This window comes from Geotrypetes seraphini, chromosome 2 (genome assembly GCF_902459505.1).
Source record: "Geotrypetes seraphini chromosome 2, aGeoSer1.1, whole genome shotgun sequence".
NCBI lineage: Eukaryota > Metazoa > Chordata > Amphibia > Gymnophiona > Dermophiidae > Geotrypetes > Geotrypetes seraphini.
In genome coordinates this window covers 505,364,623-505,471,473 of record NC_047085.1, presented here as the reverse complement: position 1 = coordinate 505,471,473, position 106,851 = coordinate 505,364,623, and the positions used below count along the sequence as shown (strand labels likewise).

Sequence of the window (106,851 nt, the reverse complement as noted above, 5' to 3'; positions counted from 1 at the left end):
TTTCCAGGTGAGCATCCACTCGAACATTAGAGATACTCTCTCCATTTCTGAGGACCATATCCAATTTTGCTTATTCCCTCATGGGTTCAGTCACCATTTGTCTGAGCAGAGCCTCTTGAAAGGCATCCACAATCTCCCTCCTTCTTTCCGATTCTGCAGACGGAACATTCCAGGCCGCATCCGGCAGGTTGAAATCTCCCAACAGCAGCACCTCCTCTTTCCTTCCAAACTTTTGGATATCCACAATCAGATCCTTATCAGTTTGTTGCGATTGAGTCAGAGGTCTGTAGACTACACCCACGTAGATAGAAGTTCCATCTTCTCTTTTCAGAGCGATACATATCACTTCTTCCTCTCCCCAGATCCCTTGCATTTCGGTTGCTTGGTGTGGGAGTTTTGCATTTATAGGTTTTAGACTTTTCTAAAAATAGTATCTATTGTTGTTAAGTACATACTTTCCAGCAAGTGGTATACCGGGGTGGGGGAGGGGAGTTCATCCTCTCCAAGTGCAGACTATGAGGAGGGTGCTCCCGGCCTTGGAGTCATGGTCCGGGAACTTCCCTTTCCGGCAGTGCCGATATTGGGCCTTCCTTTCTGCTGGATTCTGCCTTTGTGGAAGCAGGCAGTACCTGGCAGAGCAGCGAGTTGACAAAACTGACATATCTTTCCAAGCTGGCTGTTTTCTTAAAGCAGTAGCAGCAGCAGAAGCAGCGGCAGTGATTGGGCTGTGAGAAACAGTGCTCTGAAAAAGTTGCCTGTAGCCTGTGCCACTGGGGTCTTCCCTCTGCTGCGTCACTAATGATGCGGCAGAGAGATTCCTTGATGGAGTAAACCCACAAACAGCCTGTTCACAGCAACTGCTTCTAATGGCCCGGCCACTACTCTGTGTGTGTGTGTGGGGGGGGATGCAGTTGGGATGTGCAAAAGGGGATAGGAGAGATTTTGCAGGGTCAGCATTGGACCGATGTCACCCTCACCTTCTGTCTCGCTGAAAAATCTGCCTGTCTCGGCAATGATTCAGAAACGTTGCCCGCAGCACCCCTTCCTGCTTTCCGTCTGCTGCAGTCCACCCGGGCAGAAAGCAGGGAGGAGAACTATGGGCAAAGTTTCTGAATCACTGGCAGAATTTTCTGCAAGATAGAAGTTGAGGGCAACTTCAGACCGACACAGAAAGAAGGGGGAGAACATGCTGGGCTGAGGAAGCCTGAACCTTTTTTTTTTTTTAAGTACAAAGGTGGAGGGTATTAAAAAAAATTCCAGATTGGGTTTGGGGTTGAGCTTATGGGGCCTGAAACAGAGGACAGAGCAAGTTGATGGCCAATAGTCTGAAGGGAGAGAAGTTGGACCTGGGGTGGTGTGGAGGAAGAGGAAGATACATGAGAACTGTTGGGAAGAGAAAGGGAGAGATGGTGGACCTGGGTGAGGGAGGGAGGCAGGCAGGGGAAGAGATGGAAAGAGAAAGGAAGAGAAGTTAGAAAAAATAGTATTATAAATAATACTATAATGGGGCAGGGTCTGGGGCAGAGTTTTCAAACCCTCCCCCCCTCCCGAATACTGCAGCCAAGTTGATCTTTCCCCTCTCTACACAGTATTCGCTATGCAGGCAAACTGGGAAAATCCCTTCTCTTCAGAATCACAGGTCTTTGGAACGACCTTACTACCCCGCTGCGGAACCTGGGCTCCCTCCAATTTTTCCGCAAGCAACTGATAACCTGGCTTTTCACTAAAATGTAATTTTATCCCCCCTTACTCTTCTCTTCTATATATAAGTTCAAGTAAACCTTTTTTTTCCTTCTCTTCCTATATTTTAAGTTCTTGTAAACCGTGCCGAGCTCCACAACATCCGTGGAGATGATGCGGTATATAAACTTAAGGTTTAGTTTAGTAACATCTATGAGGTGAAAATAACCAGGTGAATCGCTGGAATGGTGTCTCAGGGTGAGGAAGGATCTCTACTTCTCCTAAGACTAAGTATCTTAATAAAACATTCGGCCCGCGACTTAGCCTGTGTTTTAGATTTCGGCCCCTTATGTGATTTGAGTTTGACACCCCTAGTTTAGAACAACCACAAACCAAAACTTATATGGCTGCGCACACACAGACTTTCACCTTTGCTAGGCTGAACTGGGTAATTTTAATTACTCTGCTGTGTTGAGTGGATCCTCATTTATCACATATTAATTGCATGTAGCAGGAGTTCCTAAAATCAGATTCTGTCACTTCCATGGCCCTCCTTAGCTCACTCATAATTTATTAAGATTTGAAGAGGGTGTGAGAGCTGAGTTTGGAGAGCCTTGGTGAACCTAACACCCATGAGTGAGCTAAGGAGGGCCATGGAAGTGACTGAATCTGATTTTAGGAACCCCTGCTATATGCAATTAATATGTGACAAATGAGGATCCACTCAACACAGCACAGCACAGCACAGAGTTTTAGCTCTTGAGGCATCATTTTATCTAAAATTTCCATGTAAATGTCTTGTTAAATTACAATATTGTGATCACAGCTATAATCTATTATTAATAATATTATTTTCATTGGTTTATTTTAAATATTATTGTGAAGTGCTCAGACCAAGTAACCCAAAATATAGTGAAGTCACTACAATGAGGTTAACAAGGGGACCATCATCGCCTTCACCTGTCACCTGTTGGCCCGTTTGCTTTGAGTGAGTCTGATTTCAGTGAGCCATCACCAGTGTCCCTCCCTGATGAAGAGGTGAACCTCGAGTCGGGGGGACGGGATTGGAAGAACGAAAGAACAGTTCTAGGATTTTAACGGAGCACACAAATTTTACTAGTATATAGTCATCAATGAGAATTAACGAAACCAACTACCCCCCTATTCAGATAAGTACATCAAGTTGATCTGAAATAGTTTTTGGTCATTTAGGGAGGGCAGGGAACAGGTGAAGGCGATGATGGTCCCCTTGTTAACCTCATTGTAATGACTTCACTATATTTTGGGTTACTTGGTCTAAGCACTTCACAATAATATTTAAAATAAACCAATGAAAATAATATTATTAATAATAGATTATAGCTGTGATCACAATATTATATAGTAATTCTTGTCACAGAATACTGTTTTATCTCCCTATTAAGTAAAAAAATTGTTAAATTACAAGACATTGAATATGTATTTTGGGATCCCATTCAATTGCAACAATTCTTATTAGCTAGAGAACAGAAATGAGTTTTCTTTCTTTAAATGTGTTTCACTACTGAGAAATTGGAGGATGTAAGAGTCCCAAATAGTAGGGAAGGGTTAAAGATTCACAAGGATGAATCAAGATCCAATTCTTAGTTTTCTTCTTATTTTTGTAATTAGAAATTGTAGCAAGTCTTCCCATTGTTGTGGACTTGGAAAGGAATTTTGTTTTGTATGTATAAATATCGTTTAACTATGTGTAAGAAATCTTTTTTTCCTGGTATCATCTGATATTGTAATTATTAAATTTGCATAAATAAAAAATTAAAAAAAATAATTCAGGAGACATCTAAAAACATATCTGTTTACTAAGTATTTAGGCAATTAAGACATTCCATCCAATTGTAACTCTTTTTGCTTTCGTAAACTGCACAGAGCTTCACGGTGCTGCGGTATAGAAGCAGATTGTGATGTTGTGTAAATTGCGATGAGGTGTTTTAATTGGTTTTATTGTTATTCCGGATAATGTCTTCAGTCTTATTCCCCCTCTTTTACAAAGCCCGATAGCACGGACCTGTGCGTTAACTGCCCTGAAGCCACCCATAGGGATTTAAAGGGCTTTAGCCGCACGGCTGTTGCTGGCGCACCTTTGTAAAGTGTGTGTGTGGCGGGGGGGGGGGGGGGGGAGGGACAGAATATTTGTAAATGCAATGAACTCTGCAAAGGTATTTGTGGTATATAACCAATAATTGTAATTACAGTTTTTTTAAATCATGAAATTCAGTTGCCGGTTGTCTAAGAAGTGTTATGTTTTTACATATTGATACTAGCTTTTTATAGATGCTGATCCATCTACTTCAGTGGTCTCAAACTCAAACTCTTTGCAGGGCCACATTTTGGATTTGTAGGTACTTGGAGGGCCACAGAAAATATAGTTAATGTCTTATTAAAGAAATGACAATTTTGTATGAGGTAAAACTCCTTATAGTTTATAAATCTTCCCCCCCTCCCCTGAAGGCCTGCATGTTCCCCACTTCTTTGCAGCATCCTCCAGCTTCCCCCCTGGCCTCCCAGTCTTAGTTTCAGCTAATTAACGCAGCCTGCAGAGAGGATCGCCGGTGCTGTAATGTTCCTTGCAGGCTGCCATCGGCCTCCGCAACACGCTCCCTCTGCCGCAGTCCCGTCCCTCCTCTGACGTCGGAGGCAGGATTGTGGCAGAGGGAACATGCTGCCGAGGACCACGGCAGCCTGCAAAGATCGCTGCAGCACCGGCAATCCTCTCTGCAGGCCACGGTAATTATCTGAAGGTAAGAGTGGGAGGCCAGGGGGGAAGCTGGAGGACACTGCAAAGAGCGAGCAGCACTAGTAGAGGCCACGGGCCGCAAAATAGTACCTGGCGGGCCGCGAGTTTGAGACCACTGATCTACTTGGAACAGCCCGTTTAAGGCTACTAGAGAATGACACAGAGACTAAGAGCTAGATTCACTGTGAGCCCTTTGCAACCCGATTTCCCGCCGATTCACTAACCTCTCCTCAAATCACGATCTGTGCATGCAAATGAGGGGAATCAACTTGCAAAGCAGGAAAGATGCGATTCACTAAACTTGCCAATCAAAAAACTAGCGACTGCTGAGGATAAGTCACTTTTGCTAAAACCCTGCTCTTGGCCCCGATTCTCCTACTCTGGCCGCCCTGCTTTGAGCTCTCGGCCCTGATTCTCCTGTTCTGGCCTTCCTGCTCTGCCTCTGCCCCACTCGCCTGACCTTCCCCACAGTGCGAGCGTGTGGTTTTAATCCGCAGGTTTAAAGTGGGTTAAAACCACAGGCTTGCAAAATTAAAAAAAATAGTAAAAAAAAAAAAAATGGACACGAAAGACCACCAGCGCATGCGAAGACCATCTACAGTCTAGGAAGATGGTCTGCGCATGCTCAAGGATTGCTCTCCAGCGATCTGTGCAGTTGGTGGGGGGTGCTATCGATTGCCCCCATTTGCATGCAGGCCTTTAGTGAATTTGGCGGCCTGCATGCAATCGGGGATGGATCAGGCACAGAAAAGAGGTTAGTGAATCTAGCCCAGACATGAGCAAACTACGGCCTGCGAGCCAAATCTGGCCCGTTTAGCTTTTTAACCTGGCCCGCGGCGTCAGAGGCGGCTGTAGCTTGCCCTTGTCTGCAGCATAAGGCAGGGTTTCTAAACACGTGGTACACGGGCCGCCTGTCCATCCCGTTCGCCCACTATATTTACTTATAGCCCTGCTGGTGCCACAACGAAGGGAAGGGCCAGGCGCGTACCCACAAGCCTTCTCCTGACATCAATTGGAGAGAAGGTCCGGGATTGGCTGGCCTGGACCTTCTCTCCAACGTCAAAATTGACGTCTGGAGAAGGCTTGTGGGTACGCGCCTGGCCCTTCCCTTTGTTGTGGCACCAGCAGGGCTGTAAGTAAATATAGTGGGCGAGTGGCGGTGGGGAGCGAGCAGACGGACAGACGGACCGGAAGGGGGGAGGAGGAATCGACGGCGGGCAGGCAGGCTTTGGCATGGCTTCGGGGGATGGCGGGAAGTAATTAAATGCAGCTGGTGCAGGTCAGCTTGGGGGGAGGGAGGAAGGGGGTGCTAAGGACATAGGAAGGAGGCACTGGGGCACCAAGGACATAGGAGGAAGGCACAATGCGCAAAAAGAAAATTTAAGAGGATTCAGCAGCTGGCACCACGGGAGAGCTGTTTCCTCCTGCAGCATCAGACCCCTACCTCCCAGCCCACCTCCGTCCCCTCTGTCAAATTTAAGAACCCATTGCGGCCCACGGGTCAAAAAGTTTGCCCACCCCTGATCTAGCCCATAGTTTGTCCCCCATGTTTATGGGCTCTGTCACCGTCCCCACCTTGCAGTTAACTGCAGGAACCAGTCCCTGTGTCATTCTCTACCTCTCAGCTTTGAACACAATAGAACCAATCTCAGATTGCAAATTAGAGAAAGAAAGTTTAAGGGAGGTGCCCATAAGGCTTCCATGTCTACTACAGCTGGGGTTTTTCCCTTTCCCCAAACTCCTTTTCTGGAAGATTTAGCCACCATTTAAATTTAGGCGCAGGGACTCAAACCATCTTTTCATTGGCACGGTTTCCAGGTGTAAGTGCCATTTTATATGTCAAACAATTTTTATTGAGCTTAACAAGAGGAAAAGACAAAAAGCACAATGGCATACAGAAAACAAGCTTGATTTTTCTATAAACCCAATACAACGTAGGTATTAAAACGTCTCTATCATATCTCCCCCTCTCCTGCCTTTCTTCCAAAGTATACAGATTGAGACAGTCACATAGTAGATGACGGCAAATAAAGACCCGAATGGTCCATCCAATCTGCCTAACTTGAAGCCCTCCCCAGCCCATCTTCAACCACACAGCCATTTACAGACACAGACCGTGCAAATCTGCCCAGTACTGACCTTAGTTCTTCAATATTTACTATTATCTTCTGATTCTAGATCCTCTGTGTTCATCACACACTTCTTTGAATTCTGTCACCGTTTTCCTCTCCACCACCTCTCTCGGGAGCGCATTCCAGGCATCCACCACCCTCTCCGTGAAGTAGAATTTCCTTACATTGCTCTTGAGTCCACCACCTCTCAACCTCAAATTATGACCTCTGGTTTTACTACTATGCTATGTTAACTAGCAGAGCGATTGATGCTTTAACATGGCTTCCTGTTGCACTAAAAAAGATATCAATTCAAAAAAAGCGATTGGTCAAGACCAGTCGCTTACCTGTCTAACCCCAAACCCCCCCAGGCTCCCCACCCCCAGTCCTCCTTCAAGCTACAAGCCCCAAAGTGAACCACAGAAGAAATCAGATACAGTGGCTCATACATATGCAAAGAGCTTTAGAAGGTGCAAAGAACCACAGGTCAACAGTTCAATAAGCGGCTACAAGCCAGGGGTCATAGTATTCCAAAATGGCTCCCAAGTGCGCTGAAAAGAGCATCCCGGAGGCGAGGAAAAGTCCAGCACATCCCTTCATTCCCACCTCAGGAGTGTAATCAGGAGACACCGCCAGAGGGAAGAGTCAGGAGCGTCCACCTCCAACCATTTGAGCAAAAATGCATTTCAGAGCGACCAGGACCGTCCACTTGAGAAAAGCAGCAGCACCCCGTCGGCAAGGATAATAATGGGGAGAGGCACCAAATAAGAGCAAAGGAGCATTGTATAGTAACATTCCAGAGGCGCTCCACAAACAGAAGTATGGCATCCCAAAAGGATCTAATGGTAGGACATATGTCCCAAACCAGCCTCAGGTGCATGACAACGAAGGCAGGCAGCCAACACTCAGAACCCAGAGAGGTGAGCCCTCTTAGGAGAAATGTACAATCGTAAGACCAACTTATAGTGTTGTTCCAAAAAGTAGTATATTTATGAAAAGCAGTCAATTTTTTAACAGCATTCAATATCGTATCTGTAGGCAGGTCAATATTGAGATCATGAGCCCAAGCATCCCGCAATCTAGCATGGTCAAGCAAAGGGGACTCATCCTTCAAATGTCTATGATGGAATTTAAGAGGAACAGGGAGCTGGGATTCAATGGTAAATGCCGTTGACAACTCCTGACAAGAAGCCGATAAATGGCAAGATTGTAAGGAATTAAGGTAATGATGAATCTGCATTTAAGCAAATCCATCAGTGCGAGGGAGATCAAAATCTTCTCGCAGCTGGTCATAAGATTTGATCCTCCCATCATCCTCCAGCAATTGAAACAAATAATGAATCCCCTTTGCTTCCCATCTGGCAAAACTGGCCCCATCCACCCCAGGAGGGAAATTACCATTGAAACGGAGAGATAAGAAAGGAGAAATAGTAGGACTGACAGAGTGAAATTTACAGATCCAGTGCCAGACCCGCCGTAGAGGATGGTGTAATACTGTGTGGGGAAGGAGCCCAGGCTGAGTAGAAGGAGCAGAATGAAGATACACACTAAAATGAGTAGTTTGAAAACAAGAAAGTTCCAAAGAGGTGTTAGTAAAAGTGGAAGTACCCTGAAAGAGATCATTGATATGGCGCGTTCCACAACCAATTGTCTTTTTTTTTGTAAAAATTTTATTATTTTATAAACTACAACAGTGTAGTACATTTGATTGAATACAGAAAAATATTACAGAGATTACACCATTTTATACAATTAGTATATAGAACCATAACTTTACCCACCCACCCTTCTATCAATTATTAATAATACAAGACAACTTTATTTATTACATTGATATGAAGACTTAATATCAATTTCTCAATTACCTCTCCCTCCCCCTCCCCCCCCCGGATGTGTAAGGAAAAACTTAGAGAAAAATACATAAACCATTAATGCGAAGCAGCAAATAAAGCCAATGGACTCCATACTTTGTTAAATGAAACACTGGACCCCAAACATTCTGCTTTCATTCTCTCATATTTGTATGTATTACATACATTTGTCCACCAAAATGTGTAGTTTAATCTATCATGGCTTTTCCAATTTTTCATGATCAATTGAACAGCTATTCCAGTCAAAACCAGGAAAAGACGGCTTTTATATTTATCAAGGGGAGGTTTAACGTGTAACAGTACCACAAATTATGGTAAAAAAGGGCATCACAAAAATCAGAAAGTGGACGGCCCTTCACCCCCAAAGAAGTAGGGGCCAGACTTATCAGAAGCGGGGTCCAGAATCAAGTTGAAGTCACCCACAAGGATAAGAGGGTCCCCAGAATAACAGGAGCAAAGTTGAGTCAAAAAAAGAGGCTTCGGATGAATTTGGGCCATAGACAACCAGCATCAAATAGCGCCAATCTCCCATCAAACATAAGAGAAGATATCTGCCATCTGAAGACTTATCGAGGACCTGAACTCCAAGCGGCGAAGACTTATGGACCAGCACCACAATAACACCGTGACACCCCGGTGAAGAAGTAAAATAAACCTCATCCACCCACGAAGTTCTATTTTATAAACCATGCCTAACTTAGGAGATCAAGTGATGCAGTGAGCAGGGGCAGACGTGTTTCTGCATTGCTTGGGTTTTTCCACCACCAATAGCCCTAATTTCTCCATTTATTAGGAGCTTTCGAGCAAAATTTGAAATTGATGATTAATTATACTCATATATTGACAAATTTGCGCACAAGCAGGATATTAATATGGCGGCCAAAGCGAAAAAAGACAAATAAACAGCACCTTGTGGATGACAAGATGGCAGAAGGCCCCTCAGTAGTACCTGCCATGATCGTGGTGCGTGCTCTAGAACCCAGACCGGATAAAATATTGCAACAACTCACCTCTTGAGAGGCTGCTCTCTTGGCTACTTGACTGAGCCAATCAGGGCCTTAGATTCCTCCCCCCTTGTATCAAGGGATACAGAGAGGAGCCTATGACCGATTGGCTCAAACACCTAAGGCCCCTCCTCATGCAACACATACACAGGGACGAGAAAGGCCAGCTATTTTGGAACAGCGGGCCTATGAATGGGACAAACTGAGCTTGCATCCTGCTCCGTCTCTAAAAAGGTATGGTGTGAGGGGTTCGGGTGGGGGGGACCATTGGTGGCAGAAGGGAGTGGGCATCCCTCCTTCCTTTTTCTTGGAAAGGTGAGGGGAGGGGTGTTTCATGGGGGTGCATGGTGTGGGAGTGGGCATCCTTCCTGCCATATTGCTGCTGTTTAGGAGGGGGAGTCATATTGTCAGGAGGGAGTGGGCATCCCTCATGTCAATCTTCTTTGCCGGGGGTTGTGGAGGGGTCAGCATAACAGAAGGAAGTGGGCATTCCTCCTGCCGTTTTTTTTGGGGGGAGGGGGAGTTCACCAGGGAGGGCCATCATCGACAGGGTGGGGGGGATGCTTTTTTTCTTTTTCTAATGTGCCAGATATGCATGTATAACATGCAGAGCATTTGTGCCCATTAAAAAAAAAAGGTTAGATTTGATTTGATTTCTTATATACCGCTATACCGTGAGGTTCAAAGCGGTTTACAATGAAGATAGATTAAAGATACATTAAAATAAAAATAGTACTTTGACAGGTAAGCAACTGGTTTTGACCAGTAGCTTTTTTTGAACCGCTGAAAGCGATAACTTTTTTTAGTGCAACAGGAAGCCATGTTAAAGCATCAATCGTTCTGCTAGTTAACATAGCATAGTAGTAAAACCAGAGGCCATAATTTGAGGTTGAGAGGTGATGGACTCAAGAGCAATGTAAGGAAATTCTACTTCACGGAGAGGGTGGTGGATGCCTGGAATGCACTCCCGAGAGAGGTGGTGGAGAGGAAAACGGTGACTGAGTTCAAAGAAGCGTGGGATGAACACAAAGGATCTAGAATCAGAAAATAATAGTAAATATTGAAGAACTAAGGCCAGTACTGGGCAGACTTGCACGGTCTGTGTCTGTAAATGGCTGTGTGGTTGAAGATGGGCTGGGGAGGGCTTCAAGTTAGGCAGATTGGATGGACCATTCGGGTCTTTATCTGCCATCATCTACTATGTTACTATCTCAATCTGTATACTTTGGAAGAAAGGCGGGAGAGGGGAGATATGATAGAGACGTTTAAATACCTACGTAATGTAAATGTGCAAGAGTTGAGTCTCTTTCATTTGAAAGGAAACTTTGCAATGAGAGGGCATAGGATGAAGTTAAGAGGTGAGAGGCTCCGGAGTAATCTGAGGAAATACTTTTTTTACAGAAAGGGTGGTAGATGCGTGGAACAGTCTCCCAGAAGAGGTGATGGAAACAGAGACTGTGTCTTAACTCAAGAGGGCCTGGGATAGGCACATGGGATCTCTCAAAGAGAGAGAAAGAGATAATGGTTACTGCGGATGGGCAGACTAGATGGGCCATTTTGGCCTTTATCTGCCATCATGTTTCCAATATTAATTAGCTTATTTGAATGGTTGGATTGGGGAATAAGCAATCGTACAGAGAATCAGGCAGTGAGCTTTTTTTTGCATCAGGTCAACAAATGCGATCATCAATAAAGATGTTAGAATAAGTTTAGCAATGATCGCAGGCTTTAGTGCATCTGGCCCTCAGTACATGTAAATGGTTTGTCTCCTGTGTGGCTCATCTGATGAATTTTTAGCTTTGAAGTGAAGCTTTTATTACTCTTAGTACATGTAAATGGCTTGTCTCCCATGTGGATGCTCTGGTGAATTTTTATAACTGAAAGCCAAATTAAGCTTTTATTACATGTTTAATGAACATATTAATTGCTTAGTGACCAAATGCTTCCTCAGTCATGATATGCTGAGGAAAATCAGGTCTTGTTTCCATCATCAGCATTTTTTCTGTCCTCGTTCAATCGATTATCCTCTCACGGTTAGACTATTGTAATTCTATCTACCTAAGACTAACCAAGAATAGCCTGCGGAGACTTCAGCTGATTCAAAATATTGCAGCTAGGTTGACTTTTGGTAAAAGCAAATTTGAGCACGTTTTTCCACTACTAGCCAAACTTCACTGGCTCCCGATTCTAGGATACAATTCAAATGTGATTGTAAAACCTTTAAGATCTTGTTCGGCATTTGTCCTTTACTAATTCCTCTGTCTTGGAATTCCAAAAGATTCGGTCTAGTTAGAACTCAGCAAAAACTTAAATTGTCCTTCCCTTTTCTGACAGGCAAAAACTGGGGAAGTCATTTTCTTTCAAAATAACTGAACTCTGGAATAATATCTCTTTGTGGCTGAGAGAACTAGGTTCACTTCAAACCTTTCATAAATATCTAAAAACTTGGCTATTCTCCAAATTGTAAAGTCTTCACCCCACTATTTCTTTGTATTTTATCAACTGTAAACCGAGTCGAGCTTTATTATCATAGAGATGGCATGGTCTATAAACTCAAGTTTTAGTTTACTCAGAACAAGTAAATGGTCTGTGCCCTGTGTGGATCCTCTTGTGAATTTTTAGACCAGAAAGCCAAGTGAAGCTTTTATTACACTCTGTACATGTAAATGGTTTGTGCCCCGTATGTATCATTTGGTGTGTTTTTAGACTTGAAAGCCGAGTGAAGCTTTTATTACACTCTGTGCATGTAAATGGTATGTGCTCTGTGTGGATCATTTGGTGTCTTTTTAGACAAGAAAGCCGAGTGAAACTTTTATTACACTCAGTGCATGTAAATGGTATGTGCTCAGTGTGGATCATTTGGTGTCTTTTTAGACATGAAAGCCGAATGAAGCTTTTATTACACTCAGTACATGTAAATGGTTTGTCTCCTGTGTGGATCCTCTGGTGAATTTTTAGATCTGAAAGACAAATGAAGCTTTTATTACACTCAGTACATGTAAAAGGTTTGTGCCCCATATGTATCATTTGGTGTATTTTTAGACTTGAAAGCTGAGTGAAGCGTTTATTACACTCAGTACATGTAAATGGTTTGTCTCCTGTGTGGATCCTCTGGTGAATTTTTAGACGCGAATGTTGAGTGAAGCTTTTATTACACTCAGTACATGTAAATAGGTTGTCTCCTGTGTGGATCCTCTGGTGAATTTTTAGATGTGAAAGCCGAGTGAAGCTTTTATTACACTCTGTACATGTAAATGGTTTGTGCCCTGTGTGGGTCATTTGGTGACTTTTTAGATCTGAAAGACAACTGAAGCTTTTATTACACTCAGTACATGGAAATGGTTTGTGCCCTGTGTGTATCATTTGGTGTGTTTTTAGATTTGAAAGCTGAGTGAAGCTTTTATTACACTCAGTACATGTAAATGGTTTGTGCCCTGTATGTATCATTTGGTGTGTTTTTAGACTTGAAAGCTGAGTGAACCTTTTATTACACTCAGTACATGTAAATGGTTTGACTCCCGTGTGGATCCTCTGGTGAATTTTTAGATTTGTGACACAATTGAAGCTTTTATTACACACTGTACATGTAAATGGTTTTTCGCCACTGTGAATCCTCTGGTGAATTTTTAGATACGAGACACAATTGAAGCTTTTATTACACTCTGTGCATGTAAATGGTTTTTCACCAGTGTGGATCATTTGGTGTATTTTCAGACTTGAAACTTGAGTGAAGCTTTTATTACACTCAGTACATGTAAATGGTTTATCTCCTGTGTGGATCCTCTGGTGAATTTTTAGATGTGAATATTGAGTGAAGCTTTTATTACACTCAGTACATGTAAATAGTTTGTCTCCTGTGTGGATCCTCTGGTGAATTTTTAGACGTGAATATTGAGTGAAGCTTTTATTACACTCAGTACATGTATATGGTTTGTCTCCTGTTTGGATCCTCTGGTGAATTTTTAGACGTGAATATTGAGTGAAGTTTTTATTATAGTCAGTACATGTATATGGTTTGTCGCCTGTGTGGATCCTCTGGTGAATTTTTAGACGTGAATATTGAGTAAAGCTTTTATTACATTCAGTACATGTAAATAGATTGTCTCCTGTGTGGATCCTCTGGTGAATTTTTAGACATGAAAGCCGAGTGAAGCTTTTATTACACTCAGTACATTTATATGGTTTGACTCCTGTGTGGATCACTTGGTGTCTTTTTAGATCTGAAAGCTGAGTGAAGCTTTTATTACACTCAGTACATGTAAATAGTTTGTCTCCTGTGTGGATCCTCTGGTGAATTTTTAGACGTGAAAGTCGAGTGAAGCTTTTATTACACTCAGTACATGTAAATGCTTTGTTTCCTGTGTGGATGTCCTGGTGAATTTTTAGATTTGATGTAGATGAGTTTTCATTTTTATGATTCCTTCTGTGCATTTGGAATTCTGAAAACAAGGGTTGACTCGTATTACATTTAAGATGAATAAAGTTGATTCTCCTCTTAGATGCAATACGTGTAAGTTCTTTCTGGTGTTTTTGTCCTTTCCTCTTGCTATGATTGAATTTAGAAGTCACTATATCACTATGATTCATTTGGAAGGGTCTCTCTCCTAGGTGTCTCTGGTCCTCAGGGATGGTACTGAGCTCCCCGTCATTTCTCTCACACTTAGTGACTCCATCCCTTGAGTCTCCTGCAGGGTCTCTCTGATCCTTTGATTCCTGCTTACAATTCTTTGTGTTAATCCTCTCAGTTCCCTGAGAAATATTCTCACAGACATTTTCTGATTGTCTTTGGCTTTCTTCTCTTTCTATGAGATGCTCTCCTTGTTTCTTTTCTCTCTTCCTTTCTTGTGTGATCCAATGATCTGTTGGATATAAACAAAAGGTATTAATCATGTGCAGGGTTCTAAGATATTACCAATCTATAAGAAGAAGGACTGGGATTTTCTATGTGTGGCTTAAGAATGGATCTGTTCCTTATTTCCAAACCATTTGTTGAAATGTTTTTCTACACACACTGCAAGTCTGTGAAATGACAAGATGTTCCTTGGAAATGGCAGGAGCAAAGGCTGACCAGATTTTGACTTTGGTGACGAAGCTGAAACGGCCCAAAATCCATTTTCGGCTCAATTTCATTTTAAGCCAAAAGGCTATGGCCATGGTTTACATATTGGCTGAAACTGGTCATGCATTTTCAGTAGAAGCCAAAATTTCTCCTGCTCCCCTCTCAACAGGAGTTGCTGCTTCTCCCATCCATACCTGTAGATGCCCCACTTGGGCCTATCTTGCAATTCCTGGCTGTTCAGGGGTGTAGTCAAGAAAGGGTGATCCCCAGTCGCTCTTGCCGTGACCGCTTGAGAGCAATTTTGAGAGTTGAGCTGACATGGGCAAGAATAACTGAGACCACTGATGTAAGCAGACAAATTTTCTTAATGTATTGCATTTCATACAACAGCTTCATAAAAAATTTGTTGCATAAGCTGTGGTTAGCACTCAAACTTAATGGGGTGGATCAGTAGAGTGGGCAGACTTGATGTGCTGTAGCCCTTTTCTGCCGTCATCTTTCTATGTTTCTATGTTTCTATCTGTTGTTTCTTTTCACTTCTCACACAGACCCCATCCACAACTAGATTAACTGATATACCCACCCAGAAGTGACATCATACATCTGGGGAGGTGAGCAGAGCTGTGTAAAAAAAAAAAAAAAAAAACATGTTCAAATGAATGCAAAATATAAACCGGGACCTGGAGGAGCCACCCAATCAGGAAAAGGGCTCTATTTCCATTCTACCTCTTTATTCAGACCTCTGCCATTTGAAAATCCGCTCCTGTTCCTTCTTCCAAAGGGCAGCTGGCAAATTCCCCCCCTTGAAGGAGCTTTAGTGCTTCAAACACCACAAACTGCAAATCCTTGGCATCATGTGAACACTTGGTCCAATGTTGTGTCAAAAGGGGCCATCTGATCGCCACAGCAGATCTTGCTCAAATGTTCAATAATTCCAGTTCACAGTGCTCTTGCAGTGTGACCTATGTACAGCAGTGGGAAGGGACATCTGATGGCAGAAACCACTGCAACGGTGTCACAGGCGTTATGTGATCCCAAATGGCGTTCCTTGCCTAGTTGAGGATATGTGAACGTTTTCGTAACAATAGCATGGGAGCACACCGCAGTGACCACACTTATAGGGGCCAACCTTGAGGTCTCTCAAAATATGATCTTGCAACAAGATCTTTGATGTTGCACCCCCTTGAAAAAGCTAATCGGGATGGTTGCTGAACAGTGAGGTGTACTGCAGCACATGCCAATGCTCCTTCATGATGCTTTTTTTTTAATTTATAAATTTTGAATACATTACAATATCCAATAATTCCAAAGGAAAAAAGGATAAACACATAAAACAATACATAATCAAACCATACATACATAATTCCTTTTAAGCCCACATTAATGGGGAGCACATATTGCTATTTCTAATCAAATAAATTCAAGAAAATAAAGGACAATAATTCTCAGTTCGCACTAGAGAACCTTGAATCATTCCTTAAAATGGGATATTATTTGAATTAATTCTCCTCATATTCTCAGCTAGGTGAAACAAATCTCATTTCTGTTCTCTTGCAACTAAAAATTGTTGTAGTTGTATAGGATCCCAAAAGGCGTACTCAATATCTTGTAACTTAACCAGACATTTACAGGGAAATTTCAGGTAAAAGGATGCCTCCAGGGCCAAAACTCTGTCCTTCAATTTCAGAAATTCTTTCCTTCTCATTTGAGTGGTCCTAGATACATCCGGAAAAATCCTAACCAAATCCCCACAAAATTTCATTAACCTATTTTTGAAGTAAAGTCTCATTATCAACATCTTGTCCATCTCACTCATGCATGTTATTACCAGGGTGGACCGACTCTGAATCACATCCTGTGTATCTTCTTCATGATGCTTTTAACGTTAAACGCCCGATGGGAATAAGGTAACATACTAGAGAATCTGCTTCCTGCTCCCTGCCTTGCTGCAACAATAATTCACTTTGTGCGTACAAAGCTCGCTTGTGAGCTTTATTGATGACCTTTGCCGGGTAGCCACGCTCCACAAATCTGGCACGCATATCCACCACACGCTCCTTATATTCATTCATTGGCGAGCATAATTTCCGCAAATGTAAAAACTGCCCAATGGATAGGTTATGTCTCGGATGATAACTGGTGAAATGCAGCAGGTTGTTATGGTCTGTTGCTTTTCAGAATATGATAGTATGAAATGCAGCTTATTCTTTACTAATATTAATATCCAAGAAGGAAACAGTTTTAAATTGGACATTGGCCAAAAACTGCAAATGCTGGTCACACGCATTAAACCACTGTAAAACTATCTTAAACATCTCCTCAGACTGAGTCCAGATCATGAAGATATCATCTATGAACCATTTCCACAGAAATATATGATCAAAAAATTGAGAAGAATACAAAAACTTCTCAAATGCGGTAACATAGACAGGCAATAGTGGGGACCATAGTGGCACCTATGGCAGGACCACACACTTGTAGGTCAAACGTATGGTCATAGAAACATAGAAACATAGAAGATGACGGCAGAAAAGGGCTACAGCCCATCAAGTCTGCCCACTCTGCTTACCCACCCCCTGTCTATGCCCTAATATGCCTATGCCTGTCAAACATGAAGTAGTTATGTTGCAAAGCTATACTTGCTATGTTGACCAGGAAGTCAACCCGGGACACAGGTATGTCTAAGCCTTGCAAGTGCTGGCAGATCACTTCAATGGCCCAGTCTTGGGGGATGGTTAAGTGTAAAGTGCTGCAATATCCAGGATGATCATAAAAGTGCCACCTGGAGGTTGTATTTGTGACAAGTTCTACATGCTGGTGGTGTCCTTAATATATGAACGCGCTTTAGAAAACTGCCTTTTTCAGATGAAAATCCACAAAGTCCAATAAGGGCTCCAGAACCAAGTCAATGCCCGATACTATAGGGTGACCTGGAGGATTTTGTAAACTCTTGTGCACCTTAGGGACAAAATAAATGACAGGAATGGTTGGATGGTCTTGTCGTAAAAATCTATACTCCACCCCACACAGTCTGGCTTCAGAACCAACCACAGCACGGAGACCCTACTAGGAACACTAATGGACACTGCCAGACAATACCTCTGTACAGGCAAGAAGATCCTGCTCATACAACTAGACCTCTCTGCAGCCTTCGACCTGGTTGATCACAATATTCTCATACAAACTCTAGATTCTATTGTAATCTCATGGTTCAAAGGCTTCCTACAATCCAGAACCTACAGGGTTAAAACAAAGCAAGAGAAATCAGAACCATGGTTCAACCCCTGCGGAGTTCCCCAGAGATCATCCCAATCATCCACACTATTCAATATATACATAGCCTCCCTCAGCTTCTACCTAGACAAACATGGCATAACCTCATACAGCTAAGCAGACGACATCACTATTCTCCTCCCCTTCGACCACCCAGAGCCCACCATGACAAGCACAATACACAGAACACTCGAAACAGTAGCAACATGGATGACAGAGAACAAATTAAAACTTAACCCTGACAAAACAAACTTCATCCTCTTAGAAAATAATAAAACTCCTACCTTAACAAATCTAACTCGTTCTCATACCCTATTCAACCCACACTAAAACTTCTGGGAGTACTAATTGACAGAGGCTGTACCATGCAATCACATATCAGCAAAGTAATAAAAGCATCATTCGTGACCATGAGAAATCTAAGACAAATCCAAAAATTCTTCAACAGGAAACAATTCCTACTTTTGGTACAATCCCTTATCCTTGGACTAACAGACTACTGCAACATACTATACCTCCCATGTACACTGACCATGATAAAACAATTACAAATGATACAAAATACAGCCCAAAGACTCATCTACTCATTGAAAAAATATGACCACATCACAGAAGCATACCATGACTCACACTGGCTCCCAATACAAGCAAGAGTACCCTTCAAATTATACTGCTTACTATTCAAAGCCATTAACGGAGAAAGCCCAACCTACTGGAATAACCGACTAACTCAATCCTCCTCATCCAGGCACAGAAGAACCCACTCACTTTTCACACACCCACCATCCAAAAAATGTCAAACGAAAAAAACTATATGACAACCTAATAGCCACCAAAGCAATTAAACTGGACAGACAAATCACCATTCTGTTGTCATCGACCACAGACTACAAAACCTTCAAGAAAGATACTAAAACCCCACTCTTCAAAAAATACATGAAACCTATCTAACACGACCAGTTCCTACCCAAACCCCACCTACCCACTCTATACCCTTAATATACTCTAATATGCTTCTAACTACCAACTAATGCTAAAATGTCTCTATTTACCCAACACTTACCACCTTAAGATCTCGATAACTCTTTGGTAATTCTTATTACCCAACATTTATCACCTTAAGATCTCAACAACTCTTTGGTAATTCTTATGTAACTCTTATGACATCTCTTATGCTATTCCTGTAAACTTTATGTAATCTCTGAAAACTTTTATGTAATCCGCCTTGAACTGCAAGGTATTGGCGGAATAGAAATCACTAATGTACTGTTGGACCATCTCGACCAAATGCAAAGTAGGGTCTGCATCAAGCTGTAAACAATACGTAGTGTCCATGAGTTGACGCATAACTTTAGAGATGTAGTCTTCAGTGTCTAAAATGACAACTCCATCCCCTTTGTCCACAGAGCAGACAACTATAGATTGATTGATTGATTTTTAAAATTTATATACCATTGTATTCCAAAACGGTTTACAAAAAGTTCTTTAACGCTGCCCGATGTTCTGATGTAACATTCATTTTGTCCCTGCATGGACTCAGTTCCAACTGGTCAATGTCTGCCTCCACAAGATGTTGAAAAATGAGCAGATGGCGGGTCCATAGGCCCTGGTGAATTCCACATGGACAGTCTCCACAGTGTATTATTCCTCGTGCCTTCAAATGACCCAGTGCCATCTTTTAGAAAAACAATAAATTGCACCTGTGGACAAACTTATAAAGACATTGCAAACTTATCAAATGAAAAGCTATGTTATGTGCTATGATTGAAAAAGGAGAGATTTTCTGCTGCTGGAGCCTTGCTCTATGTCTGGTCTCTCACAAATCTTTTTTTCTGAGCACTTAAAAAACATGCTACACTTCTCCCTCTGTATTCACAGTTTCAGCATTCGCAGTTTTGATTATTCACGGTTTTTAGCTTGCTGGCTCCTCTCCCCAAATGATATCAGCTTGCATAGAGAAAATCTATGATTCCCAGCACTTTCTTCACCATGTTTTGTCTCTCCTTCAGGAACAGACCAGGTCTCCCACCACATTATTCGCAGTTTCACTACATTCAGAATGGTTTTTAATAGAAAACAGTGAATAATATATGAAAAAATTATTTGGAGTTTTTCTGTATTTGCGGTTCTGTTAATCCCTTATCACAGCGAATACGGAGGGAGAAGTGTATATTGTATTTAAATTGAGAACCACTGAGGACTATTGCTGGTTGTTACATTGTATCACATTGTCCTTGATGATAAGATTTATTATTACGTATCCCTTGCTTGTTGAGAACACATATGTAAGCATGAATTAATGAGAGAAAGCCAACATGGTTTTAGTCAAGGGAAATCTTGCTTCGCCAATCTACTGCATCTCTTTGAAGAGGTGAATGAACACGTGGGTAAAAGTGAACCGCTTCATATTGTGTATTTAGAATTTCAAAGTACCTCATGAAATATGTCTGAGAAAATTAGAATGTCAAGGAATAGGAAGGAGCAGTGGCATAGCGAGGGAACCGTGCCTAGGAAGTGACTTCAGAGGCCTTCACATAGGCCGCTACAGTGGACTTTTGATTACTCTGGAGAAATGTAGCGATGATCACAATCGAATAGCCCCTGGCTGTCAACACCACGCACTCAGGAGCCAAGCTGTAAGATCAAAGCGGCCTGGATTTTGGAACGCTAAGGAGCCCTGCGTGAGGAGACACAGATGGTAGGGAAGTCGCAGACCCCTCTCCGTGCTCAGACACACCAAGTCTGAATACCATAGCCTCCGTGGTCAGTCCGGGGTCACAAGTATCACCTGGCCCACGTGAGAAGCCACATGGCGCAGAACACACCCTAACATGGGCCATGGAGGAAAGACATAGATAAGGCCTCCTCAAGGCCAAGGCTGAAAAATCAGGCCGCCGTCCGGTTCCCTGCAGAACCATCAGAGCGAATGTTCGTCAGCTCCACTGCTGAATGGACTCGAACGCTTGGCTGGACAGGGACCATTCTCCCGGGTCCTGGATCTGCCAACTTAGAAAGTCTGCCTGTACGCTGTCTAAGCCCATTACGTGAGCTGCGTGGTGCTTATCACTCCCAGGAAAAGAGCAGCTGAGTTTCCAGGCTCAGGAGAGGACTCTTGGTGCCTCCCTTCCTGGTGACAGAGGCCACTGCTGTCACATTGTCCGAGAACACTCGGACAGCTTGATGATGGAGACACTCCTGAAAATGTAGCAGGGCTAGTTGCATCGCCCGCAGTTCCAGATGATTTCCCAACCATCTACTCTTCAGGGCGGACCACCGGCTCTGCGCCGGGGCAGACCATCAGACTGCCCGCCCCCCCCACACACTGTAAAGACTCATGTCCATAGACAGGGTCACACATACCAGAACCCTCAGAAGAAATCCTCTGTCCAGAGTCACCAGGATCAACCACCATTGCATGCTGTTGTGGGCTGCCACTGTGCAAGGCAAAGGTAGAAACATAGAAACATAGAAAGATGACGGCAGAAAAGGGCTACAGCCCATCAAGTCTGCCCACTCTACTGACCCACCCCATTAAGTCTGAGTGCATATGACTTAGTTCCTTAGCTCGACCTTCGTAGGGATCCCACGTGGATGTCCCATTTATTCTTAAAGTCGAGCACGCTGGTGGCCTTGATCACCTGCACCGGAAGTCTGTTCCATTGATCCACCACCCTTTCTGTGAAGAAGTACTTCCTGGTGTCACTACTAAATTTCCCTCCTCTAAGTTTAAGCGGGTGCCCCCTTGTGACCGAGGGTCCCTTGGGAACGAATATGTCGTCTTCCAGCTCTACACGACCTGTGACGTATTTAAATGTCTCAATCATGTCACCCCTTTCCCTGCGTTCCTCTAGAGTATAGAGCTGTAATTTGCCCAGTCTTTCTTCGTATGAGAGACCCTTGAGTCCGGAGACCATTCTAGTGGCCATCCGCTGGACCGACTCGGCTCGAAGCACATCTTTACGGTAATGTGGCCTCCAGAATTGCACACAGTATTCCAGATGAGGTCTCACCATGGCTCTATACAGTGGCATTATGACTTCAGGTTTGCGGCTGACGAAGCTTCTCTTGATACATCCCATCATTTGCTTTGCCTTGGACGAGGCCTTCTCTACTTGTTTGGCAGCTTTCATGTCTGCACTGATGATTACTCCCAAGTCCCGTTCCTCTGAAGTCCTAGCTAGTGCTTCTCCATTCAAGATGTATGTTCTGCATGGATTTCTGCTGCCGAGATGCATGACCTTACACTTCTTAGCGTTGAATCCCAGCTGCCATGTCGAGGACCAGTTTTCCAGCGTGATCAGATCCTGCGTCATATTATCCTTGAGATTGCTTTCACTTACTATGTTACACAGTTTGGCGTCGTCGGCGAACAGTGCTACTTTTCCCTGAAGCCCCCGGGTCAAGTCCCTTATGAATATGTTGAAAAGGGACGGTCCCAGTACTGATCCCTGCGGCACTCCGCTAGTCACCTTCGATGTCTCAGAGAGGGTGCCGTTGACCACCACCCTCTGAAGTCTTCCACTCAGCCAATCATTGACCCATGCAGTTAGTTTCTCACCCAACCCCATTGATTTCATCTTGTTTAATAGTCTACGGTGCGGGACACTGTCAAAAGCTTTACTGAAATCCAAGTACACTATGTCCAGAGACTCTCCCGAGTCTAGTTTTCCTGTCACCCAGTCAAAGAAGCTGATGAGATTGGATTGGCATGACCTGCCCCTAGTGAATCCATGTTGACAGGGATCCCTCAGATTTCCCTCATCCAATATCGTGTCTAATTTGCCTTTAAGTAGAATTTCCATGAGTTTACACACTATTGATGTGAGACTTACTGGTCTGTAATTCGCAGCCTCCGCTCTGCAACCCTTTTTGTGCAGAGGAACAACATTGGCAGTTTTCCAGTCCAGGGGGACTCTCCCCGTACTTAGGGAGAGATTGAAGAGCATGGCTAACGGTTCCGCCAAAACATCGCATAGCTCTCTGAGCACTCTTGGATGCAAATTGTCCGGTCCCATGGCTTTGTTCACCTTGAGTCTCGACAGTTCTCTGTAAACATCTTCTGGTGTGAAATCAAAATTCTGAAATGGGTCTTCCATGCTTTGCTTTGCTTCAAGCCGTGGCCCGTGTCCTGGTGCTTCGCAGGTGAAGACTGAACAGAAGTAATCATTCAGCAGTTTGGCCTTATCGGAATCTGTTTCCACATAGTTCCCTTCTGGCGTTCTAAGGCGTACTACCCCGTTTGCGTTCTTTTTCCTGTCGCTAATGTACCTGAAGAAGGATTTGTTCCCTTTCTTAATGTTTTTCGCTAGATTTTCTTCCATTCGAAGTTTGGCTTCCCTGACTGCTGTTTTGACCGCTGCAGACTTTGCCCTGTATACAATGTTTGCTTCTTTTTCCCCCGAGCATTTGTATACGAGAAATGCTCTTTTCTTCTCTTTGACGAGGTACGAGGTAAGCTCAGGGGATCCCACTGTGGATTCCACTGAGAGAACAGTGACTGCTGAAGGGGCCGAAGCCGTACTCTAGCCCACGGGATCACAGCTATGGTCACAACCAGAGACCCAGGACCTGTAGATATTGCCAGGCCGCAGGAGCCGGAACTGCTAACATGTCCTGAATGGGGTTCCGGATCTTGAACTTCCTGGGGTCTGGAAGGAACACCTGGTTCCTGGTCATGTGAAACTAGACTCCCAGGTACTCCAATTCTTGCATCGGCTCGAGGTGACTCTTCTTCAAGTTGAGCACCCAGCCAAGACACTCCAGCAGTTGAACCACTGTTGCACCGCTGCTCTGCGCCCCTCCAGCAGGGAAGAGGCTCTGATCAGCCAGTCATCCAGGTACGGGATCTTTGCCCCTCATATAAGAACCAGAGTATCTCATGCATGTTCAGCTAAAGATGAGCCTGGTTTGGAAATTTAGGTTACAATGTCAGACTTTATCTCAGCAGGTTCACCCCCGTCCCTCTTATTACTGCACTCACCTGACCAGCTGCTTCTCCCAGTTTCTCTTTCCTCTGATCCTGGCTCATCCTTGATGTAGGGCTCTTCCCCTTGTTCAATGTGAGATATAATGTCAGGGGTGGCGGGAGGAGAGCCTGTTCCTGGGGAAAGAAAATTTTGCATTATGTTTCCCAAAAATATTTATTGTGGGATTCTCTCAAATTCAAGACTAAACACAATTTCTAGCATAAAGAATTTCACCAACTTCAATAAATAAAAATACTCAAAACCTTCAGAGGAACCGTTTTAGATCTCTCAAATCTCAATAAATTCATATCAGCCCTCTTTACTCATCTTGCTAGTCTAGTTCCCACTCTAAATAGTCCAAAACATTATCAGTCTCATTTCAATATCAGTGAGCTTCCTTATCTCTATATATAAAATCGGATGTACCGTATATACTCGAATATAAACCGGGATTATGTGGCCAAAAAATTGGCCCAAAAATGGGGGTCCAGGTTTATATTTGGGCCAATGTCCCCTCCCAGAATTTTTTAGGCTGCCGCCAGGCTCTCCCCTATCATACCTCTGACGAACCCTGGTGGAGGTTCAGCGAGCAGGAGCAAGTTTTCCGAACTCCTGCCCCGCTGCTAACTGGCTGCGCGGATCCAGTTTCTGCAGCTGAGCGGCACGATCAGCAGCGCGATTTGGCCAAAAAATAAAAAGACATTCGATCAAACTTCAACATCTCGTTCACAAGCTCTCCAGATCCTCTGAACTAGGATCATCACCTGTCCTTGAGTGTCCGACAGGTTTTTAGGAATCTTGTGGTACCTCCAAGAACTTTCAATGGGGGTCAAATCCCTCAGGACTAAGTCTCGAAATGTGGAGATGATGGGGTCCATAGGCCCCGGAGGAAGTGCACGGCTGTGGTAGTGGTAAGTCAGGAAATTTTTCCATTTAGTTTGATTCACATAGGCAATGGTTTGAGAGGGACACTAATACATATAATTTTATCTATTTTAGGGTAGACCCCTGACAAAACTTCAGTGAAACATGTCGGGTCTTACCGTTCAGTCCGCATGAAAAACAAGATTTCACCATTACTAAGTTAAGTAATAATACACTAAGAAATGCATGTTTTTAAAACTTTGAAGAGACCGGTGAGGATTTCACCATTTGTAACTCCCCGTATATACACTTTGGTGGGACGGAGGAGTGGTGGTTCTGAGGTCTTATGAAAAAAACAAAAAAGAAGTGCTTTCCAAACATTATGAACACTCAGTTAAACTAGATGTTGGATTTGAAAGACAAACAGCCAAATACCTTAGAAACAATTCTAACTTTATTGACCAGATTTCTAAGGAAGCAATCAGCCTTTTCATATACGTTTGAACGGAGGTTTGTCAAATCTTACTATGGCATGTGACAGTCCAAAGGTTATAATGCATGCTTCTTAAGCTTTCTTGATTAGCCTTAAGTCAGGGTCTGCTTTGGCACAAAGGCAAAGTCTGATTGTTGCCCATATAAGGAATGCTTAAACAAGATAAGGAATAAGGGTAAATGTGTGTCAGGTTAATATGTGACAGGAAGGGAGGAGAAATGCCTCAGCATTCTATCACAAGGTGCAAACCTTGTCCTTGCTTAAGTATATATGGCAGGAAGGAGAGGGAATGAGAAACAGGGCCTCAGATTCAAACACAGGCCTAGATCCGCACACAAGGCCTAGATCAGTGTGCCGACCTGACCTGTGTTCAGAACCGCCTGTGTGCTGACCCTGCCCATGTTATGATGCCCTGGATCAGAACTTATCAGATCTCCATCCCTACATACCTCTAACAATCCCTTATAGAATATTCTACCTTCTATGCAAGAAATGATCACTCAAAGTCTTTCAACTAATGTTCTCCATAAATCTTGGAAATGAGCCCTAGTTTTTCCAAACTAAAAAACCAAAACCTAGATGAAACCCAATGCTCTAATTACCGGCCTATTGCCAATCTACCCTTAATTCCAAACTCACTAAAAAAATTCTTTTTCGCCAACTCTCTGAATTTTTCGAACAAACAAATGTCCTTCATCCAAACCAAACTGGGTTTTACAATAACTCCTCAACTGAACTGTCTTTACTTGGCTTCACCACCACCACCATTTACTACTTTCATGATCACAGAAAATCAGTTCTCTTGATATCCCTTGATCTACCGGCTGCCTTCGACACGATTGATCACAACCTTCTCCTCAACCGTCTTAAAAACAGTGGCATTACTGACTCCGCTCTTCTTTGGTTTTCCTCTTACTTCACCGATCGGAATTTTCAAGTAAACTCTATAAGGAACATCCTCTTCCCCAATCTTTCAAACCTATGGTGTCCCACAAGGTTCTATTCTCTCCCTCCTACTATTCAATATTTTCTTAGCCCCTCTCTTGACTTTAGCTCAATCTACTGGATTCATCCCTTTTGCCTACGCCGATGACATTCAACTTCTTCATCTAGCAAACATCAACGACATCCAAGAAATTAATCTCAAATTGGACAAAATCAGCTTATGGCTATGAACCAACAGACTTTCATTGAACATAGCAAAATCATGAGGGATCCTATTCCCAGTCAAAAAAACCCCCACCACACCATATTTGGACAAATATGTATCAACTCCGCTCCCCTCCAATTCGAATCCAAATTAAAACTACTAGGAATCATCTTTGATAAAGATCTCAACTATCATGACCAAATTAGCTCACTGACTAAAAACTGCTTCTACAAACTGCATTTAATTCGTTCCATAACCTCTGTTCTAGAACCTGCGTCTATCCAAACCCTAATCTATTCACTGATCATCTCACACATAGACTACTGTGATTCACTATACCATGGAATAACTTAAAAGGAAATCCGTTGACTTTAACTGATACCGCGGTTAAACTCATAAAAATGTAGGCAAAGACCCCTGAAACCCAAAAAAGTAAAGTTATACTTCTAAGAGAGACATTGTGCTTATGAATTCAAGCCTCTGGACAATCATATTTCGGCCTGTCAGTAGGAGGCAAGATGCTCTAGTATCTGGCAGAGATCTGCTGACTGTGACATCATTGGATAAACTCAAGCAACAGTACAGGATAAAATGTCCTACCAAAGAATTATCAAAACTACAATCAAGCTCAGGACAGAGGAGGCCTGTCCTCAGCAATTATTGCCTTAGTATTAAGAATGCAGTGTCAGAGAAATAGAAAGGTCAGTTTTGACACTAGGTGATGTCATGCTTCAATATGGCTCCATGATAAATGTATAGCCAATAGAAGTGATGCATGTGACAAACCAATGGAAAGTGAGTATATAATCTGTAACTAGGTGGTACCTTAGGCTACTGAACTAAAAGTATATAAGTGGCATTCTGGCTGGCATAGCCCGGAGAGGATTCTGGCTGGCATAGCCCGGAGAACGGATTCGTGCTGTACTTTTGTTGTTTCATGTGAGTTGCCTTTTGTTTATTGTTAATAAACCTAAATTATAACAGCAATTGGACTGTCATGAGGTCAGCTTGTTTATGAAAAGATTAGCAGCCTGTCTTTTCAATACAAATAATGAAAATTATTATTTGATTGAATACTAAATACAAATAATGGGCATTGAACTATAACCTAACAAATAATAAAAGCACTTTTAGTCCAGCCCTTCATTCTTATGAACATAAGAAATACCTTACAGCATCAGACCAATAGAAGCAGCTTTCCAAATTACTGCTCTGCCCCTCTGTGGACAGGCCCTGACTGGCATCATTGCATTCATACATGCCCTCTGAGCTCCATGACTCCCCAACCCCCATGCAGACACCCCGAGCAACATCAAATCTCCCCCATGTACACGCACCCCTTCTGTAGCATCAATCCCACTGATTCATTCCCCCTCTAATAGATCCTCTGCAATACAAGAACCCCCGTTAAGCACCTACCATGTGTTTTCAACCCCACTCTCAAAGGGCAGAAGTCCCAAAATGTCCACCCCATCATGCCCCCACCCCTGATACACTACCTGGATTTATTAGTCCTTGGGTCTAGTGGGTTGGAAGCAAGGCACATTCACTCCCACCGAAACCTCTAATTGTAATATTACAGTATTACAGTTAAGGGTCACAAGTCCATAGATGCGCATTTTCTTGCAAAGCATTTTGCCCACATATGGAAATCAGTCATATATCTAATCATCTGTTTGTAAACCACTCTGAATCCAACAGGCGATACAGCGGTATATAAGACACCATTAGCACACAGCATAACATAGCGTAGTCCCCATCCAGGGCGTCCCTTCCATCTAACCTTTATTTTGATTATATGTGAATAAAAATAAAGTTAGGTTTGAAGGTATTTTCATTATTTACAATTTTAAGCACCATCAAAAGAAGACATTTTCCTTTAACATATGTAACAACTTTAACAAAATGAATAAAGGGAATATGTTTTACCTGTGATTGAAGATGCAAATTGCTGTCTATAGTATCACTGATGTGATCAACTGAGTGTAATGGTGTTTGTGCAAAACCTTATTTTTAATATAGCACAGTTACTTACTGTAACAGTTGTTATCCAGGGACAGAAGGCAGATATTCTCAACAGTGGGTGACGTCACTGACAGAGCCTCGCAAGCAGACTTGCTTGAAGATCTTCATAAGAGCTTATGAGTGCTGCACTGAGCATGCGCGAGTGCCTTCCCGCCCGAGTCAGGGTGCGCGTCTCCTGTGAGGTACCTCAGTTCAGATAGCTAGCTAAAAAGCCAACCAGGGGAGGAGGGTGGGTTGTGAGAATATCTGCCTGCTGTCCCTGGATAGCAATTGTTATGGTAAGTAACTGTGCTTTATCCCAGGACAAGCAGGTAGCGTATTCTCAACAGTGGGTGACCTCCAAGCTAAGCATAATGGGATGGAGGGAGAGTTGGCAAGTTAAGAAAAAAGATTCTGTAAAACAGACTGGCCAAAATGGCCATCCCTTCTGGAGAAAGTATCCAGACAGTACTGAGAGGTGAATGTATGAACCGAGGACCAAGTGGCAGCCTTGCAGATTTCCTCAATAGGAGTTGATCTGAGTAAAGCTACAGACGCTGCCATTGCTCTAACTCTGTGGCCCGTGACTCGACCCTGCAGAGGGAGACCAGCCTAAGCATAGCAGAAAGAGATGCAAGCAGCCATCCAGTTGGATATGGTTCACTTCGAGACAGGATGCCCCAATTTATTTGGATCGAAGGAGATGAAAAGTTGTGGGGCTGTTCTGTGAGGTTGAGTGCGTTGCAAGTAGAAAGCCAAGGCACATTTACAGTCCAAAGTATGGAGCGCCACTTCTCCAGGATGAAAATGAGGCTTTGGAAAAAATACTGGAAGAACAATAGATTGATTAATGTGAAATTCTGAGACAACTTTAGGCAAGAATTTTGGATGAGTACGGAGGACCACTTTGTCATGGTGGAAAACTGTGAAAGATGGATCCGCAACCAAAGCTTGTAACTCAATGACTCTTTGAGCAGACGTGAGGGTAATCAGAAAACTACTTTCCAAGTAAGATACTTGAGATGAGCCTTATCAATTGGTTCAAATGGAAGCTTCATCAATTGAGCCAGGACAACATTGAGATCCCAGACCAATGGAGGTGGTTTGAGCGATGGATGAACATTAAAAAGTCCTTTCATGAAGCGGGAAACCACAGGATGTGCAGATGGAGGTTTCCCATCAAGAGGTTGATGAAAAGCAGCAATCGCACTGAGATAGACTCGAATAGATGTAGACTGGAGTCCAGATTGTGATAAGTGAAGTAAATAATTCAAAACCGAAGCCAAGGATGTAGACATTGGCTCTATTTGGTGAGTAGAACACCAAGTAGAAAATCGAGTCCATTTCTGGCTGTAACACTGCCTAGTGGATGGCTTTCTGGAAGCTACCAAAATGTCCTGTACAGATTGAGAAAACTGTAGAGAGAGTCAGTTAGATTGAAAGGTACCAAGCTTTAATGCCAAAAAATGCAAAGTCATGCACCTAGGCAACCATAATCCATACAAGACTTATACCCTTAATGGTGAGATCCTAACAAGAACGGTAGCAGAACGAGACTTGGGGGTGATCGTCAGTGAGGACATGAAGGCTGCCAGTCAGGTAGAGCAGGCCTCATCCAAGGCAAGACAGATCCTAGGTTGCATACGCAGGGGTTTCGTCAGCCAGAAGCCAGAAGTCATTATGCCATTGTATAGATCCATGGTGAGGCCCCACCTGGAATACTGTGTGCAATTCTGGAGGCCACATTATCGCAAAGATGTGCTGAGATTGGAGTCGGTTCAGAGAATGGCCACCCGGATGGTCTCGGGACTAAAAGATCTCCCGTACGAAGAACGGTTAGACAAACTGCAGCTATACTCGCTCGAGGAGCGCAGAGAGAGGGGGGACATGATCGAGACGTTCAAGCATCTCATGGGCTGTATCGAAGCGGAAGAAGATATCTTCTTTTTAAAGGGACCCACGGCAACAAGAGGACATCTGTGGAAAATCAGAGGCGGGAAACTACGAGGTGACACCAGGAAATTCTTTTTCACTGAAAGGGTGGTTGATCGTTGGAATAGTCTTCCACTGCAGGTGATTGAGGCCAGCAGCGTGCCTGATTTTAAGGCCAAATGGGATCGACACGTGGGTTCTATTCACTAAGCAAAGGTAGGGGAGGGTCATTAGGGTGGGCAGACTAGATGGGCCGTGGCCCTTATCTGCCGTCTATTTCTATGTTTCTAAGCTGTTAAGTGTAGAGACTGCAGATTGCGATGAAGCAAGGATTCTTGACTCTGAGTAAGCAGAGAGGGAAAAACTTGTAGAAGGAGAGGCTCCCTGGTGCTGAGTTGAAGGAGAAGGGAGTACCACGGTTGTCTGGGCCACCGAGGAGCTATCAGAATCATGGTGGCATGTTCTGTCTTGAGTTTGAATAGAGTCTTGAGAATCAGAGGGAATGGAGGAAAGGCATAGAGAAACTGACCCGTCCAGTCCAGGAGGAAAGAATCTGCCTCTATATGCTGGGGAGCGTAAATCTGGGAGCAGAACTGAGTCAGCTTGTTGTTGACGAGAGATGCTAAGAGGTCTATCTGAGGAGTCCCACATTGAGCAAACATCTGACGCAGAGGCGAGGAATTGAGTGTCCATTCGTGTGGTTGCAGTTGACGACTCAATTTGTCTGCCAGACAGTTATGCTGACCTTGAATGTAGATAGCTCTGAGCTTCACAGCTTCAGAGCTTCTTGACAAAGGGAGTGAGATCCCGTACCTCCCTGTTTGTTGACATAATACATGGCGACTTGGTTGTCTGCCCGGACCAGGACTACCTTGTCGTGAAGAAGGTGTTGAAAAGCTTTGAGAGCATTGAAAATCACTCCGAGTTCCAACAGACTTATGTGACAAAGACGGTCTGCGGGAGACCAATGGCCTTGGGTACGGAAACCGTCTAGATGAGCTCCTCATGCATAGGTTGACGAGTCTGTTGTGAGAACCTTCTGATGAGGGAGAGTGTGGAACAACAAACCTCTGGAAAGATTGGAAGAGAGCATCCACCAGTGGAGAGACTGCCTCAACATAGGAGTTACTGTAATTTGTTGAGAAAGGGGGTCGGTGGCTTGTTGCCACTGAGATGCCAGGGTCCACTGAGGTATGCGAAGGTGAAGTCTGGCAAAAGGTGTCACGTGAACTGTAGAAGTCATGTGACCAAGCAGAAACATCATTTGTCTTGCTGAAATTGATGTGAGATGAGACACTTGATGGCAAAGGCGAATGAGGGCATCCCAACGTGGTGGAGGCAGAAACGCTCTGAGCTTGACAGTGTCTAGAATGGCCCCTATGAACTGAAGAGACTGAGAGGGGCTGAACTGGGACTTCGGAAAGTTGACTTCGAACCTCAGACATTGGAGGAACGTAATAGTCTGTTGGGTCGCTGCAATAATCCTTTGTTGAGAGGGGGCCTTGATGAGCCAGTCGTCCAGGTATGGAAAAACTTGAAGACCCTGGGTACGGAGGGCTGCGGCCACCACCACCACCACCAGACACTTCGTGAAGACTCTGGGGGATGAGGCGAGTCCTCTGTATTGTAGATGAAGATTCCCCATCCGGAATCGTAGATATTTGCGAGAGGCTGGATGAATCAGGATATGAGTGTAAGCCTCTTTGAGATCCAGAGAGCATAGCCAATCTCCCTGATTCATCAGGGAATATAAATTTGGTAAAGAAAGCATCAGAAACTTCTCTTTGACTAGAAATTTGTTGAGGTCCAGAATGGGTCGCAAGTCTCCCGTCTTCTTTGGGAAAAGAAAATAATAGGAATAAAAGCCCATGTCCCGTTGGTTTAAGGGAATTTCCTCGACAGCTCGAAGGCAAAGAAGAGCCTGAGCTTCCTGAAGAAGGGGAAGTTGCGACAAATTTGAAGGATACTCTCTTGGAGGGCGATCTGGAGGCACCTGAAGAAAGTGAAGTGAGTATCCCTCCTGAAGGATGGTGAGAACCCAGAGATCTGAGGTGATCATCTCCCACTGGTGATAAAAATGGTGAAGATGACCTCCTATGAGCAGAAGAGAAGTCTGATGAAGGGAGGTTGGTATGCTCAGACTGGGAATGTCAAAAAGACTGAGCTGGTTTAGCTGCAGCAGGAGTCTGAGCTTTCTGCTGTCGTTGTTGCTGTGGTGACTCTGGAAGAGAGCTCAAAGGCATCATATGTGGCTTGCAGCATGAAGAGTCGAAGTTGAGACAGAGTCCGAATAACTTGTTTGAATTCTGGAAGCCACTGTTCCTCTAGAGCCGGGTAGAACTTAGGCATCAATTTGAGGAAATGATTAAAATAAGCAGTGAAAGTATAGTTGTAATTGAGAATTCTGTTAGCCATCATGGAATTCTGATAGAGCCTATGGCCAAACTTGTCTATGGTATGGCCCTCCCTGCCTGGAGGGACTGCCGCATAGAGCTTAGATGGTTGAGCTTTCTTTAAAGAAGATTCCACAACCAAGGACTGGTGAGACAATTGAGATTTCTCAAATCCTTTGCAAGGTACGGTGCGATATCTGGATTCCAGCTTAGATGGAATGGCTGTAATGGAATAAGGAGTTTCCATATTCCTGAAGAAAGTTTGTTTTAACACTGGAGTCATAGGAAGCCTCAAGGTCTCCTTGGGTGGATGAGGTAACTCTATATCGGCCAAGAACTCAGGAGTGTTACTTGGAATCAGAATGGAGATCCAGCTGAAGAGCCTTCCCCATGTCAAAGACAAACCTCGCAAAAGAGGCAGACTTCGAGGCAGAAGGACCTTCAGGAGAAGGAGTGCGAGACTTAGAAGCCACTGAATAGGAAGGAGAAGCCTCTCTGTAATATTGAGAAGGAGGCTCAGAATCCAGGTGTACAGTGATTGAAGAAGCTCACTACCTGCGACAGGAGGAGTTAGAGAGTATTTGCGCTTCAAAAGCCTCGATGGTGAAGTTCACAGGGTTCGAGGAACAGAGTGGGTCGAGGCAGGAGGAGAAGGCTCCCTCGGAGGCAGTCTCGATGGAGGAGTCTTCAACCTCGATGGACTGCGAAGAGAAGCAGCCGGCGTAATAGCCTAGCGAGACTTATGTTTAGATTTAGTAGAAGTCTTGATAGCCTTTGATAAACGAGGCATAGAAGACTCATTATCCAGAGGAGGAGAGGGTTTCCACTTTAGAAAAGACTCTTGACTGAGCTTGGAACGAGATGCCTCGAGCGATGCCTCGATCGAGGTTCAGGAGACTGTATCCGAGGCGTAGGCGAAGAGTCACTGGATGATAAACGGCGAGACTTCTGAGGCTTGCTTCGAGGTGCTTCAACAGGGGTCTCAGACTGCCGCTCAGGCTGGCTCGTAGGAAGCATGGTCGAGGATGGGAGGAGCTGAGCCATGACCGAGGAAATCTGAGTGGTCAGAATGGCTTTTAACATGTCCTCGAACATAGGCACTGAGACAAAGGGATCAGGTCTCGAAGGTGCAGCAGTGCGCTCCAAGAAGGGCAACCTCGAGGATGAGTATTCCCTATGCTTGGAGGCACGCTTAACTGGAGGTCTGGAAGAGGCTGGCAGGACCTTAGACACGGCCTGGGATGCTTGAAACTCTGGAGGCTTCTTAGGAATGGTATCTGAAGGAGAGACAGGAGACTTATCCACCGAGGAAGACTTCAAAGGAACTGCAGGCGAGGCCTTCGAGACCGAAGGTGTCGAGGTCGAGGCCTTGGTGGAAGCAGGTGCGGTTGTCGGGGTCTAGGTCTTGGAAGTCGAAGCCGTCCCCGAAGCCGAGGTCGAGACCTTCTCAGCATACTGCTCCATAGTGCCAAATAGTTGAAGAAGCTTGGCACGTTGTCTGAGAAGGGCTTGAGGTTGAAGGGCAGCACAGCGCGAACAAGCGTCGGGGCAATGTTCAGGACGCAACCAAGCAATACATCGACGATGGAGGTTGGTGATTGAAATAGCCTTGCCACACTGCGCGCATTTGACGAACCCCTTGGTCCCCTTGCCACCAGCCGGAAGAAAAAAAGTTTTTTTTTAATAAAAAAGAAAAGGAAAGGAAACACGAGCACAGCGACTAACAAAAATAAGAAAGCTGCGGTGAGAGAAGGCAACGAAGTAGCTGCAGAGCTGAAGTGAACAGGACTTCTCGGCTCCGCAGAAAATGTCGAACTGAGGTACCTCACAGGAGACGCACGACCTGACTCGGGCGGGAAGGCACTCGCGCATGCGCAGTGCAGTACTTGTAAGCTCTTATGAAGATCTTCAAGCAAGTCTGCTTGCGAGGCTATCCGCTGTGGGGTTCCATCGGTGACGTCACCCACTGTTGAGAATATGCTGCCTGCTTGTCCTGGGATAAATTTTGTTATGTGATTTTTTTTCCCTCTTAATCCATTAGTTTTTCACCTTTATAATGATGTCTCAATACTGATAAAAAAAATTATAAACTTATCCCTTACCCAGTGAGATGAGGGTCTGATAATTGTCCATCATCACCTCCCTGTAAAGCTCCTTCTGCTCTTCATCTAAATAAGCCCACTCCTCTTGAGAGAAAGAGACAGAGATATCCTCAAACCTCAGCCGCATCTGAAACACAAACAAGAAACACACTCACAATCTTTTGAATGGCAGGCAAAAGTTTGCTGGATGTCTACACTTTAGAACCACCTAAACCACGGGGTGAAATGTCAGGGGCTCAGTAGGTTTTGGGGTGTCTATCAGCCCAGAGGAGGGTGATATTGTGTAGATAATTCAGAGTCCAAGAAGAGGAGCAATGCAAGTAGACAGCAGTGAGAACAAATGAAAAATTATGTCCTACCTATTCATTTTCTTTCCTTTAGACGCAGCAGATGAATCCAGAGACTAGTGGAATAGCACACATCTACCAGCAGGTGGAGATAGAGAACTGATTCGCAGGTGTATATTTTGGATGAAGTCCCTCTTGCCAGCCAGTATCGCTTAATGTCCAAGCATCTGAATAATGTAGTTTGCAACCCAGCCAACTTCTTTCCCATAAGTAAAATAATTCTGACCTCAACCATGAGACAGCACCTGTGAGAAAAAAATCCATGAACATTACCTATCAGGTGGGGCTCTGGATTCATCTGCTGCATCTAAAGGAAAGAAAATTAACAGGTAGGACATAATGTTTCATTCCTTAGCGCCATCAACAGATGAATCCAGAGACTAGTGGGATGTAGCAAAGTAACCTCAACACAGGCGGGGCGAATATGCCGCCTCTGCGAGCACCAAAGCACCTAAGAACGCCTCCGTGCGCTCCGCCACATCCAAGCGGTAATGCCTAGAGAACATATTGGACGACAACCAAGTGGCTTCCCTACAAATCTCTTCCAGGGAAAACCCCCTGGACTCCATCCAAGACGTAGCCATCGCTCTCGTCAAATGAGCATGCAGAGCCACCAGCACCTGCTTACCTGATAACAAATAAGCAAAAGAAATAGCCTCTCGGACCCACTGAGGCCTTAGAAGTCACCAAGCCCTTTCTAGGACCTGAAAAGAGGTGATCCGAACATCAAAAATCATTAGTAACTTGAAGATAGTGCAAGAGCATGCTCCTTACATCGAGCAAATGCAAGGCAGAAAACCTCGACCCCCAATCCTCTTTTCTGAAGGACGGTAGAAAGAGGACCTGATTGACATGAAAAGGAGACATCACCTTTGGAAGAAAGGAAGGAACCGTCCGAATCGAAACTCTTGCCTCTGAAAAATGTAAGAATGGATTCCTGCAGGATAAAGCCTGAAACTCAGAATCCCGCCTGGCCGAAGCCAGGGCCACCAGAAATTTCACCTTTAAGGTAACATCCTCAAGTGTGGCGGTATCCAAAGGCTCGAAAGGTGCCCCTTGCAAACTTTTAAGGACCACCCTCAGACTCCAATCCAGACATGGTCTCCACAAAGGAGGCTGAATGTGGTTAACCCCTTTAAGGAACCTTACCACATCAGGGTGAGACCCTAAGGATAAACCAGACACCTTCCCTCTATAACATGCAATAGCCACTACCTGTACTCGAATGGAATTGCAGGCTAACCCTTTAACAACCCCCTCTTGCAGGAAGGAAAGAATCTGAGAGTGGGAAGTCTGAAAAGGAGGAAACCTTAATTGAATGCACCAAGCTTCAAACACCCGCCAGATCCTAGCATAAGTCGTAGAGGTAGACCTCTTCTTTGCTTGCAATAGAGTAGAGATAACCTGCTCGGAATACCCCCTCCACTGCAGCCTTGACTGTTCAATAGCCAGGTCGTAAGACCACAATGGAAGGGAGCTTTCCCCTGACCCTACACCAAGGTGGAGTGACCGGTGACCACCTCCCCCAAGGAATCACACCTGAGGGCTGCCGACAATCCTTAAAATAGCCACCCTGCTGTGCCAGAGCCGCAAGCTGGATGAAGCTATACTCGCCCTCTCACCATTCAGAGATGAAACCCTCTCTACAGACACCATGGGGCCCTGGGAGGACCGAGGGCTTACCCCACTCCCAAAGCTTGCTCCCTGAACCTGTGGGGGAGCCAGGAAACTTGCCGCAAGGTAATGCAAGGACCCACCACCTAGAGTACCCATCTCCTGGGGAACCAAAGGACCCCCCGGTGGGTCCACAATATCCCGGAAGGGAACCCCAGGCTCACCACAGAGATGTCCAGAAAGAATCTGCGCCTGGAAAAAAGCAATTTCAACTGTGACCTTCACTCTCTACACAGAAGATCTCCGAGCCTTATGGAAGCTTGGCCCATTCCACCAGCAATGAGGTCAGACACCCCCTCATTCACTTGACAGAAGGAACCAAAACCCCGTCATTGTGGAGGGCATGAAGACTGAGGAGGTTCCACAATCAAGGCCGAGGATTTGGCAGGGCGAGAAGGTCGCCGCTGCGTAACTCTGGACCTGTCACGATAAGCTGCCAAATAGGAGGCCCTTTATGCTGATTTCCCCGGGTTATACCTTCTGGTATCTCAAAAATGCGGCCTAGATGAGGGAGACTTAGGTGCCCCTCTGGACCTATCCTCTGGCAACCTTTGAGACTTAAGAGTCTTCAAAATCCTTCACCAATTTATCCAAATCCTTCCCAAACAGCAACCTGCCCCTAAAGGGAAGATGCACCAGGCGCAATTTTGAGGCGGCATCCGCTGCCCAATGCCGTAGCCATAGGTGCTGCGTAGAAACTACTGCCAGAGCCATCTGCTTAGCTGAAGCTCTAATCATTACGTATGAGGCATCCGCAAGATACGCCAGCCCGGATTCCACATCCGGAAAATTTGCCCCACTGGCCTCTACCACCCCATCAGTAAATAAGTGGATCCACTGAAGACAGGCACGTGCTGCATAAGAACTGCAGATCGCTGCCTGTAGAGTCAGGGCTGCCACATCAAATGAAGACCTTAAAGAAGATTCTATCTTCCTATCCTGAGGGTCTTTCAGAGTAACACCTCCCTCAGTTAGCAGAGTAGTCTTCCTAGTAACTGCAACTACTAAGGCATTCACCTTAGGAAGCTTAAACTTATCCTGCTCCTCAAGCGTCACTGGATACAATGAATGCATACCCCGTGCCACCTTGAGGCCAGATTCAGGCGTAGTCCATTGCTCAGAAATCAACACCTGCATGGTCTCATGCACAAGAAAAGTCTTAGGCAGCCACCTAGTGCCTGCCATAAGGGGATTGGATACTGCCCTCCCCCTTCCCCTCTGTATCTGGCAGGGAAATGTGCAGACATTTCATAGCTTTAGAAATGAAGGCTGCCACTTCCTTCCTGTGGAACAGGCATAGCGCTGAGGGATCATCCCTACCAGCCTCTTCTACATTCATATTCTGCACCCCGGCTTCCTCGCCCCTCCCCCGGAACCGAACAGAGTTAGAGGCTCTCTGGGTAGGTCAAATCCTCAGCCTCGGGCACCCTATGCCTCTTGGCCCCTTTGAGACCCAATAGTGGTTGAAATGCCACCCTCTGGGCTAGGTCACCCTCACAGAACACCCTCCCTCCCTTCTGCTGCGCAAACACTTTGTGCAGCAGAAGCACAAACTCCGGCGGTAGCATGTCCCCTGCCGCCACAGCTGATGTACTTGGCCGCACCTCCAAAGCCGCAGCTAAATCCGGTTCTGCCTTCTTCTCCCAAGCGCGTCTCTGGCGCGGGGATGAGACGTATCTTCCAATGCAAAAACAGCTGCTGCAGCAGCCCCTGCACAGCCGACCCAACACAGCCCCGAAACAGAGCGGTGCTTCCCGCACCGCGAACAATGCTTCACAGCCTCCACAGCCATGTCTTCCCCGTCCCAGCAAGGAAATATAGGGGTACTCATATGCTCCTGTCCCAAAGGCCCACTCCAGCACAAAGCCCCAATGCTGTACCTGCAAACCTGGTCCAAAGCCAAACGGCCAGGGTTTGGGGGGGGGGGGGGGTTCTTATGGGAAAGAAGCCCTCCGGACCAGGAAACTGTGGGGTGGGGTGGGGAAGGGACCTGGGAGGGCCCAGGTGTTGCCCCCAAAGTCGGAACTGAAACCTGCTGACACCCCTAAGCTCAACTGGAGCCGAAGCAGCAGGAGCAACAGCCTTTCACACAGGAGCCTCAGAGATCCAGGAACTATGGGAACAGCAACCATCCAACCTGCTGGAGATAGAGCATACTGGCTGGCAAGAGGGACTCCATCCAAGATATACCCCTGCCAGTCAGTTCTCTAGCTCCACCTGCTAGTAGATGTGTGCTATCCCACTGGATTTATCTGCTGAGGGCCAGTCTCCAGCCCCAACAAAACTGCAGGACGTTGGGGCCAGACTCCCACCTGCTCAGAAGCTCCTGCAGCCATTTTTCTCAACTGGAGGCTCTTTCTCTGGCCAACCATTTGTCTCTTCCGGCGCTGGAAGGAGAGAGAGAAAAGGGCAGAAACTGAGATCTGGAGCTGATGATTTCCGGTTTCTCTGCAAACGATGGAACGGAGACAGGAAGTCTGTTGGGCACAGCTTGAACACGTCACAAAAGACAGGCGGAGCTTCAGATTGACAGACGCATTTCTTAGTGTTGATTGGTCAGAATGGTCCCCGGGGCGGAGAGAGTAGTACAAGGGTTAGCCTTCTATCCCTGATTGGCGGAGGGAGGGGAGAAAAGGAAGGCGTTTCAACTCCTTCTGCTTCCCATTGGTCAGAATGTTCCTGGAGGCGGGACGAGGAAGTCCTGAGGGGGGAGGAGCAGCAGTCTCTCTCCCCCAGCGCTGCTTCTAATGACCCTCTAAAGCCCCCAAAGGCAAAGCGGGTTCCTATGATCTTAACAGTGGTTTTCTCTGCAGCTATTATTGTGTTCTGTTTGATGGCTATTGCACAATCATTTATGTACACTGTTGAAAAGAAAGGAACAAAAAAACCATCCTGATATCACTGTTCCTTCTAAACTGTGCAGGACATCCGGGAAACCCCAGAAGTTGTTTTAAAGGGGGAAATTTGTCCCAACCCCCCACCTCCCTCCTCCCCAGCCACTGCATTGACTCTGCAGGGAGTCAGGCAGCAGCAATGAGGGAAGTCTGCTGCCCCCTTCCATCCCAATTGTAGCCAGGATCCTGCCCCATCCTTTCCCCAAACAGCAGCCGTAGTAAACAAATGCAGCCATGGCAGGACCTTCTCGCACCTTCCGCAGCTACCAGCTGTGCTCCAGAACAAGGAAGTGACAACACAGTGACCTGGCAGTGGTGGGGAAATGTAAGAAGGTCCTGTGGTGGCTGGGTTCAAGTTTGCTGCTTGGGTGGGAGGTCCCGGTATAAGAACATAAGAATTGCTGCTGCTGGATCAGACCAGTGGTCCATCGTGCCCAGCAATCTGCTCCTGCGACGACCCCTAGGTCAAAGACCAGTGCCCTAACCGAGACCAGCCCTACCTGCGTACATTCTTGTTCAGCAGGAACTTGTCTAACTTTGACTTGAATCCCTGGAGGGTGTTTTCCCCTTAACAGCCTCCGGAAGAGTGTTCCATTTTTCCACCACTCTGGGTGAAGAAGAACTTCCTTATGTTTGTACGGAATCTATCCCCTTTTAACTTTAGAGAGTGCCCTCTCATTCTCTCTATCTTGGAGAGGGTGAACAACCTGTCTTTATCTTCTAAGTCTATTCCCTTCATTATCTTGAATGTTTCTATCATGTCCCCTCTAAGTCTCCTCGTTTCAAGGGAAAAGAGGCCCAGTTTCTCTAATCTCTCGCTGTATGGCAACTCCTCCAGCCCCTTAACCATCTTAGTCGCTCTTCTCTGGACCCGTTCGAGTAGTACCGTGTCCTTCTTTAAGTACGGCGACCAGTGCTGGACGCAGTACTCCAGGTGAGGATGTACCATAGCCCGGTACAGCAGCATGATAACCTTCTCCAATCTGTTCGTGATCCCCTTCTTAATCATTCCTAGCATTTTGTTCGCCCTTTTTGCCGCCGCCGCACATTGCATGGAAGGCTTCATCGACTTGTTTACCAGTACTCCCAAGTCGCTTTCCTGGGTGGTCTCACCAAGTACCACTGGCTACATGCCCCCATAGCACTAGCATCTGGGGCAGACTGTCCCCCTTGGTATGTCCCTGCCCCTATTTGCTACTTATCTCTCACCTTCTATCCCTCGCCCAGTGAGTCACCACACTCTGTGTCGCTGTGCTGTCTCTGTGTGACTGGACCCTGTGCTAAGAGCTGAAGAGTGACTGCTGATTGTGTCACCTGAGTGTGTCTGGAATGTATGAGGACTGGGGTGCCTGAGTGATGTATTGGGGCTAGGAGAGCGAGTGCCTGCATGTCATCTGTCCGGGGAGAGGAGCACTATGGTTAGGAGGTGTAGGTGCACACGGTGGTGTTAGTGGAGAAGTGGGGTGTACCTGGAATGGTGGGTGATGGATCCACTTAATGCACAAGTGGTGCTGAATGCTATGCTGCATGAGGAAGAGAGTGGTCAGGGAGGGCCCTGCAGGAAATACCCCCGCATGAGTCTTCAGGCCCTGCACCTGCTTCCTGGACCTCATAAATCAGGAGTACAATAAATAGGTAGGTACCGCTTTGACAGAGCAGCCTTACAGGATATTTTTGAGCAGCTCAAAACCCTCCAGGCCCTGGCAGAAACATCCCTATACCTATCCACCTCAAGATCTTCATTTCCCACGCATTTCTAGGTACCAGGAACTTCCAGTCAGTCCTAGAAGTCAACACAGAACTTACCCAGCCCATCTTCATCTGCCTCACCCAGTTCTTCCAAGCCTTCCTCACTCACATCCCAGACTACATCACCTTCCCCACTACGCTCCAGACCCTACTGAACAATATGGGTGAGTTTTATACCACAGCCTACTTCCCTAGGTCATAGGTATAATTGACCGTACACAAACCGCACTCTGACTCCCCTGGGTGGATGAGGCCACCTATATAAATGTAATGTAATGTAATTTATTTCTTATATACCGCTACATCCAGGAAAGCATACCATGCGATAAATATGCAAGTTGGGTGGACATGTGTGCCAGATATCCAGGCTTCACCCACCATGTCTACATCTTCCAGCACTCCGGAATCCACAGATTGACGGTGGCTGGCTGCTAGGTAAGCACCACAGAGGACAGGGGCATATCAACTCCAGACCTCTGTCCTCCCTACCATCCCCCAATACACTCCAACTCCCTCCTCTTCAGGTCAACCAAAACTGACAATAGTGCCCCCCCCCCCCCCCCCGACACACACACACTCTCTGCTTCCCAACCACAGGTGACAGAGTCTATCCCCAGCAAACCTGGCCCATAACCACACAGCATAAAATGGATCGTGAGGGGATTCTGTATATGAGCTCTGGGAATCACAATAAACTTCCTTCTTCAGATTCTACCCACATGGAAGTAAAAAGGAAGACATTTTTATCTCATCAGACACTGACAACCAGATTAATGAATCTATATAGTTATGAGGTGTTGGGCTCTTTGGATGTAATGTTCTTTCAAACAAAAAATTCACAATCTCCAACAAAAACTGTGGAATACGATCATCTAGGTTTTTTTGCTCATTTGCTTGAGGGCTCTTCTCTCATTGATCTGTTTTTTTCATGACGTCTCTTGCCTGTCGGCTTTTTAGCACAGCGTATGCACTAGTGCTGACCGATTCATGATTTGAATCGGTTCACCGATTCACTTCGGGTGAATCGATTCAAATCGGTTCAAAAGAAAAAAAAAAAACGGCTTCCCGATTCGCCTGACCCTCCCTCCTCGCCCCCTAAAGCAGGAGTGACAGCTGCTGCACCTGCTTTAGAAGGTGAGGGGGGAGGGTCAGTCGGGAAGTGCTGTCGGCTACCCCCCGGCGTCCGGCTTCCACCCCCCTGGCCTTCTGCTTCCCCACCAGCCTCCCCGCACTGTTTACCTTCCAGCCGGAACAGCCTGCAAACAAGATTGCAGTGTTAGCGATCTTAGTACTGCATCGGAGATGGTTCCTCCGTCGCGGTCCCGCCCCTTCTCTGACATCAGAGTGAGCAGTCCTTCGGGGTGGGACAGGTAGGCAGGCCTTCAAAGGGGGGTGGACAGGCCTTCAGGGGTGGGATAGGCCTTCAAGGGGGGGAGGCAGGCCTTCAAAGGGGGGGACAGGTCTTCAAGGGGGGGACAGGCCTTTAGGGGGGACAGGCAGGCCTTCAGGGGTGGCATAGGCTTTCAAGGGAGGACAAGCCTTCAAGGGGAGGAGGCAGGCCTTCAAAGGGGGGGATAGGTCTTCAAGGGGGGGACAGGCAGGCCTTCAGGGTTGGGATAGGCTTTCAAGGAGGGGACAGGCCTTCAAGGTGGGGAGGCAGGCCTTCAAAGGGGGACAGGCAGGCCTTCAGGGGTGGGATAGGTCTTCAAGGGGGGGAAACAGGCAGGCCTTCAGTGGTGGGATAGGTCTTTAAGGGGGGGACAGGCCCTCAAAGGGGGGACAGACCTTCAGGGGAGTGGGGCCCTGGTATAGAAGTACACAGAGGGAGGGAAAGGGGGTTCAAAGAGATGTGCATATGTTGGACTTTGGGGAGGAAGAAATGGGTCTGAAAATAGAGGAGAGGGAGCGAGAGAGATGATGGACAATGGGATTTAGGGAGAGAAGGAACAGAAAGGGAGAGAAGTTGGACACAAGGGATGGTGTGGAGGGGGGACACAGAGATACTGGATAGGAGGGTAGTTGGGAAAAGAAAGGGAGAGATGGTGGACCCTGGGGTGATGGGGAAGGAAGGAGAGATGCTGGATGAAAGGGTAGTTAAGAAAAGGTGGATCTGTGGAGGGAGACGAAATAAAGGAAAGATGCCAGACCTCCTGAAGAGGGAAGAGAAACGGAAGGGGAGGACAGAGATGGAAGATGGATGGTTAGCAGGGAGAAAGAAGAAAGAAGGAGACCCTGGCAAGCAAGTTCTCAGAAGACAACCAGAGCCTGAGACCAACAAAATTTGAATAATGACCAGACAACAAAAGGTAGAAAAACTAATTTTATTTTGTTTTGTGATTACAATATATCAGATTTGAAATGTGTATCTTGCCAGAGCTGGTGTTAGACCGCAAACATGAGCTAGGATTTAACAGAGAGAGGAAAAGTCTTTTTTGTTTATTTTGTTTACACCACAGTGCCAGTGTGGTTAGGAGAAGGCAAAGGGGGTGAAGAGGCTGTAAAATAAACACACCAGGGTGTTTGAAAGAAAACAAACACCCAAGTGGGCGGGAAAATTGAATCGAAAAACCAATTCAATAGGCTGAATCGAATCAAATCAAAATTTTTTTCCTGAATCGGACAGCACTAGTCTCTATCCTCGCTCCCTACCCATGGACTCTGTCCTCATCTGCACAAGCATCAAACACTAATTTCATATTTAAATCATTTTATTAACATATAAAAAGGGACTATATTTTGTTCAACTGTTTGTAAATCACAAATACAGCCTTCCATTTCGATCTGGTTTTGGTACCACTTTCCCAAAAATTCAATTGCTTGTCTTGTAACATCTGTGAACTTAATTGGATTGTCTTTCAACATAGGAATAGAAAAGAATCAACACTGTGTAATGGACGAACAGAAAAATGTTGGTTATCAATGGACAAGCAGGATGAGTCAGCCACCCTAGGTGACGTCATCCGACGGCCCTGAAAGCGGATTTGCTCTCCCAGAGCTCAGAGGAAGGCTTTTGGTAGCCCCCTCCGAGCATGTGCCAGTCCCCCTATATATACTCCTGCTGTAGCCATGTGGACCCAGTTTTTTTCCATCCACTGCCCAGCGGACTGTTCCTGCTCTCCTACACCAACAAAACAAGAATGGAAGAACAGAAGAGCTCTTCAAAACCAGGATTCAAACACTGCCCAACATGCAAAAACAAAATTTGCACTGCAGACATCCACAATGTTTTTGTCTGGTGCCTGGGCCAAGCACAGCTCATGTCCACCTGCCTACTCTGCCTAAAGATGTCCCCAAGGGCCCGCAAGCACAGACTGCAGACCCTCCATGAATGTGCAGAGGAGCCACCAGCAGCGCAAAAGAAAAGCAAGAAGAAGCTAATGAGAGAGGAGGCAAGAGTATTTCCTTACTCTCCTGCTTCTGGACTCCCCAGGCCACCTGCCAAGCTCGCTGCGGAGGTTGAGGCCCGCCTGTCCAACCCAGGATAAAGCATCAGTGATCCTGCCACCCCAACAGGAACCGTGATGAAGAAAACCACGCCCCTCAGCTCACCTCGAGGATCCAGAGGCGAAAAATCACACTCCCGGCTGCGGTTCCCAATAGAGCCAACGTCCTCCCTCCAGCAACCATTGGGGAGGAGGGGGGACCTCAGCACCCTCGGACTGCTCCAGGCTTTCCTCTTCAGGGGAAACGTCCCTCTCTGCAACCTCCGGCGCTGAGACAAATGGGTCCTCAGCATCATCCAACAGGGTTACTGCATCAGGTTCAAGCTGCCCCTGCCGTGCCGCCCACCGAAAAGACATGGAAGGCGGAAACCCTTAGAGGAGGCACAGTCTCTAGTACAAGCAAAAGCCATAAAACTGGTACCACCAGCAGAAAGCAACCAAGGTTTCTACTCACGATACTTCCTCATCCCAAAAAAGACACGCGGCTTCATACCCATCTTAGATCCCCGACCTGAAAACACTAGCCCTGTCGGCTTCAACTATTGTGTCCTAAAGAAGAAATTCAGAATGCAGTCTCTAGGATCCATCCTGCCCCTGATCCAGAAGGATAATTGGCTGGCATCCCTAGACCTACAGGATGCTTACTCACACATCCCCATCCACGAGAAGCACAAGAGGTTCCTGCGCTTTTCGTGTCCTCAACCAGCACTACCAATATTGGGTCCTCCCATTTGGACTCTCAGCAGCCCCAAGAGTCTTCACAAAATGCATAGCAGTCGCAGCAGCACACCTCCACAAACAAGGGGTATGTGTATTCCTATACCTCGACTGACTTAGCAACCTCAGCGAATAATACAGCAAGAGCGGACAACACCACCATCAGCCTGCTACAATCACTCGGCTTCCTAATCAATCACCCAAAATCACAGCTACAGCCAACACAATCACTGGAGTTCATTGGGGCAAAGATCTGCACAGCTGTCAGCGTGGCCTTTCTACCCACCTCAAGAGGCCAGACGATCGTCACCCTGACAGAGCACATAGCCTCCTCCAAGTGGACCACAGCAAGAACTCTGCTGCACTTCTTGGGACACTGTGCAGCCTCCATTTATATGATCCTCTGGCCAAGTTACATATGCAACCTCTCCAGTGGCATCTCAAGGGTGGAACCAACACTGCCCACCCCTGACACGGAGGGTAGCCATCAACCAGTCAGCCAGAATCACCCTCAGCTGGTGGCAGGGGCAACAGAACACCTACAGCCAGCATGTAACCAGCTCACCCTCACAATGGATGCGCCCAAAGTGGGATGGGGAGCACATCTCATGCATCTGCACACCAAGGGCTGCTGGTCACAGTCCGAAGCGATGTACCACATCAATTTCCTAGAACTCTGGGCATTGGGAACGCGCTACTTGCCTTTGGCCAGTGGATCTCCAACAAGACCATCCTCATCCAGATGGACAATCAGGTGGCGATGCTCTATATCATCAGGCAGGGGGGCACGGGCTCCCTCCCCCTTTGTAGGGAGGCTTACAGAATTTGGACATTCGCCCTATCCATCAACTGCAATTTACAGGCAACCTACCTGCTGGATATCCAGAACACCCTGGCGGACAGCCTCAACTGGAAGCTGGACCCACACGAATGATCCCTCCACCCGAGGCACAGGACCTCTTCAAATGATGGGGCAACACAGAGCTGGACCTGTTTGTCAGTGAATCCAATATGAAGTGCAAACAGTTTTGTTCCAAACGACCATCCCAGTCCAACCTGTGCTCCAATGCGATCGCAATCCCCTGGGGACATTAGCTGCTATACGCATACCCACCCACGCCTCTTGTCCACAATACAATAGGAAATATCATGCAGGATAGGGCATCGATAATCCTGATCACCCCGCACTGGCCCAGTCATGGTTCCCCTTCCTCCACCACTTGGCAGTATAGCCACTGGTGCGCCTTCTGCACAGACCGGACCTCATTATGCAGGACCAGGGCACCACACTGCACCCCGACCTGAAAACATTGGCCTGGATGCTGAAAGGAGGACCCTAGCCCTAATGGACCTGACACCAGAGGTCGTAGAAGTCCTGCTAGCACCCAGACGTCCAGCCACCAGAAAATATTACATGCTAAAGTGGAAACGGTTCCAGACATGGTGTTCCACAACACAGCTGAACCCCTTCACATGCCAAATACCATCGATACCTCTTACACCTCTCTACCAGAGGCCTCAAGCCAAGCTCCATCAGAGTACATCTGAGCGCCATCTCTGCCTTCCATGACAACATAGACGGCGGGGCCTTGGCAACACATTCCCTGGCAACTAGATTCACGAAGGGACTTAAAAACCTCCACCCCCCTCTGAGACCTCCACCACCTGCCTGGGACCTCAACGTGGTCCTCAACCACCTCATGCAACACCCATTCGAACCAATGTGGAAAGCAGACTCCAAACTCATCTCTCGGAAAACTCTCTTCCTCACATCAGCCAGGCACATCAGCGAACTGCAGGCCCTAGTGATGTACCCTCCCTACACGCAGTTCAAACATGACCACGCATCACTCAAGACTCATTCCAAGATCCTTCCAAAAAGTGGTCTCTCCCTTCCACCTTAACCAGGAAATCGTGCTCCCTTTCTTCCATCCGGAACCACACACCAACTAGCTGGAACAGCAACTCTACACCCTAGATTGCACCCAAGCGCTGAAAATATACCTGCTGCACATCCAGAGTTGGCGCAAGTTTTCCCAACTCTTTGTCTCCTAGGACCCCAACAAGAGAGGTACCCTAGTCAACAAATGCACCTTCTCCAGCTGGATATCGGACTGCATTGCATTCTGCTATAAACAAGAAGGCCTTAGCCTGACAGGCAAGGCTACAGTGCACCAGTTCAGGGCCATGTCAACCACAGTAGCCAACCTGCACTCCACCTCATTTGAGGATATCTGCAAAGCTGCAACATGATCCTTCATACACACCTTCACTAGACACTACTGCCTAGATCGCCCACTACACATCACAAATTACTATGGACTAACAGTCTAATCTAATCTTCCATTTGTGAGTCACACAAACCTATTCAAGCTCAAGACGACAGATCAAAGAGGAAGGGGAAAGTAGTAGGGGACGGAGGCATGGAGAAGCAAGAGGAGGGACTTAGAAGTACGGGGTGCTATACAGAAACTGAAACAGTTAATTGTCAAAGAGGTGAGTCTCCAGGCTTTTTCTGAATGTGGTGTATAAGAATTGCCGCTGCTGAGTCAGACCAGTGGTCCATCGTGCCCAGCAGTCTACTCACGCAGCGGCCCCGTCAAAGACCAGTGCTCTAAATGAGTCCAGCCTCACCTGCATACGTTCCAGTTTAGCAGGAACTTGTCCAACTTTGTCTTGAATCCATGGAGGGTGTTCTCCCCTATAACAGACTCTGAAAGAGTGTTCCAGTTTTCTACCACTCTCTGGGTGAAGAAGAACTTCCTTACGTTTGTACGGAATCTATTCCCTTTCAACTTTAGAGAATGCCCTCTCTTTTCTGACAGCACAACTACCTCAGTAAGACTGGACTAATACTATCACAATAAGACTGGGCTAAGACCAAAGGGTAGCCAGCTGACTGTTGTTAGCAAGTTTATTGCAAAAAACAAACCAACATATATACAAAATAGCTGAAACGCCCTGTTGGCACCAAGGCTTCAAGTTTACACTCCTGAGTTCTCTGCAAGAAAGTGTTTTGTTGAATAAAGCTAAAAACATATCAACAAGCATAACCATCTCTCTTCTCATTCTTAATAGAGAAAGGTATGAACAATTAAGAGGTCCAGCACCCTCATTCTAGGCAACCTCAACCGCCGGCAAAGTCAATCACCCTCCCACGCTCCACAGCTAAGGAGGCATCAAGGGTGACTGACTCATCCTGCTTGTCCATGGAGAAAATGAAGTTACTTACCCGTAATGTAAGTTCTCTGGGACAGCAGGATCAATCAACCACACTCTCCCACCCTCCTCCCCTTGCGGATGACGCTGCAATATACTTCACAAGGCATAGCTAGAGACAACCGAGTCCACATGGCTACAGCAGGGATATATATATATATATCGGGGGACTGGCACATTCTCAGAGGGAGCTACCAAAAGCCTTCCTCTGAGCTCTGGGAGAGCAAATCCGCTTTCAGGGCCATTAGATGATGTCACCTAGGGTGGCTGACTGAACCTGCTGTCCCGGAGAACCTACGTTACAGGTAAGAAACTTCACTAAATGCTCCTTGATGCCAGGAACAATGGATGAATCTGTTGCAGTAAGAGTAAGATGGGTGTTGCCCATAGGCAGACAAGACACAAATGAGGTAATTTACCTGTAATTCAATTAAATCCAAAGTAGTTTCTTTAACTTCTTTTCATATCACTATTTTAACTACAAAACTTTTAGAAAGGCACTGAAAACACAGCTTTTTAATGAATATGTGTTAAAATGAAGTAAATTGAGATGAGGTATTTTAATTGGTTTTGTTATTCTGGATGTCTTCAGTCTTAATCCATACAAAGCAACAGGAGATTCTACCTTATCAAGGCAGATACTCAAAGAAAACAGAAAAGGAAACCAGGTGGTACGCAATATCTTTATTCTATGAAGACTCACCGCGTATGTGTTTCGGCCCAAAGGCCTGCCTCAGGAGTCTTAATGTTTTGATCAACAGACTATATATTGACCGTTCTATCTTATAAAATTATAATAATTGAGTCATTCACCAAACACATCAATCAGAATGATCTCTAAAAAATTTGTCCATGATGTGGCGATTAACCCAGGTTCCGCGGAGCTGAAAGTGGTGAATGATTCAATCATTATAATTGTATAAGATAGAACAATCAACATATACTGTATTGATCAAAGCATTAAGACTCCTGAGGCAGGCCTTCGGGCCGAAACACCTACGTGGCGAGTCTTCATAGAATAAAGATACTGAATACCACCTGTTCGCCTTCTCTGTTTTCATTCTGTCTTAATCCCCCATTTTTTACAAAGCCCGATAGCATGCAACTCTGCAGTAACTGCCCTGAAGCCCAGAGGGATTTAAAGGGCTTCAGGACTTTGGTTGCATGGCAGCCGTTAGTACAGCTTTGTAAGGGGGGAGGGAAATATTTGTAAAAGTATTTGCGCTATTCAAACAATAATTGTAATTACAGTTTTTTTATATCATTGAATTCAGTTGCCAGTTGTCTAAGATGTGTTAAGTTTTTACGTATTGATACTAGCTTTTTATAGATGCTGTTCTATCTAGTCACAGCTTGTTTAATGCTTCAAGAGAATGACACGGGGACATAGTTTGTCCCCCATCTTTACAGGCTCTGTCACCTTCCCCACCCTGCAGGTACCACACCCCGTGTCATTCTCTACCTCTCAGCTTTGAACACAATAGTACCAATCTCAGATTTCAAATTAGAGAAAGTTTAAGCGAGATGCCCATAAGGCTTCCATGTCCACTTCAGCTGGGTGGTTTTTTCCCCCAACTCCTTTTCTGGAAGATTTAGCCACCATTTAAATTTAGGCGCAGGGACTTGCACCATCTTTTCACTGACACGGTTCCCAGGTGTAAGTGCTATTTTATAAACTTAAAGCTTATAGAATAGCTCTTTATTCAGTGCAGATTTTTAGCTGTAAAGGCCAAGTGAAGCTTTTATTACACTCAGTACATGTAACTGGTTCGTCTCCGCTGTGGATCCTCTGGTGAATTTTTAGATGTGAAGGCCAAGTGAAGATTTTATTACACTCAGTACATGTAACTGGTTCGTCTCCGCTGTGGATCCTCTGGTGAATTTTTAGATGTGTAGGCCAAGTGAAGATTTTATTACACTCAGTACATGTAACTGGTTTGTCTCCGCTGTGGATCCTCTGGTGAATTTTTAGATGTGAAGGCCAAGAGAAGCTTACATTACACTTAGTACATGTATATGGTTTGTCTCCGCTGTGGATCCTCTGGTGAATTTTTAGATGTGAAGGCCAAGTGAAGCTTTTATTACACTCAGTACATGTAAATGGTTTGTCTCTTGTGTGGATCATTTCGTGTCTTCTTAGATTTGAGACCTGATCAAAGCTTTTATTACATTCAGTACATGTAAATGTGTAACGTGCGTGGATCATTTTGTGTTCTTTAAGAAGTGAAAGACGAGTGAAATCTTCATTACAGTCAGTACATGTAAATGATTTGGGCCTTGTGTGGATCTTTTTTTTTTTTAAATCTGAAAGCCAAGTGAAACTTTTATTACACTTAGTACATGTAACTGGTTTGCCTCCGGTGTGGATGCTCTGGTGATTTTTTAGATGTGAAATCCGAGTGAAACTTTTATTACACTCAGTACATGTAAATGGTTTGTCTCTTGTGTGGATTTTCCGGTGAACATTTAGATCTGAAAGCCGAGTGAAGCTTTTATTACACTCAGTACATGTAAATGGTTTGTCTCCTCTGTGGATTCTCCAGTGAACATTTAGACTTGAAACCTGAGTGAAGCTTTTATTACACTCAGTACATGTAAATGGTTTGTCTCCTCTGTGGATTCTCTGGTGAACATTTAGATCTGAACGCTGAAAGAAGCTTTTATTACATTCAATACATGTAAATGGTTTGTACCCTGTGTGGATCCTTTGATGTTTTTTTAGAATTGCCATCTGAGTGAAGCTTTTATTACAGTCAGTACAGGTAAATGGTTTGTCTCCCGTGTGACTCCTCAGGTGAATTTTTAGCAGTGAAAGCCAAGTGAAGCTTTTATTACACTCAGCACACGTGAATGGTTTGTACCCTGTGTGGATCATTTGGTGTTTTTTTAGATTTGAAGCCCGAGTGAAGCTTTTATTACACTCAGCACACGTGAATGGTTTGTACCCTGTGTGGATCATTTGGTGTTTTTTTAGATTTGAAGCCCGAGGGAAGCTTTTATTACACTCAGCACACGTGAATGGTTTGTACCCTGTGTGGATCATTTGGTGTTTTTTTAGATTTGAAGCCCGAGGGAAGCTTTTATTACACTCAGCACATGTGAATGGTTTGTACTCTGTGTGGATCATTTCGTTTCTTTTTAGAGTTGAAGCCTGAGTGAAGCTTTTATTATACTCAGCACATGCAGATGGTGTGTTTCCTGTGTGGATATCCTGGTGAATTTTACAGAGCTCCCTATCATTTCTCTCACACTTAGTGACTCCATCCCTTGAGTCTCCTGCAGGGTCTCTCTGTTCCTTTGATTTCTGCTTATAATTTTTTGTGTCAATCCTCTCAGTTTCTTGAGAAGTATTCTCACAGATATTTTCTGATTGGCTTTGGCTTTCTTCTCTTTCTATAGGATGTTCTCCTTGTTTCTCTTCTCTCTTCCTTTCTTGTGTGATCCAATGATCTGTTGGATATAAACAAAAGGTATTAATCATGTACTAGAAGACAGTGCTGGGTTCTAAGATATTAACAATCTATAAGAAGAAAGACTGGGATTTTCTAAGTGTGGCTTAAGAATTGATCTGTTCCTTATTTCCAAACCATTTGTTGAAGTGTTTTTTTCTACACACACTGCAAGTCTGTGACATGACAAGATGTTCTTTGGAAATGGCAGAAGCAGAGGCTGACCAAATTTTGGTTTTGGTGATGGAGCCGAAACAGGCCCAAAATCCGTTTTCTGCACTATAGCCACAGTTTACATTTTATCTGAAACTGGCCATGTATTTTCAGTGGTAGCCAAAATCTGTGCTTTGTCCTGCTTCAACCCTCCCACTTCCCTCTCAACAGGAATTGCTGCTTCCCCCATCCACGCCATACCTATAGATGCCCCACTTGGGCCTATCTTGAAATTCCTGGTGGTTCAGGGATTGTAGTCAAGGAAGGGTGATCCCCAGTTGCTCTTTTGCATGCTGGCTATGCTCTCAAATTGCTGGCATGACCACTAGTAGCAGTCTTATAAGACTGCCGCAAGAAGTTGTGAGAACAATTTTGAGAGTTGAGCTTGTCAGCCTAGCATTGCTAGCAATCAGCATTTTGGTTGCCCTAACCAATGTCAGCAAAGGCCTATGGGAAATTATATCAATCGGACTCTGGAATGTTGATGCAGATAGACCCTAAGTGCTCATGCTCAGAATTCACATACAGAAAGCTTGAAAGGTAACAAACGAACTTGCAGCTAAGAGATGCGAAGAGGGGCTAAGAAAATGTGTTAATGTCTGATGCTTAGGATGGACAGCTTAGAATATACAATGGATCCAGGTGCACATATGTTGTCAGAAGAATACTGGAAATTACATGTGATTCCAGTCTATTCTTCTCCAGTCTAGCACACCTCATTTCCCTTCCTGGTCAGTGAAACTAACCCTTGTTTCAGACAGTTTACTAAGGATGGGGATGTTTAACTTCAATAGATTCTATTGAAGTTCAATAGATTCTAAGATTCTAAGCTACAAAAGCCCCCTCACAACATCACCTCTCCTCTTGCTCTATCTCAGGAACCCGAAGCTTAGACCATCACCCCCATCCCCCTTTTCTCTCTCTCTGCCTCTCCCTGGAACTTCACGCTTCTCTCTGGACTCTGTAAGGCAGGAAAACTGCTTTGCTCTCTCCTTAATTGTAATGTTTAATTGTAATGTTTATGAAGATTGCTTTTCTGTAAGCCTATTTCTATAATATATTCTTTATGCCATCACCTCTGGCTATGCTTCTCATTTGATTCTACTCCTGGTGAATCTTCTGTGAGGGTATTGAACTCGGGACCTGGTGTTTGTAAGGGCGCCTCACATAACCCCTATAACCTTACATTGTGGGGGCGCAACCATCTTTAAAGAGCTGACATGGGCAAGAATAACTACGGTTCACAACTGCTCTTGTCCTGTGTCACAACCCTAACCTAAAGCTAGGCTTGTGCCAGGAAAGGCTATTCCTAACCCTGGCCTGGCCTTGAAGAAGGCTGACCATTGTGACAGGCTAGACACCAGTGGTAGGGAAAATTCTGAATTCCCATTCAAAGCCCAGCTCACAGAACCCTGGGGAGGTGAGGACTATGAGGGTAACAGCCAGGAACAGCCTCAGAATCAGTCTACTCACTTAGCTAACTCCCAGCTGCAGAGTTTAATGAGGATCACTGGGAAACATAGGCAGAAGCTGCAGGCTGCCCCTCCCCCTCTTAGAACAGGGCGTGGCCGCCTCAATGCTCTTGAGGCTGCACTGAGGAGGAAGCAGTTAGTCTACCCTGGGCCAGCCCAGGAAGGAGGCTTTCAGGATTGCTCTCCTGAGCCTCACCACTATCAGGACGTTGAGATGGTGGATCCAGCCCCTGTCCCTGAGGCCAACCAGCTAGCTGAACCAGAACCCATGGACTGTCTAGAAACTACCATGAATACTGAGGAAGAGAGCTAAGTACCTTTGCTGGTTTTCTTTTCCTTTTTTGTATGCTCATGCTAGCAAACTTTTGGCTTCTTTCTGGGGAACCTGTTTGCACCTGTGAGCAGTAAGGGAGCAGTGCTGAGCTCCTTGAAAGGTGCCTGGAACTGGAAACCTTTTTGTTAGGTTTAATTGTGCTGGACTGTTTAATTTATGTTTTTGTTTTTGAAAGCAAGAAAAGCTACAATTGTGATTGTGTACCTGGGAGGTAGTTTGGGGAAGAATCCACACAATATCCTAGGTTGGGTTTGTGGGGCCATTTGTGGCATTCTGTTTCTTACAGAGTATAATTAGTGGATTCGGCTACTCCCCTCCCCCACCAACTACTGTTAAGTTGGCTGGGGCCAAGCCAGCTTCAATCTAGGCTTGGACACAACACTGTCTTTATTGATAAAGGAAGTGTGACAGTTTGTTACTGCCTGTTTGCAAAGGCAGAACGATTAAGACTGCACTCGGTTACTTACCTGAGACACCGGCAAGAAAGGTGTGAGTTGTTTGTTTTTCCAACTCAGTTTTATTTTTCCATGTTTTCTTGTGTTTATGAAAAGAATGGACTGAACCTGTTCAGGATTGATAACCACAATAAAGTGGGCCGTTATTTTCACATAAAACTGACTGTTTTGACCTGTTTTGTGCTTCTGTATTGCACTGAGGAACCAGCAGGACTTCCAGCCTTCTCTGGAAGCACGTGGGACGCGGGCTGTTCTGAGCGCTGACCGGAGCCAAGCATATACACGGACTCCGGCAACGCCACACCTGATACCACTAGATTACCAGGGATTGTTCTGGTAGGCTGGGGGGGTGGGAAGGGCTACTCTTTGCATTCTTTTCTTTGTGTGTGTGTTTAATTTGATTGCAAGTAACACAATTATGGTCTCCTATGGTAGTTTATATGGTAAGAATGTTCCAAATACATGCTTTTGATACAAAAGTTTAGCAGGAATTTATGTCCGTAAATTTGGGATGTTAAGCTCCTTAGGAAATATCATCGCTGGAGATATGATATCAGCTGTCTCTCAAAATGTGGTGCAAAGTCAGCTATTGTAATAGCATTGTGGATATTTGTTTCAGTTTTCATTAGCTGAGGTCCATGTGTGAGGAGGTTATTTCGTTTGGAAGTAAAATATGGTCTTTCATTATTTAAATTATTATACGAGTACTGTATATTCTGCCTTGGATACTGTTTGGGTGATTCTAAGAATTGCCAGGCTCTGTTGGGTATGATGAAGATAAAGCATTATAGACCGGTGAGTCTGACGGTGCCGGCCAACATGGAAGAGACTATTATAAAAAATGACAGAACATTTACATAAGCATGGGTTAATGAGAGAAAGTCAACATGGTTTTAGTCAAGGGAAATCTTGACTCACCAATCTACTACATTTCACTGAAGGAGTGAATGAATATGTGGATAAAAGTGAACCGGTTGATATTGTACATTTGACAAAGTACCTCATGAAAGACTTCTGAGGAAATTAGAAAGTCATGGGATAGGAGGTAATGTCCTTTCATGGATTGAGAACTGGTTGAAAGACAGAAAACAGAAAGTGGATTTAACTAATCAATATTCTCAGTGGAGAAGGGTAACTAGCAGGGTTCAATCAAAGCAAATATGTATGCTGATATACTGATGAGAGAGCTAATTAACCCTTAGTCTGCTGTCAGAAGACCAGTTTTCCTGAGCAGTGGATTCATGTAATATTTTACAATTATTCAAAACAATCATTCAAACAATTACTAAAGGAGGAAAAAAGCCTCAGATCTGCGTAAGCCACAGTGTATTCACTTGCAGGCTATACTAGAAAGGGAAGTCACCTCATTGGCAAAAAAAAATCCCTCCTTGACTATCTTATTCATGCATATCAAAAAAAAACTTCTTTAAGCTGGGGGGAGGGGAATCGGGAACGTGGGGATTGTTTTTTTTTTTTTTTCTGATATCAATGCTTCATATCATTTAAATGTAGATAAACTCTTAGTAGAGACCAAGAACATTCTAAGAAGATGGAGGAATCTTCCCCTCTCTTTGATGGGGAGAATCAATTTATTTCGGATGAATGTATTCCCTAAATGGCTTTACATGCTGCAGATACTACCATTGTATTTGATAAAAGGGGATATTGTTTTGCTGTTGCATACATCCCCGGGGCTTGATGGATTCACCAATAAATTTTACAAAACGTTTCAATTAATCTTGGTTCCTGTGTTGGTACAGGTGTTTAACTGGTTTGACGAGTGCCGTCCAATTCCTCGAATTGGAGATTAGCGGCCGTGACGTTGATACATAAACCGGGGAAGGACCCGGAAAATTGTGCGGCTTATGGCCCAATTTCTTTGCTCAATACAGACTATAAGATTTTAGTGGACCGATTACAATATCATATGCCTAAATTAGTGCTTTGTGATCAAGCGGGCTTTATTATTCAATGCCAAACTTTTGATAATATTAAGCTGGCCTTGCACCTGATGTGGCATGCTCGTAGAGAGGGTATTCCTGCAGTGGTGTTATCACTGGACGCAGAAAAGGCTTTTGATAGGGTGAGCTGGTCCTACCTCTTCAAAGTGTTGGAATTTATGGGAATTGGACAGAAATATTATCAGTGGATGCGTCTTTTATATGATCAGCCGCTCTCTTGTTTTAAAGCTAACGGGAGTCTGCAGCCCTCTATGGAGCTGGAGAGAGGGAGGCAACAGGGTTGTGCTCTCTCTCCTTTATTATTTACTTTATTGATGGAGCTGTTGGCATGTTAGATTCTTTTTACTGCTTCCTTGAGATGCTTTACTTTTTTACAGCGATCCTCGGCAAACACAATATACAGGCACTTTGTTACTTATCTTCATTTTTTTATGGTATGTCCCAACCTTTTTCACCATGGACCCCTGACGAAGGTTTGTCCGAAACACGGACCGTGTCGGGTCCCTTGATTGGTAAAAGGGTTTTATTTTACTTATTTGCATTTTAATTTTGGTACAATAAATTTTTGCCTGCATCTTGTACACAGTCTGCAGTTTTGTTTGTTTCTCCTGCTTGGTTTTTTTCTGCAGACAAAGTTGGACTTTCTCCTTTGTTTTGTTGCCCTGTGCTTTTTTGCTTTCTCCTTGGTTTTTTCGGCATGTTATATTCAACAGCAGGATGAGATTCAGGAGATTAGTGTTGGGCCTTGTCAATATAGAATCTTATTGTATGCAGATGATGTTTTATTGTTGCTAAAACAGCCGGAACGGTCACTACCCAGTTTTGAGGGCTTTGGAGGAATTTGGTAGCCTCTCTGGGTTTAAAGTTAATATGGAAGGAGTCACGTGATGTGCTGAGCCGGACAAGACGTGCTTTGCTCGAGCTCCGGGGCCCTAGATCCCCCTGCACCCGTTTCTCACTGGACTTCCACATTTTTGGCAGTGTCTCGTGTTTTTGTGGTGTATGGACCGTTTTCTTCAGTCGGACAGCCCTACTATGAGCGGGAAATCTAGCCGCGTTAACAAAGATCGGGAGGTGAGAGCCTCGCGTGCGGACTCCAAGATGGCGGCGGTAGCTGAGATGGGTTCCGCGCTCCCGCTTTCTACGGCGCATATAGAAGCATTGTCGGCTTCCGTGGTGCGGGCGTTGGATGCCCAATTCGACCAACTTTCCTCTCAGCTAGCCTCCCTAGAATCTACAATCACTGATACCACCAGACGCACCAGGGAGCTGGAGCACCGCGTAGCCCACGTGGAAGACGCTCACGATGCCTCGGCAGCAGAACTCTCCTCTTTAAAAAATTTGCTTCGGCGCCAAGAAGAAAAGCTGGAAGATTTAGAAAACCGCTCCAGAAGGGATAATTTGCGTCTCATTGGGCTGCCTGAGACGGTCTCTGATGCCGGCTTACTTACCACCTTGGAGACCTGGCTGCAGTCTGAGCTGCCGCTCCCTGCTGGGATGGGGCCCCTCAGATTGGAGCGTGCTCACCCCCTGGGGCGGCGGTCCGACGACCATACCCGGGCGCGGGTAACTATCTTTAAAGTGCTGAATTCAGCGCATAAGACTGAACTGATGCGGCATTATAGGAACAAAAGAAACACGCTTGCTTTTGACGGGGCCACAGTCCGCTTATTCCAGGACTATTCCCCTGCACTGCAGGACCGGCGTCGTAAGTTTTCCAGGGTCTGCTCGGCCCTCTTTGAACGTAGACATCGGTTCCAGCTTTCCTATCCTGCCACCCTGAAGATTTGGATGAATGACGGCTGGAAGAGCTATGCCACCGCAGAGGAAGCGCAGGCCTACCTGGATGCCTTACCCGGGGAATCTGGCCCATCATCAGCCCCCTGAGGTTTTGGGAGTCCTGGTGATGGTTTCTGTTTGCATTGGTTCTTTTTCTGTGGTTCCTTGGGGCTTGTTTCTTGGATGGGACCTTTGTTACAATCCTGCCTGTGGCTTAGTCTCTCCCATTCCTGAACTGTGTCCCCCTTCCCTGGGGTGCTGAGGAGTGAGCCTGTGCTTTGGACTGTCCTGGAGGTTGAGCAGGGCAGACGGTTCTAGACTCACCTGCAGTCCTGCCTGAGGTTTGGCTCCTAACATTCTTGTACTGTGTTCTCCTTCCCAGGGGTTCTGGGGCAGTGAGCCTGTGCTTTGGGCCGCCCTGGCTGCGGAGCCGAGCGGACAGTTTTCGACCCACCTACAGTCCGGCCGGAGGTTTGGCCTCTGACATTCTTGTGCAGTGACCTCTTTCCCTGGAGCACTGGGGCAATGAATCTGTGTTTTGGGCCACCCTGGATGCTGAGCCGGGCAGGCGGTTCTGGATTTGTCTGGGCCTGCCGCTGGACTTTGTGTGCCTCCTATACATTGCTTGCCTCCTGTGGACTCCCTTGAAGGGGTTTGTGGTCTGTTTTGGGGATTATTATTGTTGGGGAGGTTTATGGTGTGCCCTAGCCTTTTTGCCCGCCACTACGGCGCTTTGCTTTTGTTTGCTGTTGGCACCCATTTTAGTTCCCCATCTTTCTTTCTCATGGCTGTACAGGGTTTGGGAGTTTTTGATGCTCTGCTGGGGAGCTCCGATATCTGGAGGAGACTGTTGCCTGTTTTGGATGTTTGTGCTGTGTATGGGGGCTTTGATTGGGGTTTGGGACTTCCATAGGGTATCTTTCTTTTCTGTGAATCTTATCTCTTGTGGGAAGAGGGTTTTCTGTCTTTTCTATTATTGTTTTCGCCTGGGATTGGGTGTGTGAGTGATTACTGGGGGGGAAGGGGGGGTTTAGGGTATCATTTTGCCTGGTTCCCCCTTTTTAGGGCTGCTTGGGCCTTTTGCCCTTGGCCTTCCCTTTCTCTTCTTTCTGCTCCTGTGGACGAGGACTGGTGTGTTGTGGGTACTGTTGGGTTGTTATTAGTGTGTATGTGGGGATTTTGCTCTACACTGCTCTGTGGGGTGGGGGGATCGGGGGCCCTGTTGCCATCTTTGTGTGACTCTCTCTCACTCCACGTCTGTTGACTGGGGTGTATGTTTGTAGTGGGATTTTCTGGGGATTTTGGGGGGTCTAGGGAGGGTGGGGGGGAGGTTTGGGTTGGGGGAGGTTTGGGTGTGGGTGGGGTTGGTATTGGGGGGTGGGGGGTCCTCCTTCACTATGTTTGCCTCATATTTGCTGTGATTTACTGTTCCACATTTGCTGCATTGTTTTCCTTAAGCGGTCACTGCTACTCTGGGGGGGGCTGGGCCCTTGGGGTAGTTTTCTTTTGGATTCCTTTTTCTTCTCTCGCATCTTTTCTGACTTTCAGCTGTGAGTACCCCTTTTAGAATTTGGATTTGGAATGTAGGGGGGATTACATCGCCTGTTAAGAGATCCAAAATAATTGCTGCTCTACAGCGGTATCGGTCAGATATTGCATGTTTACAAGAAACTAGATTGACTGATGCAGAACATCTTAAGTTGCGTCGTTCTTGGGTGGGGGAGGTGTATTTTGCTTCCTCTTCAGGCCATCATGGGGGCATTGCTGTGTTGGTCCGCAAGTCTTCTCCCATTGGTGTCCAGGTTCTGGAAAAGGAGCCTGACGGTCAATCCCTGCTTTTACGACTTACCTTGGGAGGGCGCTCCTATCTTTTGTTAGTGGTTTATGGCCCTAATTCTGGCGAATCAGCCTTCTTGCAGCGGTTGCTTCAAATTTGTTCTCGTTTTCCTAGTGATCCTCTATTTCTCTTGGGAGATTTTAACTTGGTCATGACTCCTGATCAGGATAAATCCGGATCTCCTGTCTCTTCTTTGGGTTCTAAGGGTCACCTTCTTTCGGATTTTTGTGAATCTCTTTCGGTTGTGGACCCTTGGCGCCTCCTGCACCCTGAAGTTCGCGACTACACTCATCTTTCTCGTGCCCATGGCACTTGGTCTCGCTTGGATTATATCTTCTTGTCTTCCTCTATGTTTCCTTCTGTTCAGTCAGCTGAGATTGGACCTCTGTCTATTTCAGATCATGCTCCGATTTGGGTAGATGTTTTCTTGGATTCTTCGTACCTCCGAGCGTCGCCCTGGTGGTTTCCCTTCTATCTTGCACAGGATACGGAATTTCGTGCCTTTTTGCAGGCCCAATGGGATGTCTATTCAACGAATAATGCTTCCCACATAGATGATCCCATTTTGTTTTGGGAGGCTGGGAAGACGGTGATTCGAGGTCATATCATTTCATTTCTGTGTGCTCGTAACAAGCGTATTAACCAGGGGATTGTTACTCTCGAACGGGCCTTACGTTTGGCGAAGCGGTCCTTTTCTCTTCACCCTTCTCCGGAGACTCGAGACTGTTATCTGTCTACTCAGGTGGCTTTGAACTCACTTATTCATTCTCGTTTCCAAAAATGTAAAGGCTTTTATCAGCATCGTTTCCATCGTTATGGGAACAAACCTGGACGCCTTATGGCTCGTTTGGCTAACGCTATGACTGGTAAGAAGCCGATTTTATCTTTGCGGACCCGGGGCTGTGGGGTGGTGTCTCAAACTTCTGAGATCTCCGGGGTCTTGTTTGACTTTTTTCGTCGGTTATATGAAGCTCCGGATGATGCTTCTTTGGAGATGATGACAGACTATTTTCACTCTTCTGGGCTTCCTCGTTTGTCGGAGGCTGCGATTTCTTCTCTTAACAGTCTGTTCCGGGCAGTTTAACTAGAGTCTGCCATTAAATCGCTCCGCTCTGATCGGGCTCCGGGCCCAGATGGGTTCTCGGGCGACTTCTATAGGCTCCTTTCCCCTTCTCTTTTTGGACCTTTGTTGGCGTATTTTAATGCTGCTACTGCCCGTGGTTCTTTTCCGCGCTTTGCGAACGAGGCCCTTATTACTTTGCTCTTGAAGCCGGGTAAGGATGCTGATTTGCCGTGGTCTTATCGCCCCATTTCTCTAATAAATGTTGACCTCAAGATCTTCGCACGCATGCTGGCTGATCGTCTTGCTCCTCATTTACCACAGCTTATACATGAGGATCAGGTTGGTTTTGTTCGGGGCCGCCAGTCTGTACACAATGTCCGCAAGGTACTTCTTGCTCTTGCTCAGTGCCAATCTCACCACATTCCGACGCTATTTGTTAGCCTGGATGCATCCAAGGCGTTTGATAGCATTTCTTGGTCCTTTTTGTTTCGTACCTTGGAGTATGTGGGGCTCAGAGGGTTCTTTTTGAATGCCGTGCGTTCCCTCTATTCTAATCCGCATGCTTCTCTGCTTGTCAACAGGACGCTCTCAGACTCTTTCCCTATTCTTCGTGGTACCCGGCAGGGTTGCCCTCTTTCCCCTCTTCTGTTCCTTCTTTCTTTGGAACCCTTGTTATGCACACTTCGGGGGTTTGCGGAGGTCAGAGGTCTCTCGGTTGGTGACTTCGAACTTAAGACTCTGGCGTATGCAGATGATATGTTCCTAATTCTTACCTGCCCTGAGGACTCTCTCCCGGCAGCTCTGGATCTCATTTCTGAATTTGGGTTTTATTCGGGGCTGTCCCTTAATTTGGATAAATCCTTGGCCTTACCTTTTCCACCGGATTTAAGAACTTCTTGGAGGGGCGCTTTTCCTCTTCGTTGGGCTGATTCCGCTTTGCGGTACCTGGGGGTTACCATTCCGCTGGATTTATCTGGTCTGTACCGGTTGAATGTGACGCCGCTGTTTCAGGCTTTACAAAACAAATTACACCTTTGGGAATCTCTTCCTTTCTCGCTTCTGGGTCGAGTACACTTGTATAACATGCTCTTAGTTCCCTGTTGGCTTTATGTTTTTCAGGTCCTTCCCCTTTATTTGACTTTTCGTGACGAGTGTAGACTGGAGCGCCTGGTCCAGAAATTTATTTGGGCTGGTAAGAGACCTCGTTTGTCTTATAAGCGGGCGGCGACTCCCTGGTATAGAGGGGGTTTAGGCTTATTGAATCTTCGCTATTTGACAGTTGGTTGTGGCATGCGGCATATCAACGATCTCTTTAGGGGTACTTCAGTGTTCACTAACACTTCTCTAGAACTTACTTGTTTTCATTCTGCTCACTTTAGTGCTTATCTACATTCTGTCCCTTCTATTGCACCTTCTTTCTCTGAAAGTATTGCATCGACCCTTGAAGAAGGTTTGGCGTTGGGTCTGTAAATTTCACACTCTTTCTTCCTCTGTTTCTCCCTTTCTCCCTCTTCGCTTTAATGGTTCTTTCCTGCCTGGGATTGATGGGCCGAGTTTTGCTCGGTGGGAAACGAAGGGCATTCATTATTTATTTCACTTGGTTAATGATGATGGTACCCCTAAATCTTTTGCTCAATTACAAACAGAATTTGATCTTCCCCCTTCTGACTTTTTTGCTTACATGCAAATTCACCATTACATTTCTTCCTTACCTCCTAGCTCATTGCAGGCCTCCTGCCAAGAGTCGTTGTCCACGGCTTTTACCATTGGTTCACAAGAACCGGTCCCCCTTCAGTTCCATCATCGCCACTTGAAAGATGAATGCCCTTTGTTTGACCATTCTCGGCTGCGAGATGCTTGGTCTTGTGATCTTGCTGTAGACTTGCCTTCGAACCTACTTCTTCAGTCTGTCCGACGTCTGCCAGCATTTCGTAAATATACCACCTTTTGGGAACAACATTTTAAATTGATTTTTCGTTTATATATCTCTCCTAAAAGGGCTTATTTGGCTCAATTTCATTTAATTGCAGCCTGCCTTCGTTGTCAGGCTCCGGAGGCAAATTTGGGACACATGTTTTGGACTTGTCCTCAGGTACAGCATTTTTGGACTGCTATCTTTGCTTTTGTTGAGAATCTTTGGCATGTTAACATTCACAGCTCACCTTTGCTTTTGTTTGGGACTATTCCTCACTACTTTCCACGTTCCAAAGGAGTTGCAGCTTTCCTCAAGTGGTCTATCCTGATTGCTTTGAAATGCATCTTGCTGAAATGGCTTGAAGCTGAGGCTCCGGACTACTCCCTTTGGAGGAGCCGCATGATTGCTCTTTTGATGTGGGAACGACGGGATGTGACTGATTTGTCCTCTCGCCAGGGCCGCCTTTTCCAGTCTACTTGGGAACCTTTCTGGACTACTTTGACCCCTCTGGCTCGTAGCCGGATACTTAATTGATGCTTTTTGTTGCGCTTATCTTTTTGTTTCATTTTCTGTATGACTTGCTCATTGTTTCTTTTTGGTAATTGGAAGGAGGACCCAGGGGTGGGATTGGGGGGGGGGAGGGGGGTGTTTTGGGTTGGGTGTGGGGGAGGGAGGTTCTTTGGGGGGATATTTCAAACTCTTTTGAGCTGCTTTTTGACCTTGTTGTGCCCTTCTGTTGTTTTCTTGACTGCTCAATAAAATATATTTGACTATAAAGTTAATATGGAAAAATCCAAAATTTTAAATGTCACACTGACTGAAGTACAGGTACGGTGTTTACTGCCTCAATTTGCTTTTTCCTGGGCTGCTAACTTCATTAACTATTTGGGTATTAACTTAACTGCAGATTATCGTCAGTTATATATGGTGAATTATCCAGAGAGGCTTCATCAAATTTTTGTGGAATTAGAATGATGGGAGGGCTTGTCGCTGAGTTGGATTGGGCGTATTTCTGCTCTTAAAATGTTGGTTTTGCTAAAATTGTTGTATGTATTTCTCGTTTTGCCTATTACTCTTCCGGATACTTTCCCGGAACATTTTTACTTACATATGGCGAATGAAGCCCCCTCAAGGGTTCGGCGTAGTATACTTTTATCGGGCTAAATTACAGGGTGGTATTCATTTGTATTATATGGCGGCTTTGTTGCAAGAGATTGTTATGTGGGTAACATTTGAGGCTCGCCCATGGATCCATTTGGAACAACATTTTATACCTCGTATTTCATTGTGGAAATTACCATGGGTTTCACTGGAGCGTTTACGTACTACTTTGCGGACTCCCAATCCTTTTTTACAAACTATTCTGACAGCGTGGTATTGACTCCGGCAGGTGCTGTTTCCGGAGTGGCAGTTTTTTGGTCAAATGGAAATTTCGGTGATCCTGGGTTTTTCCTCTGACCGAGAGGTGGCAATTAATTATAGGTGGTTTAAATTGGGTTTACGTTTTTTGGGCCATTTGTGGGGTGATATGCACATATTGTCCTTTGAGGAGTTACGGGCCGAATATGGGTTGGAGCCTAGAGACTCCTTTTTATGTTTAAAATCATGTTTATTGAGCAACAGAAAACATCCACCACCAACAAAGACACCAATAGTACAGCAAAAAGGTAGCAAAAACAACAAATAGGAAGCTCAAAGCAATTTTCAATTTCAACCTCCAACCCCTACCCCCACCCAAAGGCAAGAAAGCTAAAGAAAATAAAAAGAAAAGGAAGAAAAAGAAAAGGACAAGCAGAAGTGCAAACAGAAGATATACAACATATTTCAACTAGCATCTCAGAAATTCAAAAGTCTACTCCTTGCAATTGGGGAGAAAGAGTTCCAGAAAGGCTCCCAAATGCATAGAAACCTGTGACCCGCTGGGAAATCCAAAGTTCTGAGCTGTGTGCGTTCCATTTTCAGCATAGTGGTCATATGAAGTCTCCACTGTGTAAGCGTAGGGGCCCGGTGCTCCAGCCAAAGCAACAAAATAGTATTTTTTCCTTGAAGCATCGCCCATTGAAGAAAAAGAAAATAGCCCCTCGGAGTAGGAGATTGCAAGGAGAAAACATCAAAGAGAATCTGCAGCTCCAGCTTGACACCACACTTCCAGAGAGAGGAGAGAGCCCACAACAACAAATCCCAGAAGCGCTGAACCAAAGTGGCCTCCCGACATCCGCACTTAGGACAACGAGAGGACTGAGCTATCCCAGCCAAATAGGCCCGGCGGGGAAATATATGTAGTCAAAGAACAAATTTGTATTGAAATTCCCAGCAGGCTACATTGATCGTGACCTTGCAAATAGCTAGCACAAAGGACTTGAAGGTAACCTCAGACTAAGTAATGGACAGATCTGACTCCCACGCTGCTGCATAGGTTCAGTACGGAATGGTGGGAGAGGAGTCCAGAAGTGCTCTATGATGGAATCTCAGAGGAACCACCTTATTTTGAGTTTGCAGGGTAAAAAGAAAACCCAATTCCTCCTGAACATCTTCAGTTAGATCCGTCCAGCATAGACTCCAGATATAATTATGAAGTTGTAGATAAGGGAAGATATCTCATGGAGAAAGTGAAAACTCCTTTTGCAAGTCCAAGAAGGGCAGCATCTTTCCCTCCTCCGTGAGCAGATGAAACAGATAATAAATGCCTTTCTGCGCCCAACGTTGAAAGTCAGGAGAAGATGAACCCACTGGAAAGTGCGGATTGTGTCTGATGGCCAAGTAAGGGGATGCCTTAGCAGAAAAGTGATGACGTCTGAGACTCCTTTTTATATACTTGGAATCGTTCTTTTGTTCATAAATGGGTTTTTGGGGATATTTCTTTAGGTGAAACACAAATAGAACAAGCCTGCAGCTGGGAGATGGACGAGGGGGGGTTTGCGGGTGTATCAGGCTTTATTATATAAAGAAGACCCTTGGGATCCTTATAAAGCAGTTTGGGCATGGGAGTTGCAAGGGGGGGAGAGGGTTGCCTAACTGGGAAGTTCTTTATAAGGGTCTTTTTTCCCCTAAGTTATCTATTAACTATATGGAAAATGGTTATAAAATGTATTACAGGTGGTATTTTACTCCTGAAAGGGTACAGCAAATATTGGGGCGGGGGTCGGATTGTTGTTGGAGGAACTGTGGGAAACAAGGTGATTTCTTACATATATGGTGAGACTTGGGAGTACTTGTAGACAAGTCACTGAAACCATCCGTGCAATGTGCAGCAGTGGCAAAAAGGGCAAACAGAATGCTAGGAATGATTAAGAAAGGTATCACAAACAGATCTTAAAAGGTTATCATGCCGTTATATCGGGCCATGGTACACCCCCACCTGGAATACTGGTACATGAACAAGGACATAGTACTACTTGAAAGGGTTCAGAGAAGAGCAAAAAAATGGTTAAGGGACTGGAGGAGTTGCCGTACAACAAGAGGCTAGAGAAACTGGGCCTCTTCTCCCTTGAAAAGAGGAGACTGAGAGGGGACATGATCGAAACATTCAAGATATTGAAGGGAATCGACTTAATAGATTACAGAAACCGGTGTGCCCTATATTGCCGGGGGGGTGGGTGGAGGGAAGGGGGACACTTAGAGGGTGGTAGGACTAGCTGAATCCAGGTCATAAGAGCCAAGACCTGGACTAATTTTCATTAGGCTTTTCTTTTCCTTGAGTGGCTATATCCATTGATTGTTCTAGTTGTATCTTTTGAAATTGAATTGTTTCATTGGATTATGTATTTTTGTATTGCTTATCTTGAATAATTAGAAGTGGGGGGGGGGGGGGGAAGAGCAGTGGAGATAATGGGCAGCTCTGTCTAGTACCCCTAACCGGTGAAAACCCCTCAGACCTCAAACCATTTATCCAGACAGTGGACTCAGGGTTATTATAGAGCACCTTAATCATATTCCAAAACAGACCCACCATACCGTATCGCTCTAACAGCCCAAACAAATACTACAATGCATACAATCAAATGCTTTCCTTGCATCCAAACTCACTACTAACCCCCTCCTCTGTTAAGTCTCTGCCTGACCTGTTACAGTCATTACTTTGCAGATATCCTAGACCGTGCGTCTACCTTGAACAAACCCTACTTGATCTGGGTTAATAAGCCCAGTCAACAGGGGAGCCAAACACTTTGCCAAAATCTTTGTAAGCAATTTCACCTCAAAATTAATCAGCAAAATTGGGAGGTAGGACTCCAACAACTGAGGACCCTTTCTAGGTTTCGGTAAAACAATGATGGCAAACTGATTAGCAGGAACTGCGTCAAAGGCTTTGCTGAAATCTAAGTAAATTACATCTATTGCACATCCTTGATCCAATTCTCTGGTCGCCCAGTCAAAAAATGCAATCAAATTTATTTGGCATGATTTGCCTTGGGCCTTGTAATGCATTAGATTCTAGGAAATTCACTATCCTTCCCTTCAGCAACACTTCCATTATTTTTCCAATAATCGAAGTGACTTAATGGCCTGTAGTTTCCAGCTTCTTCTCTGTCGCCACCTTTGTGAAGAGCGACCACATCCGCTCTTCTTCAATTCCGTGGGATCTTTTCCATCTCCGAGGATTTATTAAACAAATCTTTAAAAGAACCCACAAGAACCTATCGGAGCTCCCTCAAAATTCTGGGGATGGATCTCATACAATCCTATGTCTCTGTGCACCTTCAATTTTTCAAGTTGCTTATAAACACTTACTTCCATAAACAGGCATCGGAATGGAGGTGGGGGAGGCATAGGGGCAATGGCCTCCCCCAAAATTGCCCATTCTGTGGGTAATCCAGTTCCCCCCCACACACTTTTTGCAAGGCTGGGAGTGGCACCTTGCTACCAGCCAGCATGCCTGCTGGTAGGCACTCTCTAATGCACCCCTTCGCCGGTGGGAGGAGGGGAGAGAAGTCAATGCTGGCAGAGTGCTGACTAGCAGGCATGCTGACCAATAGCTAGGTGTAGAAGAGAGGAGCATATGGGACCGGGGGATATTGGACTCAGATGAGGGAAGGAGGGAGAGATGTGAGAAATGGAGTAAGGGAGGGAATGATGTCAGATGTGTGACAGGCAGAGATGGATTTGGGGACAGCAGAGGGGGTAAAAGGAGGACAGGGATGGGGCAGAAGAGGGACAATAAGAGATGGATTTGGAGAAGGACAGATGGAGGAAGAGATTGACAAGAGGGAAGGCAGAGGAGGGAAAAGGGAGAAATGGATGTGGAGGGGGCAAAATGGGGAACGGAGAGAGAAATTTGGTGGAGCGGACAAGATGGGGAAAGGGAAAGAGATTCAGGGGAGGGGACAGGAGGAGGAAGAGTTGAACAACTCGGGAAAAGCAGAGAAGGAAGAGAAGACATGGCTAGGGAAAGACGGAGGGGATATGGACTGGGGGCCAGGAGAAGTGCGAGATGTCATACTTGGGAGCACACCAGGACCTCTGGCCATACTCTGCTGATGCTGCCTGTGGCTTTGTGAAGAAAGAAGTGTAGCTAGAAAGAAGGAGGAGGAGACCTACTTGGAGCCATCCAGACCTACTTGGAACCAGCCTTTTCAGAGGGGGTATGAACTTGGGACACAAAAGGGAGGGAGGGGACATGTTAGGACACAGAAGCAAGAGAGGGGGCACAAATTTGGGACAAAGGCTGAAAAAGGAGGGCGGGAGCATTAACTTGGGACACAGAAGGGAGGGAGAGGGCATGAACTTGGGACATAGGATGGAAGGATGGGGAAAGAGATGCTAAGGTGGGGGAAGGAATAGAAAGGGAGAATTGTTATGCACGGGTGTGAGTGAGAGGGAAAGAGATGGTGTACATGGGGAAAGGAAGAAAGAGGAGAATTATTGGACATGGACATGGAGAGGAGTGAGGCAGAGAGAGATAAGAGGGCAGAGAAGAATTTGAACCTGGAGAAAGGGAGAAGTTTTCTAAAGCCAGGGAGACTCAGAACTTTGAGAAAGGCAAAGGTGCTGGTGACTGCAGAAGGTTTCCACAAAGTTCGCACATCCTGAAGCAACCGTTTCCAGCGAAACGCTGGGCACCGCATCAATGTGACACTTGCTCCATACACTTACCTCAGCGTGGGATAAGTATTTTCTTTTTATTCTTTCTTTAATGAAGACAACATTGATTAGTCAGTGGTTTAGTATAAAATTTGTGTTTTCTCCCTTCATTTGAAAGGTTGTTTTTTTTTAATGCCGATGAGGTAACTTACCCCTGGTAGTTTTCCCACACTTTGTCTTATTCAAGGTGGTGTGGGTGGGGTTCTGAGGCTCACATTGGCAGGCTAAGATGTTTTTGAAGCCTTTGCATTGACAGAGAGTTGGGCACTTATCTTTATTTTGTTCTCCTTTCCGTGGAGTGTGTTATTTAGTAGAAGGGTGTCGTATTTATTATATTTACCATGCATACTTGTGTTTGTGGGTCTATTATTAATGTTCATTGCCAGGTTGACCAGAAAACTGTAAGATGGTTAAATTATCTGTGACTTATCTCCTATTGCGAATGAACATCTAGAACATTTATGGGAGACTTTGCAGAAGGTGCCCAGGCCTATTTCCATTATATATAAATACTTCAGGGGGAGAGTTGTACCTAATTTGATTTTCCAACAACATTGGGAGAGGGACTTGCACTGTACCTTTACAGCTAAAGAATGGGATGATATTTGTGCTGAGGTAGATAGAGTGTCTGTTTGTGCATTGATACAAGAGAATGCATATAAAGTGTTGAGTTGCTGGCATTGTACTCTGGAACGACTTCGTAAGATGTATCCTCAGATGTCAGGCAGTTGCTGGCGCTGTCATAATGCAGTGGGAACCTTTCTTCATATATGGTGGGATTGTCCTGTGTTGGTTCCTTGTTGGATGACGGTGGTGCGCTCTTTGTCCCAATTGTTGGGGGTCCCTGTACCAAATATTCCTCAAAGCTGTTTATTGGGGTTATCTACTTGTGTGAGCAGATGGCAAACCCGCTTATTGAGAATGGGGCTGGCAGCGATTAAATGTCTCATAGCTGCCTATTGGAAACAGTCCCTGGTGCCTGATGTGAGTGAATGGAGGGTAAAGTTATCTTTGATGGGGAAGATGGAACTATATGTGGCTAAACGCAGAGATTATTATCAGCAATCATTACATACCTGGACTGTTATTGCTCAGAAATTGGATATTTAGGGGTATGAAGGGACCTTGATCCTATAGTACTTTTCAGCTGTTGGTGGGGTTGGGTGGGGTTGGTCTACTTGTATGGTTGTTAACATTGCTAACGATGTTTCGGAATTTTGTGTATGGTGGTGATGGTTCGCCGCAGATTCCTGTGTGTTCCTTTGGTTGTTTAATTTTGCTGTTCATCTGTTAAAACTTTAATAAAAATGTAAATATTAAAAAAAAAAAAATGATCAGTGACTCGTGTTAATGTTCACTCTGTGTGACCTAATAAAGATATTCTCACATCCGTTGATGTTTTCAGGGTAGAAGAATTGTCTGCAAGATGATGGAAGCACTGATAAAGGACAGCATCTGTGAGCACATGGAAACAAACGGACAACTGAAAGAGAGCCAACATGGCTTCTGCAGGGGAAGGTCGTGCCAAACAAACTTACTGCACTTCTTTGAAGGTATAAACAGCGAGTTGGACAAAGGGGAACCCATAGACATCATTTACCTCGACTTCCAGAAAGCCTTTGACAAGGTGCCCCATGAGCGACTACTTAGGAAACTGCAAAACCACGGGGTGGAAGGAGATATATACAGATGGATTAAACACTGGTTGGCAGGCAGAAAACAAAGGGTTGGGGTGAAGGGACAATACTCAGGCTGGCGGAGTGTCACGAGCGGTGTTCCACAGGGGTCAGTGCTCGGACCGCTGCTGTTCAATGTGTTTATAAATGACCTGGAAACGGGGACGAAGTGTGAGGTTATAAAATTTGCAGATGACACCAAACTCTGCAGCAGGGTTAGGACCGCGGAGGAATGCGAAGACCTACAAAGAGACCTAAACAAACTGGAAGAGTGGGCAAACAAATGGCAAATGCGATTTAATACAGAGAAATGCAAGGTCATGCATATAGGGAAAAAGAACCCGATGTTCAGCTACAAAATGGGGGGATCGGTGCTAGGGGAAAGCAACCTTGAAAAGGACTTGGGTGTGCTAGTGGATACAACAATGAAATCAACGGCACAATGTGCAGCAGCCTCAAAGAAAGCAAATAGAATGTTGGGTATTATTAAGAAGGGTATCACAACCAGGACGAAGGAAGTCATCATGCCGCTGTATCGAGCGATGGTGCGCCCGCACCTGGAGTACTGTGTCCAATATTGGTCACCGTACCTCAAGAAGGACATGGCGATGCTTGAGAGGGTCCAGAGAAGAGCGACGAAAATGATAAAAGGCATGGAAAACCTTTCATATGCATATAGGTTAGAAAGGCTGGGGCTCTTCTCCCTGGAAAAGCGGAGACTCAGAGGAGACATGATAGTGACTTTCAAGATCATGAGAGGTATCGAGAAGGTAGACAGAGAAAGATTCTTCAGACTAATGGGGCCCACAATTACAAGGGGGCACTCGGAGAAGCTGAAAGGGGACAGGTTTAGAACCAATGCTAGGAAGTTCTTTTTCACTCAGAGGGTAGTGGACACATGGAACACACTGCCGGAGGCTGTGATAGGACAGAGTACACTCCAGGGTTTTAAAGAAGGATTAGATAAATTCCTGAAAGATAGGGGGATTGAGGGATACAGATAGAGGTAGAGATGGGATATAGATAGAGTTTAGATAGAGACCAAAGGGATTTAAGGGTTCAGACAATGATCACCGTACAGGTCATGGGCCTGATGGGCCACCGCGGGTGCGGACTGCTGGGCGCGATGGACCTCTGGTCTGACTCAGCAGAGGCAACTTCTTATGTTCTTATAAGGACGGATGCAGCTACATGCAAGTGGCTCATTATATTAATTCCTTGGAAGTCTCATCTTTAAATGAAGATGCAGCAGACTTAACTGTCTCTCACTCTTGCTTGGGAAACTAGAGTGAATCTGTTTTAACAGGCAGGGCTGTGCAGTCTGGTAGCGCAATGAGCCTACAAGGAGGTGGCATCTAGATTTTGTGTGGAATAGAGAATTACTGAGTAACAAGCAAATAACTGGAGACAGTACACGTATTTTGATGGAAAATATAAGGAAATTACCTCAATCAGCTCTCTTAATAGAAAAGCAATATAAATTCTTACTAAGAACACAGGAAGATGCCTGAAGTGTGGACAAACAGGGAATTTCTCACAGAAGGGATGAACCTTGGTATGATAATTTTATAAGCTGGATATTCTTCTGCCACCACACAGATGTTCATGTCCCTTCTTTTTCCTGTTCATAATAATAAAATGGGAACGTCTGGATGAAAAAAAGGGATCTCCAAGAGCATGGAGGGCATTTCAACAAATTTGGATGCCAATATGAGACAACCTTCCACATAAGCCTGCCCTGAAGGGGGGATGGGAGGAATGACCATCTTTTTTTGTTTTCTGTACTAGAAGTAGGGGTCACCATGAAGGAATAAAGTGGGCGACATTGGTTTTATCAGTTGGTTGTAAAGGGAAAACAGCATCATTTGTAGAATATACAGTTTGTAGTCTTTAAGGTAGGGATTGTTGGATGACTTTGAAGTGTTTAATGTAATATGTGATTTATGGTTGAAGAAATAAAAATATTCTCGCATAAAATGAATATTTGCCTCTCATATAAGAACCCGAGTATCTCATGCATGCTCAGCTAAAGATGAGCCTGGTTTAGAAATTTAGGTTACAATGCCAGACTATATCTCAGCAGTTTCACCCCGTCCCTCTTATTACTGCACTCACCTGACCAGCTGCTTCTCCCAGGTTCTCTTTCCTCTGATTCTGGCTCATCCTTGATGTACGGCTCTTCCCCTTGTTCAATGCGAGATATAATGTGAGGAGTGACGGGAAGCGAGCCTGTTCCTGGGAAACAAAATTTTGCATTAGGTTTCTCAAAAGTATTTATTGTGGGATTCCCTCAAATTCAAAACTAAACACAATTTCTAGCATAAACCAACATCAATAAACAAAAATACTCAAACCTTCAAAGGAACTGTTTTAGATCTCGCAGATCTCAATAAAATCATATAAACCCTCTTTGCTCATTTGGATAGTCCAGTTCCCACTCTAAATAGTCCAAACATTATCAGCCTCGTTTCAATATCAGTGAGCTTCCTTATCTCTTATACAACATGGGTTCACCTTCATTTCATCCAGAACATCTGGATTAAGGTGAAACACACCAGAGAACTCTTTCCTGCAGTAAAAGTCAGCCGTTTCACCCAATATCGCAGATGACATTCATCAGACACAAAGTAAATCTTACCACCTCTGCCTGTCTCTGTGACTTATGGATATTTCAGCTTAGCTCCACCCCCTTTTCAGATGTTCCTAGCCCATAATACTTACAGCCTGCCTAGAGACAGGACGTCCCCAAAGCAGCATCAGATAAGGAGGAGTTCCCTTAGCAGTCCCTTGAATGGTGTGTAGCTTATACTTTTTAGTCTTTATTGTGAGTTTTATGTTTACACCTTGGAAGATTTTAACCTCTATAAATTTTGCTTTGGTTTATTGAGGATGGAGGTGATAATTCAAATTTTGTTTTAAAGTGGTTATTTGTTTTATTGTTCTTATTTTAATTTTATGATGTGCCTGAAATCAATTAATACAAGTGATTATGGTGAGGGGAAAATATTGTTTCCTCATACTTTAATATTTATTAGAGAAAGTACCTTTTGAAACAGCACCAGGGTTTAAAAAGATAGATCTTATTTAATGCAAGCTCAACGGGAACCAAAACTTTTGTTAATTTGCAGATTTAGAACTGTACTGAATAATATATTTTACTATTCAATGAATACAAATAATGAAAATTATTATTTGGTCGAATACTGAATACAAATAATGGGCAATGAACTTTAACATAACAAATAATAAAAGAAGCACTCTTAGTCCAGCCCTTCATTCTTAAGAACTTAAGAAATACCTTACTGCGCCAGACCACAGAAGCAGCTTTCCAAATTTCTGCTCTGCCCCTCCATGGACAGACCCTGAGCGGCATCAACACATCCATACATACCCTCTGAGCTCCATGACCTCCCCCTCCCCCACGTGCACATCAAATTTCCCCCATGTACACGCACCCCTCCTGTAGCATCAATCCCACTGATTCACTCCTCCGCTAATAGATCCTCTCCCATACAGGAACCACTATTAAGCACCCACCATGTGTTAGCGACCCCACCTCCAAAAGGCCCACGGCATCAGGCCCCCACCCCTGATACACTGCCTGGATTTATTAGTCCTTGGGATTTGGTGGGGTGGAAGCAATGCCCGTTAACTCCCGTTTTGATGATTCCAGCTCTCAAAATGGCCACCAAAACTTCTAATTGAAATATTACAGTTAGGGGTCACAAGTCCATAGATGGGCATTCTCCTGCAGAGCATTTTGCCCATATATGGAAATCAATCATCATATATCTAATAATCTGTCTGTAAACTGCTCTGGATCCAACAGGAGATAAACAGGTACATAAGACACCATTAGCACAGCATAACATAGCGTAGTACCCATTCAGGGCAGTCCCTTCCATCTAACTTGTATTTTGATTAGCCGTGAATAAAAATAAAGTTACGTTTGAAAGTATTTTTATTATTTATGAGTTTAAGTACCATCATAAGAAGACATATGTAACAAGTTTAACAAAATTAATAAAGGGAATATGTTTTACCTGTGATTGAAGATGGCAACTGTTGTCTATTTTATCACTGATGTGATCAACTGAGTGTGAGGTGCTTGTGCATAACTTTATCTAATATAATAAAATGCTAGGCGCGCATGTGCACTCTTAGCCCGTGCTTCCCTGATCCGTCACGCTGTGCCGGCAAGAGTGCGCATGCGCGCTTACTACGTCACCAGGACTCGCGGAGCGACTCACGGAGCGTCGGCTGCCAGGAGGAGGGCTTCGAGGCGAGGCAGCTCAGGCCGCGAGAAGACACAGATGGCGGTGGAGGGAGCGATCGCAGAGTCCTGCCATCATAGTTGAGGAGCGCTAAGTCGAGGGGGGGCTGGCGGGGGAAACGTGAGATCCACCTCTAATACGTCGCCGGGTGTGCTGTGACCCCCTCACATCCGGCCTGTCCCGCTAGACGCACAAAGCATAGGAAGGCCACGAAGCTCAGAAGTCAAATGATCTGTATTCCCACGGAGCAGACATTTACTCTCCTAGGAAGTGATCGATGAGAAGACAGAAACAGCAAAGTGCACCACGGTAAAAAGGGCATCCATTTAGTATCAGTGTGGAGGAGATTCTAACAATCAAAGTACTTACAAAGCACAGTTTCTGTGCATTCTTGAAGCCAGCCTGGGTTGGGTTAACTCTTGCGGAGTCCCGCAGGGCTCTCCCCTTTCCCCCACTTTGTTCAACATCTACCTTGCCTCATTGGGGAACTTACTACAAAACCTAAAGGTTAAATTCTATATCTATGCGGACGATATCACCATTGTTATTCCCCTTACTACTCTGACCCCCAAGACTAACATTCATCTATCATCCATTCTAAAGGAAATCGAACTATGGATGACCGAATTAAAATTGAAGCTCAACACCGACAAAACTAAATTTTTCCCCAATGACAAAATCAGAGACTCATCGATCTTCTTGAATGGTCAGGACTTCCCTATTGACCACTCCATTAAAATCCTGGGAGTCACCCTGGACCGCCACCTCACTCTAAATGCTCACACAGATTTATTAGTTAAAAAATGCTTTTCAGTACTATGGAAACTCAGAACCATCAGAAAATACTTTGATGCTCCATCCTTTCGCTTACTGGTTCAATCTTCCATCCTGAGCCTGCTCGATTATTGCAACATTATTTACTTGGGATCCTGCAAACAAACCATCCTAAGACTCAGCAGTTCGGCTAATCTTTAGGCTGAAGAAATGGGAACACATAAGCCCCTACTATCAAAAACTCCATTGGCTGCCCCTAGAGGCGCGAATCAAGTTTCAAGTTTATTAGGATTTTATATACCGCCTATCAAGGTTATCTAAGTGGTTTTTACAATCAGGTACTCAAGCATTTTCCCTATCTGTCCCGGTGGGCTCACAATCTATCTAATGTACCTGGGGCTATGGAGGACTGAGTGCCCCTGTTTAAGTTCTCCTGTCTGTGTTAAAAATCAATATTTGGCCTATCCCCCACTTACCTGGTTTTCCATTTTAATCTGGCAAGTTATCTTAGGCCCACACGAAGAATACATCTGTCCAACAATATCCTATCCAACAATAAAAGCCTGCCACTACAAAAGATTCTTGGACAGAACTCTCGCCTTCCAGGCAGGCAAATGGAACGATTGGCTTGGTAACGTTTTCGCACTCTCATCATCCTACTTCAATTTTAGAAAACTGGTAAAAACGAGCTTGTTCAATCGATTTGTCAATTAAGAATCTACTCAGCTCTGCTTACTCAACCAGTAGCCCTAATGAACTACATAGCTTTCATATTCCTTCATTATGTAAGATTGTATTGCTGTCTTTGATTGTAACCTCTTCGCTGACTTTGACTGCAACCTCTTCGCTGATTGTCCAGCGCTTCTTGCTGTAAACCGCCTCGAACTTCTACGGCTTTGGCAGTATATAAGAATAAAATTATTATTATAATATAGGGGGGAGGAAATGTAGCTATATTTATGAAGAGCATAACTCAGTGTCTGTCTACTGCTTGCTGAATAAATCCTTTAAATTGATTAATGGTCAAATTGAAATATATAAACTATGGGGAGCAGGGAAGAGGTGCTGCTGCACAGGGAAATGGGGTGGGGGAGGGAAATGCTGCTGCACAGGGAAATGGAGGGGGAGGATATGCTTTTGCTGCTACTGCAGAGGGAAGTGGGGAGGGAAATGCTGCTGGTGAGGAAAGGGGGCTGGGGCTGAAAGGGAAAAGAAGGGGGCTGGGTGGGTAAAAATGGGTTAGGAGCTGGGGCTGAAAATAGGGGACATGTGAGGGAAGGAGGCTTTACTAGCACCCATTAATGTAACGGGCTAAAAAAACTAGTTTAATATATTTTTGTTGTGAATATTTTTCCTCTTAATCCATTTGTTTTTCACCTTTATAATGATGTTTCAATACTGCTAAAAAACAAACAAACAGAAGATAAACTTATCCCTTACCCAGTGAGATGAGGGTCTGATAATTGTCCATCATCACCTCCCTGTAAAGCTCCTTCTGCTCTTCATCTAAATAAGCCCACTCCTCCTGGGAGAAAGAGACAGAGATATCCTCAAACCTCAGCTGCATCTGAAACACAAACAAGAAACACACTCACAATCTTCTGAATGGCAGGCAAACGTTTGCTGGATGTCTACACTTTAGAACCACCTAAACCATGGGGTGAAATGTCAGGGGCTCAGTAGGTTTTGGGGTGTCTATTGGCCCAGAGGAGGGTGATGTTGATTTGAGAAGACAATTCAGAGTCCCAGAAGAGGAGCAAAGCAAGTAGACAGCAGTGACACCAAATCTCCCTTGGGGTAGTGTGACCATATGGCTCCAGAAAAAAGGGGACGGACTGAGACATCCGGGTTTTACTTCCATTGAAAGCAACCAAGATGTCTCAATCCGTTCTCCTTACTTCCATTGCTTTCAATGGAAGTAAAACCCGGATGTCTCAATCCGTCCCCTTTTTTTCTGGAGCCATATGGTCACACTACCTTGTGCCAGTCTCCAGCCCCAGCTCTTAGCCTCCCACATGACCAAACGGCAGGACCTGTTCAGAAGCTCCTGCAGGCATTTCCCTCTTTCTCTGGCCAACCATTTGTCACTTCCGGCGCTGGAGGGAGGCAAAAACTGAGATTTGGAGCTGGAGATTTCCGGGTTATCTGCAAACGACGGAACAAAGACAGGAAGTTAAACAGGAGGAAACAGGAAGTTTGTTGGGCACAGGCTGATCACGTCAGAACGGAGAGGCGGAGCTTCAGAGCGAGAGATGCATTTCTTAGTGCTGATTGGTCAGAATGGTCTCTATCTCTGATTGGCAAAGAGAGGGAAGAAAAAGAGGGCGTTTCAGCTCCTTCTGCTACTTATTGGTCAAAATGTTCCTGGAGGCGGGAGGACGAAGAGTTTGAGCTTTGTCCTGGCAGTGTTGCCAGTGGGGCGGTTTTCCCGCCCAATTAGGCTTGTTTTTTAAGCCCGTCGGCGGGAAATAAAGGACTTGGGCGGGAGGCGGGATGTTGGGCTATTTTTTTTTTCTCTGGCTCTTTCGGGCAGATAACAGGGTTTGTTTGGTTTCTTTCATTGGTTCTGTTCCTGCACAACGGGCCAATCACTTAGGAACTCTGAGGTCGTTTGTGATTGGTCCATTATGCCCCAGCTGAACCAATGAAAATTCATGAATCTTGTGACCAGTCCGGCGGGAATAGCCAAGCCTCACTCTGGTATTTTGCCACCTACTTCTTTCAGCAGGTTTCAGTCCTGAGCACCCAGCATACTAGTATGCATAGGCAGTGGAATGTTTTTGCACCCCCATAATAGTAGTAATTGTAATACAATTTTTTTCATTAATTTTTCATATATATACACACACAATATAACCTTACTAATACATAATGGTTAACCACAAAATTAAACTACGCAAAGCACACTGTATGTTTGTCAACATTCATTCCTACCAGAGCACCTGGCCTTGGTTACACAAGCAGAACACAGATAGCTCCTATGCAAATATAGGACCAGAGACTAAAGTACTAATATATACAAACAGAACCCTAAGATGCAAGACTGCATGCAGTACAAGCCCCAGAGAAATAGAAACAAATGCATTTCTTCCTGAACAATGCAAAATATAGACAGCAGATGTCATTTCTCAAAACTGACACAATTCAATCACCAAATTGAAAATAAAATCATTTGTTGACTGGTAATTTTAGTTTTCAAACCATCTTTCCCAGTCTCTGGCTGCACATCCTGTCTGCTTTTAACTGTATATCCAGGGCCACCTTATCCATTTGCTGATTTTCTCTCCTTCACTTTCTACCTTACATCCGTCTTTAATGTTAATTTTTAACATTCAACTTTCTTCCATTTTTCTAGTTTTTTCTCAAAATCTACTTTTCCATGCCTTCCCTTCCCATCTATCCATGTGTACCATCTCCTCCCTCTTTCTTCTCCCCTACTCTAAGGTGACCATACGAACCGTTTTGAACAGGACAGTCCTGTTTTTGGATCCCCTGTCACGTTGTCCCCACACACAGCTTCGGGATGCCGAAATGTCTCATTTTCAGGGACAGCGTCCTAAAGCTGTGCGTGGCGACAACGGGACAGGCGATCGCTTCCTGTCCCTCCCTGCCATGCAAAAAAAAAAAAAGCCTCCCTCCAATGCCCAATTTTAACCCCCCCCCTGGTCCGCCTCTGCTCTCCTTATCTCCCTGCTGTTGCTGCTAATCACCGCCCAGAAGCCTTCTTCTTGATGTCAATTCTGACGTCAAAGAGGATGTTCCGAGCCAGACAGGCAGCGATTGGCTGGCCCAGAACGTCCTCTCCAGTGTCAGAATTGACGTCGGGAAGAAGGCTTCTGGGCGGCGATTAGCAGCAGCAGCAGGGAGATAAGGAGAAAGGCAATCAGTAGCAGCAGGAGAGACAATTAGCAGCAGCAGGAGAGGCAATCAGCAGCAGCGGCGGACCGGGGGAGGGGGGTGAAGGAAGGAGGGATGCTTTTTTTTTGTGCGGCAGGGAGGGAAGGAGGTAGGCAGGCAAGCAGGCTGGCTTTGTTGTGGCAGAGAGGGAGGCAGGCAGGCAGGCAGGCTGGCTTCGGGTGGGGGTGGGACAAAGTCTGGAAGGTAGTGAGAGGGATATGGGAAAGAAGCACTGGGGGCACTAAGGACATAGGAAGGAAGGAGGGAGGGAATAGAAAGGGACAATTGTTGGGCCTGAGTGCAGAAAGAAAGAAAGAATACACAGTCAGAAGAAAATGCAACCAGAGACTCATGAAATCACCAGACAGCAAAGGTAGGAAAAATGATTTTATTTTCAATTTAGTGATCAAAATGTGTCAGTTTTGAGAATTTATATCAGCTGTCTATATTTTGCACTATATTTGTCTATTTTTCTATAGTTACTGAGGTGACATTGCATATTTTAAAGTCATCTGCCTTGACATCTTTGAAACCCCCCAAATATAAATGATAATTAACATTTTCTCTGCGTATAGTGTGCTTTGTAGTTTTTTAAAAATTTTATTGTTACCATTATGAATTAATAAGATTTTATGTGTACATGAAAAATGAATGGAAGAAATTGGGGGCGGGGCTAGGGCAGGATTATGGCTGGGCTAGGGTGGGATTGGGGGCGGGACTGACAATTAATAGATGTCCCCTTTTGATGAAAAAATTAAATGGTCACGTTACCCTACTCCCATCTATCCATAAGAAGCATTTCTTCTTATCTCTTCCCTGTCGCACCCCTCACTGTGCACCATCTCCTCCCTCTGTCTCCCATTCCCCTCTATCCCTATATACCATCTCATCCCTCTCCCATGGTCAGACATCTCTGTCTTCCCCCTTCCCCCCTCATATGGTCTGGCATCTTTTTCCTCTCCTTCCCATAGCCTGGAATCTCCCATGGTCTGGCATCTCTCTCTCCTTCTCTCCCTCTTCCCGAGGTCTAACATCTCTCTCTCCCCTCCTTCCCTTCCATTCTGTGGTCTGGCATCTTTTTCTCTCTCCTTCCCATTCCAGTGATCTGACATCTCCCCTCCCTCCCACTGTAACATTTGTCCCTCCCTCTTCTCCACCACTATTGTGTCCAACAATTCTCCCTCTTTCTTCCTTTCCCCATATACATCATTTCTCTTTCCCTTTCACACCACATCCCTATGTCCAACAATACTGTTCCTTTTCCCTCCCCCACCGGCAGCATTTCTTTCTCTCCCCACTACTCCACCTGTGCAGCATCTCTCTTTTCCTCCTTTCCTAACCCCCCCCCCAGCCTGTGCATCCCCAACCCTCTCCCAGTATATGCAGTATCTGTCTTTCCCAACCCCCTGAGCATCTGTCCTCCCTGCCTTCCCAACTCCCTGCACCCAGCCTCTCCCTGCCAGGCTCTGCACCCAGCCCCTCCCCTTCCCCATCAGACTCTACCCCTACCCCAGTCAGACTCTGCACCCAGCCACCCCCCTCTATCAGACTTTATTCCCAGCCCCATTCCCTTACATGCTCGCTCTGCACCCTGCTCCATCATTCTACCTCCTCGTGCCTGGTGGTCTAGAGGTGCAGCAGGCAGCAGCCCGCTGCTAACCCAGCCGGTCGCAGCTGGTTTCTTCTGCCATTGAGCAGCAATTAGCAGGAGTGCGCTTTGACGCTCTTGCACGATGCTCAGCAGCTTCTTTGACTGGCTCCTGCAAATTCTCACAAATCACGAGAATTCATGGGAGCCAGTCAAAGAAGCCACTGAGCGCTAAGCAGGAGTGCCAAAGCGCGCTCCCACTCATTGCGGATGTTGAGAACCGAATGGCGCTGTTTAACAAAACCCACTTGTTCTGGGATTATCAATTTGGGCAAAAACAAGGCTAGCCAATTAGCCAATATTTTAGCCAATATCTTGATATCTACATTGATAAGTGAAATTGGTCTTTAAAACGCAACATCAGTCTCTGGCTTACCCGGTTCGGTATTAACGTAATATACGCCTGATTAGTGCCCGATGGGAATGTGCCCGCCGCTAATGTTGATGTATAGAATGCCTCCAATGGGCCACACAAAAAAGGAAAAAGCATTTTATAGAACTCAGGGGAGAATCCATCAGGACCCAGAGAAGTACAGTTCTTGAGTTGGTTAACCACCACCTGAAGTTCTATCCCCCGAATAGGTTGGTTTAATTGCCGCCACGCAGGGGAAGATAGACGGGGTACTGCGGCATCAGCTAGATAATCACAGACATCAGGTCTCCCTGGGATCTCCACCAAAGAATAAAATTCAGTGTAGTATGTAGAAAAGTTACACGCAATATCAGCAGTCTGTGTCACCACTGCATCGTCCTTGAGCACAAGACGAGAGGTATAATGATGTGGTCTCCGCAGTTTAGTCAGAATAGCCAATAAACGGCCTGGCCTATTCCCATATTTGTAATAATGAAACCGAGTGTAATAAAGATATTTTTGTGTAAGCGCGTGTAAAAGTTTATTTAGGGCAACCTGGGCTGCCGCAAGGGCTTCTCTGGATTGAGGCATGGGCCTTGCTAGGTGTTTCCGTTTCAAAGCAGCACATTCCTTCTCCAAAAGCAAGATACCCCGGGCCATACGCTTTTTCTACGCCGCAACATAAGAGATGATGTCTCCCCTAAGTACCATTTTTGCAGCCTCCCAAAATAATAAGGGGGTATCTTTATGTTGAGAATTAAAGATGGCATAATCCTCACACCTCTTATTAAGATACTGAATAAAATCTGGGTTCTTTACCAAATATGATGGGAAACGTCATCTCCCCCTAGTAGAAAGAGAATCATCCTGATGAATATCTATCCATATCGGACAACGGTCCGAAATTGAAAGGGGACCCACTTCGGCAGTGTGAATCTGGGAGAAGTATTGAGCAGAAGCCAAGATATAATCTATTCAGGAAAATGTGTGAAGGACATGAGACTAATGGGTATAATATGCCAGGAGTTAATCAAGTCTAGAGTGTCACATAGGTAAGGAACACCTTTATTTACACTAGGTGAAAGGGAAGGACCTGGCCCTATTCTATCTAAGTCTGGATCCATCACTTGATTAAAGTCACTCAGCAGGATCAAAGGAATGGTCTGGTCATGAAGACCAGCTCGTGCTAAAGAGGAAAAATATTCGTGATCATATTGATTGGGTGCATATATTAAACATTTGTCCAGACATGGTTACTCTGCACAACAGAAATCTGCCAGACTCATCCCTTTGTAGTTGTTCAACCTTACCGGGAAACCCTTTCCTTACCAAGAGTGCAACCCCCGCTTTTTTTATGTACTGATGAAGCAGAGAAAACCTGACCCACCCCCCTCTGTAACTTAGCATGCTCCATCCCTGCCAATCTGGTTTCCTGGAGACATGCCAAGTCAGCTCTATGATGTTTTAAGTATTGAAGGATTTTAGTATGTTTCACAGGGGAAGTGATTCCACACACATTCCATTAAAGAATTCTGAATGTCTCACCACCCATGATCCACCAGAAAGAGCTGCAGATACATTACCAAGACAGTCATCTCCAGGCGCCCAGCCCTCGCCCAGAGAATATGTTGTAAACCTGAACCCCACTCTGGAACCACCCACATTTTTAGCAATAAATACCATCCATAGATACACTGGAATTTACAATCCACAAACCTTCCAAAACCCTTCCCACAATTCCCTTCCCATTCTAACCCACCTCCCCCCACCACAACCCTAAAATCCCCATCCCCCCTATCCTCCCAAAAGAACAAATGGCCATCCTGTTACCAAAACAGCAGCAGGAAAGCAGTTCCTTTCCCTTTATAATAAGCAATCTTACTGTGAAAAAGACACAAAAAGCAATAGTCAATAAACTATAAACCACCAAGACCTGTAACCAAAGTAGTACAGTAAACCTTCAGGTAGGACATGTTGTAGAGGCCTCCAAGCAATTAATAAAGTCTCCTGCTGTGTCCATGGAGTCAAAAATGTGCCAATTTCCATCTTGCTGAATTTTCAATATGGCAGTGTAGATGAACATAAATCACCATTTCTGCTCCACCAATTTGGCACAAATGGGATGGAAAACTCACCTCTTATCCATTCAGGCAGTGAAGTAATCTTGTCCAATCCTCACAGGGAAAGAATTATAATGCAAGGAGTCTCGTTTCAGTCGGTAAGCCTGTAGTATTTCAACCTTATGGCGGTAATTGCGTAGTTTACCGATAACCACCCTGGGTCATTGATAATTTCCTGGTCGAGGTCCCACTCGATACACATGTTCAAATCTAGCTGGGCCCAGAGGCAACGGCATAGGTAAGTCACTCGCCAACCAAGATTCCAACCGAATCGGCAATGGTTTCTGGCATTCCCATAAATCATAAATTTCCACGACGGGACTGGTTTTCTAGGTCTTCCAGTTTTTCTTGGCATTGATGCAGTTGAGACATCTGTCGACATCGCCGTGGTTTCATTTTCCACCATTGAGACTCTGGTCTCCAATTCAGTAACACAAGTAGAATTATCTTCTAGGAGAGACTCCAATTTAGTAAGTTGAGATGAGATTTGCTCCATGCAAGGACCCAGTGCCTGTAAAATCACTTGGGCAAGCTCCGTCATCATCTCAGGGGTAAGCAGTATGCTAGCACTACGAGAGGCATCCGCCATTTTTTTGTCCCCAGGTTTCACCTTCTCTTGTTCTTTTTTCACCGATTTCGTTGACATTACTGGCTGAGATTTGGCCAAAAACTTGTCCATGTACCAATGAACAATAGTGCAAGGAAAAAAAAGTTAGATGGTCTGTAAATAGTGTCCAAAATAATGTGTATGAGGGTAAAGGCTCCAGAGCCGGCTCGAGTTGCTGCTCACCAGCTCACAGCATCACGTGATCGCCCAACTTGTCATTTTAAACAAAGCTCCTAGTTAATACTGCTGAGTCATCAGGTTCTGTAGTTACTGAACTTATGTTCACAGAGTTACAGAAATTATCCCAGGAATGCCTCATTCCCTCCACCTCACTGTCTTTGCAAGCTTCAGCAACAATTAATACTGCTATATGCAAACAGGATACTGCGGCTAGGTTGATCTTCGTAAAAAGCAAATTTGATCATGTTTCCCCGCTTCTGTCAAAACTTCACTGGCTTTCAGTAATTTATAGGATTCACTTTAAATGTACCTGCCCTCTGGAGGCGTATAATCTCTTACATATCAGGATTAATTGGGATAGCCTTGCGCAGTACTCCAGCCAACTTTGTCTTGGATTTGCCTAGGGGGCATTGGGCTCTGTGTAGAAAGATGAGCTTACTGGCCAGGAAATGTATACTTCAGTGCTGGACGGTCCCTGACACTCTGGCGTTTTGACATTGGCAGAACCAGTTGCATCAGTTGGCCATCTGGGAGGCACGAGAAGCTGGAGGGGCTAGGAATTGAAAGATGATGTTCTTGAATATCTGGGAGCCATATCTGCAATCCTTGAATCCCAAGGGCCGCAGTACGGTTTTACGATGGGTGTCCTAGTCTGGGCACTCAGTTTGTAGGGCTGGGAGAGCATTGGTGAGTACTGGTGGGGCGGGGTGAAGAGTACCACTGAGGGGAAAGGGAGGGGGGATTGGGTGGGGAGGTAGGGGGCTATTGAAAGGTTCTGGCACTTAGTCACAGATTGATCAGTGGGGTTCGGTGGGGGGGAGGAGGTGATGTGGCATCTTTGGGGCTCATCAGAGTCCAGGGCCTCGGAGTGCCTTTCCACCCCCCACTGGTCTCGCTTGCCCCATGTAGATTGGGAAGGGGGGATGTTTGGTTGCTGTTTCTCATCTTTTGTAACGGTATGTTATATTGTTTGTATTGTGCACCCTTGGGGTGCTTTGGTGTTGTATTTTCTGTTGCTTGCATCAATAAAAATTGTTTGAACCTAAATGTGCCTGCCTAACATTCAAAATCTTGCATGGCATTCTTCCTCCTCTAATTCCACTATCTTGGAATTCTACGAGACCTAACACTACCAGATCCATCCAAAAACTTAACTATCTTTCCCCTTGTTAAAAGGCGTTATCTACACTGGAAAATTAGGGAAATTTCTTTTCTTCAAAATCACTGAGCTTTGGAATAACCTTTCCTGCCCTGCTGCGGAATCTGGGCTCCTTCCAATTATTCCGAAAGCATCTGGCTATTCTCAAAAATGTAAATCTCGCTACCCTCTTTATAATCACTAACTCTTATTATGGTTTTTCTTCCTTATATTAAAATTCCTGTAAAGCGTGCAAAGCTCTATCTTTATAGAGAGGATGCGGTATATAAACTTAAGGTTTAGTTTAGTTTAGAAGATTCTCCCCCTGCTGTTTCTATGTATTATTACACTTTGCAATAATTAACATTATATAATGGTTAGCAAAATATACCTATTAGTATAAACACTCTGTTATATTGTATTATAAGTTTCAAGTTTATTTAAAATTTCTTATACCACCCAATCAGTCTTCTAGGCGGTGTACAAATTTGTAAAAACAAGTTATTGCTCGTTATATTTCTCACAGTTGCTTTGGATTAAAGAAAATATATTTATAGCAGAAAAGGTAAGAACAAATGACAGCTAGCACCAAGGCCCTTGGCCTCAAAGCCAAATGTTAGGAAAAATACGAGTATTTGAGACAAGAAACTGGTGATGAATATGGTGGAAACACAGTCACAAAATATTTTTCTTATGGTCCAAAGCGAAGGTTACCAGAAGGATAGTTCTAGCTGTGATAACTTCAAGAAAGCTGTTGATATTCAAAGCGATTTAACTGGCCAGTGATTAACTGGTTAACCAGTCATTTTCAGAGGCAGTTAACTGATTCGGGTGCTGTATTGCAAACTGTGTGCCGCTTGATACTGTGTAGTAGAGAATGACACGGTGAAAAAATTGGTCCCCGTCACCGCCCCGTCCCACCATCCTCTGCACCGCCCCGTCACCGCCATTCCCTTCACCGCCCCGTCACCGCCACTGCCACCCCATTCACCGCCCCGTCACCGCCACTGCAACCCCATTCACCGCCCCGTCACCGTCACCGCTGCATACATAAAAGCCTCAAACGGGTACGATTTTATATACTTTTCTTTATTTACGTATAAAGGAAACATTCTTTAAAACTTTAAAAATTAATTAATATTTGTTTCATTTTTCGAAGAGGTCTAGACAGATGACAAAAATATGCAATGTCACCTCTGAAACAACTATAGAAAAATAGACTGATATAAATTCTCAAAACTGACACATTTTTATCACTAAATTTAAAATATTTATTTTTCATACAATTTTTCAATCACTAATCTTCCACCACCCCTGGGGCTAGCAATGCACAGACATAAAACTACACAGTCTTACATGCAAAGGGGTTGGAAATAAAATAATCTTATTCGCTTTGCACTCTGATTTAAAAAAAAGAACCAGCTCAGTGCTGCAAGAGTAGCCCAGCCAGACTTCAGCACGGAGCTGGTCCTACTAGAAACCTCTAATGTGGCTTAGTAAAAGAGACCCTAAAAGCAAATAATCTCACCTGCATCAGAGCAAATGAAAATTTCAGCATGAGAATGTGTATGCTATTGGAAAGAGTAGCTCAGCCAGACCTCAGCACGGAGTTGGGTTTTTTTTTTTACACAAACATTCCTTTCCTTACCTCAGCTTGTAACCGACGAAGTTTTCAGGTTTTCAAGAAGCTGCGAAATCCAAATCCTCTGCTCGGCTCCGAAATCACAATCGCTACTGCTGCACTACAAGCCATTAAATATCATGTGCGGCAGTAGCGATTGGTCCCCTACTTTGATCTGACAAATGAGGAGCCAGTATATTGGGGGGCGGAGTCAATGCGGCAACGTGCAAGTTGGATCGAGAGTTGGAGGAGACAGACAACATGGCGGAGACATCAAACACCCAGTCACGAACACGGTGAAACACAGGTAAATAGCGGTTCCTAGAAGGGGGTACATTGGCCTGCGGGGACAAATCTTTTCACCGTTTTTGCGGGCGGTGAAAACTTTTGTCCCCGTGTCTGCGGCGATTTGGCTTTGGAGTCTCCATAACCCGCAGCCACGCCGCGGCTCCCTGCGGGGATCGCTCCCCGTGTCATTCTCTACTGTGTAGTCAGCCGGCACAGGTACCTCCCTCCTCCCTGGGGTCTCCCTTCCTCCCTGCATGCGCAGATGTCATCGTGATGATGTCATGCATGCACGTGACATCATCATGTCAACATCTATGCACTGCCAGATGCCCTCGAGCCATGGATCCCGATTTCATATGCTGCCGGCTCACAAGTTTCCAAGACACTAGGTTAGGGCCCCTTGGCGCTAGAGAATGACACGGTGACAAAATTCATCACTGTCCCCATCCCCGCGGAAAACCATCTTCATGTCATTCTTTAAGGAGAGAGGGAAGAATCAGAGTATGAATGGCCACAACCACTGACCCGCAAGCTTTGCTTTGAAGAATTCTGGTTTAGAAGGATTGAGGTTGAAATAGACACTAGAAAAATGACATGGGATTATTTCCCGCAGTTATCCGCGGGGACAGGAACGGTGATGAATTTTGTCACCGTGTCATTCTCTACTTGGTGCTAAACCCAAACCAGCTATTTTGGGGTTTTCTTTTTTTTTATTATTATTATTTATTTATGAATTTCAAATTTACAATTCAAGATAAATCTTGTACAGAAAGTGATTACATCAAATGAACAAGGAAATAGACCTCATAAATTTATATAGAAAAATTTTTTTTTGTATAATCTCTCAAGTCCACAATTATGATCCATGATGTATATTAAACAGAACTAAAAGAAACTTATTCATTAAAGATAAGCTGTACATGGTAAACTGATATTCAGGCGTCTAATTTATTGAAGCCCTCATTCTTACCCCTTCTCCAGGCGTGACAAGGAGAGGAAGGCCGTTAGCTGGTTTGGCTCAAAGAAAACATATTTCTGAGAATTGTAATGAACTATACACTTGCAGGGATGACGAAGATAAAAAGTTCCCCCTAAAGCCAAAACACCAGGTTTTAATAATAGAAACTCCTTTCTACGTCTTTGTGTATCTCTTGCCAAGTCTGGGAATATCTGTATTTTTAAATCAAGAAACTTTTTCTCTTTATTTTTAAAGAATAGTCTCAGAAGCCAATTCTTATCCATCGTTATAGCCAAGGTCACAATCAATGTAGCAGGTGTTGCAACTTCTTTATCAGATAATTCAAGCAAAGCTGATACATCCATTGGTCCCTGAATTTTTTCTTATTGAAGATCTTGAGTTTTATTAGGTAGATAATAGACCTGGGTGAAAGGAGGCAATAAATCTTCCGATACTTCCAATATCTCCAACATATACCTTTTTTTTTTTTTTTTTTTAAAGTATGTTTTATTAAATTTTCAGTACAGAACACAAACTCAAGAACACAGTGTACGATACCATAGACCAAATGAGTACAACAATCCATACCAAAAACACTCCCATCCCCCCAACCCACCCCCCCCACCCCTCAAATGATAATTCACCCAATGTGTCATATACCAGTGGAGATCAAACGTTCAACAAGTGGCTTCGAGCTCTAGGTGTCAAGGTGTTCCAGAATGGCTCCCAGCATGAACAGTATGCTTTCCCCAACACTGAGTCCCAGGAAGAGAAGCGCAAGCGCTCCATAGAAGCATGTTGGAGCATCAGTACACGCCAATGTGTCAGATTAGGTGTGTCCGAAGATATCCAGCAATGAAGCACCACTTTCTTCCCCAAAAGGATGGCGCGGTCCAAAAAATTCCTGAAACCCCTCGGAGCAGCTCTGGGAAGGGACTCCAATGTGAACAGCATTATTGGAGAAAAGAGATAAGAATAGCTCCACATTCCCGCTATGTGGCGATGTACACGGTACCAAAATCGCTGCACCCTCTCACAAGACCAAAATTGATGTCCAAGCGTAGCTGGGGAATGATGACATTTTAAGCAGCAGTCAGAGTCACTCAAAGACGCCCGATACATGTAAGAAGGCGATCTATAGAGTCTCAGCAGAAACTTATAATTCATTTCAATGAGTGTCACTTGTGGAGTCAAACGTGCTGTTTTGTGAAGACTTCTCTGTATGACTGATCCAGAGATTTCACAGGATAAATCCATCGACCATTTATTGGCATAAAAGTCGTATGAAAGTTCGCCCAAGCACTCCTGCAGATGACGATGATGAAAGCAAAGCGGAATCTGCGCTTGGGCTGACAGACTCAAAGCTTCAGAGATCAATTCCATGCACCTATCAGTGAGACAGTCCCTCGGCAGTGTGCGTATATATGAGGACAATTGATGATAAGAATACCATGACTGAGGAGTCCAGTGAGTATCTCTTTGAAGAGAATCTAGCGTTCTCAATTCTCCATTAGAGCGAACCATTTGAAATAAGTAGCAATTAGAGGGCCGAGACCAAATAGAAGCAGGCCCAGAGAAAAGTCCAGGAAGAAAGTCTCCATTGCCCCGCAAAGGCAGATATGGTGTTGCAGTAGATGAGATAGGAATATGTCGACAGAGAATCTTCCACAGACGTCTCAACGGCTGAAGAAAAAGGCGCCAGGCCGCCAGTGACTTTCGAGGTAGACGTTTGGTATGTAGCAGATAGCTAAAGTGATAGGGGTCACAAAGAGATAGTACATTTCTCTTGGAGTCACTGTCGAGATCCGTGGAAAATTAATCAGTCTTAAATTATTATTCCTGGAGAAATTTTCAAATGTCTCTATCTTTCTTCTTAAATTTATATTATCCTTAATTAAAGTGTCCTGAAGCAATTTGGAAGATTTAAGTTGATCTTTAATACTTTGAATATCTAATTTAGATTCTCCCAAGTCTTGTTTTATCTGAAAAACTTCTTTCTCTTGAATTTTTATTTTCCCCTCTATTTGAAGATGATTAGTATTTACTGTCTTAGTTAAATTAGCAATCAGATCCCACAAAGCCTCCAATGTAACTTCTTGGGGTTTCACTATATTAAATGTCTGCAAGTTTAATAGTGATAAGTTAGGCTCACCAGCTGAGAGACCTTCTCCTCTCCGTATCTCCTGTGTCGGGGTTGATTCTGAGATGGAAATCTCCTCGTGTAGACTCAGGTTCAACTGCAATCCCTGTGAGCCTGAGTCGGTGTTCTTCTCGCCGTTCCCCACAGCCTCTGGGAGGGGGCCCAAGCCGACTTCCGGCTGCCTCCCCACTCCCGGGGAGCTAGCGGCTCGAGGGTTGGGAGGAGGGATTCGTGCGTCGGGGCTCAATGTGATCTCGTGAGCCCGAGGAGACACCTCCAGTCTGTCATCAGGAAGCGTCTCAGCCGGGGGCGATACCGACGCTCCGATGACGCCCTGCATCCGCCGCAGCAACTCCTCAATATTACCGGAGGAGGCTATTCCGGGACGCCGTGAGGCCGAAGAAGCTCCCTTTCCCCTTCTCTTCGGCATGACAAAAACTCTGCAGCACCAACGCCAGAGAAGTAAGTTTTTAAGAAGTAGGCTTGACGACGGCGTTCAGCGGACCACGACCGCGGCCATCTTGGATCCAGAACTGGATTTTTATAAAATTCCTATTTTGGGGTTTTCTATGGCACAAAATCAGGACTTGGCCAGTTAAATGCCAATATTCGTCCCTTAACCAGCCAAAATAAGCGCCAAAATAAATGTCTGTCCTATCTTTATGCAGTTTCTCATAGATGGTTGAAATTTTCAGGCATAATGCCAGAGGCGGTCAGCAAAACACCAAAAACTGCCAGCTGAAGATTGACCTCTTAGAGTCAAAATCTGTTTTCACATTCCCCACTGGAGTTGAGGTGAACTAGCCAAAGATCTTCCCAAATTCAATTTTAACCTCTTACAATAGGAGACTTGTATCAGATGGTACAATTGAGCCATCTCTACAGGGGGAATAAAAGGAGATTTTGGAAAATTCTAGTCTTAAATTGTTCTCTCTCATATGATTTTCCATATATTTCAAATATGATTTACAAAAGCTCTTTCTTACACCAGTCAGTTCGGATTCTATCATTACTCTTAGCTATTCTTCATGGTTCCTTAGTTTCTCTTCAGTAGAGAATGACACGGGGTTATAGAATGTCCCCATCCCCACCCCCACCCCATCTCCTCAGGCTCTGTCTCTATCCTCACCACCTACCCGCAGACTCTGTCTTCATCTGCACTTATTTCATATTTAAATCATTTTATTAACGTATAAAAAAAGGACAATATTCTGTTCAACTGTTTATAAATCACAAATACAGCCTTCCATTTCAATCTGGTTTTGATACCACTTTCCTAACAATTCAGTTGCTTATTTTTTTACATCTGGGAACATAATTAGATTTTCTTTCAACATGGGAATAGAAGAGAACCAACAGTGGATGAATAGGAAAATGTTAGAAATGCTCCTTGATGCCAGTAACAATGGATGAATCTGTAGTAGTAAGAGTAAGATGGAAGGACTTTGCCAATAAGACTCCTGTTGCTACGTCAAAGGCAGACAAGACACAAATGAGGTTATTTAACAGTAATTAATTTAAATCCAAAGCAGTTTCTTTGACTTCTTTTCATATAACTTCTTTAATTACAAAACTTTTAGAAAGGCACTGAAAACACAGCTTTTTAATGAATATGTGTTAAAATGAAAGTAAATTGAGATGAGGTATTTTCATTGGTTTTGTTATTCTGGATGTCTTCAGTCTTAATCCATACAAAGCAAAGAAAACAGAGAAGGTGACCAGGTGGTACTCAATATCTTTATTCTATGAAGACTCGCCACGTAAGTGTTTCGGCTTAATGTGTTGATCAACAGAGTATATGTTGACTGTTCTCTTATAAAATTATAATGATTGAGTCATTCACCGAACACATCAATCAGAATGATCTCTAAAAAATTTGTCCATGATGTGGCGATTAACCCAGGTTCCGCGGAGCTGAAAGTGGTGAATGATTCAATCATTATAATTGTATAAGATAGAACAATCAACATATACTGTATTGATCAAAGCATTAAGACTCCTGAGGCAGGCCTTCGGGCCGAAACACCTACGTGGCGAGTCTTCATAGAATAAAGATACTGAATACCACCTGTTCGCCTTCTCTGTTTTCATTCTGTCTTAATCCCCCATTTTTTACAAAGCCCGATAGCATGCAACTCTGCAGTAACTGCCCTGAAGCCCAGAGGGATTTAAAGGGCTTCAGGGCTTTGGTTGCATGGCAGCCGTTAGTACAGCTTTGTAAGGGGGGAGGGAAATATTTGTAAAAGTATTTGCGCTATTCAAACAATAATTGTAATTACAGATTTTTAATATCATTGAATTCAGTTGCCAGTTGTCTAAGATGTGTTAAGATTTTACGTATTGATACTAGCTTTTTATAGGTGCTGTTCCACCTAGTAACAGCTTGTTTAATGCTACTAGAGAATGACACGGGGACATAGTTTGTCCCCATGTTTACAGGCTCTGTCACCTTCCCCACCCTGCAGTTAACTGCAGGTACCAGACCCTGTGTCATTCTCTACATCTCAGCTTTGAACACAATAGTACCAATCTCAGATTGCAAATTAGAGAAAGTTTAAGCGAGGTGCCCATAAGGCTTCCAAGTCCACTTCAACTGGGTGGTTTTTTCCCCCAACTCCTTTTCTGGAAGATTTAGCTACAATTTAAATTTAGGCGCAGGGACTCGCACCATCTTTTCACTGGCACGGATCCCAGGTGTAAGTGCTATTTTATAAACCAATCCTAATTAAAGCTTATAGAATAGATTGTGAAGATCTGAAACGTGACATAACCATGCTCAAGAAATGGGCAACATAGCAAATGAGGTTCAACGTGGATAAGTGTCATTATCAAAAATCCCATACACGAATACAAGATGTCCGGGGCAGTACTTGGAGAGACCCCCCAGGAAAGACTTGGGAGTATTGGTTGACAAGTCAATGAAGCCATCTGAGCAATGGGTGGTGTTGGCAAAAAGAATGCTAGGAATGATTATGAACAGATCAGAGAAGGTTATCATGCCGCTGTACCGGGCCATGGTACGCCCTCACCTGGAATACTGCATCCAGCACTGGTTGCCGTACATGAAGGACACGGTACTACTCAAAAGGATCCAGAGAAGAGCAACTAAAATGGTTAAGGGGTTGGAGGAATTGCCGTACAGTGAGAGATTAGAGAAGCTGGGCCTCTTCTCCCTTGAAAAGAGGAAACTGAGAGGGGACATGATCGAAATCTTCAAGATAATGAAGGGAGGGGGAGAAAGTGACATCATCCTATCAAATAGCAACTTAATGCAGGAGCTCCGTTGGGGCTTTTGTGTATAATAGTGTGTTGAGCATATTGAGAGCAATTCAACCCGAAGATTGGGGAGAGGAGTTCTTCTCTGATTATGGTGACCCGAAAACGGCTCGAAAAATATAAATATTTTGGCGAGGCAGATGACAAAGGGAGCTCGGAGGGGCCCAGAGGGATGGCAGAGAAAAAAAAAAGATGGCGACAGGGCAGCCGGCCCATTTGGAGTCTGAAGGAATTACTGATCAGATGGGGGATGACGGAGAGCCGCCAAAAAAATCCATGAGCATGTGGTTTCAGGAGCTCAAGGCCAAGATCATCAGGGTTCAGGATGATGTAAAGGCGGTGTTGGTGGAGCTCTGATCAGAAGTCGGTGAGTATCGGCCTCAGAGGACCACATGGTGACACTTTCCACTTCAGTGTCGGCCAATAAAGATACTACAGATCGCCTCTCTATCGAGCTGCAGGATCTTCAAAACCAGGTTGAAGATTTGGGAAATAGATCTCGGCGTTGCAATTTGCACTTTAAGGGAATCCCTGACATAGAGGCTCATCGGGACTGTAAAGCGGTGGTGCAGGACTTTTGTGAGCACTTATTACAGGCTGATGGAGGGGAGGGCGCATCGCAGCTTGGGGCCAGTTCGTGGGCAAGGCACCCGGGATATCATAGCCTGCTTTAGAGATTTCTCCCTAAAAGAGCGCATTTTGTTAGCGGGGAGGCGACAAGGCAACATTCCGGTGGAACGATCTCCAGGTGGGGGGTTTTCAGGATCTGGCTTGGTCTACTTTACAGAAACGCAGAACATTTAAGGAAGTTACCCAAGCTTTGCGAGCCGGTGGGCATAAATATCGATGGCTCTTCCCTTTTGGCATGTGGCTATCAATGGTACCTCTAAACATGTGAGCACCATAACGGAGGCATGGGCGGTGATGCGGGAGCTCAGATATGTGAGTGCTCCGGAGGGCTCGCAGGCCCTAGCGGTGGCGTCTACGTCTAAACAAAGTGGGACTTGGCATACTGCATTGCTTTCCAGCAAAAAATCTAACAAAGCTGTACTATGATGACTGTTTATTGTTGCCTTGCAGGTTCTGTTGCTTTTATGGAGGTGTGGGTGGATGTTAGCTACATGCATTTTCACATGCCTTTACTTTGCTGGTTCTGTTGCTGGGTGGGGTGGGTGTCAGCGCAACCTTATTGAGGGCCTGATATGTTATCAGAGGGTTGAGACTTTGATAATCTCTCCACCATGGGGTTGCCGGGCACGGGCATGTTTTGGGGTGGTTCTAGTTCTGTGATGGTTGTTTTGTTCTTTGGGAGCAGTGTAAGGGGCTGGTATGAGGGACGAACGACTGTTGGGTGGTTGTTTGTGTACGAGGGGTTGTTTGGAAGTTTAATAGTTTCTTTTCTTTTGTGGCTGTGTGATTGCCTTTTGGGGAGGATTGCACTTTCTACACGCTGGCGAATCCTGATACACACAGGGTTTGACGCAGCGCCATGGAGGGGGGAGGGGGATGTGTGAGGGTTGTGATGTTTTGGCCCCTTTGCTGGTTAGAGTTGTGAATGGGGTGTGGGGCGGTTCTGCCTTACCTTCAACCATGGATAATGCGGGAATATCCATTTTGCTCAAACCAGGGAGATATCCTATGGGGTGTGGAGCATATCATCCCATCTCGCTATTGAATACTGATGCTAAAATTCTGGCAAAGGTCCTGGCTCTCCAACTGGGGAAGATCTTGCCTACTTTAGTTCATATGGATCAATCTGGTTTTATCCAATGCCTTCAGGTTAGTGATAATATTAGGAGAATGTTATACTTGTGGGCCGCTAAGCGGACATCTGATAAAATAGCCTTTGTGACGGTTGATGCTGAAAAGGCATTTGATCAGGTAGCTTGGGAGTTTTTATGGCAGGTGATGGGACGGATGGGGTTAGGTTCCTTTTTCTTAGCCTGGGTGCAAGCATTTTATAGGGCCCCAAGGGTGACTATTTGGATTAATGGGGCATACACAGACTTTTTCTCCATTGCTAGGGGAACACATCAAGGCTGTCCCTTGTCCCCACTTTTATTTGCACTCTCCATGGAGCCCTTTGCCACTCGTATTCGAGAACATTTGACCTTGCGGGAGGTTACGGTTGGTGATTTGGATCATCGTATAGCTCTGTTTGCAGATGATATTTTGTTGTATGTGCGAGACCTGGAGGTTTCCCTGCCGATTCTTGTTGAGCTCTTTTCTGAGTTTGGAGAAGTGTCGGGATTCACTGTGAATATGGACAAGTCCAAGATATTGAGAATTACTTTAGATGCGGAGGATATTCTTAGGCTATCGGCCCAGTTTCCTTTCCGATGGGCTTCAGGGGCGATTCGTTACTTGGGGATCCGCTTGCCCACTTTTTTATCCCAACTGTATGATCTGAATTATGCTAAGATTGTTCAGCAGATTCAGAATGATCGTCAACGGTGGCATGGACTATGGCTGTCTTGGTGGGGTAGAATCCTATATAATAAAACGTTAGCAGCGCATGCACTTTTAAAAAAGCGTGATTCCTGCCGCTGTGGTGTGTGATCCGTGGCCGTGTTCCATTTTAGAACCCGGCCAGGGATCATTCTGGCCACTCCCCTCCTCCCGCCCTCACCAACCCGAAGCAAGCTCAACACACCTCCCGCCCTCACCTCACCAACCCGAAGCAAGCTGGAACATAGCACCGCCCTCGCTCACCGCTGCTGCCGCTGCCATTGATCCTCCTCTTCGAGGCAGCCTGCGATCGTGGCCAGCTTTGCGGGCCTTGCGGGCCGCTTTCCGGCCTCGGTGGCATGTTCCCTCTGACGCACGGGATCGTGAGCGGCCTGCGAAGTTCGCTGGGGCCGGCCACCACGATCGCATCCTGCTTTGAAGAGGAGCAGACCAGAAGACGCCGGGATGGAGGGAGGGTAAGCAGGGAGATTAATTCAGGGGGCGAGAGGGAAAGGGGGCTGCTTTGGGCAGAGGGGTGTGCTGAGGGGAAACAGAAGGGGCCATGGAGAGATAGGGAGAGGGAAAGGGGGTTGCTTTGGGGGGGAGGTGTGCTGGGTTGCTTTGGGGGGGAGGTGTGCTGGGGACAGACAGTTTTGCTCTGGGGGAAGACAGAAGGGGCCATGGAGACACAGGGAGAAGGAAAGGGGGCTGCTTTGGGGGAGGGGTGTGCTGGGGGGAGACAGAAGGGGCCATGGAGAGATAGGGAGAGGGAAAAGGGGCTGCTTTGGGGGGAGGGGTGTGCTTAGGGCAAACAGCTTTGCTCTGGGGGGAAGACAGAAGAGGGCCATGGAGAGACAGTTAGGGAAAGGGGGCTGCTTTGGGGGGAGGTGTGTGCTGGGGGCAGACAGCTTTGCTCGGGGGGGGGGAGACAGAAGGACACAGACAGTGGCCAAGGAGAGAGAGATAAAGAAACACAGATACATTTATTCTAGCACCCATTAATGTAACGGGCTTAAAGACTAGTAGCGGTTATAAAAATGAATGTTTTGCCCCGCCTACTTTTTCTGTTTCAAACACTACTGATTCCTGTCCCTTCTTCAGTTTTGAAACAATTATACGCTTTGTTTTTTTCGCTTTATTTAGCAGGGAAAGCCTCTGCGTCTTTCCAGGCAGAGTTTGTGGTCAGCCCGATCGAGAGGGGGGCATGCATTGCCTAATTTATTTTGGTATTTCCGGGCGGCTCAGATAAGGCTTCTGTTGGAGTGGGAAATAGCTGATACCAAAATTGTGGTGAGCATGGAGTCCTGGCTTTGGTTGTCCTCCCCGGTTGTATATCTCTAGAGAATAAGGGGAACCCATTTTTGGAACATCTTTTGAAGTTGTGGTGTGATACCTGCAAGAGCTGGGGAGATGGGGTGGTCCCTTCAACATTAGGGGCTATACGAGATGAACCGCAGTTTCCAATTGGTCGGGAGAGTCGTACATTTGAGCGTTGGGAAAACTTATTTGATTACATTTCGAGATATTCTGCATAGGGGGATCCTGGTGTCTTTTGAGGCCTTCCAGCTTAGTTGTGGTTTGCCTAAGGGGGACTTTTTAGCCTACTCACAAATTTGCCACTTTATTCGATCACGGGGGTGGGATACGGGTTCCCCTTGCTCCCAGACACATTTAGAACAGTTGTGGATCGCCCTTCGGGGTCTTCCTAAACCTATCTCAGTTCTCTAACAATACTTTTGGGGTTTCTTCCTTTTTCAACCTCCCTATCAAAGGGCCTAGGAACGAGATTTGGGGTGTACTCATACAGGAGAATGCTTATAAAGTGTTTACCCGATGGTATTTCAATCCTGAGCGTTTGCACCAAATGTATCCGGGGGCTTCTGCTCTTTGTTGGAGATGTAGGGTGGGATCTGGGACCTATCTACATATTTGGTGGGAGTGCCCGGTTTTGAAACCTTTTTGGAAACAAGTGGTGGGATGTTTGTCCCAGCTGTTGCAAATTCTTTTACCTTTTACTCCGCAGGGTTGTTTGTTAAGCCTTTATAATGTGTGCTTGCATACCTGGCAAACCAAGCTTCGCCATTGGGGATTGGCTGCATCTAAATGTTTGTTAGCCAACCATTGGAGACAGACAACATCGCCCACAAAGTTGGAGTAGACTTTAAAATTTTGGATCATTAGTTCCATGGAACTCTCCATTGCAAAAAGTCATGGATACTAGCATACTATTACACACATACCAGGACATGGACTTTGATTATGGACAAAGTGGAATTCTTGCTCTAAGCTTACCAATGAGGGAGGGGACTGGGGGAGGGGGTTGTTGGATAGGGGGAATCGCCTGAAGAACCAACAGGGAATCCTCTCTTGGAGTGCTTAGATTCACAGGGCTGGGGGAGGGGAAGTGGGGTTCTGTTTGAGAGTGGATATTGGGTTTATTGCGGTACTGTTCTGCAATGTCTTTTTGTACAATCTTGGTTTGTTGATTGTTTTATTGGTATACTTGCTATTTTGCATTCATGTCCATGTTTGATGTTTTGTATTTTCAATAAAAATTTAATAATAAAAAAAATGAAGGGAATAGACTTAGTAGATAAAGACAGGTTGTTCACCCTCTCCAAGGTAGAGAGAACGAGAGGGCACTCTTTAAAGTTAAAACAGGATAGATTCCTTACAAACATAAGGAAGTTCTTCTTCACCCAGAGAGTGGTAGAGAACTAGAATGCTCTTCCGGAGTCTGTCCTAAGGGAAAACACCCTCCAGGGATTCAAGACAAGGTTGGACAAGTTCCTGCTGAATCGGAACGAACGCAGGTAGGGCTGGTCTCAGTTAGGGCACTAGTCTTTGACCTGGGGGTCACTGCGTGAGCAGACTGCTAGGCGCGATGGCAGCAGCTGTTCTTATGTTATTCAGTGCAGACTTTGTGGGTGCTATGTAGAGAATTTAGCCCTCACTGAATGTAAATGATTTGTCTCCCTTGTGGATCCTCTGGTGAATTTTTAGATGTGAAGGCCATGTGAAGCTTTTATTACACTCAGTACATGTATATGGTTTGTCTCCGCTGTGGATCCTCTGGTGAATTTTTAGATGTGAAGGCCAAGTGAAGCTTTTATTACACTCAGTACATATAAATGGTTTGTCTCCGCTGTGGATCCTCTGGTGAATTTTTAGATGTGAAGGCCAAATGAAACTTTTATTACACTCAGTACATGTAAATGGTTTGTCTCCTGTGTGGATCATTTCATGTCTTCTTAGATTTGAGATCTTATCGAAGATTTTATTACACTCAGTACATGTAAATTTGTAACGTGCATGGATTATTTTGTGTCCTTTTAGAAGTGAAAGACAAGTGAAGCCTTCATTACATTCAGTGCATGTAAATGGTTTGTCCTCCGTGTGAATCCTCTGGTGAATTTTTAGTTTTGAAAGCCAAGTGAAGCTTTTATTGCACTCAGCACATGTAAATGGTTTGTGCCTCGTGTGGATCATTTGGTGTTTTTTAACACCTGAAAGCCAAGTGAAGCTTTTATTACACTCAGTACATGTAAATGGTTTGTCTCCTGTGTGGATTCTCCGGTGAACATTAAGACTTGAAACCTGAGTGAAGCTTTTATTGCATTCATTGCATGTAAACGGTTTGTCTCCTGTGTGGGTTCTCTGGTGAACATTTAGATCTGAAAGCCGAGTGAAGCTTTTATTACACTCAGTACATGTAAATAGTTTGTCTCCTGTATGGATTCTCTGGTGAACTTTTAAACTTGAAACCTGAGTGAAGCTTTTATTACACTCAATACATGTAAATGGTTTGTAGCCTGTGTGGATCCTTTCATGTTTTTTTAGTACTGCACTCTGAGTGAAGCTTTTATTACACTCAATACATGTAAATGGTTTGTCTCCCGTGTGATTCCTCAAGTGAATTTTTAGCAGTGAAAGCCAAGTGAAGCTTTTATTACACTCCATACATGTAAATGGTTTGTACCCTGTGTGGATCATTTGGTGTTTTTTAAGACTTGAAACCCGAGTGAAGCTTTTATTACAGTCAGTACATGTAAATGGTTTGTCTCCCGTGTGAATCCTCAGGTGAATTTTTAGCACTGAAAGCCCAGTGAAGCTTTTATTACACTCAGTACAAGTAAATGGTTTGTACGCTGTGTGGATCATTTTGTGTCTTTTTAGAGTTGAAACACGAGTGAAGCTTTTCTTACACTCAGCACATGTAAATGGTTTGTACCCTGTGTGGATCTCTTGGTAAATTTTACTGAGCTCCCTGTCATTTCTCTCACACTTAGTGACTCCGTCTGTTGATTCTCCTGCAGGGTCTCTCTGTTCCTTTGATTCCTGCTTACAATTCTTTGTGTTAATCCTCTCAGTTCCCTGACAAATGTTCTCAAAGACATTTTCTGATTGTCTTTCTTCTCTTTCTACAGGATGTTTTCCTTGTTTCTTTTCTCTCTTCCTTTCTTGTGTGATCCAATGATCTGTTGGATATAAACACAAGGTATTAATCATGTGCTGGGTCCAAGATATTACCAATCTATAAGAAGAAGGACTGGGATTTTCTATGTTTGGCTTAAAAATTGATCTGTTCCTAATTTCAAAACATTTGATGAAGTATTTTTCTACACACACCACAAGTCTGTGAAATGACACGATGTTCCTTGGAAATTGTAGAAGAGGATGACAAAATTTTGTCTTTGACGATGGAGACGAACCTGGCCCAAAATCCATTTTCTGCCTAATTTCATTTTCAGACAAAAGGCTATAGCTATGGTTTACATTTTAGCCGAAACTGGTCATGCATTTTCAGTAGAAGGCAAAATCTGTCCTGTTCCCCCTCTGCTCTCAACATAAGTTGCTGCTTCCCCCATCCACACCATACTTGTAGATGCCCCATTTGGGCCTATCCTGCAATTCCTGTTGGTTCAGGGGTATAGTTAAGCAAGAGTGATCCCCAGTTGAAGGGACGCAGTTCTGATACAAGGCCATATCAGCACACTGATCTGAGGCCCTGTGAAAGATTTATGAATCATTCCCTCTCCCCTCTTGCCATGTAGCCATTCTAAAGCAAGGGAAAATGTTAGCACCTTGTAACAGAATGCTGAGGCATTACCCCCTCCCCTCTTGTCACAAGACCCCTGTCACACATTAACCCTTATCTAATTTAAGCCGTACTTATTTGGAAAGGACATCAGCTGACAGGCATTGTATTGCATACATGCAAAGACTCAGGTTCTGTCCACGTGTTAATCAGGCCCTTGCCTACGTGCAGAGTTGAGGGATCACGATGTAAAAGCATGTACCTTTGTATCCACCAATCTAAAAGCATGTACCTTTGTATCTACCAATCATTAGATGTGTAAACGAGGGAGTTATTTGATGTCATTAGCTTAGAAACATAATAAAAGGGACTCGGAGCTAGCCACTGGCAGCGCCTCTATCCCGAATCATATCCTGTGTGTGTGTTCGCTTTGTTACATTCCTACAAGTGGCGCTTGGAACAGGGACCCTTTGCCGTGCATGCTCCGTCTGACGATAAGATTTGGTGCACCTCATCTTCGGGGATCCCCTCGAGTAAGTATGGGAAATTCCCTGTCAGATTTACAGCGTGCTCATGTGAAAGAATTGAAGTATATTCTGAGACATACAGATAGAGAGGCCTCTGATTCACAGTTAAAATATTTAGTACAAGAGATAGGAGAGCACTGCCCCTGGTATCCAGAAAAGGGATCTCTAAAATTAGAAGATTGGATTAGAGTCGGGAAAGTTTTGTATGCTGAGCCTAGGACATCAGCAACCATATTACTTTTATGGCATCAGTGCAAGTGTGCCTTGGAGAAGGTAGGGACAGAGGCATCCTCCAAGGTTGCAACAGTCTCATTAACCGTTCCCCCCCTGACTATTCCAGTCAGAACGCATATCCAAAACTCATACCTCCAGCACAGGTATCCCCAGCTCCTTTACAGGAAAAAAAGGCAGAAACATTAGCGCAACCTTCAAGCGCGTTTCAAGCAATGATCAAAAAGGCCAGAGAGGAAGGGCAATTAGCAGCAGAAGATATGAAAGATTTAATTCAAGCCTACCCAGTTATATATGCCCAAGACCCTAATGGTCCAGGACAGATAGTTACTTATTAACCATTATCCTTTGCAATACTGCGAGAAATTCATAAATCTATTTCAGAGATTTAAGAAGTAATTTCACAGCTGGGTTATTTGAAACCCTGGCTGGGGCGCATACCTTAATACCTCAAGATTGGAAAGACATTATGCGCATGGTATTGACTACAGGTCAATATGTTATGTGGAATAGTGAATATCAAAGGGAGGCTCAACGGAGAGCTGGAGTCTGGAAGGTTTTATACCCCAGATTAGTTAGCCTCAGGAACACCAGTTAAGTTATGCAAGCATAAAACAGGGAGCCACCGAGCCTTATATAGAATTTATAAACAGGGTACAGGAAGCAAGGAGAAATTAGGTTCTTACCTGCTAATTTACTTTCTTTTAGCTTCTCCAGACCAGTAGAGGTTAATCTTTACAAATGGGTATATATCCAATCATGACCAGCAGGTGGAGACTGAAAACAAAACTTTGGGACAGTATATACTATCCTCCCTTCTCTATTTCCCTCAGCCTGCCGAATAGCCAAGCAGAACCAAGAACTGGAAAACAGAAAGAAAACAATACTCCGAACAGGAGTAACAAATAACATACCCAAATGCTGTTGGAAAATGCAGAGGAGAAATACCCGAAGGAAAAATGTCCCCACAGCTCGCCAGCTAAGCCAGCCGAACCACAGCCGCTGTTCTTTAATTCTCCCCGGCCCTAGAAAAATACTAGAACCCGCAGCAAAAAACAAATACTGCCCGCGAAACAGCCCCAACAACAACAACAACAGACAGGGTGGGGACCTCTACTGGTCTGGAGAAGCTAAAAGAAAGTAAATTAGCAGGTAAGAACCTAATTTCTCCTTCTTTAGCACTCTCCAGACCAGTAGAGGTTAATCTTTACAAATGGGACGTACCAAAGCAGTCCCTCTCACGGGCGGGACCCCCGAAGGGCCGATACCAGAACACGCTCACCGAACACCGCGTCCCGACGCGCCTGAACATCTACCCGATAATGTCTAACAAATGAATGCAAGGAGGACCAAACCGCAGCCTTACAAATATCCACCGGAGGCACGAGCGACGACTCAGCCCAAGAAGCCGCCTGACCCCGAGTGGAATGAGCCTTGAGAAACTCCGGAACCGGTTTCTGACTCAGAAGATAAGCGGAAGCAATCGTCTCCTTGATCCAGCGCGCAATAGTAGCCTTAGAAGCGCCAGCCCCCCGACGAGGACCCGCCAGAAGAACAAAGAGATGATCGGAGCTCCGAAATTCCCGGGTCCGCTGCACATAAGCGCGGAGGACCCGACCGACATCCAACTTGCGCAGCTGCCGTTGCTCAGAAGAGCCCTCCCGACTACCCAAGACCGGGAGGACCACCGATTGATTGACATGAAAGGGAGAAACTACTTTCGGCAGAAAAGAAGGAACAGGCCGCAAAACAACCCGCTCCCTCGAAAATTCCAAGAAGGGAGCCCTACAAGAGAAAGCCTGTAGCTCAGAAACCCGCCTAGCGGAAGTAATGGCCACCAAAAAGACCGACTTCAGCGTAAGGTCCTTCAAAGAACAGCCATCCAACGGCTCGAAAGGCGGGCGCACCAAAACCGAGAGAACCAGATTGAGATCCCAAGAGGAAATCGAGGGCCGAATGGGAGGCCTGAGCAACTTGGCCGCCCGAAGAAAGCGAAGTACATCAGGAATGGCCGACAAACACTGACCTGTCACCAGCCCCCGAAAAGCCGCCAGTGCCGCCAGTTGAACCCGGAGAGAAGACCAAGCCAGGCCTCTATCCAGGCCATCCTGCAAGAACTCTAGAATGTTAGGCAGGGAAGCGCGAAAAGAGACCACTTCTCGCGCCCGGCACCATTCCTCAAAAAGACGCCAAACCCGCACATAAGCCCGAGAGGTAGAAAGCCTCCGGGACCCCAAAAGTGTAGAGATCACCTTATCTGAATATCCCTTCTTACTAAGGCGGCCCCTTTCAAGAGCCAAGCCGTAAGACAAAAGGGAGACGGGTCGAACATGGGAATGGGACCCTGCGTCAGAAGATCGCACACGAGAGGCAGAGGAAGAGGATCCGCCACCAGATGCCTCACCAGATCCGCATATCACGGACGACGAGGCCAATCCGGAGCCACCAAAACCACCAGCCCCGGATGGCGAACAATGCGAAGCAGTACTCTGCCCACTAATGGCCAAGGAGGGAACACATACAACAGCCCCTCCGTTGGCCACGATTGGACCAGAGCATCCAGACCCTCGGCCAGACCGTCCCTGCGACGACTGAAGAAGCGGGGCACTTTGGCGTTGCCACTTGTGGCCATCAGATCCATCAGGGGCTGCCCCCAAGCCTGCACTATCAACTGAAACGCCACGGCGCCGAGACACCACTCTCCTGGATCCAAGAAGTGACGACTGAGGAAGTCCGCCTGAACATTTTCTACCCCGGCAATGTGAGAGGCCGAGAGGTCCAGAAGATGTGACTCCGCCCAAACCATGAGCCGAGCCGCCTCCTGCGCCACCTGAGTGCTCTTGGTGCCCCCCTGACGATTGACATAAGCCACCGCCGTGGCATTGTCCGACAGGACTCTGACCGACTTGCCCAACAAAAGGGAGTGGAAAGCCAACAGCGCCAGCCGGACCGCTCTGGTCTCCAACACGTTGATCGACCAGGAGGCCTCCTCCGCGGACCAGGTACCCTGAGCTGAGTGACCCAGACACTGAGCCCCCCAACCCAGGAGACTCGCATCCGTAAGGAGCACCGTCCACTGCGGAAGATCCAGACCCACCCCCTGAACTAGGTGAGGGGTCTGCAGCCACCAACGCAGACTGCAGCGCGCCAAGCCTCGCAGGGGAACCGGAACATCCATCCCGTGCCTCTGGGGAGACCACCTCCGGAGCAGAGCATACTGGAGAGGACGCATGTGGGCCCGCGCCCACCTCACCATGTCCAGGGACGCCGCCATCGACCCCAAGACCTGGAGGAAATCTCGCGCCCGAGGACACCGGGACGCCAAAAGCAGGAGAATCTGAGATTGCAATTTGCTCACCCGGGCCTCTGGGAGGAAGACCTTCCCCAAGGAGGTGTTGAACAGCACCCCAAGGTACTCCAGACGCTGAGCCGGGACCAACCGGCTCTTGGAAAGGTTGACCACCCAGCCCAGCGACCGGAGAAACTCCACCACCCGAGCCGTAACCCGGGAGCTTTCCTGCAACGACTTTGCCCGAATTAACCAGTCGTCCAGGTAGGGGTGTACCAGGATGCCCTCCGACCGCAAGGCTGCCGCGACGACCACCATCACCTTGGTGAACGTCCGGGGAGCCGTGGCCAGCCCAAAGGGAAGTGCACAGAACTGATAGTGCCGACCCAAGATCGCAAAGCGCAGGAAACGCTGATGAGAGGCCCGAATGGGAACATGTAAGTAGGCCTCCGTCAGATCGAGAGAAGTGAGAAACTCCCCCGGCTGAACCGCCAGAATGACCGACCGCAGAGTTTCCATACGGAAAGAGGGAATCTTGAGAGCCCTGTTGACCCCTTTCAAATCGAGGATGGGCCGAAAGGTCACCTCCCTCTTGGGCACCACAAAGTAAATGGAGTACCTGCCCGTGCCCCACTCCGGAGGGGGCACTGGAACAACTGCCCTGAGATCTAGCAAGCGCTGAAGGGTCTGGCGAAAAGCCTGCGTCTTCCCAGGAGTCTGACATGGAGAAGCGAGGAAAAAGTCCGGCAGAGAGCGGGCGAACTCCAGGGCATAACCGTCCCGCGCCACCTCCAGGACCCACTGATCGGACGTGATCTCGGCCCATTTGGGGAAAAAGTCGCGCAGCCGGGCCCCCACCGGAACCAAAGGGGGCGCCGGCAAGGCGTCATTGTGCAGGACGGGAAGCGGGGGAACCGGCGGAGGGATTCCCTGCCCCCCGACGGGCCCCCCGAAAGGGCTGCATGCGCTGGAAGAACCGACCCCGGGAAAACCCCAGAGACTGGAAAGAAGCAGCCCCACGCCCAGGACGATACTTGCGAAATTCCCGCAAACGCCCCCGGGCCGCACCACCCCGAGACGCAGGGCGGGCACGGT

General features: G+C 45.4%; 1 protein-coding gene across 3 annotated transcripts; it reads right to left on the bottom strand.

Moving 5' to 3' along the window:
• Positions 1-11,894: 11,894 nt before the first annotated feature.
• LOC117354556 (oocyte zinc finger protein XlCOF6-like) lies at positions 11,895-78,257 on the bottom strand. Of its 3 annotated transcripts, none has more exons than XM_033932285.1 (4): positions 78,032-78,257; positions 34,676-34,802; positions 23,752-23,871; positions 11,895-14,298 (listed from the first exon to the last, which is right to left on the bottom strand). In XM_033932285.1, the coding sequence occupies exons 1-4, from the start codon at positions 78,077-78,079 to the stop codon at positions 12,005-12,007; spliced, it is 2,589 nt and encodes an 862-aa protein (XP_033788176.1). In that variant the 5' UTR covers positions 78,080-78,257; the 3' UTR covers positions 11,895-12,004. The 3 variants fall into 3 exon arrangements, with proteins under 3 accessions (XP_033788176.1, XP_033788175.1, XP_033788174.1); XM_033932284.1 differs by lacking the exons at positions 23,752-23,871; positions 34,676-34,802 and adding exons at positions 73,066-73,185; positions 77,439-77,565 and having other exon boundaries at positions 78,032-78,256; XM_033932283.1 differs by lacking the exon at positions 78,032-78,257 and adding an exon at positions 39,009-39,146.
• Between the last annotated feature and the right edge of the window lie 28,594 nt (positions 78,258-106,851).

Coding starts and splice junctions, on each gene's coding strand:
- LOC117354556 (XM_033932283.1), bottom strand. CDS start 39,068: ATGGTTGGCCAGAGAAAGAGCCTCCAGTTGAGAAAAATGGCTGCAGGA. Junction 34,803..39,008: donor CTGCAGGAGCTTCTGAGCAG/GTGGGAGTCTGG, acceptor TTTGTGTTTCAG/ATGCGGCTGAGGTTTGAGGA. Junction 23,872..34,675: donor TCAGACCCTCATCTCACTGG/GTAAGGGATAAG, acceptor TTCTTTCCCCAG/GAACAGGCTCTCCTCCCGCC.